Below are 144,179 nucleotides of genomic sequence, written 5' to 3'. Positions count from 1 at the left end.
CAATACAATATAAGTGAAAACCAATGTTTAACAAAAATTAGCAGGATGAACGACCCAACAGTAGTTCAGGTAAGAGTATCACTAGCAAAAGAAACACAAAAAAGAGAAAAAACAACAAAACTTAATGCATAAGAAATTCAAATACAAAATAATCACAAGAAACAAAGAGAAAATGAAACCGAATAGAATAAAACACAATCACAAGCAAGAAATGATTGTTTCATGCGTGAGGAATCAACGAAATCAAGTGTTCACTAAACCAAATGCCAAAAAGTCCTACAAAAAAAAGAAACTAAAAGAAAAGAAAATAGACACATTGCCATCTTCGGAGACAACACAACAAGAAAATCGTGGATTAGCGACGGACGCTATCCATCGCTAATCCGTCGCTAAGTCATCACTAAACTGTTTAGTGATGGATTAACGATGGATAGCGTCCATCGCAAATTTTTGCTCACTAATTAGCGAAAAACCTTATATGTCGTTACTTTCGTCGTTAATTTGCGATAGATTAACGACGGACATTATCCGTCGCTAAATTTAAAAAAAAAATAAAAAAAATCCGTCGCTAAGTAGCGTGCTCTCCGGCGTGCTCTCTAGCGTCGCCGTACTCTATGAACCGGCGTTTGCTTAGTTCATATTTTTTTTTCTTCTTCATTTTCGTGCATTCGCTTTACCTCTTCTTTGTTGTGGTTCCATTTCTAGGGTTTCATTTCGTGCATTCGGGGGAAGGGGAAAGTGAGAGATGACGCAGGAAGGAGGGGAGCAGAGAACGGCGACGAATCTGTTGCGAAGTTCTCGACGCTCAGGCTGAAGCTCGTGGTTCAGGCGCCGAGGGCGGCCGATGTCGTCGCCTTCTACAAGGCAGCTTTCGGTGCCGAGGAGGTCGAGCGCTCCAACCACCCCAAGAGGAAGGCCGATCATGAGCTCCCTCTCATCCTCTTCTCTCGCCTCCGACTCGACGTCGTGGAGTTCCTCGTCGCCGACAAGATCGATGAGTCTGAAGTCGGGTTAGTTTCTCCCTCTCTCTCTCTCTCTCTCTCTCTCTCTCTCTCTCTCTCTCTCTCTCTCTCTCTCTCGTTTCCTTGCTTTAGTATCCGAAGTCGGTTTAAATCGAGCAAGGTCAGTTTAAATTTCAAATTGAGAGAGGGAAAATTTCGCGCTCGGTTTAAATCGAAAATTAGCGAGAGAATTTTTCCGTCGCTAATCTGTCGCTAATTAGCGACGGAAAAATTCCCTCGTTAAATCCCTCGCTAAAATGTTTTCTTATATTGAGAATTAGCGACAAAAAATTTGGTGTCGCTAAGTAGCGACGGTTTAGCGATGACAGTTTTTCATTGCTAATTCGTCGCTACTTAGCGACAAATTCATGAAGAAAGTTTTCTCTAGCTAATCTGTCGCAAATTTGCGATGGAAAAAATCCATCGCAAATTTTCGTCGCTAATTAACAATTTTCTTGTAGTGCAAATATGAGGTTAACAAGAGAATGAATCAACGTTTTGTTGGATTATAAATCCGCCGAAAACTAAAACAGGATCGAATAACATGCTCTAACTAAACCGTTAAAATAAAAAAACCAGAAATCATACTTAGAGCAAAAGCTATACCTAAATCCATAGCACTCCGGTTGATCGTTGATGGGTACGATCTTCCAGAACCTGTATATTTGGCCATTTTTCTTTCTCTAAATCCGATGAGAGGGACTGAATCTTCTTCTGATAATAGGGAGTCTAAAGAAGAAGGGTCTTTATATAAGGTTTGGGAACTATAACCTAATATATTTAGGAGTCTATCTCAACTCAACCCATTATAGAATTGTAGACAGGGCAGGTCTCTCTATATAGTGTTTCATACCATTTGAGATACCACAGGACCCATCCGGATTAGACCACATGAATCGGGCCTAAACCTAAGACAAACTTACGATGTGTGGTTCAACGTATGTAGGCCCACACGATTTTCTAACAATCTCCCACTTGGGCCACATACATAACCTTATAATCACACATTGTAACCTTATGAGCTAAAAAATATTGTCTTATCAATTAATATCTCTACCAATCTGGTCCATTGATCATGTCAATATAGAACCAAAGCGGTCTTACTGAAAACTTTAGTGAGATCACAACATAATGAGTAAAGAATGCAACTTTAACTTTATACCAAAGTAGTAAAAGCAACTTTATTATATCATATAATGACCAAATACAAACTTCCACTAAACCAATATATCATAAAATGATAAAACACCCATGAGCAGTATACTCGTGAAAGACCTTGGGTGGCAAACCTTTGGTGAGCGAATCCGCAATCATGGAGTTTGTGCCAATATGCTCTATCAATATCTGACCATTCTACACTCTTTCTTTAACAACAAGAAACTTAATGTCAATATGCTTTGACTTCGACGAGCTCCTGTTATTATTATAATATAGCACTGCCGAATTATTGTCACAAAACAATTTTCGCGGTCTTTCAACATTATCTAAAATCCGCAACCCAGTAACCAAATTGCGTAGCCATATCTCATAGTTGGATGCCTCATAATAAGCCACGAATTCTGCTACCATGGTGGAAGAAGCAATGAGTGTCTGCTTGGCACTCCTCCAAAAAATAGCTCCCTCGGCCAACAGAAAAATATAACCTGATGTGGATCTGCGACTGTCTTGGCATCCCGCAAAGTCAGAATCAAAATACCCAATGATCTCCAATTGATCTGACTTCCTGTATGTGAACATGTAACCTTTTGTTCTTTGCAAATACCGCATAACCTGTTTAGCTGCTTTCCAATGATCCATATTTGGGTTACTAAGATATCTGCCTAACATCCCAACAATGTATGCTAAATCCGAACACGTACATACCTGAGACTCTCCACAACAGATGCATAGGGAATCTATTTCATACCTTTAATTTCAGACTAGTGTTTGTGGCACTAAGCCGGACTAAACTTGTCTCCTTTAGCAACAAAAGTGTCTCCTGGTTTGCAATCCTTCATGCCATACCTTTCCAGAATCCTTTCGATAGAGTTCTTTTATGATAATCCAAGAATACCCCGAGAACGGTCTCGATGTATATGAATTCCTAATACAAAAGAGGCATCCCCAAAATCTTTCATTTCAAATTTCTTTGTCAGAGATCTCTTGGTTTCGTGCAGTATGCCCATATCATTACTGGCAAGCAATATGCCATCCACATAAAAACCAGTAAAATAAATTTACTCCCATAGAACTTATGGTATATGCATTTATCAATCACATTCATCTCAAAACCAAACGAGAGGACAACTTGATGAAATTTATGATACCACTGACGGGAAGCTTGCTTAAGTCAATAGATGATTTTTTCTAGTTTGCAAACTATCTTCTTGGCATCTTCTGAGATAAAATATTCTTGTTGGACCATGTATATTGTCTCATCGATACCTCCATTAAGGAATGCAGTTTTAACATCTATCTGATATAGCTCTAAGTCATAATGAGTCACAAGTGTCATCATAATCCTAAAAGAGTCTTTTGTAAAAACCAGAGAGAAAGTCTTTGTATAGTCAATGCCTTCCCTTTGAGTAAATCCTTTTGCAACAAGACATGCCTTATATCTTTCCACATTATCCTTTGAATCCCTTTTGATTTTAAATATTCATTTGCAACCAATGAGTTTCATACCTTCAGGTAATGGGACAAGATCTTGCACGGCATTATCACTCATGGATTTAATCTGCTCATGCATTGCTTCAATCCACTTTTGAGAGTTATAACTTTATGTTGCTTAATGGAGGTTAATAAAATCATCTTCCATTAGGCCAATATCACCCTCATGTTCTTTTAGAAAGACAATATAATCATTTGAAATTGTCCTTCTTCTCTCTCTAGTAGATTTCTTTAATGGCATTGGTTCTTGAGGTGTTTTTTGAGGTTGTTGAGTTTGAACTGTAATGAAGTATGAGGAAGAATTCAAGAATGCCAAAGCATTCACAATGTCTAACACGGACAAAAGAAACAAGCACAAGAGAGAAAATCCACCAAGGGATATACGAAGGGCCTTATAATAAGGCTACACACATAAAAGAATATTTCTTTTATTGAAGAGGAGCTCTCTAAGAGCCATACATAATACAAGGGGGGTTCCCCCTATTTATAAGAGAAGGGAGACCAAAGGGGGCTCCCAATAGAGTCGTTGGGAGCCCCCAACGGTCACAATTGTGACCGTTGGGGGCCCCAACGACTCCATTGTGGGGCCCCTTTTCAGTATCCCAAAATACATTTTAAAAAACAAAAAACAAAAAACAAAAAATAAAAACAGCAAAATAAAAGGAATAAAACAAGTACCTCTATCGGGTACTTGTGAAAAGACCATAATACCCCTATCGGGTATTATGGTAAATACATCTATATTTATATATATATATATATATATGTATTATTACATATTATTACATATGTCTTAACACCCCCCTCAAACTTTACGGGGAAATGACTGAAAGTTTGCCAAGAAGGAACAAGAAGCGAGGAGCAGGCAGGGCTTTGGTAAAGAAATCTGCAAGTTGATATTCTGAAGTGACATATGGCAGTGTAACTGTCCCATGAAGATATTCATCACGTACAAAGTGACAGTCCATTTCAATATGCTTAGTCCTCTCATGAAAGGTGTGGTTGCTGGCAATGTAGATGACACTTTTGTTATCGCAACAAAGCTTCGAAGCACTGGTAATTTCGACTTCCATATCTTGAAGAAGACTTCGAAGCCACACAAGCTCCATTGTAATAGTTGTCATAGCTCTGTATTCTGCTTCAGTAGAAGACAATGAGACTTTCTGCTGTTTCTTGCACCTCCAAGCAATTAGCGAATCTCCTAGGAAAATACAAAAGCCAGTAGTTGAGATTCGATCATTTGGGTTTCCTCCCCAGTCAGCATCAGTATAAGCCAGTATGTCTAAGGAAGAGAGTGAGGATAAGAATAGCCCTTTAGTCAAAGTATTTTAATGTATCGAATGATCCAGAGCACAACACTCATATGCACAGATGTAGGAGCATGCTGAAATTGGCTTGCAGAGTGCACATCATGAACAATATCCGACCTGGTGATAGTTAGATAGGTGAGGGAGCCAATGAGTTGCCTGTAGGGCGTAGGATCATCCAACAGAACTCCATCCTTCAGTCGAAGTTTAGCATTGATAACCTCGGGAGTCTCCACCTTTTTGTCATCTGAAATCCCAGATTTGGAACATATGTCTGCAGCAAGCTTCATCTGTGACAATATATACCCTCGAGGAGAGTATGCTACTTCTATACCAAGAAAGTACCTGAGAAAACCCAGATCAAACATATCAAAATTATGTTTTAACATATTTTTAACATTAAGAATATCACTTTCATCATTGCAGTGATGATCATATCATCAACATAAAGCAGAAGGATGATGATACTATTACCTGCACGTTTAACAAAAAGAGCAGTATCAGTATAACATGAACGAAATCCCAATTTTAACATGACAACACTAAATCTATCATACCAAGCCTTAGGGGCTTGTTTAAGACCATATAAAGCTTTTAATAACCGAAGAGTTTGACCTTGGTTAACATTAATTCCCGGCGGAGGGTCCATATATACTTCTTCATTCAACTGACCATTAAGAAAGGCATTTTTAACATCTAATTGAAATATAGGCCATTTCTTAGATGATGCTACCGCTATTAGAGTTCTAACGCTTGTCATGCGAGCCACGGGGGCAAAAGTCTCCTCATAATCGATGTCATGTTCTTGTGAATATCACTTAGCAACTAATCTAGCTTTATAACGTTCTAGGGAACCATCACTTTTTGTTTTGACTTTGTAGACCCATCGACATCCTATAGCTTTTTTATTTGGAGGAAGGTGAACTATTTCCCAAGTTTTAGCCTTATTTAAAGCATCTAGTTCAACTTTCATTGCTTCAACCCAATGAGGAATATTTTTTGCTTGATTATTATAGTGGGAAGGTTCATAGTAAGAATGCAAGGCAATTAGACAAGCTCTATATTTAGGTGAGAGAGTTTCATATGAGACAAACCTACTAGGTGGAATTAATTCTCTAGAAGAACGCCTAAGGGAGGTTTCTTCTAGGGGTTTATTAAGCCGCAAGAATTTTTCTAAAGCACTAATAGGTTGTGCTTCCTCACGCCGAGTGTATACTTGGAGATTGTCACCATTAGTTGGTGATACACCATTATCATGAGTATTTTCTAAAAATTCCGGATGACTCAAAAGGTCATCATTTGAGTCTTCTAAAAGATCATTGATAAACATATAATCAATTTCATTTGGTTTTTCCAAAATTTCAAATCCATTTTCATCTTCTAAAAAGGTCACATCTTTGGAGACAAATAATTTATTGTTCTTATAGTCAAAGCATCTATAGCCCTTTTGATTTTCACCATATCCTAAAAATACACATTTTATTGCTTTAGGTGACAATTTATCTCTTTTATGTAAAAGAACAAAGCATTTACACCCAAAAATACGAAGACGATTGTAGTCGGGTGTCATATTGAAAAGTTTTTCATAAGGAGAGATATTGTTTAATTTTGAAGATGGCATCCTATTGATTAAATAGGTGGAGGTTAACACGGCTTCGGCCCAAAAAATTTTAGGAATATTTTTAGAAATGAGTAAGGATCTAGTGGTTTCTAAAATATGTCTATGTTTTCTTTCCGCTAGACCGTTTTGTTGAGGAGTTCTTGGGCAAGATTTTTGATGACAAATGCCATGTTGTTTTAGATATGTTTGAAAATCATTTGATAAGTACTCTCCACCCGAATCAGATCTAAGAATGGATATTTGACTTTGAAATTGATTTTGAACTTTTGCATGAAATTCTTTGAAGAAGTTTAAAACTTCCGATTTAAAGTTAAGAAAATAAATCCATACATATCTAGTATAATCATCAATAAAAGTAACATAATACAAATAACCACCTTTGGATAGAACCGGAGATGGTCCCCATACATCGAAATGCACCAATTCAAAAGGTCTTGTTGTTACAAAAGTTCTAATAGGAAAAGGAGTAGACTTCATTTTTCCAAAAATGCAATCTTTGCAATTGATATCTTTTTCTTTATAAAACTTGTTTTCAAAAGGAAAAAGATACATTTTAGAGTAACTTGGATGTCCAAGCCTTTTATTCCAAGTTTCAATATTTTTGTCTTGGACATAAGTACAAAATGAGGTATTTGGAAGTATTAAGTTATCCATAAAATAAAGGTATCCCTTCCTATGGCCTTGCCCAATCCGCTTCCCGGACCGGAGATCTTGCACAAAGCACCCTTGGGATGAGAAAGATATTTCACATCCATGGTCGGCTATTTGAGAAACGGAAAAGAGGTTAAGATTTAATTTAGGAACTATTCTAACTTTTGGAACAAGAAAATTTTGAACATTTTTAGAATCAAGAGTTCCAATACCATTTATTTTGAGAAAAGTTCCATCGATCGTAGAGACACAAGATATTTTTGAATTGGTGTGCACATTGGTTAATGTATTTTCATGAGGAGTCATGTGAAAAGAGGCTCCGGAATCTAAAATCCAAGAGTACGTACCAAGAGGTGATGATGAGGCAATGGCGGCACCGGAGGTGGAAGAAGTAGCCTTTAGAATTTGTTGGAGAGCCAAGGAGATTTGTCCAAGAGTATCTTTGAGATCCCCGTTCTTGCCGTCATCTTCTTTGGTGGATGATTCTTCAACGGAAGCCACCTTTGGCTTGAATGCCCCATTTAGCTTTGGGCAAATGAGTTTAATATGTCCCGACTCATAACAATGATGACATATAATCATTTTTCTTCCTCCATTCTCTTGCTTACCAAAATGAGGTGGTTTGTATGTTTTAACATGATTGCCGGGTTTAGATACGGCAAGAACTTCCTCTATGCTTTTACCCATGCTATGCCTAGTCTCTTCTTGAGTAATCTCGGCAATAGCCTCTTCTAAGGGAGGAAACGTAGATCTATGGAGAAGTGAGGATCTAACTTGTTCAAATTCGGGACGAAGCCCAAATAAAAATTGAAACAATCTATCTTGTTCCATTTGTTTTTGTCTTAGTACCACATCCTCCATAGCCACCCATTTAGGCTCTAAAAGAGCCAATTCATCCCACAAAGGATTTAGAGCACTATAATAATCTTGTATGCTCATGTCACCTTGTTTTGTGGTTCTTACTTTTTCTTGCAAAAAATAAGCTCTTGCAAGATCCTTTTGGGTAAACATACCCTTCATAAAAAACCAAGCTTCATTTGCGCGGTGAAATTTTGCAATATTTGCACATACCTTGAGTTCGACATTATTCATAAACCATGCTAGGATTTTTGCATGGTTGCTCTCCCAATCTTCCATTTGGTGATTATAATCTTCAATGGCCTTGAGACGAGCATCGCCTTCAAGTGCTTTCTCTTGATCTCCTTTCATCTTTGTGAGCTTAAGTTGGGGTTCCGGAACGGTTCCCATTACATAACCCCAAAGCTTCTTGCCTTTGAGATTATTCTTCATTGCGGATGCCCACATCATGTAATTTTTCTCATTGAGTTTGAATGATAGATCGATCTTGACTTCCATTGCTACAAAATGAAGATGTGAGAAAGAAAGGAAGTAGAGAGAGACACGATTTTACCTTAGAAGATCGTATGGCTCTGATACCATGTAATGATGTATGCGGAAGAATTCAAGAATGTCAAAGCATTCACAATGTCCAACACGGACAAAAGAAACAAGCACAAGAGAGAAAATCCACCAAGGGATATACGAAGGGCCTTATAATAAGGCTACACACATAAAAGAATATTTCTTTTATTGAAGAGGAGCTCTCTAAGAGCCATACATAATACAAGGGGGGTTCCCCCTATTTATAAGAGAAGGGAGACCAAGGGGGGCTCCCAATAGAATCGTTGGGAGGCCCCAACGGTCACAATTGTGACTGTTGGGGGCCCCAACGACTCCATTGTGGGGGCCCTTTTCGGTATCCCAAAATACATTTTAAAAAACAAAAAACAAAAAATAAAAACAGCAAAATAAAAGGAATAAAACAAGTACCCCTATTGGGTACTTGTGAAAAGACCATAATACCCCTATCGGGTATTATGGTAAATACATCTATATTTATATATATAGATGTATTATTACATATGTCTTAACATGAACTGCAGGAGTAAAAACTTAATTTTGGATAGGGAGATATGAAACATTACCTTGATCCAAATTACTAGAAGCAATGTCAGGAATGAGAATCAGATCATTGTCATCAACAACTGTAGGAAGAAAAATAGACTATTCTTCAAAAGTAATGTCTTTTACTTTATCACTCCCTCAAACTCAGCACCCTCAAAGAAACAAGCTTTTCTCGTTTCGAAAAAAGACTTATTCACAAGGTCATAAAACTTATAGCCCCTGAACCTTTCAGAATACCCAACAAAATAGCAGCTAACCGTTATGAAATTCAGTTTCTTTTCATATGGCTTATACAACCTAGTCTCAATTGAACATCCCCAAACATGAAAATGTTTTAAATTAGGCTTTCAGCCTGTCCACAATTTATATAAAGTCTTGGTTACTGCTTTAGAGGGTACCCTGTTCAAAACATAGGCAACAATCTTTAATGCTCCTACACAAAGGTACTCTGGTAAGGTAGAATAAGAAATTATGCTCCTTACTATATCTTTAAGAATATTGTTTCGTCTTTCTGTTACACCATTCATGCTAGGGGTACCTGACATGGTATATTGAGGAACGATCACACATTCCTCTAGGAATTTAGCAAAAGGCCCTGAGCGTTGTGCACCTGATTCATCATATCTACCATAATACTCATCATCACGGTCAGATTTAACGACCTTAATTCTTTTGCGAAGTTAGTTTTTAACTTCAGCGTTATATAATTTGAACACATCCAGAGATCGAGACTTTTTATGAATTAAATATATATACTCATAATGAGAATAGTCATCTATGAACGTAATAAAATATTTTTGACCATTCCAATAAACCGTAATGAAGAGTCTACAAATATCTGTATAAATTAATTCTAAGATGTCTGTTCTCCTTTCGGTACCTGATTTCTTTATATTTGTTCGTTTCTTTTTTATACACTCAACACAAACATAAAAGTTAGGAAAATCATGTGAAATCATGGGAACTAAGAATATCATTTGACAAGCCTTTCAATTCTTTGTTTACAAATAAGCCCTTATGCCATAACAAAGGTGAGGCACTATTTTTTAACACGATGATTCAAACCATAGTCCAAATTGAAACAAAGCCATAAATGATGAATTGAAACCAAAATGGTTTTAAGAAACCCAATTAAGCATCCCATATACAGGGGAAAACCAGATTGGATGAACAGAAACACAATCGAAGCAAGGAAAATAGAAAACCCTAGTGACCAAGAAAACATATGGAGAAGAGGGTGGAGAGAGTTAGGGGTTAGGGTTTTTGTTTGGTTATCGAGAGTCTTGACAACCCTGTTCTGGTTGGACTTCGTTTCCGGGAAGTGAGTTGCTGAATCATCTTTCCTTCCACCTCCCTCGCCCACAACCCTCTCCCGCACGATGATGAGGTGGTAGGGCCGGAAGAAGAGAGTGAAGTCCTGGAAGAATGTATAGGACTTAATGTGGTAGGTGGGGTGGGGGTCGGAGGCAGTCGGGAGTGGAGTTGGCATGGGAAACAAGTTCAGACGTTGAAAATGTGATATACACGACGACCAAAAGGAATTCCTAAGTGCCAAGTCCCGCCATGATCGACAACAAAATTATTTCAATCAACATATAAAGCAACCAGGAATCAAACTCAAGCTTAATTCCACCGCTTCAAACTCAGTAAACCACAACGATCGACTCAAAGATCTCAACCATCTCATCCACAAACCGAATTCCATTCGAGAAATTCGCGGCAGGGAAAAGCAACAAAAGCGAACGAGCAGAAAGAGGAAAGAGTACCGAGACTTGCACAAATTAAACGCCACAAACCATGCACAAATTATAGAACATCATTCATGTATTACAAAGACATTTTGGTTCATATACAGAGCATTCAAGAACTAATTTAAACAAGCGATCATGCTTTAACCACGGAGCCATCAAAGCAACAAATCATATAAACCAAAGTTCTCCAAAATGTCCTAAAACATTCCCTTTCAAGACATCAAGTGATTGACAATAGTACACAGCTTATCCAGATCTCATCCTGTTGATCTGATTCAAGGCTGGCTGCAATATGTTGTAGAGCACCCATGCAAGGGCAGGACTGACCACAAACAGAAGCAGCAGACCCCTGTTATCACCAGAATAAGCCTCAGCAATCTGTGCAATCTCAAGAGCAGATGAGGTTGGTGTGTACAGCAGCCCAGATGCAGCAGCAGCAGAAAGACCAACACCCACAATCACCCCCTTGGTCTCCCTCATTCTGTTGAGCTGGTTGAGTGCAGGCTGGAGGATGTTGTAGAGCACCCACCCAAGTGCAGGAACAATGGGGAGGAGGAGAGCCAGTCCACGTTTGTCTTCGCCGGCTGCCGCTGCGATGTCGGAGATTTGGTCGGCCGCGGAGGCGGCGTCACTGAAGGCGAGCGACGAGAGCAGGGAGGTGGCAATTGCTGCACCTGTTGCTGTTTTCAAGCTGGTGGAGTTGGTTAAGGACTTGGGGAGGCTTTGGAGGGGGAGAGTTAGGCCCGATGGCTGGGACTTTGTGGGCTTGGGGTTGGTAGGAGATGGGTTTGGTGCAGCCAACGACTTGGGGTTGAGGATGGATGATGTGATCATGGTGGCCATTTTTCTGTTGGTCTGGTTTTGTGGGTGTGATTCTCCTCTGATGGCTTTGCTGCCTTAGAGGGTGCTATGCAGAATGTGGTTTTGGGGTTGGAACTTGGAAGCAAGCAAGGCAATGGGGAAGTAGTATTACAACTTGGCCTTACGGCGTCCAATGGGACAGTCCTGGTTGGATTCTCACCTTATCCACATCTACCCAAGCCTCATCACACTAGCCACACATTAGAATTTGCAAATCTTACTCTTTTGTCATTGGAACCATCTGGAATCCTATCGACTATCTCTATTTTGGGAGCAGATCAGGTCATGCTGAACATGAGCGTTTTTGGATGAATGCCACTTGGTTTTGTTGACTTTTGATCTTTTAAAATACAAATCTGATGGCCACGATGTCAGCATGAGCAAAAACGCTCATGTTCAGCATGACCTGATCTGCTTCCCTCTACTTGCACTACCTAGCTATAGCATAGTGTTAAATCTCACGAGATTTATGGAAAAAATCTTGTGAAATTATCGTGATAAATTACCAGAAAGTCAAAAGCGGTAATTTCTTGTGATATTTTTAATTTCTTTAAAGATTTTTTTGTCAAAAACCGTTTAAAACATTATATTTATGTTTTTATCGGCTACTTATTCTGAAAAAATCATGTAGTTTTTACTTTTAAATACTTTTATTTATATTTCTTTATAAAAAACATTTTTTTATATTTAAATTTTATTTTTATTGACAATATTTTGCTGAAAAATGTGATATTTTAAAAAACTTTTCAAATTCTCGTGAGTTTTTGGCTGCTGATATTTTGCCATTTTTAACTTTTGTCACTATGGCTAGAATCATCTATGGGTGCAAATTGGTTTGGATATGGGACAAATCATGACAAATCTGAAATCAAATTTGAATATGAAATGGATCTATATAGTAGAGATGAATGCGGATCTGAGTTTTGAATGTTAACACTATTATCTAATTACAAAAGATAATTGAAATAAAAAAATGACCTGTAATGTACAAAAAATTGACATATTTTTTCAAAATACATGATAATTTTTTAAATTTGCCACATGTCCAAATTCACAAATATTTAACTTCTTTAAGACCATTTTACCTATCACATGAGTGAACCTCCTGAAGTTTGCCCGATATATAGGTACGTTCTCTGAATATCTCAAACTCTCACTAAAAGGTAGATTCACACTTTTTTTTTGTTTACATTATGAAAGTTGTATACTCATCTCTATGAACTTCTTGTAATTGAAACTTCATAAATATTTTACTAAATTCACATATATAGTATGAAGTTTGCATAACCATATCTACGAACTTCTTATAACTGAAACCTATTAAAACTTCACAAACTAACTTACCGTATATAGTATGAAGTTTACATAATCAAATCTGCAAACTTTCTGTAATTAAAACCTGTCAAAATTTCTCAAATATTTCACTAAATTTGCATATATTACATGAAGTTCACATAGTTGAATATGCAAACTTTTTGTAATTGAAACTTGTCATACTATGTAAATATTCAACCAAATTTGCATATATAGAAAAAAGTTTGCATAACCAAATTTGCGAACTTGCTGTAACTAAAACTTATCGAAACTTTACAAATATTCTATTAAATTTGCATATACAGTATAAAGTTTGCATAGAGCCATACAAATATCCTTTGTAACTGATCCTCACGAGATTCACAAATATAGAGTGATTTGCAAAATTTTTTGATGTACAGATTTTCTTACATTTGCGTGCTTGATGAATCATATATATAGTCATTTTTTGTTCATTTTAATTTTTTTCTCATTTGTTTTTTTAAAGAACCCTATCCCCTTTTCTTTTAGAACTCTTAACAATTTTTCTCTCCCCTTGCAGTGATTCCCGTAAAAAAATTTATTGTATATTGACAAGGTTGCAGTATCTTTCACATCGACTTCTCAAGTTAGGCTAAAAGACAAATTCCATATTATATATATATATATATTATTTTATTTCATTCCAATCTTTTTTCTTCGATTATAGAGATGAACATTTAATAGCCCATTTGTATTAGTGTTTGGTTGTTGTTGTAGATGTTTTTTATATGTTTCTCTGTATTTTATTTAATATTTACCACTAGATTTACCGTTTAAGGTTTTTTCATAGATATTTTTTTATGTTATAGTTGATTTATATTTGTTTTCTTGTAATTTAATCAATATTCAATATTTTTGTATTGGTGTAATGAGGATAAGGTTTACTGTGCACAAGCATTGAATAGGGGTTAGAGGGTTATTGTGAGTATTTAGTTTTCAGAGTGGTTGCTATAAGAAGCTATGTTAATTGAATGTATGAATTGTATATGAATGACCTTTTGTAACATGATATTTTTATTAGATGAATGATATGTTGTGTGGTTGATGTAGGCAGTTAATAATGTCCTCTAAAAGGTTTAAAGTACACTATAACACTCATCATACTAATTGATCTCTAAAAATAGTAGCTTTAACAAATTTATTGCATTGATGTCTCATAAAATCGGTTATGCAGAAGAGTTATTGATCCTCCAATATAGTTATTCTCCAAACTTAGATAGCTAATAAATATGAATAGATATTTTAGGCGATGATGATATAGAATTGATGTTATTTAGTGATGACGTTTACTTGGTTGCTTACAAAGCTGAACAAAAAGTCATTAGTTGCGAAGTTAAACAAGCAGTTAAAAATGATGTACAAAAAGCAATTAATCAATGAAATAAAGAGAACCCTGTAGAGAATATGTATATATCTCACTCACCATCTATCGAGCTAAGTCCTTTGATGAACATCCAACTATCCTAAATACTGTATGATATTGATATCCCAAACATTGAGCTCAGACACACATAAGCCATGTAGTTGCCCAGATCAATTGTGAATATAGATTTTCGATGTGCAAGCAATGAAGGACTTTCACGAACAATTGATGTTTTACAGAGGATCACTACAAAGGATTTGAAACCACGTGAGCAAACCAATGTCAATGATCTTGATCGCATATGTGAATGACATCTAGCCTTTCAAGACATATAACAAAGCTAGGTATAAGTTACTAGTCTTTGTAACTTATGTTTGAAATGTAGGTGTGATAATAAATGTTATATTTTTAGTTAATCTTGAAAGTTAAAAATGTGAGAATGTTGCCTACATGAAAGCAAAGAAATCGATAAATACAATGAATTTTGATTTAGTTTGTGCAATAAAATAGTCAATTAGAGGTAGCAATGATGACGTAGATAATGAAGAATCAGATGATATCGATGATGATGATTATTCTATGTCTGTTGAACCATACTAAAAAATGATAAGAGAAGACCAAGACATTGATAGCATTAGGTATATAATAGAGGTTGAAAACGTTGCACAAATGACAATTAAGAAGTCAAACCCTTAGTATGTTGTATAAGCTATATGAGTATTTGTTGGGTAGTAGAACTGTTTTATATTTTTACACTACTACGATATGGTTAAACATGTTCTCATTCAATAGATTCTCATATAATAAAGAGCAATTAAAAATCATTGAAGCAAAGGTATCTCAGTTGTATGATGAGTTGCATAACAAAAAACTTAAAGATTATGAACATTTTCAATGGCTAACAACATGTTCAAATGATCAAGAAATTGTTTTTGACAAAAGATTTAATAATCTTAAGCATTGTTATGAGTTTTGAAAGATTATATAATAAAAAATAATTCTAAAAAAATTCTTAAATAGCTGCAATAACAATCACTGTCGTATGCACGAGAAAGAACCAACAAACTATGTTGATTGGCCCTAAAAGATCCATTGCACAAAGTTGCGCAAAACAATATTTTTTTAAGTAAAAAAGTATGAAAGTGAGCATACATGTGGTGGATCATTGAGCAACTTTGTAATAGAAAAAGTGTGTTCCAAGTGGATTTCAGGTATTATTCATAAATGCATTCACAATAACCCAAAGGTAATTCTAAGATAAATCATGAATGGCATTAGTAACGAGAAAAATATGGATGCTACTTTCAAACAAGTATGACATAGACGAGAACAAATGAGGGAGGCGCTATATGGTTCATTCAAAGAGCCCTTCAGGATGCTTTTTGCCTATTTGGATCATTTGATGAAGGCTAACTGATGATCGTTAGGGTACATTGAGACAGGTAGTAGATATCATTTTAAGTACCTATTGTTATCCTTTTGTCCATGCATCAATGAGTTTCTTTAAACTATATCCTCCAGTTCTTATGGTAAATGATACATTTCTAAGGAGAAGATACATGTGTATATTGTTTTTGGCCCATAATATTAATACTTATGGTGAAATGTTTTTGATAGCATTTGCAGTTGTAGATAAAAAGTTGAAAGATTCATGAACATGGTTTTTGGAATATGTGAAAGAAGAATTCACTATCTTTGATGAATATAAAGAAAGGTTACACTTTACAGTTATCTCAGATAGTCATGAAGGGCTAAAACATGATGTTTCCTACATAAGGTCTACATGTCATATTGGATATTACATGAAACATTTGACAGAAATTTTTTCTAGGAAATTTGGTTCACCATACAATGCACTTTGGTGGAGCACAGTCATGAGACGATAATCAAATTATTTTTTTGAAAAATCCAGGAACTAGATAAAGCTACATACCATTATATTGCTATTATTGTAGATCTAAAACATTGGGTTAACAATTACTCTTTAGCAAGAAGATATGGGTGCTTAATGTCCAATGTAGTTGAGAGCTTTATTGCGTGAATTTTTGCCATACATGATAAATCCCTAATTCTTCTTATTGAGAGGCTTCATCTCATGCTACTGAAACTTTTTAAGAAAAGAAAGAAAATCGAAAAGCAAATGACAATCATCAATAAATCTTACGATTATTGTGTTGATCTTGACAAGCATGAATGCTCTTGTGAAGAGTGATAGGTTAACAAGATTTTATGTGAACATACAATCGTATGCATTTAGAATGCGGACAAACTACATGAGGGTTATCACGATAAGTTCTTCATAGTTGAATCATATTGACATGTATATAATGTATATCCATTCCTTCCAATGATGAATAATATCTCACAAAATCCACCATCTATTCTTATTTTTGTCTATCCACCAAAAGTGGTTCATAGAGAAGAGCGTCCAAAGGTGAAGAGATGGAGAACATAACACAAAGATGTTATACTATACAAGTACAATGTATGTCATGAGGTTGGCCACAATAGGTGGAAGCATGAATAACAATACATTTCAGTACGTATGAATTCCTCCTACATGTATATTTGTTAAGAGTTGTTTAATGAATTGCTTCTTTATATGTATCTAGTGTTTTCTAATGAGTTGCACCAATGTCTTATATCTTCTATGTATATCTTAAATATTTTGAGATGTCTATTACACGTAAGAGAAAATATGGCAGTAGAAAGGGAGTCAACCCCTCAGCCCCAAGCAAGGACCTAATTACGATGTCTAAGGTATAATGAATGTCCCGAGTCATGTGTGTATACAATTTCAATTTATATTTATATTCAATTTCAATTTGTAGTGAGAACATGTTAATGAGACAGAACAAGAAAGAACCCAGCCAAAAGTGCTGAAGGAGCATGAATTTTACGGAGAAACTTCATTGGCAAGTGAAGTAAGTGTTAGTTTTTTACATTTGTTGTTTGTTATTTTGTTACATTTTTATGTATACTATATTAGAATGTAAATTTGACAGATTTTATGATGGGTGTTTAAATTTTGTTTGTTTAACATTAGTTCATGTTGAATGTTCCTTAGTTCTTCGATGTCCGATATGTTTTATAAATTTTTGGATGTTCTTTAAAGATTCAATGTTTTGTAAATTATATTTTTTAAGTTTTGGATGATCTTTAAACATACATAACCTTTGCACTTTAGGAGAAAAATCAAATTTCACATATTTCACATTTGCATAGAAAATATGAATTTCACATATTTAGTAAGAAATTTACATTCACATAAAAAATTTGAAATTCACATATTTATGAAGAAAATCATATATGAGAAAGAAGTTCTCGTATATAGGAAGAATTTTGCATATATATAGGATGATTTTTGCATAGATAATTCGATATTTGCATATTTGGGAGAAACTCAGCACGTTAGTTCATGCATCTCTCGTTTAAGTGCACAATTAGCTTAGTTCAAAACAACTTCTGCAATTAATGATGTACATTCACAAAATATTGCTCATTATTCACAAATCCTAAAGTTGTGGAGTTACATGTTTCTAAACACAGAATTTCACAAATAGTCTACCAGTTTGGCAAATATGCATATTTTGTTTGCATCTTTTTTCTTGTGAAAGTCATGAATGTCCTTATGTTTCGAAAATATTAGTCATTATTATAAAACATTTTTGTGGACTTCACCATCTTCGCAAATACTTGTCATGTTCACATGCAACATTCCAATTTCATGTAATATTTAAATTTATAATTCGGCAGATACACAATTCACTTGTAATATTCAAATTCACTTTTAACATTCATATTCACCATTTAAATTCATCTGTAACATTCAATATTAAAATGTTTTTATATTTAAATTATAATTCATTAGATACGCAATTCACTTGTAACATTCAAATTCATCTGTGAAATTAAAAAACTATGTAAATTCGATCACAATTCAAAATTAAGCTACTATAACCACACATGTATATACAATTCAAACTTGGTATACATTCAACCTAATTAAATTGTTAAAGAAAAATCCAATTACAACTTCATTTATAAATAATTACAAAAAATTGTTTACTTAATTATAATATTTTATAAAAAAATAAAAAATAGAAGTCATTGTTGTGGAAGTGCATAGAACTGTTTGGATCAGTGCAATTTTTTGCGTTGAAGATCGTTGATGTTGTATTTTTGGTAAAGAAGATTTTTGGTGCAGGAGCAGGATCCCTCTCTATTGAAGTGGCAAACCTGTTGTACGTGTTAAGATGTGCCTTATAAAGCACTATGTAACCGTCAAATCCTTGGCGCCTAACTAACTCATTATGCCTTTTTATTTTCTTTGTTGTGATGATAGTTGTTCTTTGTGTGTTTTTTCTATTATTTGGTGTCATCTCATCTCGTAATAAAAAAATTTAATACCTATGATAACAACAATAAATTGAATAGTGTACATGCAAAAACAGAAAAAACCTAAAAAAAAATAAAGGAAACTCGCATGCAATGTCCTACACACCGAAAATTCCCAAAAAAACATATTAAACTAGATAATATGCATGCAAAATCAAGCCAGTCAAGGGATGTAACTGACACATAAATCCAATTATAAAAAAGGTTTTTACCAGAAAAACAACAATGAAAAATTATTCACTGAAAAGCCTAACTGTTAGTAACCTTACCAGAAAAAAACTCGTTTAAGGGACGTAGATGGAGTCACGGCCGATAGTTTTTGCCAAAATATTCACATGAGATTCACCGGAGAAGGGGGGGGGGGGGGAGAGAGAGAGAGAGAGAGAGATTCAAGGTTTTCTGCCACTGGTGAACTGTTGCCATTGAAGTGCCGCCATTGAGAGATTTTTGCAAAGTTTCTGCCCACCAAAATATTCGCCAAAATGTCATCGAAAGATCGCTAGAAGCATTGAGGACCACAAGAACTCTAGGAATTATGAAAAAACTTAATTGAAAAATATAGCACCATTTATATGGACTGAATTTCACAAGCAAAAGTAATTTTGCAATACGAGTGTGATTCAAATGGGAAATTTTGCAATATCAAACTTTCACAATTTTTAATAATTTTGCAATATGTGGTGCAATACTCTTTTAGAATTTTGCAAGGTATGGACTTTTACAACACTTGAAAGGATTTTTGTAATGTGCCTTGTGATACTCGTCTCAGATTTTGGAATTATTAGACATTCATAAAATTTATGATTTTTGTAGGTCATCGCGCGAAACTCATCATGAGTTTCATATTGTTTTTTTTTTTAATTTTGCATTCTTTTTTGGAATATCGTAACCTCAGATGTGATTTTGTTGACGAGTTCTATGGGTGTATTATTTTAGCGTTGTGATGTGCAAAAATAAGAAATTCTCACCTGCGAGGGATAAAAGCATTAAAAAATTTTGAGAACCTGCAGAATTATCCATCTGGTGGATTTGGTAAATTGTGAGGTATTTTAAAAAATACATTATTTTTTCATACAATATGATCTTTTTCTGAATAAAAACCTAAACCTAATAATATCACTGCAAGGATGAGGGTGAATAACGACTCTTTTCTAGCAAGAAAAGAATCTCGTCACTATTGATAAAGTAATAACAACGAGATTTTTGTCACCGCTATTACCTTCATCAATAATGACAAGTCATGAATCTCACCACTATTACTCTACTACAGTCATGAATCTTGTCGCTATTAGCTTCATCAATAACGGCGAGCTGAATATCTCCTGGAATGCCTTATCCCTAGACACATCTCATCGTTAAAGACATGTATAACGATGAGATTATCTGGCCGTTAGATATTATCATTAAAACACTTTCACGAAAAAATATCATTAAAATACTTTAACTATGAGATTATTTGAAAAAATTGCCTGAGAATCCATCTGAAGCATCGAAATTCAACTCAAAAACCCGCACCTCCTTAACCTTTGCACCGAATCTCAAATTCTCCTTCTGTCACTGTAGGATCATCATTGTTGCTATCCCAGGTACATTCACTGTATCTTCACGAAAAAGTCCTTTAAATTATTCGATTGCCTCCTTTTTAATGTTTTCCTTTTTGGACTTGCTTTTCCCAAAAGAGACACCATGAAGTCCTCTACGACAGGACGCTAAAATGCCCTTGAAATGTAAAATGGCAGTGACCTATCGAATAAAAAATAACAAACCAAATAAAAGAAAGCAAATATCATCCTCCTCTGTGTTTTCTTTGAAAAAAAAAAAACATCTGCCTTTGTGTGATTGTTATTGCATCATCGCCATTTTTAATATCATCTTTTCTTAACCAACAAAACATATTCACCTTTTCCTTCAGTTGGCAAAACCAAACCACTGATGCGTGATGATGGACACGTAACAGCTGAGGTAAAGTTGAGGGGTTACCTTAAGATGGTGGATCAGGTGCAATCACATCGCACACTTTGGTGTGCCGCTGCACTTGATCAGCCCTCCTATTTCTATTGGGCTCCACAACCTACAAGCTGTGTCCCAGAGATGGAGGGTGGTCATGCAGCGGCATGTTTAAAATTGTGCAATGTGATTTCACCTGATCCGCCCTCTTGCCTTTATGGTTCTTGTTACAAAACGGTGTAACAGAAGGGCTTATACATGCATCACAAGGGCTACGTACCCTAACGTGTCTTTGTTGCACCAAGACCCCTAAATGTAGAAAACCCTACCCCACCTCTTAAAGGCATGACAACCCCTTCACTCTTCTCCCTTGCATGCTCCAAAACCCAACAACCAAAGAGAGCACATTGAACCAACTTGGTGACCTCACTCACTCCCTCATCAAAGAGAATCCAGGCTCTTTGCCTAACCAACAAGAGAAACCATATCTGTTGCCCACAAGGAATCTTCACATCCCATGTAATATGATTGTCCTCATGCACCACCCTCTCTCTCTCTCTCTCATGTATCGTGTCCTCATTCACCACACCAGAGCTCTCTCTCTCTCTCTCTCTCTCTCTCATAGCCCATGTAATATGATTGTGCTCATTCACCACACTTCTCTCTATAAATGCATGGCTAGTTCTCCTGGATTCTCACCACCCCCACCCATATCCCGCATTTTCTTAATACTCAACTCGTTTCCCACTCTCTTTATCTCTCCCTCTTCTCCACTCTTTTGCTAAGGACTCCAAGATGGGGAAGCTCTCATTGCTCTTGGTCTGTGTTGTATTGTTTGGTTTTGAAGTTGGTCTCCTACTTGGGGAGGGATTTCACTTCGATGAGAAGGATATAGCGAGCGAAAACAGCCTGTGGGGCCTGTATGACAGGTGGAGGAGCCACCACAAGGTGTCTAGAGGCCTTGATGAAAAGCACAAGAGGTTCAACGTCTTCAAGGAGAATGTCAAGTTCGTTCACTCCTTCAACAAGAAGGGTAACGCCTCCTACAAGCTCCAGCTCAATCGCTTCGGCGACATGACCAACCAGGAGTTCAAGAATTTCTACTCTGGATCCATGGTGAGTCACCACAGGACGAGGCGCGGGACTCCACGTGGCAGCCGGAGCTTCATGTATGAAGCAGCAGATAACTTCCCATCGTCCATCGACTGGAGGGCTCTTGGTGCAGTTACTGGAGTTAAGGACCAAGGGCAATGTGGTAATTATCTTTTTTATGACTTAAAAGAATCAGACTAATAAATAAGATTAACATCATATTAGTAATTCATTATTTAAAACGATTCTCATAGCATATAGTACTATAGTCCATTTTGAAACTCACCAGGATCAGGTCTACAAAATTCCATCACCAGCCAATAAGCAATTTATAATTGAAAATCATCTTTCTGTCTAGCTTCTTAATTTATATTTTAAGCTTCTGTTACTTTATAGGAGATTTATATTTGCTATTGTACCTACAATCGAGTTAGAATCTCATGATTCCAGTTGTGTTGACACAATCTAACCACATATAAGGAATAGACTCTTGGATTGTGTTTTTTCGATGAAAAAATATGTTTTTATGAGTCAGAAAAAATCGATACATTCATAGCTGTTGAATTTTGGGTAGCAGGAAAAATCTATATACAGGCCGAATTTGGGTGATCCAAAAGTCTGTTTCCACTAAATAAAACATGTGGATCACATCTATGGTATTAGATGTGAGAAAAAAAAAATCCAAAAAAGAGGTTCGGTCTTAACAAATTGTTATTGAATCAGGGAGCTGTTGGGCATTTTCAACTGTTGTTGCCGTGGAGGGTATTAATCAGATCAAAACCAACAAATTGGTATCACTCTCAGAGCAAGAATTAATTGACTGTGATAACAAGGATAACCAAGGGTGCAATGGAGGGCTTATGGAGTATGCATTTGAGTTCATTAGGCAAAATGGGGGGATCACAACAGAGCAGAACTACCCATACAAGGCTAAGAATGGCACATGTGATGCAGTTAAGGTGGTGCAAATTCAACAAATTAACTGCCTGTTTTACTTCCCTTCTGTTTTAGGCATTCGTATGAAACATAGTGAAAGGCACTAAATTTTGTGTGTGCTATCGCAGCTGAACACTCACAATGTAACCATCGATGGGCATCAGAACGTGCCGGCCAACAACGAGGGAGCTTTGATGCAAGCCGTTGCTCATCAGCCTGTTTCTGTTGCCATCGATGCCAGCGGCTCTGCTTTCCAGTTCTACTCTGAGGTTTGAGTCTTTCTTTCATTCATAGTAATTCCTAAAACCTTTTTCTTTTGGGGCTAAGCTAAGGGAAACCTCCCATAGCCAACTGCACATTGGCAGGCCTTGGTTAGGTCCCCTGCCTATAGAGTAGGCACAGCTTCAACCTTGTGGCAAGGGATTCTCAGGTGATGGCAGATCAAGTGAAATCACATTACACATTAGTGTGCCGCTGCACTTGATCAGCACCCTCCATCTTCTGTTGGGCCCCACAGATGACAGGTATTATCTCAGAGATGGAGGGCTGTCAGGTGCGCCGCACTCAAAGTATGCAATGTGATTGCGCTTGATCTGCCCTCTTCACACAAAAGCCATTTGGGTCCAACATGTGACTCAATGAGTCGACCCCATTAACTCAGATAGATGAGACTTTCATTGCTACAAAAATCATTGGCCCAAAATTTTGTGAATTTTAAGACTCATAAAACATATTTTTCATTAAAAAACGCAACTCTAGTACCCATTTTTAGACTCCAAAAGGGTTTGGCCTAGTGGGATGGGGCCTAGGCAGATAGGCAGGTGGTTTAGGTTCAAATCTCGTGGGCATCACCCTTTGCGCAAGCCAAAGAGTGGCAACTCGCTGGGGGTAAGGGGTGATCCCATCGAGTTTTGCGCTGCTAGGACAGTGACCGTAAGTACAACAGGCAGAGCCAACACGGCTATATCTTTGTTCCTGGGGTGGTTTATCCGTGTAAATCTAAAAAAAGTATCCATTTTTAGAAAGCAGACCATACCAAACATATCTACAGGGTCAGATTTGCTGAAAAAACGGCAGAAATGAGAACCTATTAAATGGGTACGATGCTAAATGAATCATGCTATTGGATTTTTTTTTTTTAATTCTGACCATACAAATGTGATCTATATGCTTGTTTTTATAGGAATGACTTCTTGGAGCATTTGATTCTGACGCATAGATTGGTTTTTATAAGGTTTCAAAAATATATGGCTTATAATTTTTATATATTTTGGAGGCTCCAAATATTATTTTTTTCATCCAAAATGCATCGTTCAAGTATGGATTTCTAATAAATCAATTATGTTGAACACATCTATAGAGTCAGAATTTTAAAAAAGCACCTGAAATCAAATAGCATGTTTTATTTAACACCATGCCCATGTTCTCATATATATATATATATATATATATATATATATATATATATATATATATATATATATATATATATATATATATATATATATATATATATATATATATATATATATATATATATATATATATATATAGAGAGAGAGAGAGAGAGAGAGAGAGAGAGAGAGAGAGAGGTTGCAATCCTGTTTTTTCTTACAAATTTGAGTCGACGTGCCGTTTGCATGCAGGGCGTGTTCAACGGGGAGTGCGGGACTGAGTTGGATCATGGGGTGGCCATAGTGGGTTACGGAGCAACGGGTGATGGGAGCGGGTACTGGATCGTAAAGAACTCGTGGGGAGTCGGGTGGGGGGAGAAAGGCTACATCAGGATGGCGCGTGGGGTCTCCTCCAAACAAGGCCTCTGCGGCATTGCCATGGAAGCCACCTACCCTATCAAGAGTTCTAACTCTCTGGCCAACCAACATATATAATATATAATAAAAAAGGTCCAATGCATAGAACAAGAAAGAACTAGGAAGCTGGCCAAAGAGAAATATATATACTTAATGAAGTTGCATATTATTGTGAAAGATTGTCTACGTGAGGCTCCTAAGTTTGATGGTTGTTATTATCATTGTTGTATTATAAGTCCATTTCTTCGTGGTTAACACCTTATGTTATGTATCACTGGAATCACATGTTATAAATTACGATTTATATATGAATGCAATAAATTTCAATAACGTTCCTTCTCCTTTAATTTTGATTTTTGCCCTCGTTCCTAACTCAGTCTGCATGCTTGTTAGAATAAACGTCGTCGCAAATCTCGGAAAGGGAAAATCTTGTCATGTTTAAAAATCTGGTTTCTCAGGAAAATCTAGAGAAAATATCAGTATATCAAGAAAATAAAATATATATAAATATAAATAATATCAAACACTGTAAACAATGTTTTTATCATTATAAAATGAGATATTTTCAAAATAGGTGACAACTTGAATAGATCATATTTTTCTGTATTGTATAATTTTTTTGAAAATATTGTGACAAAAGTGCGATGCTTTTCCAAAATATTGGTGTTATTCGTGACATAGGTTCAAATATATATGATCCCAAATCAAGTGAAGTGTCATTGATCCGTGAGTTTCATGCAGACAGCAGAAAATACGCACAAGAGTCAGAAAAATTGGGTGGACAATAGAGCAAAAAAAAGAAGGATAATCCCATACTTTGGCACAGGATATAGTGTCCTATGTCAATCCTAGATATTTAACCGATGCGACGGACAGGATCGGTCCACGTCCTGGTGAGAATGTTGATCAATCCTTACCACTGGTTGGACGATTAGGATTGAATGTAGGACATAACCCATCATATGTCAAATGATGGGATCCGTATTCAAAATAGAGGGAAAGTCAAGGTCAGGCTCACAACGAATCCTCACCACGCATCTCACTTGATCGAGTTGTGCATGGACCCCATTCTCACTGCTCCCAAGTGAGGTGGAGATGAGGTCATATTGAATATACATAACTGATCAATCATAAGTTATATATAGTCAATCCACACAGCACATCTTACTTGGGAACTGCACCGCACTTTAATGGCCACCACACATCTTACTTGGGAACTGTGCATCTGGCTTTAGAAATTAGAATTGTGAGTGGGGCCTACATGCATCTCTATGCAGCACCACCGATTGAGCAATGAATAGTTTATATTCAATATCACCTGATCAGCCCGCGTGGGCCCCGCCCCCAAAAAAAATCTGCTCATTCATATAAAAATGATTTAAAGTTAAAAAAAAAATCTTGGATGTTTGACATCAACATGATGATGCAGATGCTCACATCGACATTATGCGACCTGGCAAAAATGATCGGTAAAATACAAAGGCTTACACGCATCATCATCAAGTAAGATGTGTGGTGGTGATTGAATATATAACCTAGAATTTGATTTCAAAAATATGACCTAAGTTGATCTCGCGCCCTTCTCCCCCTTCCATGAATCATTCTTTTAAAAAATTGGTTATAATTAGGATCTCATCCTTTTTCCCATAACCTTGATTGCATTGTTTGTAGTCAATTAGATTCCCATATTCAAAAGCTTTGTTTTGGCACATATTTTTTTTGGATAACTGAGAAAAACCACCTGGCTCATTGTTTTGATTAGCTTTTTTTTTTAGAGAGAGAACACTCTGTTGATTAGCTTAAATCCCTAAGTCTGCTTTTCCCACCAGCCCAGTTTTATTCTCATTGCAAAGGTTGCACAGGCATGGTGATGTTAATGAGAGGAGCAATTGATCTTGGGCTTATGCTGACATTTATTTGCAAGTTGCATAGATTTTAAAACTACTACTCACAAGATATGAGATTTTGCATCACTTGACCCTTCAATAAGTATCATAATGTCTCACCTGATGTTGGTGATATTTGCATGCAATATTCGTGTTTCTTGACAAGGGAACCTGCTCATAGATTTATTTATTCAAGTACATGTTACTGCAAACAGGTAACAAAATAAGGATTTAAGAAAATGAAAATCTCAAGCCTAGAGGCACGTTCTTAAGATCGCTATCTTTAGAACTTCAATCGCCCCACTCCGGGAATTCCAAAGATGCGAAAAGAGGTTTGTTATGACTGAGTTCCCAGGATACAACTAGACTTGAACCTCAAGAGAGTCACTGCTTCGCAAGAACAGATGACCTCTCCTACACTTGAACTCTGCAAGCCAAATCGGAAAGAAAGAAAAGAGAAAAACTAGAGAGTCAGAAATTTGGATCCTCAAAAGACGAAAAACAAAGAGATTTATAGACTTTTAGAAAGAGCAAAACGTTTTGCGATAAATGAGATTAATGATCATAAAACTGATGGTTTGAAATTAGGACAAAAAGGTCCCTGAATGGTCACCCACCTTTGAATGTTGATTAAAGGCCTTCAAAACCATCCAACAACCACAATGCACCATAATCTCTATATAAATGCATTTTAAAGCCTTTCAAACGGTCAGACAACTCAAAAGTTGAAGAGTCAAAATGGATATTTGCAACTCATATGCACCTCGCGTTGCTACGAGCATGCAAAGTGCACCATTAAAATGCCATATTGTGCCACAAGCGCCCTTGCGCACACATGCACGCATGCGCGAATGGTGCACCCGTTGCTGCATGATGTGCAACAACGTTCGCAAGCCATCTAAAGACTTAAGGATTACCAAAATAAAGAATAGACAACAAAACCCTCTATTTAAACCACCAGAAAAACTTCTCTCTCTTAGATATGGGACTAAACATTTTCAAAGCACTTTTTGTGCGAAACAATAAATCACCAAGACTTTACAGTTAAGTTATATTTTAAAACTTTTCTAATAATCCCCCACTAGTTTTAAAATGTACTTGGCTTGCATATAAACTTATGCATCAATGAGAGTGTCTATATGACTTGAACCCCCACTTATTGAAAGAAACCCTAAATTAACCAAGGTGCTAAGTGAACTTACCTTGAACTTAGCTCTTATTATATTGTTAAAGGGTTTTCAATCATACATAGGTTTCCAAAAGTTCATTTGTGTGGATTTCATGTTGGCACATTTTGAGCCTAGTGCTTCCCTGGATTCATGAGTGCTCTAGAGAATTGTCAATTCTCATAAGAAGCGGCTCACACTTCTACACTCACATAGGTGAGTTTGTCGAGGTGTACTGTAACACACACCCTAGCCTTAAGGCCTACAAACTCATTAAGAGCTATTAGCTAAACTCTTATATTAGTTACAGCTCAGCTCATGAGCAAACATCAGTAATGGGCTCACATAAATATGCTCAATATTTGTCATTCGACAATTCATTTCCCATTGAACCTAGGCATGTGGGATCTCCAACGCTCTAGGTTGGGTATCCTTAGGTGATGACTTAATTGGCTTAATTTCCATTTTCCTCGATGTTTTATTGATGACATCTCTCAAAAAGCCTTTCATAAATGGATCTGCCAAATTTTGATAGACTTCACATATTTCAATGATATAATATTGTCATCAATCATTTGTTTTATAAAAATGTGTCTTAAACTAATATATCTAGACTTTCCATTGTATTTCATATTACCTGTTTTACATATAGTTGATTGACTATCACAAAACATTGAAATAGCAGGTATAGGCTTTCCATCTAGTAGAATATCCACTAGCATATTCTTAAGCCATTCAGTTTCTCTACAAGCAAATGCGAATGCAATAAACTCATATTCTATTGTAGAATGAGTTATACAGGTCTGTTTCTTAGAGCCCCATATAACTGCTCCTCCACCAAGGGTAAAAACCCAACAACTCGTAGACTTGGAATCTTCAAAATCGGTATTCCAACTTGCATCACTATACCCTTCAATAATAACAGGAAACTCGATATAGTGGATTTTGTAGTCTAAAGTATGCTTAAGATATCTAAGAATCTTGTTCACTGCATTCCAATGTTGATGACCAGGATTATTAGTATATCTACACACCTTACTTATTGCATAGGCTATATTAGGCCTTGTGCAATTCATTGCATACATAAGACTACCTACAACACTGGCATATTTTAATTGTTGAACACTTGCACCAACATTAGGAGTCAGTTTCATATTTGGATCATATGGCGTATATGCCGGTGAACTATTAATATATCCATACTTTGTAAGAAATTTCTCAATATAATGTGATTGACATAATTCAAAGCCATTATTATTTCTTACAATTTTGATTTCTAGAATAACATCTACAACACCAAAATCTTTCATACAAAACATGGAAGATAAAAATCTTTTTATTTATTTTATGCATTCACTATTGAAACCCAAAATAAGCATATCATCAACATATAAGCAGAAAATAATAATTGAGTTACAATCTACTTTATTGTAGACACACTTATCAGTATCATGTATTTTAAAACCATTATTTATCAGAGAACTATCAAAATTTTCATACCACTGCTTAGGGCCTTGCTTTAATCCATATAAAGATTTCTCAAGTTTGCAAACTTTGCGCTCTTGCCCAACCACTACAAATCCTTCTGGTTGCTCCATATATATCTCTTCATCTAATTCTCCATTCAAAAAAGTTGTTTTCATGTCCATTTGATGGACTTGAAGCTTATATATGGCAATCAGAATTCTAATAGTAGAAATCCTGGTTACAGGAGCAAAAGTATCAAAATAATCAATCCCTTTTTTTTGTTTAAATTCTTTTACAACCAAATGAGCTTTAAATTTATCGATTGTACCATAAGCTTTTAATTTCTTTTTTAAAATCCATTTACAGCCAATAGTTTTGCAACCAACAAGTAAATCGACTAATTTCCAAACATTATTCGATATAATTGATTCAATTTCATTATTTATAGCTTCTCTCCAAAAGGCAGCATCTTGAGAAGACATCGTCTCTCGAAAAGATACAAGATCATTCTTAATTAGAAAGGTATAATAATTAGAACCAAAATTAATTGGTTTTTTAATGTGTTTACTGTGCCTAACTTCATTTTCTGGTTCAGCAGCACAATCATTAGAATATTCAATCATGTCGTTAACATGATGTTCATCTACTATAATATGACTGTCATCAAGAAGAGAATTAAATGCATTTTTATGTTCTATGAAATATGCATCTCTAGATTCTACAATAACATCATTAACAATGTCTAGAATTTTATATGCTTTACTATGTTTAGCATATCCAACAAATGCATATTTAAATGTTTTAGGTCCAACCTTCTTTCTTTTATTTTTTGAAATTTTAACATATGCTAAACAACCCCAAACATAAAAATAACTAAGATTAGGTTTCTTACCAAAACATAATTCATAAGGTGATTTTTCATATTTGGAATAACCAACTCGGTTAAGAATATAACAAGCAGAAAGTATAGCCTCTCCCCATAAGTTGGAATGTAAACCCGTATTAAGAAGCATAACAATCATCATTTCTACAAGTGTTTTGTTTTTTCTTTTTACTACTCCATTTTGTTCAAGAGTTTTAAGAGCAGATGTTTGGTGGATAATACCATTATCTCTACAGAATTTATCAAATTCTCCACCTAAGTATTCATCTCCTCTATCTGTTCTTAAATGTGCAGTCTTTGTTTTAAACCAATTTTGTACTTCAGCAAGATAAAGAAGAAATTTTGAAAATGCTTCAAATTTATGTTTTATCAAATAAACATAACATAATTTTGAGTAGTCATCTATAAAGGTAATAAAGTACATATTGCCGCCATGACTCAAAACAATATCCATCATACACACATCAAAATGCACTAATTCAAGCAATTTATAATTCTTTTTTACACTAGAAAATGAGAGTCTAGTTAGCTTGGTTTGAATGTATGCCTCATACTTATATTTATACTCTATTCTAACATGATAAGAAAGAAGACCAAAGTTATTCATATTATGAATGCAACAAGAATTTATATGTCTTAATCGTGAATGCCAAAGAAAATAGGAGTTAACCATATAAATAGAAGTAATAGTTTCATTTATGCTCATCTTGAACATACCACCAGTGGCAAACCCTTTTCCTACAAAGATTTTTCCTTTGGTCACAATTATAATCCCAGACTCAATAACAATCTTGAAACCATTTCATGACACTAGATCTGCAGAGATTAAAAGTTTTTGAACTTTTGGAGCATAGTGGACATTGACAAGTGTTAGGATTTTCCCGAAGGTGAACTTAATTTCCACACTCCCTTTTCTCAACACTTTAGTTGAGAAAGAGTTTCCCATAAAGAGATTACATTCCTCTTCCAGTACTTTATACGACTTGAATAAGTTTCTGTCGTTTGCAACATGAATAGTGCTTCTAGTATCCAGGTACCAGTCCTTATTTGCTGCCACCATATAGGTTTCAGAGATTACAACAATAAGCCTCTCCTCTGACTCATTTGGCTTAAGACCAGTCTTCTTCCTTTCTCTGCAATCTTTAGCAAAATGGTCAAACTTGTCACAAACATAGCAACTGATTTTCTTTTTATCAGTTGGCTTTTCTCTTTTCACAAAATTGTTTTTTATTTTCTGGGTTTTCATGATTTTGCCACCCTTGTTACTAATAAAATTCACTTTAGGACAACCCTCTTTAGGACTCAAATTCTTTTTGTCACGAAGACGAGTCTCCTCTTCAATTTGAATGTCCTTAAGAAGACAATCTAAAGTGATTTTCTCATTTTTATGTTTTAGGTGATTTCTATATTCTTTCCAGGAATCTGGTAGTTTTTCAATGATGACAGCAACTTGGAAGTTATCATCAAGATACATACCTTCTTCTTTGAACTTATAGGCCAATATTTGCATCTCATGAATTTGAGTAAGTATAGGCTTATCATTAACAATAAAAAAATTAACATATTGATCTACAATAAACCTTTTGTTACCAACATCTTCTGCATTATACTTGATCTTGAAAGCATTTTACAACTCTTTAGCCGACTCCAATGGAGAATACAAGTCAAAGAGAGAATCGGCTAAAGTGTTCAGGATATGCCCTTTGCATCTGTAGTTGTCAGTATGCCACCTTTTTCGCTCTTTCTTCTATTATTCTGTCTCAACTTCTTCAACAATAACAATGGGACATTCATTTTTGAGGACATAGTCGATATGCAGCTCGGACAACAAGGAGACATATGATTGCAACCGCTTGAAGTTTGACCCATCAAATCGATCGAGTTTTTCAAGGTCACGGCTAAGCAGATTTATAGAGTTGGATGTTGAACCAGAGGCCATACTGAAGTTCTAAAATTATTACTGCAAACAGGTGACAAAATAAGGATTTAAGGAAATGGAGATCTCAAGCCTAGAGGCACGTTCTTAAGATCGCTATCTTTAGAACTTCAATCACCCCACTCTGGAAGTTTCAAAGATGCGAAAAGGGGTTTGTTATGACTGAGTTCCCAGGATACAACTAGGCTTAAACCTCAAGAGAGTCACTGCTTCGCAAGAACAGATGACCTCTCCCACACTTGAACTCTATAAGCCAAATCGGGAAGAAAGAAAGGAAAAAAACTGAAGAGTCAGAAATTCGGATCCTCAAAAGACAAAAAATGAAGAGATTTGTAGACTTTTAGAAAGGTCAAAATGTTTTACGATAAATGAGATTAATGGCCATAAAACTGACGGTTTGAAATTAGGACAAAGGTTCCTAAACGGTCACCCACCTTTGACTGTTGATTAAAGGCCACAATTCACCATAATCTCTATGTAAATGCATTTTAAAGCCTTTCAAATGGCCAAACAACTCAAAAACTGAAAAGTCAAAACGGATTTTTGCACCTCATATGCACATTGCACCACTGCGAGCGTGCAAAGTGCACCATCAAAATGTCATATTGCGCCTCAAGCGCCCTTGCACACACACGCACATGTTCACGAACGGCGCATCCGTTGCTGCACGATACACTACAACGTCCGCAAGCCACCTAAAGACTCAAAGATTACCAAAGTAAAGAATAGATAACAAAACCCTCTATTTAAACCACCAGAAAAACTTCTCTCTCTTAGATATGGGACTAAACATTTTCAAAGCACTTTTGGTGGGAAACAATAAATCACCAAGACTTTACAGTTAAGTTATATTTTAAAACTTTTCTAACAATACCTCCATATACCCATCGCTCAACTTTTAGGACCAACTGGGGCTCCGCTTGTTTGGTAGGAGTTGTTAGTGCACAACACCATATGTTGGGAGGTTGCAAGTTCAAAACCCGATGGATTGTTGTGTAACTGGTAGCGGTCTGCCTAACCTCAATGTGCCTTTCAAAAAAAAATATCTCAACTCTTAGGGTGCATTTAAGAGTTATATCTCAGATCTAAAGATCTGATGTGGCCTAGAGAGCTGCTGATGTCGTATTGGGCCCATGCCCAGATCCAAGGCTCTCATACAACATAACTCAGATCCTTGCTTTTGCGGGATCTGGGATGTTTATCTTTGCTACACATGTAACGTTATTAGCTTGATCCTTTTTCGCCCATTCAGTTTAACTTTGTTCGCACTCACACCCTTAAACTCACAATCTTATCATATAATAGAGCTGATGGACAAGGAATCAACATACCAACGGGGGCTCCGCGTGGTTGGTAGGAGCTATTATTGCATGTCCCCTTATAGGAGAACGGATCCGAGGGTGGTTTTGTGGTTGTAAACGCTGGCTTAGATTGCTAATCTCACCCAGAGTTTTACAAGATCCGCTCTCCCCTTGTGGTGGGACGTTGCAGGATCAAAACCTAGTGGTACTTTGAATAATAACTGGTGGGGGTCTTTCTAACCCAGCTTGCCTTTAAAAAAACCACATGGCTTGAAGGGACAATGTCTTTGAAAAGGAAAAACATTATACTATTGAGAGAACTGACTGTGGCTAGGCTGGTGAACTAATTGGTTGGAAAGAAACAATAGAATTTTGTATGGGTCTTAATTAATAGCTAAAATACTCAGATGAATAGAGTGGATCCAATACTCAACCGAGTACCTCACAGAGATACCCAGCCCAGTCATCAATGGATGCCTTGTATCCCAACCGCTTCTCCAATGATTGGATACATAGCGTCCAGTGATTAGACAAGTACCCTGCCGATCACTAGATTTCCTTTTATTCTACTTGGCCCATACAAGTAACAACTGGATAGGGAGGTCTAGAATTGAAGACTGCTCGGGCATGGACTTGCTCTGTTCATACTCTGTTTTAGAGGAGGATAAGGTGCAATGTGATTGCACACTTTTAGTGTTCTGCTGCTTTTTGATCACCCTCCATCATTGCTTGGGCCCAAGGGCAGTACCATATTTGAGCCACCCAAAAAAGCTCCCAATAAGAGGATTCACATCAGGGTGCCCACTCTGACCCGGCGACAGGTCGGGTTCGGGTGGGCACCACACAAACCTGACTTTTTACTGTTGACCCTAACTACTCTCTCTCTCAAGTTTCAGTGTCATTCTTCTTAAGGGATTAGGTGACATCTAATAAAGGTGTTTAAACTGATCATTTTAGTTTTTTTGTATTTTTTGCACGACTTTTTTTTCTTTTTTTAGTATGCATGCGTGTTCACCCTAATTTAGATTTTTGGATCTGCCCCTGTTTGGGCCCCACAGCCGACAGGTTGTATCCCAAAGATGAAGGGTGATCAGGTGCAACAATACACTGAAAGTGTGCAATTTCATTGCACCCTCGTCAAAGAAAAAAAAGTTGTAAAAGAATAGAAGAAGAACAACAACAAACAAGAAAGACGGAGAAAAAGAGAGAGATATGAACAAAGAAAGGGAAGAAGGAGAGAGATCTTATAGCCAGCCATTGCACAAGAGAGATAGATAGAGAGATAGGAACAAAGAAGGGGAAGAAAGAAGGAAATAGAGAGAGAGGGTGAAGGCGACCCCCTCAGCCCATTTCTTGTAATGTTTGTTCCCCGTCATATTCTCAGCATAACAGGGGGGTTGAAACATTGAATCACTGTTCCAGAGATGCGGCAGACGGGAATTTTGTGTCTGCCGCATCTCTTGTTTGGTGGCCCAGCGTGGTTTATGGTCGCGCCATCCCAAATCACGCCTAAGGTCACCAAGTGCTAGAACATCACAACACCCACATGTATAGCTTATCGTATGACTGGTAGGTGCTTAACCCAGATTGTCTATCAAATAAACAAAATGGAACATTACCAGTTTTTATTATGATTATATGATTTATACATTGTGGCATTCTTTAAAGGCCACTAAAACAAATTTGATATTTAGCGATACTAAAGCCTTCAAAACTGTCACTAAAGCTTCTAATGACTGTCACAATAGGCTTAGTCTCTGAAACATCCAGTGACGGCCGAGGCCGCGAACTACAATGTCCTTTAGGGCTGTGCCCATCAAACACTGGATTCGTCAAACGTGTGTCCGCGGAATTACAGGGTAACACCACCTATAATTAGGTTTGTTCACTAGTAGTAAGACCAATGTTACCAGTATGGGTGCGTATCGGCCTGTACCAGCCGGTATGCATTATATCGGCAGAAAATTGATATATTTTTTAATAAATGTAAAAATTACTTAAAATTAAATTTTAATATTATTTTAATGGTTTTAACACGTGTTGTGTTATGATTGACACATAATATTTTTTATTATTTTTGGCCGATACAGAATAATTCACTTGAGTATCGGTATCGATAAATCTGAATCGGTAGTGAAAGATCAAACTCCACGCTGTACATACATATTGTACAGTGGAACCTAAAACCGAATTTCTTCATGGGAGTGCACATAAGGTCATTATAACCTAATCATCCATCACATTCAATCCCGCCTTTGGATCGTATGACACGTATTAACGAACCAAGCCATCCAAAACGAATATGCATCTAGACAGCTAGGATTAGTCCACTTTTTTCACCCATTTGTATATATATGATTAGGGGTATCAACGGGTCGGGTTTGGTTTGGACCCAGGTCGAATCAGACTTGGACCAGATTTTGGGTATGGTATCCGATCCGGACCTAGGTCTAATCGGGTCTATTATACGAGAGTCAGGATCGGGTGCAATCGCATGGCACAAAATTTGTCCGCTAAGCACCTGATTGCCTTCCATCAGACCTTGGGCCCCACAACTGACAGTAGTGTCCCTGGAGGGTGATCAAGTGCTTAGTGCACACAAATATTTGTGCAAATATTTGTGCAATCTATGCACCTGATATTTTCACAAAGAAGAGCCGCTCAACACCTCAATGTGGGTCCCACACCACGGTAAACATGGTAAAGGTACCGGACAGACGGCTGAAGCTAAAAATCAATCAGTATGGGTGCGTATAGTATAATATCGGCAGAATATCATTACCCATGAATGAGCTATTTTTAATAAATATAAAAATACTGAAAATTAATTTGTTAATATTTTTAATATTGCTCGAGGGTAGGACGTGTAAGTTACGAATAATGCATCGTAGAGCTTAATAAATCTTTTAATTAACTTGGTGGATATCACCATTGCACCACCAGCCATTTATAAGCTTTAACTGTGCTGGTGGTCAGCGAAGTTTTGTTGGTCCCACACTTAGCATTAGCAACGGCTATGATTGGTAGAGTGATGTTTTTTTTATTTTTTTATTTTTTTTACTAGGAGCTCACCATTATATGGGCCTTAATTGGCCTCAGTCTATAGCTATAAAACTTCAGGAAAGTGAACCTGCCCCCATAGTGGGGCTTTATACCTGTGCAATCACATTGCACACTTTGTGTGTGCCGCTGCACCTGACCACCTTTCATCTCTGGTATGCAGACTGTCAGCTGTGGGGTCCAACATAAGATGGAGGTCGGATCAGGTGCAGTGGTACATTCAAAGTGTGCCATGTGATTGCATCTGATCTTGAATTTGTTCTTGCCCCATTGCTCTAGAAAAAAAATGGTGGTCCCTCCCATTGTTGTCAGTATCGGTTATGTATTGTATCAGCAAAAAATCGATACGCATCACTTCCCAATAGGTTATTTTTTAATAAATAAAAATATTAAAAATTAATTTTTAAATATTTTTAATATTATTTTAATCATTTTAACACATATCACATTGACACATAATGTTTTTTATTATTTTTGCCCGATACAGAATGATTCACTTGAGTATCGGTACCGGCCCATAGTTCTCAATCCCCTCCTTCTTGATCGTCCGATTCGTACAGGTACACGGTTGATTTGGCCGACGGAGGGGGTGTGGATGAGAGAGGGAGGGGGTGCGAGGAAGAAGCGTTTGGTGGGGAGGGAGTGGAGGTGGTGGCGCCATAGGTTCTGTTTGGGCATGGCTTTGCTCTCTCTCTCTCTCTTTCTCTAGTCTCTACTGTGGGAGGAAAATGGCTTGGGTTATGGTTCAGTAGTTCAAAGTCTCCCGGGAGTGAGAGAAATTGGAGAGTTCGGCGAGGTAACCACTTGACGCCACTTGGGTGTATTTGGATTCATTGAATTGGGTGGAATCAAATTCGAAGACGTAAAAGAAAGATGGTGAAAACCAGCTCTCTCTCTCTCTCTCTCTGAGGTGTTTGCATTCAAGTAATTGTGTGTAATAGAATCCAATCCCATAAAACTCCTCTCTCTGGGCCTGTTGTGAGTAGAATCCCCAATTTACCACCTGCAATGCATCTTTCACTATTTAAAACACTGAAATTTTTGCATTCTTTAGAATAGTTGCCAAATGAGACAGTGAGTTCAAATGAGGCAATGAGTTTCCCTTGTTGTCCTATTTCTGTAAGGTCAAAAGATGAAGATGGCATTGGGGATTCCAGAATTTCTTCTTTTTGTCTTCCAAAGGAGTCGTCAGCTATTAGCAAGGAACAAGTTGTAAATTCACCACAGACAAAATATTCATCAGAAGCATTTAGGCCAGATTCCCATAGAAAGCACCATTTAAATAATTTCAAAAGAGTACATTTTAGACTGAAGTTTGATCAAGCTGAAAATAGCCATCGAGGCAATGTTGCTAAGGCTTCTTAAAAATCAGGCAGCAGCAGTAAATCTGGTGGTGCAATCATGGATAAAAAATGGAATCCTAAATCTAGTTCCAGTTCCACAACTATAAAAGGTCCTCTGCAGGCATACACTTCGGTTGGTTTTGGTACATCACAATCAGGCCTTAGCACAGGAAATCTGAACTTTTTTGCAAGTTCTGGAGTGTCTGCCAATGGAGGATTCCTCCAAGATAACTTGAATGGTCCATTGGCTTCTCCTCTAACAAATACTGATCTTTCTTTGTCACTCTCTACCAAGAGAAATGAGGTTGTAGAATTGAATTCGAAGGTCCCTGATGTTCCTAAGGAGGCTTCAGTTGGTGGGTGTACACTACATTCATCATATCAAATCTTTGGCTACAGTGCTCTACCTGATTCAAAGGATGAGAAGCTGCTGAGATTGGTACACTATGCACAAGATTACCTGCTTAACATGGGCCTCCTTTAAATGGATTACCTGCTTGATTGGTTTCTGAAGAATAGTATGCAGCATTTTTTACCAAACATGTTATTGAATGAGGTTTTCGTATAAGGATTGCAAGTGTCATCGGTGGCCCTTACAAAAAATGCAATTGATCCATGTTTGATAAAGGTGCCATACTAAAGGGATTCAAAAAGTCAACTACATAAACAGATTTAGTGTAAATGGCAACAACTACCATGTGTTTTAGAATTTTCCTGACAAGAGAGTAGGGAGATGGCTCTATTCGTGTTAAAACCTGAGAAGCCTTAGTTATAATAGTGCAACTACAGTACATAAAATAGGAATATTTCAGGGAATGAAAAAATAAGAACAAAGAAAACGGCTTGCAAAATCTTGTTATAACAACAGAAAATTGATGGCCAGATCAATTTCAGGTTAACATTTTGCTAATCCAATGATGCAGAAAGTTATGTAAAATAGTTTTCAGTAAACAATTGTGCTAAAACCTCTCATATATATATATATATAGATAGATAGATAGAGAGAGAGAGAGAGAGAGAGAGAGAGAGAGAGAGAGAGAGAGAGAGAGAGAGACCATGGAAATAAAACTTTTCTGTTCAGGAATACATAGCCATTAAGAAAAAAAACAAGGTTGGGTAAATATATACACACAAAGAGAGAAATTCATCAAAACAACTTACCTGAAAGACCAGGCAAACACGAAGTGCCACCTGCTATAAGAATGTTCTTTAACCATCCATCATTTGATGATGCCTGAGCAGCAACACAGTGCTCCACACAGAGTTGATGCAATCCCATTGCACACTTGTAACACCACCATCTGGAACTTGCTAAAGCAGCATAACCGATAGTTAGTTGTTTACATGATATTTTCTTGTATGATTGAAATAGCAAACTAATGTGAACAAAACCCCGCATAACTTGAACATAACCAAAAGCAAAAAAAGATAACAAGATTATATGATCTCACATTCAATCAATATGAATAACGAGTTTCCCAATTAGGCAAGCAAAAGCAGAACCACCAACAGTCGACAATGCAAAGTTTGAGAGAATTTATCACTAGTTATGTCCAGAAGAACACTGAACAACAACTCGAGTGCTTGGAATGGACCTAGGAACAAAGCAATCTGTCCAAATGTTGATCAAATGTTTGTATTAATTAAAATCATTGTTTAATTAAAATCATTGCTAGTGTACATGGGTTTGATAAGAAATGCAACTTCACTTGATGGTTATTCTGTTCCTAAAATTCAAATCCATATTTAGGGCAAACTAAAAATTCATGATTTTATACATAATTTCGTAATTGGATCCATATTCGGGCAAAAAACTATAATAAACTTGTTAAAACATCTAAAATGGTGGACAAATTGGGTCATACGATCCAAAACGAAGTAATTCAACCCATTATCCATGACTGTCCAAGTTGTCTGCACATCATCATCAAACAACAAACATTTGGGATATAGCTTCTGAGCATGGTCCAAACAAACATTGGACTTGGAACAATTGTTACCGAATGAACAGAACCAATGTTTTGTTCCGTTTTTTTTGTTCATTTCGTCCAACCATGGACAAGCCATCAAAGATACCCGTATGGTACAACTGGAACACACCTGAATCAATCAAAAAGTTTTCTTTTTATTTTATTTTTTAGGAGTCTAAACAATGTTGGATTGATTACCCTTTTTAAGTTGTGCACCATATAAGCTGAAAGCTGGCAGACATGAAGATCTGACAGACCCTGAGCAACCAGAGGCTTTAGGAAGCCATGACCTAACAATATGTAGTAGGCAGGCTAAACCCAAATTCCATTCATGATGATTATGATGGTGGAAAATATTTTCATACTATGTCTTCTGCTAAGTTTAGCTGCCATTGAAGCTCCTCTCTCTTGATGGAAGTTATATCATCTGTCTGATCATGTGCAGATGGGACCATAGGGATGTTAGACCGTCATCATAAGCAGAACCAAAGTGACGGACGTGGAAGTAGAAGGCAAGGATCAAGCGAGGGACGAGATGGACGGTTGGTGGTAACAAGACTATTCTCACGTAAGAAGTTGGCCACCCATGCACCACATGGATGTGTTCAATGCACCTTAGGTACTGGTGTTTCTTTAATTTTTCACTCCTATGCATTCAAATGAAATGCATATACGACCAGAACTTGTTAAAGAAACTTGAATTTGGATGAGAATGGTTTTGCTAGGGCCCTCATGCTACCATAAGTATAGGATCACGTACACATCAAGCTAGCGCTGTCACTTGTCACAAGGGCTCCACACACCTGGTTAGGTGGGCCGGCTTAAGGTGTTAGAGTTGAAGGACTTCAAGAATTTGACCCTAGTCCTATGCCACAAGGCTGAAGCAGCAGGCTCTTGGTGGGTGAGGGGGTGATCTCGGGGTTTTATGCCATCGGGTGTGGTGACCATAGACTTGGCAGGTCTCATGGCTAGGGGTGTCAATGGGATGTGTTTGACTCAGATCCGACCCGTATCAAACCCTATAGGGTCAGGGTTTGGTGATAAATAAGAAGGCCAGATTAGAATCCAGGTCGGACCCAAAGGGTTTGATTAATATATGGATCCGGGTATGGTTTGTGAAGTTTCATACCAAACTCGTGAAAACTTTAGAGCCACATGAAAATGATAGAACAAGAGCATGAAGCAAACATGATTTTACGTGGTTTGGTCAATGTGACTTACATCCACAAATGCTCTCTCTCTAGATGATTTTGAGGGGTGTTTTCTTGCATTATATACCAGTTACAATCCTTGAATGACAAAGCTTATCTTGAGAGCATGCAAGTTTGTTTAGGACTCTAATTGGATTACAATGAAGAGAATGAGATTGAACTGGACGGTTTCAACAGGTGAATGATTCTATTCTTTTGAGACTCTTTTTGTTGTTGGAGATAAGGTTTAACAACCATATCTAATTGATTCCCATAAGGATTGACCGCGTCAATCTTATTTGATTCAGCATGTTTAAGAGTCCCATGTGACTCTATATTCTTGACACTCCCCCTCAAGCCAATCTCCACGAGATTGAGCTTGTCTCTAAACTGAGTGACTCTATATTCTTGAAACATCGGGTTCTCTACAAGATATGTGGCTTCAAGATTATCACAATATAGAGTAGAAGGCTCACATAAAGGAACGTTAAGCTCTCTTATCATCTGCTTGAGCCAAACTAACTCAACCACGGTTTTAGCTATAACTTTATATTCGGTTTCAATGTTTGACCCGGTCACCGTTCGCCATTTGGTTGAATTTTATGATAAGAGATTTGAACCCAGGAATGTTAAATAGCCTCATGTGGACTTTCTATCATTTGGACATCTAGCCCTGTCAACATCAGAATAGGCACTCAACTGCAAAGAAGTGAATTTCTTAATTTGCAAACCCATATTTATGGTTCTTTTTAAGTATCGAAGAATCCGCTTAACATGAACCTAATGAGTCTGATTTGGTTCACGCATGAACTGACATGCTTTACTGACAACATATGCAATGTCAGGTAAAATAAATGTGACATATTGGAGATCTCCAACAATACTTTTGTACTCAGTGACATTTTCTAACAAGATTCGTTCGTGTTTAGATAACACCACATTAGGTGCAACAGGGATGATCACGGGCTTGTAATCGATCATACCCATTTTTGTTAGGATATCCAAAGCATATTGTCTTTGACATATGACCATTCCACCAGTGGAGTAAAAAATGACTTTAATTTAAATAAAATATGTAATGGAACTAGGTTTTTAATAGAGAATTTAGACCCAAATTTATGTATTATACAATTAACCTTATTTTGTGAATTTTTAATAACGATAATGTGATCAATATAAATCAAGATAAACATATGAAGTTGACTGGTGTGGTAAACAAATAAGGAGGGATCAACTTTGGATTCAGTAAAACCAAACTTTTTCAAATAAAGACGAAGTCTTTTAAACCAGGTTATGGGAGCTTATTCTAGAACATATAGAACCCGACCAAGTTTACATACATAGTGAAGAAAACTTTTGTCCTCAAATCCTTGTGCCCTTGTGCTTGAGACACGTATACTTCTTCTTTTAGGATGCCATGAAAAAAAAACATTATTAACATCTAATTGATAAACTGACCATCCTAAACTAATAATAATATATATAACCATTCTCATAGATGTGGTTTTAATGACAGGACTAAAAGTCTCAAAGTAGTCAATATCTTTCTGTTGACTATATCCCTTGACAACAAGTTGAGCTTTGAACCTAGCAATAGTTTCACTTGCATATCTTTTGATTTTGTAAATCCACTTACACCCAACTAAGTTTGTAGCATTTTCTAGTGGAACAAGAGTCCAAGTTTGATTTTGATGAAGAGCTCTGACTTCTTTTTCCATAGCTTGATGCCAACTAAGATTAGCATTGACTTGATGAAAATTCTAAGGCTCGTGTTTATCTTGATTAATTTCATTGAGAAAAGCAATAAGATGTCTATACCCAAAGAAAATTCTAGGTCGCATGGTTTCATCTTGAGATCTGGTAACCATATGATGGGTTCTAGTGGATATGTGGTTAGAGAGGTATATTATGAGATTCAACCAAGACAATGAAGATGACAATACTCTCATAATCCCTCGAGAGACCGTTCAAAGTGTAATAAACAAGGTTTTCATCAGAGACATGTTCATAGATGGAATATAAGAAGTCTGATAAAAGTTTTATATGATTAAGATACTCTACCATGTTCTTATCTTTTTCCTTGATGTCCTAGAGTTCTTTCTTTAATTGGACAATACAAACATTAGATTGAGAAGAATATGCCCGTTCTAATATAGTCCACGCTTCATGCGCAATAGATATTCAAATAATTTGGCCTAACACAGGCGCAATAACAATGACACGAAACCAACTCAAGGCTACTTAATCCGCTCTCTTCCATATCAGGAACTCGGGATTTGGTTTTGTTTCATCCCCTTCTTTAACGAATTGATTTGGAGCATATAACAACTTCAATTTGTGATTTTTATAAAAGGTAGTTGTATTTGTCAAGCTTGATAGACACTAAGGACGAGAAAGCATTCCATTGAATGAAAGGGTTTGGCATGAGAGAGGTAACACACGATAAAGTTTTCATATAACTAGAGGCCATGAGAGACACAACTAATGTGTAAAGAGATCAAAGCATACTGACATGAGAACCAAGACAACTAAGCTCTAATACCATGAAAACTTTAGAGCCACACGAAAATGATAGAACAAAAGCACAAAGCAAACACAATTTTATATGGTTCGGTCAACGTGACCTACATCCACGAATTCTCTCTCTCTCTCTCTCTCTCTAGACCATTTTGAAAGAGGTTTCCTTGCATTATATACCGATTACATCATTGAGAGTCCTTGAAGGACAAAGCTTATCTTGAGAGCATACAAGTTTGTTTAGGACTCCATTTGAATTACACTGAAGAAAATGGGATTGAATTAGAGTCTCTCTGGATGGTTTCAACGGGTAAAGGATTCTTTCTCTTGAGACTCTTTATGTTGTTGGAGATAAGGTTTAACAACCTTATCTGATTGATTCTCATAAAGATTGACCTCCTCTATCTTATCTGATTAAGCATGTTTAATTCCCATTTGACTATATTCTTGACAACTCGGGCCTGACTTGAGTTCTCATTAAGATCCATAAATTTTCAATGTAAAAATATTATTTTATCGAGTATGGTCCGAGTCTGGTTCATGTAATCCTTATAGGATCCAAGAATGGTTTCTCTTATAGTGTTCCGATTAGACCCGGGTCCGAACCTAGTACCATCATCTCAAGTCAGGTTTGGGTCTGATTTTACATGGGTCCAAACCAAACCCGACCCGTTGAAACCCCTACTCGTGGCCCAGTGTCAGTTTTCCTGTGTAATAAGCTATCACCATTTGTTGGTGACAAGGCATCATCACCATACATCACTGCCCATAACAGAGCTTGGAGTGATGATTGACGACAATGATGATGTTTCGAAAAGTCACATGCAAGATGGTTAATTAAGCATGGTGACGATGATGCCACATCGCAGGTAGATGGTGATATGGTGTATTACTTGATCCACCCTCTTATTCATCTGATGGAGTGCTTAATGTTTGGTCGACTTGATGAGATAGGTTTTGTAGGAAAAATTAGTGACATTTTATTTAAGGAGAATAACCCATCTAGACCAGTCCATTGACATTGTGATAGAGTTTCCATAACAAGGTTTATGGATATGAGGGAAAATGAATCTTGTCCTATGACATATGATGCCTCAGGTCATGTGTCAATCCTACCCGTCCAACCAAATGCTCGTTGACTGTGCATTCTCCCCTGTTGATAAATATGATCCTAGTCGTTTAAATGCATCAGGTTTGACGACTAGGGTCAATTGTGATGTGCAACATTGGGAAAATTCCATTCAGGGGCCAACATTTTGCCTCTAATTCAAAATATGTGCCCAAGTATTTTTAATTTCAAATATGGGTCTCTTTTCCTTAAAACTTGTGGTGGGCTATGGGTCGGGCTGACTGTTGGACCAAGCTGACCCAACATACTATAGGTCGTGTTTGGGTCAAGGTTTTAAGACATGATCACCCGTTAGCTAAGGATGTGTGTCCTATTCAAGTTCGGCTCGTCTAGGTAATCTAGTGTACAGGCTTGGCTCATGCTAAGTATCGAGAGTCGGGCTCAACAGAGAGAGAGAGAGAGAGAGAGAGAGAGAGAGAGAGAGAGAGAGAGAGAGAGAGAGTTTCATAGAGTTTGGTGATGTGTGCAAGCATGGAAAAGAGGAACCTTCTGACGGATAATGGCAAAGAGAGAGTTTCGTAGAGTTTGGTGTTGTGTGCGAGCGTGGCGAAGGGAAACCTTTTGGTGGATAATGCAAAGGTAGCAGAGTTGAGGGGTAATGGTTGTAGAAAGAACGTCTTGCTAATGGTCTTCGTTGTAGAGGGTCTCCTTGCACTGGGCTATGATGCTTCTGTCTGTAGATCGAATTTGGTGCAACGCTTCACCATCGTCTCACTCGACCGCCACCGAGAGAGAAAGAGCAAGAGAGAGCAAGAAATGAGGAAAGAGGAAGAGACTCAAGAGAGATGATGTTGACTTGGTCCACCGGTGGTTGCCAGTCGATTGAGGCTTTGGAGGGAGACATTCCAACAAAAATATCCCCCTTAGAATGAGAGAGAGAGAGAGCTCAGAGAGAGAGAGAGAGAGAGAGAGAGAGAGGAGGAAGCTCAGAGAGATGGGAGAGAGAGAGAGAGGGAAGGGGCTTGAGGCGGGGGCGATATTTTTAATTAAATTAATATATATATATATATATATATATATATATATATATATATATATATATATATATTATAAAATGTAATATGAGCTGAGCCATATTACATTTCGAGCCCGGTAGGCCCATCAAGCTTGACTCATTGATCATGCATAATTCTTATCATACATTTTCATGCATGAACATATGCGATAATTGATTAAAAATGCTTGTTTGCGAAGGTTTTCATGTTTTTATCAAAATTAGAATTTGAGCAAATTTGAGCCCTGTTGGAGTAATTAGGAGAGAATAATTAAGTTTTTAGAAATTACTTTTTAAAAGAGAGGCCTTTTAGAAATATTAAAAATTTATTAGACTCTTTTTGAATAATTTTTTAAAACCTAATTACACACTATAAATAGAATCTTTGAAGACTAGAGAGAATGTTTGTGTGTGTAGCCTACCCCCCCTCCCCTCTCTCCTCTCAACTTCCCTTTCTTCCTTTCTCCCTCTTGTTCGATCAACCGGTTGCCTACCTCCATCTTCTTGCTTCTTATTCTTTTCACTCTTTCTTCAAAACCTCGTCGTCGTTGGTTCTTCTCATCCTCTCTGTCAGAGAGAGAGCAGAGTTAGTTCGGTTGCATAGGTAAAACCCAATTTCTTCTGCTTCTCCTTTCTCCATAGTTTAGTTTCATAGCATGCATTGTAGTTAGATTTCCATTATTTTCATGGCATGTTGCATGATTTAATTTCAGCATATCATATATCCATTATTTATCATTTTGAAAAAGAATAAAAAATAATAAAAAATAATAAAATAATCACCTTTCTTGGATTGTGTGTAATTAGATAATTGTAGGTTTAGTTTAATTTTTTATTTTGACTCACATTATTTACTATTTTTTGATTAATTTAATTTTAAGAATTAGTTTAATTAGAAATAACTTAGAATAATCGCATTAACTGAATAACAATTTTTTTAGTCTCTACGTTTTTCTTATTATTTTAATAATTTTTGGTTCAATAAAGCTAACATTTTTCTTTAGTTATTAACAAATTAATTAATCATTTACTTCTTAGTTAGTGTGCTTTAATATGCTAATTTAGTTTAATTGATTGATTCTTGTGAATTTTTTGAATTATAGAATAGTTAGATGACTCGTTAGATTAAGTAGAGTAGATCGTTTACTTGTTTTTTTTTCAACAAAATAATTAGAATTAATTCTTATTTTCAGCAATTAGTTTAGTTTATTTAAATTTCCTGAATTTATATTTCTAGTATTTATATTTTAATTTAGTTCTTATTTATTCATTATCATTTTTTCTTCGATAGAATTAGATTAACTGATTTAGGTAGATTTAATTTCCTGCAATTAACTAGTTGAATTTAGTTCCATACTAAATCTGATTTTTCTATTGCAATTAGATTAATTTAAGTTCAGTTTATGTCAGTAGACTAGTTATAATTAATTAGTTAATTTAATTTGATTTAAGTACAATTAGCGATTTTCTTTATTGCAATAAATTATCGATTTGTGTAGATAGTTAATTTGTTGATTGCTTTGTTAATTTGTTAATTCAATTCCTTTTTAGAATTCAATTATTATAACATTTAAGATAAATTCATTTAGTTTATATTAATTATAGTTCATGTTTTCTTTTAATCAATTAATTAGCTTAGTTTCTTTCTTGTTATTTGTTTTTAGTTAGTTCCATAGTTTGTTTCTTGTTAAGTAGTTAATTAGCTATGTTAATTCGTCCTCTAGCTAGTTTGATTCATAGTTATTTCATGTTAGTTTTATGTTATTCTGTCTTTTAGTGTAGTGTATTTCATAGTTGTTTAGTATTTTTGTGATTTTTCTTAAAACTAACTTGTGATTTTCTTATAGTTTTCTCTCGTATTTTTGTATTTCGTCTATTTATTTTTACAGGAGAACGTTCAGACATGCAGTGAGCTCCAAAATAAGTTCTCGAAGAGCTCTTTGATGCCCCCTCAAAAGGCCTTTCATGCCCCTCAGGGAGCCCTCATAAAGATCATAACCATTTAATGAAAGGACAAGAAGCTCAAGCATAGAAGGACATTTTTTTTCTTTATTTTATATTAGGATTTTTATTATTTTTTTTATTAATTTGAGTCTGTAGTAAAATCGATATAATTATTTTGTAAGCCCTCTGCAAAGGACAACACTCTTTTTTATTTATTTTAATTAATTAATTTTCCTTTCAAGGCAACAAAGTAGTATTGTGTGAGGTACAAAAGTGTTTTTCCCGTTCTTTGAGTTTGACCCGGACTTCACCACTAGTGTGAATCGATTTTTATTATTTGATGTACGGTTTGTACAAACATTTTTATTGAAAATATATTTTTAAAATACTTTATTGAAAAAATTGTATCAAATTTTTTGGCACCATTGCCGGAAAACGATGAATTAAGAACTAAGTACCTAAATTGTTTCCTATTTCATGATATTTAGGGTTGTTAGTTTCCTTTCCTGCAACTTACGTAGGATTATTAGTTTCTTTTCTTGTTAATTATTTAAGATTGCTAGTTTCTTTCAGTATTTAGGATCTATAACCACATGTTTGCAAACCCTAGATACCAGCTTACCTTTCTTGCACGACTCACCTATTAGGCTACCCCTAGGAGGTGATTGCGCACAATTGGTATTGTGCTCTTAGTTTATTTTTGAAAGATATTTGTTGGGTGCAAGTGTGTGGTGTTGTGTTTATTGCTTTTTAGTTTTCTTTCTTTTTACCCGCTTTGTGGTTTGGCCGCTCTGCGTGTTAGGTAGATAGAAAACTTGTTCATTCAGACGGTTGCTGCATCGATCTACCATCAGGTGCATGCAAGGGCGACGCTCGCTTGTCCCCGAGTTTGCTGAGTTAGTTGAGGACCCTGAGTCCCTTGTTAGGACAGCTCGTCGATCCGACTTTACGGTGGAGGATCACTAGTTGACTCATCCTCTGAGGAAGTATTTCATTCCTAATGAATATACTTCTGCCTCCTGCATCGCTAGACCCGCTATAGGAGCTTCTCATTTTGCGATCAAGGACAGCATCATCTAAATGTTGCCATCTTTTTATGGCTTGAGCAACGAAGACACCTACCATCATCTCGATGAGTTCCTCAAGATCTGCTCCACTATGCAAATTAATAATTTTGGGGATAACGCGTTGAGGTTGACGTTGTTCCTGTTCTCCCTCAAGGAGAAAGCCAAGCATTGGCTGAAGGTCCTAGACATTGTTCAGATTACTAGTTGAGAACGCATGCATTGCGAGTTCCTCAAGAAAAAATTTTCAATTGGTAAGATGAACCAGTATCGAAAGGCTATCACTAGCTTTTCTCAAATTGAGAGAGAACAATTCTATCATACGTGGGAGAAGATAAAAGATCTTCTTTGAAAGTGTCCCCACCACCCGGTGCCTCATTGGTAACTGATACAGTACTTTTACGATGGCATGACTGAAAAAGATAGGCAAATGATTGATTCTTCATATGGGAGCACGCACATGCTCAATAGCGAAGATGAGGCATGGTCCCTGTTCGAAACGTTGAGTGAAAATGCTATGCACCATGCCTTGTCATCGAGACTTGATAGGACCACATATGTTCCTAGTGATCCTAAAAATGGATGGATTTATGAAGTTGAGTCCGAACATGAATTGCAAATCAAAGTGGACCAGTTGACCAGGAAAGTTGATCAATTACCGACTAACCCAACTTCAATAAATCATGTAGAAAAAGTGTGTGAGTTATGCGCTAGCCTTGCATACTATGTTTAGGATTGTCTAGCAGCACTGCTTTATCCTGAATTCGTTTAAAAGCAAGTGAATGTTGCCCAAAATTTGTCAGATCAGTGCACAATCTGTATGCACCCACTTATAACTCAAGATGGCGAAATCACCTCAATTTTGCAAGGAGATATCCACAAGCCTTACCGCACCAGCCTTCCCAGACACAACACAGTCTGGGTAACTTCTCATAATGTTATCCACGTCCTACATTCCCTCAGCCCCCTCCCCAACTTAGCTTGCCTTCTCCTCAAGAGCCTTCAATGAGTTTATCCTTTCAAGAGAAGCTTCTCCAGGTCTTCTCTGATATCAAGGCTAACCTCAGTTCTTATTCATAGTCGATAACCAAGCTAGAGACCCAGATGAGACAGTTGGCTGAGGCCTTGAGTAGGCGAAGTGAGGGAAGCCTCCCAAGTCAGTATGTTGTCAACCCAAGGGGTAAGGAACCCATGCCCCATGGCCTGCATCTCACAGAGTCTCATCAAGAGCAGGCAACTTTCTTATGAACCTTCGGAGTGTAAAGAAACTCCACCCTATTCAGGAGAAGACATGAGAGCTTAGTGACAGACCTATTGACTAGTCGATCTTTCCTACTAGGCCCAAAGAAAGAGGACAGGGCCCACGATCTGTGTCTTCTTCTTCATATATTCCTCGAGCCCCATTTTCTCAGGCCTTAGTAAAATCGAATGATTTTGGCAAGCATGGAGCTAGAATGCACGAAATGCTTAATATATTCAAGCATGTTCACATTAAACCTCTCTCTGCTTGCCGTCATCTTATAAGTGCCTGCTTATGCAAGTTTCTTAAAGAACTTTGCACGTTGAAGAGAAAATCAAAATCGTTGCCTAAAAAAGTCTTCTTGACTGAGTAGATGAGCTCAGTGTTTTGGAACCAAGCCCCACCTAAACTGAAGGATCATAGGGCACCAATCATCTTGTATTATAGGGAACATGTCGATCGAGCGTGCATTGCTCGATTTTAGGGCTAGTATGAATATATTGTCGGTTCCCTTTATGATATTTTTGAGATTGAGGATTTAAAACCCATCACGACCATCTTACGGTTAGTCGACGGGTCTACCAAGCTTCCTCAAGAAATCTTGGAAGATGTGTTAGTCAAGTTGAAGATTTTTATTTTTTCATTGATTTTCTCATTCTGGATATGGAGGGTACTGATGTCACTCACGAGACCCCATCATTCTTGGAAAATCATTATTGACAAACCATTATTGGCCACTGCCAATGCTCGTATTGATTATCGTACTAGAGAGATAGATGTTTCTTTTGGCAACAAGTGTTTACGCATAAACATCTTTGATGTTGCCATGAGAGCGATAGGAAATAATGAATGCTTCAATGTGACAGACGTTCAATGGAAGCAATTCGATTCGCAGTTGGATGATTGTTTGGATAAATATTCGGTTTATGGCTCACCATTAGATGAGAATAGTCTCCACTTGGAGTCTAAGCTCGTTCTTAGCAGGCATGAGAGCCATTGCAGGATCCAGAGAGGTAGAGTTTGAGGAAATATTGTAGGCAAGGTCATAGATGAAACCATTTTCCTCAGACATTCTGATTGAGCATGACTTCACATTCATTGATCTCATGAACGATAAAGGGTCACCAAAGATCCGTCTGGCTGAAGACGTAAAATTTAGCGCTTTATGGGAGGCAACCTAAATTAGTGTTGTAATATTAGTAGTTTTTCTATTTTGTTTCTTGTTTTGAGTTATGTGTGTGAAAGATAGATCATATATGCATTGCATTTTTGTGCAAGTGAGCTTCCACAATATGGATCAGGAGACTTCTACTACTTTCCTCCTATTTATTTTGTTTCTCATGTGCATTCACTCAATTTAATGCAAGCATAGGGGAGTGCCACTGAGGACAATATCATTCAAGCATGGGGGAGGGTGTAGTTTGCATGCCCAAATTTTTTTTGTCTTTGTACTCGCACATTGATAAAAACTCATAAAAATTGAGCTTTTAAGGAATGAGTTTTACCTTATATGAATGATTTATATAATCTAATATTTTTAGAGAATTTTTAAGCCCCACAATTTTTTTTTCTGACACTGATCTAGAAAATATGGTTGTTTAGGTTGATTTCAAAGAAATAGCGATAGATGCATGTTAGAGTTTATTTTGAATCAGGAGTATGAATATGCGTAGCTTTATTTTTGAAAACTAAGCAAATGAACAACATTGAAAATAAGAGCTCAAAAGTGAAAAAAAGCATATGTTTAGTTGTTTGATCTCTTTGTATTCCCTAGTAGCTGGACTCAGACACAAGTTGAAATGTTTGAGTTCCATATCGAAAAAGATAATGAAGTCACTTCTTTGTCTAAGTTGATATTTGTGGCCTATTTTATTCAAGCAAATAGAGCCTGAGGAGTGTTTACACATGGTGCCCTAAAACCATCTGGTTTGTGAGCCACCGGCTCGAAAGCCCATTACATGGACTTTATAGAGAGCCTAATAGATGTTGACATTTCACATGACAAGAATCAAGCTATACGTAAAACTATGATAATTGAAGGTCTAGTGACTCAAGAAATTAAGTCTGAGGGATACTTTGTATCTGGTGCCATAAGGTCATCTGGCTTGAGAGTCACTGATCCAAAGCTCATTAGATGGGTCACGAAAACTGAAAATTCAATATAGTGCTAAAAAATTGTAGAAAAATCGAAAATCTGAAAAAGAAAAAGAAAGAAAATCAAGAGCAAAAAGAAAAAGTTCATTGCTTAGGAATAAGTATTGAGGAAACCTGTGCAAAAAACATATAAGTGAAGATAAGTAAACAATGACATGCATATATTTGATTTTTTTAGAATAAAGCATAAATGATTATAGTTTTCTCAGAAAAGTACAAGAAACAATTTTACTCTGTGGTGGCATGTAAAAGACTCTAATTATGTTTTGAAAGTGTAATGTTATAAAATATTTGCGAAAACAAACTCCTTAGTTGCCTAATTCTTTTTACAATTTAAATCTTTATGCATACATGATAGAGATGTTTGTGGGTAGCATCACTGCAAACCCTCACGAGACCTTACTCATTCACTGGATTAACCCAGGGTTTTAAAGGGCTTGTTGCATGTGCTAAATGCAATCGTAATTCCTATAAAAGTGAGTTAGATTTTTATTCTTTTTAGTTTATTTATTTTTGTTAGGCCAGTTTGCTCAAGGACTAGCAAACGATAAGCATGGGGGAATTTGATCATGCATAATTCTTATGCATAAATTCATACATTTTCATGCATGAACATATGTGATAATTGATTAAAAATGCTTGTTTGTGAATGTTTTCACATTTTTTTCAAAATGAGGATTTGAGCAAATTTGAGCCTTGTGGGAGTAATTAGAGAAGAATAATTAAGTTTTTAGAAATTACTTTTTAAAAGAGAGGCCTTTTGAAAATATTGAAAATATTGAAAATTTGTTAGAATCTTTTTGAAATAATTTCTCAAAATCTAATTACACACTATAAATAGAATCTTTGAGGACGAGAGAAAACATTTTTGTGTGTATAGCTTGCACCCCTCTTTCTCTCTCCTCTCTGCCTCCCTTTCTTCCTTTCTCTCCCTTGTTTGATCGACCAGTTGTCTAACTCTGTCTTTTTGCTTCTTATGCTTTTTAGTCTTTCTTCTAAACCTCGTCGTCACCGGTTTTTTTTCATCCCCTCTGTCGAAGAGAGAGCAGAGTGCGTTCGGTTACACAGGTAAAAACCATTTTCTTCTTCTTCTCATTTCTTCATAATTTAGTTTCATAGCATGCATTGTAGTTAGATTTTCATTATCTTCATGGCATATTGCATGATTTAATTTCAGCGTTCATATATCCATTATTTATCATTTTGGAAAAGAAGAAGAAAAAAACAAACATTAAAATATTCATTTTTCTTGGATTGCGTGTAAGTAGATAATCATAGGTTTAGTTTAATTTCTGATTTTGACTCACGTTATTTGCTATTTTTTTAATTTGTTTAATTAGAAATAACTTAGAATAATCGCATTAACTAAATAACAAAATTTTTAGTCTCTATATTTTTCTTATTATTTAAATATTTTATGGTTCAATAAAGCTAATGTTTTTCTTTAGTTATTAACAAATTAATTAATTGTTTACTTCTTAGCTAGTGTTCTTTAATGTAGTTTTATTGATTTAATCTTTTGAATTTTCTGAATTATAGAATAGTTAGACGACTCGTTAGATTAAGTAGAGTAAATCATTTAATTATTTTTTTATTTTCCAACAAAATAGATTAGAATAATTCTTATTTTCAGAAATTAGTTTAGTTTATTTAAATTTCCAGCATTTAGATTTTAATTTAGTTATTATTTATTCATTATCATTTTTTTCTAGATAGAATTAGATTAATCGATTTAGGTAGATTTAATTTCCTGCAATTAACTAGTTGAATTTAGTTCCATACTAAATCTGTTTTTTCTATAGCAATTAGATTAATTCAAGTTCAATTTATGTCAGTAGATTAGTTAGAATTAATTAGTTAATTTATTTTGATTTAAGTATAATTAGCCGATTTTCTTTATTGCATTAAATTATCGATTTGTGTAGATAATTAATTTGTTGATTGCTTTGTTAATTAGTTAATTCAATTCCTTTTTAGAATTCAGTTAGTATAACATTTAAGATAAATTAATTTAGTTTATATTAATTATAGTTCATATTTTCTTTTAATCAATTAATTAGCTTAGTTTCTTTCTTGTTATTTGTTTTTAGTTAATTCCATAGTTTGTTTCTTGTTGAGTAGTTAATTAGCTATGTTAATTTGTCCTCTAGCAGGTATGATTCATAGTTATTTCATGTTAGTTATAGAATTAGTTATGCTATTTTGTCTTTTAGTGTAGTGTATTTCATAGTTGTTTAGTGGTTTTATAATTTTTCTTAAAACTAACTTGTGATTTTCTTGTAGTTTTCTCTCATATTTTTGTGTTTCGTATGTTTATTTTTATAGGAGAACGTTCGTACGTGCAGTGAGTCCCCGAAGAGCCCTCCGAGGTCCAAAAAAGGTCCTCTCAAAAGGCCCTTCAAGGCCTTCAGAGCCCCTCAGGGAGCCCTTATAAAGATCATAATCATTTAAGGAAAGCATAAGAAGCTCAAGCGCAGAAAGACGTTTTTTCTTTTTATTTTAGATTAGGATTTTTATTATTATTTTTATTAATTTGAGTATGTAATAAAATTATTTATTATTCTTTTGTAAGCCTTCTGTAAAGGGCAACACTCACTTTTATTTATTTTAATTAATTAATTATTTTTCTTTTCAAGACAACAAAGTAGTATTGTATGGGGTACAAAAGTGTTTTTTTTGTTCCCTGAGTTTGACCTAGACTTCAGCACTAGTGTGAGACGGTTTTTATTATTTGGCGCATGGTTTGAGCAAACATTTTTATTGAAAATATATTTTTAAAAATACTTTATTGAAAAAGTTGCATCACTCATTTGCCTGTTTGAGTCTCATATCTCTGTTCAAGCTCGAGTCATTTATTAGATGAGCTGATCCTGATCCGAGCTTTACTGAGCCGAGCTTGAGGTAGCTCGGATCGTTGTGCATCTCTACCGTTAGCTACCACGTCATGTGCAACATATACAATCAGAGCATGCATGCCAATTTTGTGCATGGCCATCATCTCATGCCATTAATATGATATTCAACATTAGCTAATAGAGAAACACTCGCATCTTGTGGGCGAGATCATTGCTCATGTTGCTTCTAAGATATGTGATGTGAACTATAAATTGTCTTAATATGTTTTTTCAACATTATGGTAATATTTAAAAATAATGGATCATGTTGATAAATCTAAAAAGATACTTTTACTTTTTTTTTATGGCAAGGAACCCTGGCTGAAGCGAGGAAAACCCCACGTGGGGCCCATGGCCACTGTGTCTTATGTGGCCCACCTCTAGAAGCTATATACACACCCGTGTACCATCGAGGTTTGATCTGGTGTCTTCATCTTAACATCCTCACAACCACCCCATTGGCCACGTAGGCAACCTTTGCGGTGGTCACACACTTTTTTAGCTGTGATCTAGATTTGGTCTGCCTAAGCCTTACATTTTTTTGAATTTATAACCCGAAGAAACCGAACCTGACATGAAGACTTGGTCACGTTGGATCATCCTGCCATACCTACGGTCGTCATGCCACCAACATAAAACTCTGAGGCTAGGATCCTTGCACCCAGGGCCCATGCTATGGATTGACTCGCGTAGAGGTGCAATACCCATGAGAATCGAACCTTGACTGCCTGTCTAGCAGTCAAGGCCCGACCCCACTATGCTAACCCCTCTTGGGGTGCATAAGCCCTACTTGTTAATATCTTTGCCACTTCTTTTTATATTTTTATAATAAGAAAATTAATTTTCTTATTTTTAACACATCTATTTTATTTTGACATTTTTCTCAATATTTATGCAACAAAGAGATTGCTTTGCAAAGATTTTACTCGGAGTAGTATATGTGACTGTATTGCCTAACCATTTAAAACATTACAAGATAGTACATCTTAATTATAAGGATTGCATTAGTGCTCTAAAAAACATTGTTTAGTTTGAAGTAATGTATTAGCATCTAAGTCTTATGATAATCACAAATTCATAATGGCCGGCCTAATTGGTTATCCATGTCAAAACTTAATTTTTTTTTTCATCTTAACAAATACTACAAAAAGATGTCTTTTATGTAGTTGCTGAATTAATCTCTTCTAGCCTGTCCCATTCTTAAGTCTTGATCCACATTTATGGATGGTAAAAACATATTTCCCCTCCAAAATCAGGAAATTCGTGGACAGAAGAACAAGTTTTCGAACCTTATTTTGCCTACTTAGAGACTCAAGGATGGTGCTGGCATCTGGAAATGGGTATGAATCGAGAAGAGTAATTGAGAAGACCAGTAGAAGTCGTTAAATAGAATTTAGAATGCCTTGGATGTAGAAAAATGTCAACTTACCGGTATAATCTCTTAGAAAACTCTATTTCACCCCAAACATAAAACCCTTTCTCGAATCTCAAATCTCTTTTCCCTAACTAGCTGCACGAGCTCCTGTTTCTCTCTCCTCTCCTTGCTCTAATGACTAAAGGCAAAAGGCGGCAATGGCGAAAGGACCCAGGGAATGGCGTCTCGCTCACCTCACCTTGTTTAGACTGGTGATGGAGGACATGAAACGGAGAATAGACCAGGGATGGAGGTTAAAATAAAAACCCATGCAGGAATGAAGGCGAGAATGAAGGGCAAAATTTTGAGAGGGGACGGGGGTGGAGACCTAGTCCCCCACCCCGGTCCATTGCCCTCCCTAAAGATAACTAACTTGAACAGAGAGCTCTCTTTAGCTAAGTTGAGACATGATTTGAAAACCTTTTTTCTTACATAAGAGCATTCTCAATAACTGTGTGATATCTAGAGTCTTTGAATAATTAGGCACTTTTTGCAAAGTATCTAGTTTACAAACTTTTTTTTATACCAGTAGCTTCCTTTTCTCAAGAAATCAAAGACTCATAATAATTGACAAACAATATAAGGTCAGAAGTATGCAGAGATAGATAATCAGTGACGAGCAGTGCATTCCAAAGATGAACCAAGCTGGAAAGTGATCCCTACATCTGCTATATATCCTTGAGCACAATATTTTTTTTTATAGGCAAGCTGGGTTTAGGCCCCCACTAGTTACACAACAGACCATTGGGTTTTGAACTTGCAATGTCCCAACACATGGTGATGTGCACTAACAGCTCCTACCAAACAAGCAGAGCCCCGGTTTGGTCACTGAGCACAATATTAGATGAACCGGTGGTGATATATATTTTTTTTTGACAACTGAAAAAAAGCCATCTTTCTCATTGACTTTAGTGGCATAAAACCCGATATGTCCCTTGTGCACCAGAGAGTAGACCCAGCTTCGGCCTTGTGACAAAGGACACGCACTCTGTTTTAAACTCGTGACATCTCAGTCAACTTGGTGGCATTCATGAGTCACTCCTACTACATTACGAGAGACCTTAGAGGCTGATGGGACTAGTTTTTTTTCCCTCATATTTACACGGAAAAACCACCCCTAAGATCAGAGACCTAGCCATACTCAATGGGTGACACCCATGGGATTTGAACTTAGGCCACCTGCCTTTGCAGCTTAGGTCCAATCCCACTACGCCAAACCCCTTTAGAGCTGATGGTACTAGTTGTTGACACTAGAAAATACTTGAATTCTTTTCTAACAATGCTGCCTACCATTCCAATTACATCACAGTCGTTTCATCAGGACAAGTGTTTGGAATCTAGAAACTGGGATAGGAGTTAATGCATTTAGCAAAAAGTTGATACAACTACCACCTGGTGGATGTTTGAAAACTGGTATCTGGGATGGGAAGTAGCATAAGAGTGGGCAATGGGTCAGGCAGCCCAATGGCTAAGCGAACCTGGTTAGGCATGAGTCGGGTTTGGGTTAAGGTTTTAAGTTTAGGTGGGTTAGGTATCGAGTCAAAACCCAACCCATTATATATGTGGGTTGGGCTTAAATCGGTTCTATGAGCTTAGGTTATTTTATTAATTTTTAATAATATAAAAAATAAAAACAATTATTACAAATGATAACTATTATTATTTACTTAATTAGTTAGGTTAATTTTATAAAAAACTACAAAGATAATTAATTGAGTGCATTGAAAATTGAAAACTTGTTAATTATTACTATTTACAAGTGAATTTAGGCTGCTCTTAAAATCCGAACCCCTTAAGAACCGGACAAAAACAAAATCATTAATAAATGAATTGAGTCATCTTTAAGCCAGGCCACACTTAAAGCCCGACGAGCGGAGCTTAAATGGGCCGGGGCCGGGGCCGGCTGTACGCCCACCCCTATTTACACTAGGAGGTGGTAACTGCCAAATCCAGGATTTGGCAGCTGCAGCTTCCTGAAATGCCACTTTCCATCACAGCTACTAGTTTCCAAACAAGGTTTATTTCCTTTGGAGAAATACGGACGTCTCTGAGAGAGAGAGAGAGAGAGAGCATGGATTCGTCAACTTTAAGACAAGGCGCATCATTTCGTCTTTGAGAGAGGTGGATTTGCTTCCACTTCTAGTCTTTGCTGATTTGCAGATTCAGCAGGAGAGAGAGAGAGAGAGAGAGAGAGAGAGAGAGAGAGAGAGAGAGAGCATGATCTCTAGGAAAAGGGAGGAGAAAGAAATAGAAGGAAGGAAAGGATTAAATAAATATCCAAGGGTTTAATTCAAATGGGGTTTGTATGGAGATTGCTCAAAGGGGAAAAGCAGAGGAAGAGGGAGAGAGAAAGTTGAGTGAGAGAGAGAGAGAATGGTGGGCATGAATTTTGGTGATGGGTTTGCGTGAAGTCGAAGGCAAGATCCTCTAAGGGTTCGGGGTTGAGATTTGATTTAACGGTTCTGATTGAATTAGCGGGAACCAACAGATGCTTTTTTTGGGTCGTAACAGCACCACCACCGTCGCCCAACTCTGCATCTCCACCGTAGATCCAGGGTCTTCCTCAACCCCTCTGCATCTGGATGGACGCTACCTCTCGTCCCGCCGTCGTCATCGATAATGGAACTGGGTGAGCACCACTTTCTCTCTCTTTTTTTTCGTTTTCCTCTTCTGATTGATAATCGTCGTGTTTGGGAGTAATTGCGTTCTGGATTTGGGGGTTTCTCTCCACCTATGCACTCCCACTTCTGTCTTTCTTCTAAGTTCTTGGTAATTGTTCTCGTCTTTCGCGTATCCAAAAAATTGGTTTTCTGGGTCAGATTAGGTTGTGCTATACTGCTTCTGATGAGAACCTAAGGCAGGTTAACTCTCTCGCTGCATACACATTTTTTGTGATATCGGTTAGGGCTAACTAAAACATTCAGCACACAATCTGTTATGCTTTTCTGTTTCCCCACATCGTGTACTTCTCTTCTTGATGCCGACTGCTGATATCTTTGAGGTTTGGTCTGATGCACTGATATCTTTGAGGTTTGGTCTGATGCACTTCTTTTGCGTTCGATTTGCAACTCTTTATTCGAATGCTTAGCCTTCCCCGCCTCATAAAACACGCATTAACAGACAACAAAGAAGTATCGATTGGAAGAAAACATGATAATTCATGGCTTCCACTTTTGTTTTCTCTGTTTTGCTGGGTGGAGTAAGGTTTGATGGGTTTAGGCCAAATTTGAATGCTTGTTATAGGCTGAGAGTCATCATCAAGCATTTGGGGTCACTACAAACTGCAGAACTTCACGGATGGATTTAGTGGTTGTTTCTTGAGCTACATATATTGTAATAGGCTTTTTTGCATTTAGTAATGTCAGCTGCAACTTGTCCTTACATTGAAGGAATATGGGTGGTATTATTTTAAGATGTGGGCGGTATTGTTTTAAGAGAACAAGCAGTATCTAGCACACTGGTGCCTATTCTCTCTAGTTGAAGTATGATAGATTCTTAATTATAGGTGTTCAGATGTTCATGTTAAGGTAACTGGAAAGTTGCTGATGCTAGATGTCTGTAAGATATACCTGGGCAAATTTGAAAGAATGTAAAGGATTAAAATTTTAAAACTACTAGACATGGGCATTTTATTCATGGTGCACATAATGAAGGTAACGTTTGCTAGTGCATAACACTTGAGAAATGCCTTATAGATAGTCTTATATGTTGAATACTCGGATCAAGTTCAAAACAACAACCAAGGGGACGTGGATGATATGGACCAAAATTTGGGTTTCCGATAACCCAGGTTTTTGTAAATGCAGGCTTACCAAAACGTAGATTTTGAGGTGTTTGGATGAGAAAAACCATATTAAACTAGGTTCTACTGATTCTCTGAAAATGAAAAAAATGGAAAAAAAGGTCTTCAAGTATGCATTTCTGTATCCATGTGACAGAGGGATCCACTAACTTCCTTTTGCATTTCTGCATCCATGTGCAGACGCTATGCCCCAAACAACAACCTTTACCTCATTTTCATTGAAACAGGCTAGTAAACTACTTTCTACTCGTCCGAAATGCCTTAGAAGGATAACTCTGATATCACTGTAATTGATTGATGATTCAGTGAATCAATCTTGGAAATTTTGAGATATAGCTTTTAATAGGTCTTTACCTATGATATGTTCGATGCAGCAGGCCTTTCTTTGAGTTGAAACCATTAAGTTTTTGGATTTGCTCCAATTCTGATTCTCATTCTTGCATTTGCTTCAATATATATCTCCATCTTTTCTTTCTAATATAATCAATTTTTTTCTTCAATTTGTATGCTTCCCATCTCCCTTATGTATTTTACTCCCCATTATGTCAAGTAATCCTCTGAACCCAAAACATTGATCCACAAGATTTCAGCCTTGAAAGGGCTTTTCTTAAGGTTCCAGCGGCATTGAATAGTTATTTTGCCTTGGCACAATTTAAAAAATTCATAGGAGATTAAGAATCTGTTCATCTTTTTAAATAGTGCTATAGTTTGTTGTTAGACCAGGTAAATTGATTTCCACCCAATGCAACTTGTTCCAGTTCTCATTTTACCAAACTAATCTTGATCCTTCCCATTCTCATATTTATTGTTTCTAGTTGATTGAGCTCCTTTTGTTTCCTTGTTACATTAAAATCTCCTCTAATGATCCAAGGTACTTGGTGTCTCCCTCTCGTATTGTCTAATTTTGCCCAGAATAGTTGGTTTTTGTAACTTATTATTTAGTATGATGGATAATGAAAATTCTCCCTTCTATGTACACAAGCCTTTTAATTTGCTTTCCACGGTGCACCACTAGGTAAGGATAGATCATGGTGGAACGAGGATGTCAAATTAGCTATTAAGGTTAAAAGAGAGTGTTATAGAAATCTAAGTAAGAGTCGTGATAATGAGAATTTGGAGAAGTATATGATAGCAAAGAAGGAAGCAAAAAAAGTTGTTCGAAACGCGAGGGCTAAGGTATATAAGGAGGTTTATGACAAGTTGGATACCAAAGAAGGCGAGAAGGATATTTATAGGCTTGCAAAGATGAGAGATAGGAAATCGAAGGATTTGGGTATGGTTAGATGTATAAAAGATGAAACACAAAGGGTTTTAGTCAAAGATGAGGAGATTAAGGAGAGATGGAAAGATTATTTTGATAAGCTATTTAATGATAGTCATGCTCAAGATCTTGGAGACTTCTCCATTCCTTTTCATGAGATAAATCGTGACTTCATGCGCAAGATTCAAAAGAAAGAAATTGCAGAGGCTTTGAAGAAAATGAAATCAAGAAGGGCAGTTGGCCCAGATGGTATACCTATCGAGGCTTGGAAATGCTTGGGAGAGAAAGGTTTAGAATGGTTGACAAATCTTTTTAACTTGATTTGGCGAACAAATAAGATGCCTAATGAGTGGAGGAAGAGTACTTTGGTGCCTTTATATAAGAATAAGGGTGATATACAAGATTGCACAAACTATCGTGGTATAAAACTCATGAGTCATAATATGAAACTTTGGGAGAGGGTGATTGAGTCTAGGTTGAGGAAGGTTGTCATGATATCGGAGAATCAATTTGGTTTTATGCCTGGAAGATCAACTATGGAAGCTATACATCTTCTTAGACAACTTATTGAAAGCTATAGAGAGAGGAACAAAGATTTGCATATGGTTTTTATTGATTTAGAGAAGGCATACGATAGAGTACCTAGGGACGTTCTCTGGTGGACAATGATGAAAAAAGGTGTTTCTCTCAAGTACATTAATATAATTAAAGATATGTATGAAGGAGTAGTAACCAATGTCCGCACTTGTGGAGGAGTGACAACCAATTTTCCGATAACGGTTGGGTTACATCAAGGATCTGCTTTAAGCCCTTTCCTATTTGCGATAGTGATGGATGAGCTTACGAGATCAATTCAAGAAAATGTACCGTGGTGTATGTTGTTTGCTGATGATATTGTTTTGATTGATGAGTCTAGAGCTGGGGTTAATGCTAAGTTAGAATTATGGAGACAGACATTGGAAGCTAGAGGTTTTAAGTTGAGTAAGAGTAAGACTGAATATATGGAATGTCGGTTTAGTAAGCAACGAAGTAGTGATGGGAGTGTAGTGAAGCTTGGTGAGCAAGAAATACCGGTGAATGATTATTTCAAATATTTGGGATCCATCATTCAAAAGTATGGAGAAATTGATGGAGATGTAAATCATAGGATAAAGGTTGGGTGGATGAAATGGAAAAGTGCAACTGGAGTGTTGTGCGATCGTAGAATGCCATTGCGGTTGAAGGGAAAGTTTTATAGGACGACTATTAGACCCGCTTTACTATATGGTACAGAATGTTGGGCTGCCAAGAGACATCATATTAAAAAAATGAGTGTAGCTGAGATGCGGATGCTTAGATGGATGTGTGGAAATACAATAAAAGATAAGATTCGGAACGAGGAGATACGTAAGAAGGTAGGTGTTGCACCCATTGAAAATAAGATGCGAGAGAATCGTTTACGATGGTTTGGACATATTCGGCGAAGGCCTAATGATGCTCCAGTTAGAAGGTTGGAGAAATGGGAAAATATATTAGTTAAAAGAGGTCGGGGTAGGCCTAGGAAGACTTGGATGGAGATGATAGGAAAGGATATGAATGCTTTGAACCTCACCGAGGACATGGCATTGGATATAAATGATTGGAGGAAAAGGATTCATGTGGAAGACCCAAAATGATTTTCTTTTTTGGTTCATATCGCTGACCCCAATTGTTTTGGGATGAAGGCATAGTTGTTGTTGTTGTTGTGATTTTTTAGGACCGATATATATATCGATATATATATATATATATATATATATATATTTGAGGACCACTTTTCCACATGATTAAAATATTGCTTGACCTACCTTTAGCATCCTTAAATGTATATGCACATCCCCTTTGGCTAAATAAAGCTGTCTGTCTCCATTGTTGAGACCTCTATAATGTCATGATCTTATATTCATTTATATGATGAGGGGGAACCTTTTTGCTTTATTTCTAGGTCTTAGAACATCCACTAACTCATTTGTTTCCATCTGGAGTGCCTTTATTTCCCTCTTCAATCTCCAAGGTTTACTCAAATGTATTTCTGTATTGCATCTCTACTAGCATCAATCTTATCTTACAAAGCTGTTCTTATTTGACCAGGGAAAAGGATACAGAAACTCCCATCCCTAGGAGAACCTTCATTGCAGTTGTGTATATATCCAAGCTGCATATTAATTCTCAATGACTTGACCCCATATTATTTGATTTTCGCCTGATTGGCGCTGGCAAAACTCTAGGGTGCTAATAGCATCCAACAACGAACCCCTAACACAATCTGCCCCAAAATCTTTGCCTTGTATGGTTTCAACCCTAACGTGTAGTGGTTATAGCACAAATAGATACTATCTACACCTTTTCTCTAAGTAAGAATGTATTGTTGGTAACCCACCTGCCCTTATGACATAGTATGGATGCTTTAGTAGTTTTTGAGAAGTCACTTCCCTTTCTTCCCTTCTAATCTAATTATAGAGTAGGATAATAACCCTTACCACTACGCGACTCAATTCTTTGGACCAAAATAACCTTCCGTTGGCTGGATCACAGGGATATGACTATGGATATGGGGATCTGACCATTTATGTGTTGTTTTTTAATATGAACAGTATATAAGGGGATAGAGCACAAGGACAAAAAAGGAGTACCTGTGTGACGTAGCCCATCAGTCTCTTCTATGGGGTTATTTGTGTTAAAAAATGTAATATTTATATGTAATATATTTGTAGTTTAGTTATCCTTTTTTAGTTTAATTAAAAACTAGTTAGAATTAGGTTTAGGATTTTAGTTTGGACATTTTTAGACTTTTGGACATGTTACTTTTTGACCATAGTAAAAAATCAACATGTACTTTTAGAGCTGTTGGGCTTCCAACGACTCTAATTAGAGCTGTTGAGAGCCCAACAACTCCCTCCAGCTCTATGCTTTATGCTCTATAAATATGGGGCTATTCCTCCTTGTAAGATACACTCTTGAGTGTGGGTTTTCCCACTTGAATGATATATAATTTTTCCTCTCTTCTTGTGTACACTCTTTTTATTTATTTCGGTTATTGTGTATGTTGAATGAACCATTGTGTTCATTGAGAGAGATCTTTTGTGATCTTCATTTGAAGCTTTAGTTGTGGTCTTCATCTTCTTACATGGTATCAGAGCGAGGTTGTGATCAAGCTATTTATCTCGGTGTATTGGGAAGTGTGCCACTCTTGTTTTGGAGAAGAAGAGACATTCTTCCTCAAGTATATATAAAAGTGTGTTGAAGCAAAGCTTGGAGGTGTGCTTGCATCTACCATTCGTGGTAGAGTATATCCCTCTTTTCTACTCGTTTTTTTTTTTCGTTTTTCTCCTTATTAAGCCTTGTAAAATGGATGACAATGATAACGTCACCATTAAACCCATTAAGCTTAATGATTCGAACTACGTCACATGGGCTTCAATTATAAAGCACCTAATACGGGGAAAGGGGTTGTGGGGATTAGTAGATGAAACCGACTTGTAACCTAAACTAATCCTCACAAAGATCGAATGTGAGAAAGAAATACCTCTCACGGAGTTAGAAAAGACTAAAACTATTACCACTTACGAGGAAAAGTAGAAAGAATGGAGGATGGGACACGCCAAGATTATGTTTTGGCTCATAAGTAGCGTGGACATCAAAAAATGTTCAAGTCTTGCAAAATTTGAACATGCAAATGATGCGTGGGACTATCTTAAGAGAATGTACTCTCTTAAAGGCATTGCACATGTGTGCAATTTGCAACATCAAGTTCGAAATATGGTTCAAGGGAACAAAAGCATTAGAGAATACTATAATAGTTTGTCCGAATTGTGAGAAGAGTTGGCTCTTTTCGAACCAAAGTGGCATTGCCTACAAGATATTGAACTCCGCCAAAATCAAATGAATGCGGAACACTTCTTTCAATTTGTCAATGGTCTAAGATTGGATTTTGAAGCAGCTAAATCCAATCTTCTTCATCGGGGAAAGGTTTCCTCAATAGAGGATACTATAGAAGAATTGAGCATGGAGGAAAATCAGCTCAAAAGTGGAGTTGCCAAAAATGATGATGACTCGGTTCTAGCCGTATCTAGACCAGGGAATCATGTTCGCACCTACAAACCTCCAAACTATGGAAGAACGAATGATAGAAATGATTTTGAGAAGAGAAAAGTAATTTGTTACTACTTTCGTGAGCCAAGACATGTAAAAACTTACTCCCCAAAACTGAATAAACCGTATGAAAAGAAAGTTGCTTCCGCCGGACCTCCGCAAGAATCCAATGAATCTTCCATTGGAAGCATGTCTCTAGCACAACTAATGGAGGCACTTCAACCACTACTCAAGGGAACGTCATCCTCAACTGGAGCAGCAGTCTCTTCCATTAGCACATCAGATCTAGGTAAATCTCTTTGGCTTCTTGATCTAAATGTTATAACTCAAATGGGTCAGATATGTTTACTGCTGATGGGACATCTCTTGAAATTAAATGAATTGGGAATTTCGAAAACTCAAATAGGTTTTGTATTCCACAAGTTAGATATATTCCTAAACTAAATTTAAATCTTTTATCTGTTTCACAATTAACTGCCCATGGATGTAATGTTTCTTTCTCCTCTCGTAAATGTCGAATGCAGGATCACCAGTGAGGGAAGCTGATTGGGGAAGGCCATAGAGAAGGAGGCTTATACTACATAGATTTTTTGGATATACCTAAGAATACATTGTGTTGTAATGTTCAAAAGATTGACTTAGACTTATGGCACAGGAGACTTGGACATCCTAGTGTATCCAAGCTCTAGTTATTTTCAAAGATGATTTTTTTTTTTGTAATTTTGAAACTTTTAAATGTGAAAAATGTATTCTGGGAAAAATGAAAAGACTACCGTTTCAAGAAAGAACTTTTGTCTCTTCTCGACCACTACAATTAATACACTCAGATGTATGGGGCCTCACACCTATTAGCTCCGAAGGTGGTTTTATTTATTATGTAATCTTTGTAGATGATTTCACGAGACACACTTGGGTCTATTTTTTTAAACACAAATCAGAAGTCTTTTCACACTTTCAAATATTTCATCAGTTGGTAAAAAATTAATTCAAAGATGACATTTCAATTTTGCGCACTGATTCAGGGGGAGAATTTTTATCTAAAGAATTTAAGGATTACTTAAACTTGCATGGCATTATATATAAAAAATCATGCCCTTATACCCCCCAACAAAAAGGTTAGCAGAAAGAAAGCATAGGCACATCATAGAAACGACAAGAACCTTACTTATTACACATCAAGTACCAAAGGTTTTTTGGGCCGAAGCCACATTAAGAACAATTTATCTTATCAACATGATGCCATCATCTTCCTTAAACCACATATCTCCTATTGAAAAACTTTTTAAACAAATCCTAGATTACTCTAGGTTAAGAGTTTTTGGGTGCAAATGCTTTGTTTTTTCAAACAAAAATGATAAATTCTCTCATCGTGCTATTTCATATGCCTTTTTAGGGTATGCAAGTCATCAAATAACCTATAGATGCTTCGATATCAAAACAAGAAAATTATACGTTTCAAGGAATGGAGCCTTCTTGGAAAAAGAAAGTTTTTTTGAAAATATAAATTCTAAGGAAATAGATGAGTATTCTTTTCTATTAGATCTAGTTCCAAAAATTGTGTAAGATGTTGTAGAAACAAATCCCGAAGAACCACTTGATATGACAAATTCAGAATTTTTTAGTGACCCTTCTGATTGCACTCAGTAATCTAGGCGAGGTAATTTAGAGAAACCTTGTGCTCTCGAAAAATACACTAAAGAACAGGAACAAGTATCCACTAGGAAGTCATTGAGAGTTTCTAAAGGTCTCAACAAATTTGTGTCATACGAGTCTTTTTCACCAAAGCATCAAGCCTATATTGCCTTAATACACTCCTACGTAGAACTCTCTAACTATGATACAACAAAAGAACAATCTGAATGGGTTGAAGCAATGACAGTAGAATTAAGAGCCTTAGAAAAAGCAAATACTTGGACTATCCAGGATCTTCCATCAGGAAAAAAGCCTATCGGATGTAAATGGGTGTTCAAAGTGAAAACCGAGAGTGATGGCACTCTTGAAAGGTTTAATGCTCGTTTAGTTGCCAAAGGCTATTTTCAAGAATATGGAATAGACTATGAAGAAACATTTGCTCCGGTTGCTAGAATGACCACAGTTAGGATCTTGATAGCTCTAGCATCTTCAAAGAAATGACATATATACCAAATGGATGTTAAAAACACATTTCTTAATGAAAATCTAGTAAAAGAAGTATATATGGAACCACAAGGCTCTTCGATTAAACAAAGCTTTATATGGGCTTAAGCAAACCCCAAAAGCTTGGTATGATAGATTTAACCAAGTTATGATTGATTTTGGTTTTCAATTTTGTCTTACTGACACAACGTTGTTTGTTAAGAATTTTAATGCAGGTATCATCATTCTTCTTCTCTACGTAGACGACATGATCATCATTGGAAGTGACAAGTAGAGAGTTGATAACATTAGAAAATTTCTCAAAACACATTTCGAAATGAGTGATTTGGGTTTTCTAAATTTTTTTCTTGGTATAGAAGTTGCTTATTCTTCCAAAAGCTATTTGCTAACTCAATCTAAATTTGCCTTGAAAATTGTTGACAGGTTTGGTATCACGGACGAAAAGCAAGTTGACACTTCTGAAGTTGTAAACATCAAAATGAAGATCGATGATGGAGAATTACTTGAAAATCCAACACCGTATAGACAACTTGTTGGAGCATTGTCTTACCTCTCTATTACTAGACCCAATATTGCACATGCCGTCCACACAGCGAGTCAATTTCAGCATGCTCCTACAACTGTTCATATGAGAGCCGTTTTGAGCATTATTCGATATATCAAAACTTCAATTTTTCGAGGACTTTTTTTGTCTGCTTCTTCCTCATTCGATTTGACTGCTTATACTGATGCAGATTGGGGAGGTGATCCCAATGATCGACACTCAACTACTGGGTTTTGTGTATGTTTAGGTGAATTATTGATTTCGTGCAGGTGTAAGAAGCAACAAAAAGTCTCTCTCTCGTCAACTGAAGCCGAATACAGGGCAATGGCTATAACTACTATGGAAGTAGCTTGGCTAAGGCGTTTGCTTCGTGACATGGGTGTTGAAAGTACATGAACTTTAAGATTATGCTGCGACAACAAAAGTTCTATTTATATTGCCAGCAATCGGACATTCCATGAACGCACCAAACATATTGAAATGGATTGTCACTACGTGCGAGAGGAGTTCCTACGTGGCACCATTGATCTACCATATGTTTCATCAGAATATCAATTGGCAGATTTCTTCACCAAACCTCTCGCTGCTCCTAGATTTCACTTTCTCTTTGACAAACTTTCGGTTATCCAACCGTAAGTTTGAGGGGGAGTGTTAAAAAATGTAATATTTATATGTAATATATTTGTAGTTTAGTTATCCTTTTTTAGTTTAGTTAGAAACTAGTTAGAATTAGGTTTAGGATTTTAGTTTGGACATTTTTAGACTTTTGAACATGTTACTTTTTGACCATAGTAAAAAATCAACATGTACTTTTAGAGCTGTTGGGCTTCCAACTGCTCTAATTAGAGCTGTTGGGAGCCCAACAACTCCCTCCAGCTCTATGCTTTATGCTCTATAAATATGGGGCTATTCCCCCTTGTAAGATACACTCTTCAGTGTGGGTTTTCCCACTTGAATGATATGTAATTTTTCTTCTCTTCTTGTGTACACTCTTTTTATTTATTTTGGTTATTGTGTATGTTGAATGTACCATTGTGTTCATTGAGAGAGATCTTTTGTGATCTTCATTTGAAGCTTTAGTTGTGGGCTTCATCTTCTTACAATTTGGACCCAAAAAATGGTGTTGAATCTAGTAATATTGGACATGACCAAAGCTCCGATCAATTCCTCCAATTTCAGAGTAACCCCATATCCAAGAAGCCCACCTGATTAACTAAAATCTATGCCCCTCCTAGGTATCCATAACCAGTACTATGAAATAGATCATCCTCAATTATGCACATGTTTTTAGCACATACCTTTGAATTCCCAAAGTGCCTTTTTCAGTCCGTAAGGTTCTATGGGCTGATGTCTCTCTCAGCATCCAATTGAAGTCAGGGATTCACCATTCCATTAATGTGTCTTTTTCCCTTCTAGATGCTATTGATTTTGTCAGACTACAGAGTGGAGCACTGGTGGCTCGAATCATCCTGCTGAAAATGACCCTTTGGAAATTTGAGAAATGAACCATGATTAGCATGAGATCTCTCTCCTCCCTTATGGATTGACGAAAAACTTTCCCTTGATGATTGATTGACTTTTCCCTTCAAATTGCATAATTCCCCTTCCTGCAACTCCCTTATTTTAAACTTGTGAGAAGAATTGGAGATATAGTGTAGTCTCTTTCTATGTCATTCACCTCTGGCTTCCTCTTGACAAGATCCATCTAGACCCAATCCAGAAACCTCTATTCCTGATTCAACCATTTTTCTAGGTTCCAAGTTACCGAAATTTGTCTTGGCACCCTTTTTGTGGTATTCAGCCCTATGACGTCTCTTCCCATTTTTTGGTGGATAACTGGTTTGGATTGTTTACAGCTAATCTAAATTACATGTTAGCATTTTCTCCTTGACCTAAAATTATGGTTGAACCATCTCTGAAACCACTGACTTTTATGTTTTATGATTTATATTGTATCAGACTAAATCATTGTTGTATGACCATATAAAATTGATTGATGTAATACTTCTCACAATATGCAACAGTATAAAATGCAGTATTTCATTTACCTTTGTATGATGGTGTATGATCATCATCATTATTATCAAAAGCCTTATCCAAGTAAATGGGTGGGCTTTATGGACCCTGTTTCCTCCTCCCTATCTAGATGTACTGCCAAAGTGTCACCACAATTTGTCATATCCCTTTTCACAGCCTCCCTTCATGTTTTCATTGGTCCCCCTTTTTTTCTAATTTCTCCTACTTGCTTCTTACCATTGTTGCTTATTCATGCTGTTATACATCTATGCAGTATTGCATAAAATATTATTCTACCGTGATACTAAATACAGAGTTGTTGAATTTAATGTTGTGTGTAACTTCATTGCATTTCCAAACACAAAAATTCAAACTTTCTAATATGGTTCAATGTTGCTCAAATTCCATATATGCACATCAATTACATAGGGACATATATATTATTCTAAAGTCACACTTATCAAAAAATATGCATATGAACCAACCAAAGCATCATGTTTGGTAACTTGATTGATGTGCATTTTTAATAAAGATTTCTAAATGAATTTTAAATAGGATTGCCAAAAGCATCCTTATCCCTTGCTTACTTTTCTTTAGAACTTATCTCTTGCTTACTGTTATCATTATGCAGATTATGTTTCTATTACCTTGCAGTTCTACTTTATACGATTCATCATTCATGTTTATGATTTCTATGCATAATTAACTAATCGATAGATTCTTCATTAAATTGGCATAATTCTCCTAAAATTTAGATATTTTGCTCTTCTCGATCGATCATTGTGAATGCTTTGTTTTTTTTTCAGTGATTGAAACTATGGTTACTGGAAGCTCCTACTTCTAAGATTTGCTTCCTCAAGAACCATTGATAAAGCTGGATACTAGGTGCTCTCAATGCTCACTTCCCTTGTAATGGGTGCATGCATCCAAACTCATGGTGTCATGAAATGCCAAAATTGGACTCCTATTAGAAGCAACAGGTTTCCATAATTATGAATTTGTGATTCCTAAATGAAGGAAACTGTAACCACCCTATTTGTAGCAGTGGTCGTTTAGGTACTTTGTTCAAAAAATAAGTCGAGACAAATGCATTTAGAAATTTGTTCTCATTATAAGAGCAGTACTTGCACCTATTGTGTATTCATCAGCACAAAATTAACAAATTTTAGGACTAGAGTTATTTGTTATTTACTACTTACTAGGAAATAAATGGTTTTTTGCTTGGATTTAAAATGTTCATAGTGGTTTCTATTTTTGTAACTAATGCACATAAAGTACAAATTATACAGTTGGATAGTGACAAAAGACAGAACTTCAGTGTTCATGTGTGTCATACATGTTATAGACAAAGATTTTAGTTAGTCAATCTAAGATGATTGCGTTTTTTTTTCATTTCTTTTTGTGTGGGGGAGGGACGGGGTTGGGGTGGTTGAGGAGGCATGAAAACCTGAGATGTGCTATTATCTTAGTAAATTAGTAGTAAATATTTTGTCTCTCTGTGCTTATCAACATGAAAAACCTCCAAATTCACCTTTTAATGCTTCTTGTTTGCCTTTATCTTGCCACTTCACATGGACCTAAAAATCCATTGCTTCTAATTTCTATTTTCCTTTCTAGGACCTTAAAAAACACAATTTGTAGTTTTTCTATTTCTATTTTTCCGTTCAGGTCTATGTAGATGGAGACTCCATTTTCACTCTGTATGCCCCATATCTAGAACCATATCCATGTGACACTCAGGCTAAATGATTTTCCCTATGAAATTCTTCAGCATTTTTTCAACTTTTATTAATTTATGTTGCAGAAACTGTGTTTAACTTATATTTTTCTTTCTACCTGTTAAAAATTTTCACCAAAGTTGGCATAATTTATCCTTTTTGTTTCTTGAGGTTTCTTATACAACTACGGTCTGATGGAATGCTTTAATTGATGAGTACCCATGCAAGTATCCATTCTATTATTCATTTGAATTGTCAACCATTTCTGCTGCATATATTTCTTTTATTTGTTCTGATTGTAGCGAAGGTTCTCTCATCAGGTATACCAAGATGGGTTTTGCTGGTAATGTTGAACCCTGCTTCATCATTCCTACAGTGGTGGCTGTAAATGAGTCCTTTTTAAATCAGCCACGAAGTTCCAGTAAAGGAAATTGGTTAGCACAGCACAATGCAGGTGTCATGGCAGATCTTGATTTTTTTATTGGTGAAGAGGCCTTACAAAGATCTCGCTCAAGCAGCACATACAATCTCAGCTACCCGATTCATCATGGCCAGGTACATATTGAAACTTTTTCATTTTTTCGCTAGCTGCAGTATATGGTTAATGAGATGTTCTTTGGATGGATATTTGTGAGCCATGCTCTCATTGTATTCTTTCACATATTGTTGACCTTTGACTTTCCTCAGGTAGAGAATTGGGATACAATGGAGAGGTTCTGGCAGCAATGCTTATTCAATTACTTGCGCTGCGACCCAGAAGATCACTACTTTCTATTGACAGAGAGCCCCTTGACTGCTCCTGAAACCCGAGAATACACGGGAGAAATTATGTTTGAAACATTTAATGTCCCTGGACTTTACATTGCAGTACAGCCTGTCCTTGCTCTTGCTGCTGGATATACAACTTCTAAGGTTAGTAATAGGTTGGATGCATCTCGATGTAGTTTTATCTATTACCATGTTTGAAAATTGAAACATTAGTATGCTTTTGCAAACTTTAGATGTGGCACTGAAAAAAATATCTTTTTCAAGTATTGTAAAGTTAGAATTCATTTTTAACTATCATGCGGAAAGCAGAGAAATGATGATCTAGAAATAAAATAATCTTCATTGATGTAGAAGGAAAACTAGGGACATGCTTAATTATTCATCACCATTATCATCTAGAGTTTTGACGTCCTAAAGGTGCATTAGTTGGTAGGTCCACAGAATTTCATTCTTTTAACTGATCATGGTTTCTTTAGATTGTGATTTTCTGCAACATGAAGAGTTTCAGTGGAAACATTAAAAGGGGGAAGGGGAGAGAGATGGAGTGTGTATGCCTCAAATTCTGTTTGTTGTTCTTGAGACGTATCCTTTAGATATGCCCTTATCCAGTGATTGGACAGATGCTAATTGTCAGCTTTACTGCTTGCAATTTTATAAAATCATTGAATTTCACCCAAATTTGTTTCATTTTCTAGCATGGGTAATACATGAGGGCTCCACTGTCTTGTCGATAAAATGGGAATTTGAATGGCCCTTGGTATAGGTTTCATGCACAATGTGCAGGTAGGGCTAGCTAAGGTTCTATTTCCAACTCTAAGAGGGCTTGTTGACATTTTTGGCTAATTTGTCATTAGTGTAAGACTCTGTCTACTGGCAACCAATCAAAGTTGCATTAAGGTTGCTACTCCCCATCTCTCTGTCTCTCGCTCTCTCCCCCTCTCTGTCTCTTATTACTGTTAAATTATGTAATCTAATCATGCAATGTAATATATATATTTTATATGTATAAGGTAATACATATAACTTATTATATATAAAATATATATTTCTAACCCTTTAGCCGTAAGGGTAGTTTAGTCTTTTTACAACATATTCTTTTTAGAATATGTTTTTGTAATTTTCTTTTATTCTTTTTTATTTTTTATTTTTGTTGCTTTTTGTAAAAGGTGGAAAGCACCTTGGAGGGGCCCACCATCTAGTCGTTGGGCCCCTTCCAATGGTCACATTTGTGACCGTTGGAAGGGGCTCCAACGGCTAGAGGTGGAGCCTCTCCAAGGACTCCACCTCCTCTATTTAAAGGGGCTCTCCCCTTGTGTATTCTTTAAGCTTTTGGGATTATAGCCCAAGCTCCTTTTCAATCTTATGACTCTTGAGTATGCTTTTGTGCATTTGTGAGTTTGTGTTGTGCTTTTTGTGCACAAGTGTTTTAAGTGTTCTTGTTGTGCGTATGTGTACGCATTTGTTTCCAAGAATATTGTAATATTGCTATTAGTATCTTGTTGAAGATACTTTTACATGGTATCTGAGCTTGGTTGAAGAAGGAGGTTCGTGCATTTACTTGTTTTTTGAGTGCCTCGAAAAACGTGCCGTCAAGCTATTGACGTTTGAAGTGGATTACCTTCTTCGGGCAATATTTTGAGTCTCTTTTGTTAAGGAAGGCGTGAAAGTTTCTTGAGGTACGTATTATTTTTCAACTTCTATGCTCTCTAATGGGCGAAAGACTCCCATTTCTCTCTTGGCTTCAAATTGAATGGCTCAAACTATCATGTTTGGGCCGGGAACATGGAAGCTCAAATAAAAGGTAAGGGTCTTTGGGGATACGTTCTTAGTTCTATACCGGAACCCGAACCAAGGATTACTTTGGTAGAGAAAGGCGAAATCAAAATTCTCGAAGGAGAAGAGAGGAATAAAGCTCTTGAGGAATACTCTGAGAAACATGAAGAATGAGAAATGAAAAATTTCAAGATTCTTTCTTGGATGTTTTCATCGGTTGAAACAAAGATAAATGCCAACATTATTAAATTCAATAAAGCATCAAAAGCTTGGCATTATCTAGAAAAAATGTACACGTCAAGAGACTTGTCACACAAGTATTATCTCCAAAAAAGGGCTTTGACCCTTCAACAAAATGAGATGTCCATAAGGGAATACTTTGTGGAATTGTCGTCCATATGGGATGAACTCGCAATGCTTGAGCCTAAGTGGAGTGGAGAAGCTATTGAGCTTAGATACAAACAATTGGAAGATGACCATTTTTTTAATTTTTTGAATGGCCTTAGACCCGAGTTCGAGCAAATTCGGTCCTCTCTCCTTTCCTCTTTCGTTTCCCCCTCTCTTGAAGATGTCATTACAAAGCTAAGTGGAGAGAAAACTCGTATGAACTTTAGCAAAAACAATTGAAGTGTTCTTGCTACTTCAAGTAATGAAGAAAATGAAGGCGCTAATGCCGTATCAAGACCAGGGAGCAATTTGAAAACTTATAAGCCTCCTCACTTCAAGAATCAAAACTCAATTGGTCAAGGAGTAAAGAAGGACTATAGCAAGCTTACATGTTATTTTTGTAAAGAACCGGGGCACATTAAACCTATATGCCCAAAATAGAAGAAAATACTTGCTATGACCATGACATCTCAACAAGAGGAATGACCATCATTGTCAAATGGGTCTCTTTCTCTTCATCAAATTGTAGAAGCTTTGCAACCTCTTCTCACGGGAGGAACTTTCGGAGCCGCTATGTCTACCTCTTCACCTTCCAGTAAAATATCTTGGCTTTTATATTCCGGTGCATCTTTTCATATGACTCTAAGTGTTTGCTCTCTTTCCGAATTTTCTAAAAATCCTTCGTCTTATACCAAAACCAAATTTAAATTTACTTTCGGTCTCTCAACTCTCGGATCATGGTTGCGATGTAAAATTCACTTCTGATAACTGTTGGATTCAGGATCGCCAGTCCGGAAGATTGATTGGGGAAGGATCTAGGAGAGGCGAACTCTACTACGTTGACTTTCTTCAAGTTCCCAAGAATCAATTTTGTAATGTTGTTCAAAACAAAGGTATTCATGTATGGCATAAGAGACTGAGACATCCCAACATTGTTAAAATCTCTTATTTGCCTTTTATTAAACATCTTTGTAAAGGAGATTTTGTTTGTAATGATTGTATTCCTGGGAAAATGAAAAGTCTACCTTTTTCTCAAAGATCCATGTTTTCAATAAAGCCCTTTGAAATTGTTCATTTCGATGTATGGGGACCCGCTCCTGTGATATCTAAAGGAGGATTCTCGTATTATGTTACCTTCGTGGATGATTACACTAGGTTTTGTTGGATATACTTTCTTAAACATAAACATGAAGTTTTTTCAATGTTTAAAATGTTTCATATGATGATTTAAAATCAATTTAATGGAAGTTTAAAAATTCTTAGGTCTGACTCTGGTGGTGAATACCTTTCAAATGAATTCAAGAGTTACCTTGAAAGTTATGGTATTATCCATCAAAAATCTTGCCCGAAAACCCCACAACAAAATGGGTTAGCCGAACGGAAGCATAGGCATATTATTGAAACAACTAGAACCTTGCTCATTTCACAAAACATTTCAAAGAAACTATGGGCTAAAGCCGCTCTTACCTCGATATATCTCATAAACAAACTTTCATCGAAGAATTTGAGTAAAATTTCTCCTTTTGAAAAGTTGTATGAAAAAGAACCTGATTACAACAGGTTAAGGGTGTTTGGATGTAAGTGCTTTGTCCTTACAGATAAAAATGATAAGCTAATCCCAAAGGCCATTCTGTGTGCCTTTCTTGGTTATTCCGAAACCCATAAGGGTTTTCGATGTTATGACATTAAAAATGACAAACTTTATGTTTCTAGAAATGTGAGTTTTTTGGAAAATCTTAGTGGTTTTGAAAGTCTAGAATTACATAATGAAAATGCTGATTATTCTTTTTTGTTTGAACTATTAGCCAAAGATGATGATTCTAGTGATGATGAGTCAAATCAAAATGACTCAAGTGATATTGATATTGAGGAAATCATTTCTCCACTTTACTACTCTCACCAATCTATTGATGAAGAGCCATCTAGAGATCCCATCACCTATACTCATAGAGATAGGAGCACTTTCAGAAGTGCTCTTGAAAAATATGATGATAGTCAGACTATTCCTCAAAGTGAGGAAAATCTTCGTAGAACCGAAAGACACAGAAAAACTCCCTCTAAGTTCATATCATATGATTCTTTTTCACCTAGATATAGAGCATGTCTTAGTGCCATTCACTCCTACGTGGAACCTAGAAACTTTGCGGAAGCTAGTAAAAGTCCTGAATGGATAGTTGCGATGGAAAATGAACTCGGAGCTCTGAAAAGAGCTAAGCTAAGACATGGGAATTTCAAGTTCTTCCTAAGGGTAAGAAAACAATAGGGTGTAGATGGGTTTTTAAAGTTAAAACTAAGAGCGATGGATCTCTTGAGAGATATAAGGCTCGATTGATTGCCAAGGGTTATAGGCAAGAGTATGGGATTGACTATGAAGAAACTTTTGCGCCTGTGGCCTGAATGGTCATTGTTCGATGTCTCATCATTGTTGCATCAATTAACAATTGAAACATCTATCAAATGGATGTTAAAAATGCCTTCCTGAATGATGATTTAAATGAGGAAGTTTATATGGATGCTTCACCTGGAATGAAGACTCCCAAAAAAAAGTGCTTCGTCTTAGGAAAGCGCTCTATGGCCTAAAACAAGCCCTTAAGGCTTGGTATGATAGGTTTAACTCAATAATGTTGGAAAATGGTTTTTCTTCTTGCTTTACTGATACTGCTTTGTTTATTAGAAAATCCAATGCAAGGATTGTGATTTTTCTGTTATTGTTAAATTGTAATTTAGAAGACAATGTATTTTCTATATATAAAAGAAGATATATATACATATATATATATTTCATATATGTATATGTATTCATCTACTTGTATATATAAAATATATATTTCTTTATTGTATTGGTTGTAGGGGTATTTTAGTCATTTCTACATTTTACGCATATTCATGTTTTTGAATATGATTGTAATTCCTCCTTTTTATTTTTTTATTTTTGTAATTTTTTTCATTTCTTATTTTTGTTTTTTTTATATAATGTTTTTGTACAGTGTACAACAGTCAACCATTGACTGTGTACACAGTTTTAAAAATATAGACGTTGGGCTGATTCCCAACGTCTCTAATAAGAGCTGTTGGGAATAGCCCAACGTCTCTTAAGTTTGCTTATAAATAAGGGCTATGTGAGCCCATTATATGCATGTATTAGAGTAAGGAGTTGTCTCCTTAAGCTTATAAACAGTGTGCATTTATTGCACTTTCTTTGGTGTAAAGCTTATAAACACTGTGCATTTATTGCACTTCTTTTGTGGTGTAAAGCTTATAAACACTCTGCATTTATTTTGTGTATTGAGTATTTGAAGTATCAAGTTATTTGAAAACTTGATTGTTTGCAAGGATTCTTCACAGTTATACGTGGATGATATGCCCATCACCAAAAGTGATTCTAATGGGGTTAAGAGTATAAAATCAATTTTAAAAGCTAAATTTGAAATATATGATTTGAGTTTTCTAACTTATTTTTTGGGAATTGAAGTAGCATACTCTCATAGAGGGTATTTCTTATCTCAAACTAAGCTTGCCTCTGAGATCATTGAAAGGTTTGTGAAACTCCTGTCATAGTGGGAACTAAAATGAAGGTTGATGATGGTGTGCCTCTTTTGGATCCTACTCCCTACAGACAGATTGTAGGATCATTGATGTATATATATGTATATATATATATATATATATATATATATATATATATATATATATATATATATATATATATATATATATAGCCGAGTCCCCGTGTCCAAAATTTTTAAAATTGCGCCGCACCCGTGTCGCACCCGCACCCGCACCCGCACCCGCACCCAGACATAGTTTCAAAGTAATTTATCCTTTTGTAAAATTACTGGAATACCAATTATTGTGTTCTAAGGATTGTTGAGTTACCTCATTCAAGTTTTCTCAAAGTTGAACAAATGCCAATCTTATTGGGAGGCTGATCTGAAAAAAAGATTTAGCAAAGCTCCTAGTCTAGATCTAGTCAAGCATATTCTGCCCCTCATGGGTGCCATACTCTCTTGTAGAAACTCATGGTTACAGGAATTATATAGTCAATCAGACCTGTAGATGTGTTTGCCATGGTTTGTTTAGTAAGGAATGTGCTTTGAATCTAATTGTTTGATGTAAACTTTGTCATTTTTCGTTAGGTTTTGATTCATTGTATTTTTTATTACTTTGGAAACCTGTCAAAACCTCTTAATCTCTAATCCATGTTATTTACCTTGGAGATCACATATGTATGGTGAGATCCACAAGACATTCAATGCACACGTTAGAGATCTGTAGAACTACTAGAAAGTACTATACCCTTGAGGGTTCCATAGTTAATCCCTAGAGAATATGACATCCTCGAGGGTACCATAGATATGTGTGCCCCCTTCCCCCTGTTTACACACAAAAATATATATGCGTGTTGTGTACACTATTTGTTTATTTGTACATTATTTTCAATTTATTCCTTCCCTTCTTTTATGTTCCTAACTATGTATGATCACTTTACTGTTGACTGACTCTTGTTGTACTCAGTGTGAAATGACAGGTGTTGTGGTGGATGTTGGAGATGGAGCTACACATGTTGTGCCTGTGGCAGATGGATATGTCATTGGGAGCAGCATCAAGTCTGTTCCTATAACTGGGAAGGATATAACTCTATTTATTCAACAGCTATTGAAGGTAGAGGTCTCATTCTTGCCAGTTACAATCATCTAGAAGGCACGAGCTGCACTTCACAATGTTGTCCTTTGGTTGTGCATGCTTTAGTTCATGCTTTAATATCATTCTTTTACAGAGGCCCTTTATTGTGATCAATATTCTATGCTTCCTCTGGACATAGGCATAAGATGGATGGTGTGTTATGGATGTGGTGTTTCCTTCTTAGACCATCATTGGAAAACCTTGGGAATTGAATCTTTTGAGGTTGGCTCGTGATTTGGGCTAGTCAACTAAGGACGGCTGTCTTTTGTTAAAATTTGATTTTGGGTAAAAGTAGTGAATTAGTTATTATGTAAATTAGCAAGAAGACTGTAGAATAACATGATTACTTGTAGCCAACAAGGGCTCCACTCTTCTGGTAGGACCGTAGGGGCGACTTGTGAATGTCACCAAGTTGACGGGACGTCACAAGTGTGAATGTCACCAAGTTGACGGGACGTCACAAGTTTGAAACCCACGGATGGCGTCCCTTGCCGCAAAGTGGAAGCTTGGTGTACTCCGGTGGGCAGGGGAGAGACCTCAAGGGTTTTACCAACCGGAGGCCAGCCAATGTGCTGTCGGTGGTTGGGGGGGGGGGGGAGTGTTCCTTGGACTATCTAAAAAAAAACATGATTACTTGTAAATCAAGAAATAAGTGAAATAACTCTGTGTTAAATTACAATGAAGCTACATTTACTCATTGAGTAAAAAGAAATTGAACAACTTAGCTAGCATGTAACCATATATTATATGGCATACATCATAACTAACTCTCAAGAGCAATGATCGAAACAAAAGATCAAGAAAAACAAACATTAAACTTTAAGATCTAGTGTTGTGAAAAGCGTTGAGGAGTAGCGAGGCGCTCCACCAAAATATGAGGCGAGGCGTAAAGCGTAAGCCTCAAAGTTTTTTTTTTTTAAAAAAAAACTATAAAAAATATCTAAAATTATAAATAAATAAAAAATTCTTTATTGATGAAGTAACAACCAACAAGAAATAAAAAATCTCAAATAAATACTGAAAAATATGAGATTAACATGTAAAAATAACATTAATGCAACTTGATCTATGTAAGTATCTAAGAAATAAAACATGAGCATTCATTAAATAAAAAATTAACATTAACAACAAAATGCATATTAGCATTTAACAATATCATGTCATAATTAGAAAATGCATTTTAGCATTAACAACCAAATGTTAATATATATATATATATATATATATATATATATATATATATATATATATATATTAGAAAATGCATGCTTTCATTTCTATATATATAGGGTTGTGACTGCATGTAATTGCATGACTTGATTTTGCCACTAAAAGGGTTTAACGTCACATTCTAGAAGAGATTATTGCTCCTACGAAATTGAATACATTGAACAAGTTGACACGGGGATATTAATCTTCTGTGAAACAAAACAACTAATCTCAATGACTTCGTTAACGTGGTTGCTTTGAGTGTTTATTAGACTGCAAATTGGTGAACCTGCTACTAAGGGTGTCAATGGATTGGGTATGACCCAATCCTGACCCATATTGGATCTTATAGGGCCAGGGTTTGGTTGCAAAGAAGGGATTCTGATTAATTATTCAGGTTGGACCCGTGAGGTCTGATTATTATATAGGTTCGGTATGGTTTATAAAATTTTATACCAAACCAGGTTTGATCGGAGTTTTGGTTAAGATTCTCAAATTTTCAATGTAAAATAATTAAAAATATTATTTTGCCAGGTATGAACTAGGTCTAGTTTATGTAATTTTTATCGGATCTGGGTATAGTTTTTCTTATAAAAATCCGGTTAAACCCGAATCTTGATCCGATACCTACATTACTTAGTCGGATTCAGGTTTGGACCCACTCATTTTAACATAGGTCCAACCCATTGTCACCCCTACCTGGCACTGCCTGTGCATTTATCATGCCCTTTTTTTTATATTTACACATAGAAACCACCCCTAGGATCAGAGTGATGAGTTGTGGAGCCTGATTCAGAGTTTTTGCCCTTTTTGAAGAGGGGGGGGTCCGGGGGCTCCCCTCGGCGCGGGTCTCGCTGGGCGTTCAACGGTTCAGGGGGGCGCCCTTGCCTTGTATAAATTCTTTCTTTTCTTTCTCTCTTGTAACTGTCGAAAAAGAGAAATAAAGTTTTTTCCTCTGGGCGGCCATAGTTTTTTACTCCCTCTCGGATTTGAGGGGAGGTTTTTCCACGTAAATTTGTGTGTCCTTGCTGTGTTTGGTTTGATCGTCCTTGTTTATTGTTTTCTTCGGTTTTTGCTCGTGGTTTTCGTAACACAGAGACCTAGCCGTGTTGGCTTAGCCGGACGTACTTATGGTCAGCGGGCTTGAACAGTGTAGTAAATGCCCTTTTTACTAGCAGCTTAGTTAAAATTGCTTAAAAAAACCCTATTTTTTGGTCAAATGAAGGCTTTGACCCTCATTTGACTAAAAAATTACGCCTCGGCTTGAGGCGTGCCTCGCCTCGAGGCGTGCGCCTCGAGGCGTGCGCCTCAAGGCGTATGAGGCGCACGCCTCGGGGATTTTGCGCTTTGTACATGCGCCTCAAGGCATAAAGCCCCTCGCCTTGAGGCGAGGCGTGCTTTTTGCGCCTTGAGGCACGTTTTTAATAACACTGTTAAGATTTTTTCAAATTCTAAACTCCAAAGTGCTCAATAAATTCAGCATTTATCAAAAGAGCTAGCGTAGCGTACTTTTATGGTACCCTAAGTACATTGTAGTTTTCACTTTCAAACTGCAAATTTAGTAATTAGTAGCATTTCTGCTTTCTAAATTTCTAATAAACCACATCATCAGCATACACCATGATAATAACTGTTTAGGGTCCAAACTCTGAAGCCTTCAGGCATTATAAGAAATAAAATACAATGCAAAGTTTATCAAAAAATATAAGACAGTTCAGATTACAAGTTTCATCTCAAGTTCAAATATTCGAACTTTAAAATTTCAAGTTTATAGAACCATAGTCCATATTACTATGGTATCTTAAAGGCTAGTCTAAATAGCAGTTCATCCTCCCTAATGAATCATGAATTTGCGTTTTCAAGTTGAAGGCTCAACTGACCTGGTAAAGGAGTAGGAGAACTTGCTATTGCTTCTTCACCGCCATCTTCACCTTTAACTTCAACTTCTTTGATGTTTTCAACTTCCTTCCAAAAGTCCTTCAATTTATAATAAAATTGTAAATAAATAACTGATACACTCAATTTAATGACTAAGAAAGTAAAAATTGAAAAAAATAATAAAAGATAAACATTTCCATCTAAAAATTATTCTTGCATGACCATTCATCCGGTGGTACTTGCAAATATATATAGTCCAAAGAATTGGATCAAGACTAAGTGTCTTTAATTGCCTCTCTCAAACATAAATTATAGTGTGCAAACACTAGGTAATTTAGTTTCTTTTGAGCCAAACTCTTCCTTCTTTTGGTGTGGATCCGGTGACTAGTCAAAGGTACTCCATTTGTGCCCACATTCAGATGAAGAACATGTTTGCCTGATCTTACGGACAATAGTTCCTTGGAGACTAGGAGAACATGAACAATGACTTATTGTAGCTGCAATATTGAAATTGAACAGTAGGCTACTAAATTTTAGCAAAATGATAATAAAGTTAATAAATAACAAAGATACACCTGTTTAGATGCCCTTATTCTGTCATGCACATCTGGCTCTAAAAGTTCAGTAAATTGAATTAAATCACCCTTATCTCAGGATGTTTTTGTAAAACACAGGAGATAACCTATGCCACATGGATGTGGATGGGGGTATGGGACACAAGGGGTATGGGACACAATACGAATACACTTGGTACAATACGACAATTTTCAAAAATAAAAATACCTTTACATAGTCTCGGACAAAAAAACAAAAACAAATGCAAAGAGTGGGCAAATGCGCATATTAATACATCTGCAACGACCCCAAACTGACCCTCGAAAAATGCAGAATTTTATTTTTTACGTTTGCAGAAAACATCCCAAGAATGCGGGGCACATTACAGATTTAATATTCACAACCCATCAACCATTTCAAATATAGAATAATTTTAAACCATGAACTAAAATTGTATTTACTCAATCAAATAATTTCAATTTAGTTCCACAGTTTTCAAATCAAAACAAAATCTCCAGTGTACGTCAGAACCCGGGCCACCAGATCATAACCCTCGTGCCCTCCAGCCAGTCAGTCCCTCCATCACGGTGCCTCAGTACCTGAATTTTTTTTTAAAAACGGGGTAAGAACCACAGTTCTCGTACAAGACCCTCTCAAATTCCAACAGTAAGAAAATAAAATAAAGTAAATCAAGCACAAGTTTAAGAGGCTCACAAATAACACATCATCATAAGATACTTACCATCCAAGCAGTTCAAGCAAGCAAATAGAAATTTTATGCTAAAATAAACATTTAAAGATGCATGAATTGGTACAACATGCATGAATATCTTTTGAGTTCATTAATCAATATTTTCTTTTGTATGTCCTCTTTCTTAACAACCCGCAGATACTCAAAACAGGCAACATTCTCGAGGTTCAAGGCAATTCCCAGTAGTAGATTATTATACAATTTGTATTTTATTTACTGGGTTCTACACTTGTTCTCTGAGATATCAGGAATCATCACCATCAATCAGAACATTAAAAATCATCACCTAATGCCGGGACGATAAGCAAATCAACATCCATTGCTGCCACTTTCTTGGTATATTAATAACTACAATTGAGTTAACAACACCACTCCTAGGCAAAGTAGCTGAAAGTTTCCTACAACTATAGCCGAGAACATGAATCACACATCGAGTTCCTGGGGACAACAAACGCACATAGTGTTTAGTATCCTCACGATCCCCCATGGCCATTATCTAAGGTTCTCATCCTTTCAGAAAAACATCAAAGAAGAAAATTATTACACTGTTTGGTCTCTTTTACCATCTTAATTAAATTTAAAGTTATGCAAATCAACATGCAATAACATATTCGGGATTTTGCCTGTCACATCAACAGTGCAATTATTTCAAAAACTAATTTTTCAACAAAATCTTTGCAATGCATAAATACAATTTAACATTTCATAACCAACACATGCTCGTGGCCTTAAAAGGCCCATCAATGATTCAGGCATTACCACAATTGGATAGCTTTGCAAGATTTTTTAGTGAACATGAAACACACATAAATAATCAAATTTTTATTTTCATAACATAATTCATGGTACAATCATGACAATTTAAAGAATGCATATTGAACCATATATAGCAGTCTTACCGTATTGTAAGAGAAGTCAAAACAGTTAAAAGTTCACAGATTGAATAACTGTCCATGATATATTTTTGCTGCGAATTCTAACAAGATTGCAGAGACATGTATATATATATATTTCTGCTTTAAGTGCCTCAAGATTAAAGACAATTATGTATATATACTCTCAAGATCGCAGGCATATATATATATATATATATATATATATATATATATATATATATATATATATATATATATATATATATATATATATATATATATTGCGAACTCTAATCAAGTTGCAGACAGATATACATATGTATGTGTTGCAAAACATAACCAAGATCACATATATATATATACACGTTCTTGCTGCAAACAAAAATCAAGACTTGCAGACACACACACACACACACACACATATATATATATATATATCAGGGCTGCAAACACAGTAAAGATAGCAAGCTGTTCAAGAATGCAGAATCTCAGATTTTAGGTATCAAGAACGCAAATAATACAAAGTTATACATGCAGAAAATCACAGGCATATTCAAGAAGAACGTAGGATATCAGATTTATGCTTCATGAAGGAAGAAAATATATATTTTATGCATGCAAAAAATCGCAAATTCAATTTTTCTTTAAATCTATGAAAGCTTTGCTTTCTCCTTTTTTTCTTCTCTTTCTCTTTTTATCCCTTTCTCTTTTTATCCCTTTCTCTTTTCCTCTTTCTCTCATGGTTCAGCCTCTCTCTCCCTTTCTCTCTTTTTTTTCTTTCCCTCTCTCTCTTGTGCATGTTAAATTATGTACCTTATCACCTAATGTAATATATATATATTTTATATATATAAGGTAATACATATACATATATTAATATATATGTATATGTATCTACTTATTATATATATAAAATATATATATTTCTTCTTATTTAGTCGTAGGGGTAGTTTTGTCTTTTCCTTCATTTTACGCACATTCACTTTTTGAATGTGTTTGTAATTTCTTTTTAGTTTTTCTTTTTCTTTATTTTTCTTTTTATTTTTTTGTACTTAAAGGAACCTTGGGGGGCCCACTCAAATAGAGGTTGGGCCCCTCCAACGGTCACATTTGTGACCGTTGGAGGGGCTCCAACGGTCACATTTGTGACCGTTGGAGGGGCTCCAACGTCTATGAGTGGAGCCCCTCCAAGGCTCCTTTTTGAATGATTATAAATAGGGGCTCTCCCCTTGTATTCTCTCATGGCTTTGTGTCAAAGCCCAAGTTCTCAATAAATCGATTCCATTGTTTTTATGCTTTTGTGCATTTGTGAGGTATTTGTGGGTTGTGCTTTTTGTGCACAAGTGTTCTAAAGTGTTCTTATTGTGCTTTCGTGGTGGGTTTAATATCAAGAATATTAAGGTCTTGATATTAGTATCTTATTGAAGATACTTTCACATGGTATCAGAGCCTCGTTGGAAGAAAGAGGATCGTGCATCTCGTCTCTTGTGAAGCACCTCGAAAATCGTGCCCTCAAGCTAGTGAAGTTTTTGAGTGAAGCATTTACTTCGGGCAATATTTTAGAAGCAACTTTTGTCAAGAAAAGGTTGAAAATACGTTAAGGTACGCATTATTTTCCATCTTCTCTTCTCTCTAATGGGTGAAAAAGACTCCCATTTCTCCCTTTGGTTTAAACTTAGCGGTTCGAACTACCATGTTTGGGCCGGCAATATGGAAGCCCATATCAAAGGGAAAGGACTTTTGGGTTACGTTCAAGGCTCCATATCGGAACCCGAACCCAAGCTTTCTACTATAGAGAAAGGGGAAATTAAGATTCTTGAAGGAGAAGATAGACAAAAGGCCTTAGAAGAATATTCCTAAAGGCATGATGAGTGGGAAATGAAGAACTTCAAAATATTGTCTTGGATTTTTTCGTCCGTAGAAACCAAGATCAATGCCAACATCATTAAATTTAAAAGGTCCTCCGAAGCTTGGTTATACCTTGAAAAAATGTATACTTCAAGGGACTTGTCTCACAAATACTATCTCCAAAAGAAAGCCTTGACTCTTCAACAAAATGATTTATCTATTCGGGAATATTTTGCCGAATTGTCATCTATTTGGGACGAGCTTGCCATGCTCGAACCAAAATGGAGCGTAGAAGCTATTGAATTAAGGCACAAACAACTAGAGGAAGATCGATTTTTCAACTTCCTAAATGGTCTTAGACCCGAATTTGAGCAAATTCGGTCCTCTCTTCTATCGGCTTTCACCTCCCCATCTATTGAAGATGTCATCACCAAGCTAAGTGGTGATGAAACACGTATGGGGATTTGTAAAAATAACCCAAGCATTCTTGCTACACCTTCTCAAAATGACTATGAAGTGGTTAATGTCGTATCAAGACCCGGAAATAATTTGAAGACCTACAAACCGCCCCATTTCAAAAATCAAGGGCAAAATGATCGATATGGCAAGAGAGATTATAGCAAATTAACTTGCCATTTTTGTAAAGAACCGGGACATATCAAACCCAATTGTCCCAAATGGAAGAAATTTCTTGGCGCAGCTTTAGCATCCCAATCGGAGGAACGGCCTTCAACTTCAAATGAACCTCTTTTGCTTCATCAAATTGTGGATGCTCTTCAACCTCTTCTCAAAGGAGGCATTTCTGGAGCCGCTATGTCATCCTCTTCCTCTCTTGGTAAGACATCTTGGTTACTTGATTCTGGTGCTTCGTTTCATATGACTCCAAGCCATTGCTTTCTTTCTGATTATTCTAAAAATGGTCTTCCATCCTTTGTCTCAACGGCAGATGGAACCCCTCTTGAAATTAAAGGAATGGGCAATTTTGAAAAACAAGACTTCTTTATCCCAAAAATTCGTCTTATACCAAAACTAAACTTAAATTTACTTTCTGTTTCTCAACTCTCGGACTGTGGTTGCGATATAAAATTCTCTTCTAATAAATGTTGGATACAGGATCTCCAGTCCGGGAAATTGATTGGGGAAGGCTCTAGGAGAGGAGACCTCTACTATGTTGATTTTCTTAAAATTCCCAAGAATCAATTTTGTAATGTTGCTCAAAACAAAGATATTCATGTATGGCATAAGAGATTGGGTCATTCCAACATTGTTAAAATCTCCTATTTGCCTTTTATTAAGCATCTTTGTAATGAAAATTTTGTTTGTAATGAATGTATTCTTGGAAAAATGAGAAGTCTCCCTTTTCCTCACAGATCCATGTTTACAACAAAACCTTTTGAAATTGTTCACTCCGATGTATGGGGTCCGACTCCGGTAATATCCAAGGGAGGTTTCTCTTACTATGTTATCTTTGTGGACGATTTCACTAGGTTTAGTTGGATATTTTTTCTTAAACATAAACATGAAGTTTTTTCAACTTTTAAAACATTTCATATGATGGTTTTAAATCAATTCAATGGAAATTTAAAAATTTTTAGAACCGATTCGGGTGGTGAATACCTTTCCAATGAATTCAAAAGCTATCTTGAAAACTATGAAATTATTCATCAGAAGTCTTGTCCTAAAACCCCCCAACAAAATGGGTTGGCTGAACGAAAACATAGGCATATTATTGAAACCACACGAACTTTGCTCATTTCCCAAAATATTCCGAAAAAACTTTGGGCGGAGGCCGCTCTTACTTCTGTCTATCTCATAAATAGACTTCCATCTAAAATCTTGAACAAAATTTCCCCATTTGAAAAATTATATGAAAAAGAACCTGATTATAGCAGGTTAAGGGTTTTTGGATGTAAATGTTTTGTCCTTATTGATAAAAATGACAAACTCTCTCCTAAGGCCATTCCTTGTGCCTTTCTTGGTTACTCTGAAACTCATAAAGGTTTTCGCTGTTATGATGTTAAGAGTGATAAACTATATGTTTCCAGAAATGTGAGTTTTTTGGAAAATGTTAGTGGTTTCGAAAAACTTGAAACCAATGATGAGAATATGGACTATTCTTTTCTGTTTGATTTATTAACTGAAGATGATGATACTGGTGATGATGAAACAAATCAAAATGACTTGAATAATAATGAAACTCATTCTGATCAACATATCAATGAAGAACATAGAGATCCTATAACCTACTCTCATAGAGATAGGAATACTTTTAGAAGTGCTCTCGAAAGATATGATAGTGAGTCTACCCCTTCAAGTGAAGGAAATCTTCGTAGGACCGAAAGATCAAGAAGACCCCCTTCTAGGTTCATCTCATATGAGTCCTTTTCACCAAAATATAGAGCCTGTCTAAGCGCCATTCACTCATACATAGAACCAAGGGATTTCGAGGAAGCACGAACATGTCCAGAATGGATAGTCGCTATGAATAATGAACTTGAAGCCCTTAAGAAAGCAAAGACCTGGGAGTTTCAAGACCTTCCTAAAGACAAGAAAGCAATAGGGTGTAGATGGGTATTTAAAGTCAAAACTAAGAGTGATGGGTCTCTTGAGAGGTATAAGGCTCGCTTAGTTGCAAAGAGATACGGTCAAAAATATGGGATTGATTATGAGGAGACTTTTGCCCCCGTTGCTCGTATGGTCACTGTCTGATGTCTTATAACTGTTGCTTCAATTAATAAATGGAACATCTATCAGATGGATGTTAAGAATGCGTTTTTAAACGGGGATCTAAACGAAGAAGTATATATGGATGCTCCTCCTGGAATTGAGTATCCTAAGGGAAAAGTGCTTCGTCTTCGGAAAGCACTTTATGGTTTGAAACAAGCTCCCAAGGCTTGGTATGATAGGTTTAACTCCGTAATGTTAGAAAATGATTTCTCATCCTGCTTTACTGATACTGCTTTGTTTGTTAGAAAATCTAATGCAGGAATTGTTATTCTACTACTTTATGTGGACGACATGCTTATAACTGGGAGCGATTCTAAAGGGATTAAAAGCATAAAATCCATTTTAAAGGATAAGTTTGAAATGTCTGACTTAGGCTTCCTAACTTACTTTTTGGGTATTGAGGTAGCTTACTCTCATAGAGGATATTTTTTGTCTCAAACTAAGCTTGCATCTGAGATTGTTGACAGGTCAGGCATTACAGATGATAAAATTTGTGAAACTCCTGCTATAGAGGAGCTAAAATGAAGATTGATGATGGTGTTCCTCTCTCTGATCCTACTCCCTACAGGAAACTAGTAGGATCGTTGATGTATCTAAGTATCACCAGACCAGATATCTCGCATGCGGTGCATACGGCAAGTCAGTTTCAACATGCACCAACTTCTGTTCACATGGGTGCTATCTTACGTGTCGTAAGATACCTAAAGCACACTATTAATAAGGGAGTTTTTTTGTCTTCTTCTTCTGAGTTGAGATTAATTGCTTATACTGACTCTGATTGGGGAGGTGACCCAAATAACCGTCACTCCACCACTGATTTTTGTGTATTCTTAAGAGACTCATTAATCTCATGGAGATGTAAGAAGCAGCAAAAGGTGTCTCTATCCTCAACTGAAGCAGAATATCGTGCCATGGCGACTACTACCATGGAAATCGTTTGGATTCATCAGTTGTTGGAAGACATGGGGATCACTATTGAAGGGCCTACCAAGCTTTGCTGTGACAACAAAAGTGCGATTTATATTGTTAAAAATCACACATTTCATGAGCGGACCAAACACATAGAGATGGATTGTCACTACGTTCGGGAGGCGTACCTCAAAGGAATCATTGACCTTCCATATGTCACGTCCGAATATCAATTGGCGGATTTCTTCACCAAAGCCTTGTGTGCTCCGCGTTTCAACTTTCTTCTTAGCAAACTCTCGGTCATCCTGCCCTAAGTTTGAGGGGGGGTGTTAAATTATGTACCTTATCACCTAATGTAATATATATATATTTTATATATATAAGGTAATACATATACATATATTAATATATATGTATATGTATCTACTTATTATATATATAAAATATATATATATTTCTTCTTATTTAGTCGTAGGGGTAGTTTCGTCTTTTCCTTCATTTTACGCACATTCACTTTTTGAATGTGTTTGTAATTTCTTTTTAGTTTTTCTTTTTCTTTATTTTTCTTTTTATTTTTTTGTACTTAAAGGAACCTTGGGGGGCCCACTCAAATAGACGTTGGGCCCCTCCAACGGTCACATTTGTGACCGTTGGAGGGGCTCCAACGTCTATGAGTGGAGCCCCTCCAAGGCTCCTTTTTGAATGGTTATAAGTAGGGGCTCTCCCCTTGTATTCTCTCATGGCTTTGTGTCAAAGCCCAAGTTCTCAATAAATCGATTCTATTGTTTTTATGCCTTTGTGCATTTGTGAGGTATTTGTGGGTTGTGCTTTTTGTGCACAAGTGTTCTAAAGTGTTCTTATTGTGCTTTCGTGGTGGGTTTAATATCAAGAATATTAATGTCTTGATATTAGTATCTTATTGAAGATACTTTCACAGTGCAGCCCTCTCCTCTCTCTCAAAATCTGATTTTGAGAGAGAGGGGCTGATGGGACTTTATAACACATAGGGACTCCCCATAGGGGGGGACGTCCCCTAGTATTTTAAAATTATAAGAATTCTATTTGAATAGGAACCTTTCTAATTTCCCACCTTTATATATATATATACACTAAAATATATCTTTTTTTTAAATAATATAGTTTACTTTAACATACTTGGATTATGGATCTTGGCAATGGGTTCAAGATCCATATCACTAATGGGTTATGGATCTTGGCATCGAGTCCAAGATCCATACCATGAATGAATCATAGATGTGGACATCAGATCCAAGATCCATACCGTAAATGGATCATGAATCTTGGCAATGGATCCAAGATCCATATAACAAATGGATCATAGATCTTGGCAATGGATCCAAAATCCATATCAAGATCTGCTAATGCCAGCATAGTATATCGATTTCCATATAAAAATTACATTCTTTTAATAAAATTTACAACAACAACAACAACAACAACAACTACGCCTTCATCCCAAAACAATTGGGGTCGGCGATATGAACCAACAAAGAAAATCATTATGGGTCTTCCACATGAATCCTTCTCCTCCATTTATTTCTATCCAATGCCATGTCCTCGGTGAGGTTCAAAGCATTCATATCCTTTCTTATCACCTCCATCCATGTCTTCCTAGGCCTACCCCGACCTCTTTTAACTAATATATTTTCCCATTTCTCCATCCTTCTAACTGGAGCATCATTAGGCCTTCGTCGAATATGTCCAAACCACCGTAAACGATTCTCTCTCATCTTATTTTCAATGGGTGCAACGCCTACCTTCTTACGTATCTCCTCGTTCCGAATCTTATCTTTTATTGTATTTCCACACATCCATCTCAGCATACGCATAAAATTTACATTTATTAAAATTTTAAATTTAAGAAAATTTGTGAGATATTATAACATCAATATGAGAGGAAACTTTTTTGGTCTCATATCGCTCGTGGAGGAAATTGAGGCAATTGATTTCCTCTATAAAAGGAGGAGAAGGCAACCTTTTCTGTCACCTTCAGCCGCAATGTGTGCTGGCTTGCTATGTGGACAGACATGCATGATAAGTGGTGGAAGATTTGAATTCTGGATTGAAAATTTAAATTTAAATTTAAATTTAAATTTAAATTTGAACACCCAAATTCAAACCAAAAGGAATTTTTTAAGACAGATGTGGTCCATTTCATTTTGGCCATGTCTAATGTAGTGTTGACCGTGAGCTACGGGAATCGTGAGTTATCCGATTTCATGTCACGTCGTATCGACGTGCGATATTCCCCTTAAGTGGTGTGTCCTTGAGACATAGGAAATAATGTAAATATAAATTAGAGAATACAAAAATGAAAAAAACAAAAGAGATAAGTCATTAACTCATTATGTAACAATGAAACAAAATAGTTATAATGTTATATTCAATGTTATTAAAAGCGCGCCTCAAGGCGCAAAAAGCTCGCCTCGCCTCAAGGCGAGGGCCTTTGTGCCTTGAGGCGCAAGCATAAAGCGCAAATGCCCCAAGGCGTGCGCCTCATACGCCTTGAGGCGCACGCCTCGGGGCGAGGCGTGCCTCAAGGTGAGGCGTATACGCCTCGAATTTTTAATAACAGGGCTCGATAAATCAAGAATTCCGGCAAGTTTGATCGCCTACCCAAAGTCGGTGATCTTCGAGAAGTCTGCAACGAGATACATTGTTATGTATGAGTATCAGACTGCTGATGGGAAGACTACCCATTTGTATATAAATGACAACCGTTTAGAGGATCCAGTGCAGGAACAATGGGGAGGAGGAGAGCCAGTCCACGGTTGTCATCTCCGGCTGCCGCGGCGATGTCGACGATTCTGTCAGCCGTGGAGGCGGCGTCGCCGAAGGCGAGCGACGAGAGGAGGGAGGTGGCAATTGCTGCACCTGTTGCTGTTTTCAAGCTGGTGGAACTGGTTAAGGACTTGGGGAGGCTTTGGAGGGAGAGAGTTAGCCGGCGACGACAATGGGGCTGGGAACCTGAGCTCTACTCGGGCCAGTTTAGACTGGCAGCTGCAGCTGGGCTCGTCCAGAAGACCCTCCGGAGAGGGAGGTATGGCGGAAGGGCGGAGAAGGCACCCGAGCTCCGGGGCCTCCGGCCAGCCCCCTTCCGCCTGGCCGGTGGCATCAGCAGTTTTGCTGCTGTTGGTGCCGTCGGGGGGGGGGGTGTTAAAATGTATCTAATATATATATATATATATATATATATATATATATATATATATATATATATATATATATTAGATACATTTTAACAGTGGGGTGGGCGTGGCGGAGGGGACAAAGAAGAAAACAAAAGATGAAAATGAAAGGACGGGGACTCATCGGAGTCCGACGGGTGGCGATGCACGAAGGAGAGGCGGTGAGGAAGAACCCCGGTAAGGGGTTTTTTCTAGAAAAAAATGGGGGGTCCGGTGGGTGCTGGATCCGGGTTGGGTTAAAGAACCCCAAGTTTGAGAGAGAGAGAGAGAGAGAGAGAGAGAGAGAGAGAGAGAGAGAGAGATTTCTGGTATTGCTGACAAGATGTATGACCAAAATTGTTTAATTTACATCCTTAACATACTCATCGTTCGTTACATAGCTCCCCAAGGCCAAGGGATCAGGCCCCGAGCCAATTCACGCTATACATTTCTAGTTAAAGGAGGGCCTTAAATAACATAGGCAATCAAAGCTTTCCCTGTGCCACAAGATTTGCTCGTGAGACCTATGTCCAAAATTTCTTCACCTTAGCCTCTGCGAGTTTGCTCCCTAAGGTGTGAAAATGTCTCATTTGATCATGTCATGTTAGATAAGTTGAAGTCAAGGGTTTTACATGTAGATATGGAAACAAATCGGATTTGCTCCGTATCCAATTAAGTGTATATTTGGTAGAAAGTTTTGATCCAGTTCTAAAGAGAATCTGATAATGTAAGTTCAAATCTGATCCACATATATTCATATCTCCATGTCTGGTAATAATTTGTCAGATTGGATTATGGATCCAACTTTGCACCATATCCATTTGAACCCCTAGAATCATTGGTCAGGCACTTGTGGACCGGACTTGAGCAACACTCGACTTGGAATGACTATTAACCAGATCCAACTACCGATTGGAACATACGTGATACTGAGTCTGGACTATCTGGGGCTTTGGGGAGCCCAATGTTGTCGGTCGATATGTATCGTATCTGCAGAAAATCGCTATGCAGATCTGAATCAGCTATTTTTTAATAAATATAAAAAATATGAAAAATCAAAATTTTCATATTTTAAATATTATTTTAATAGTTTTAACACATGTCATGTTCTGTTTGACGCATAATATTTTTTATTATCTTTTGGCTGATACAAAATGACTCTCGAGATTTTGCCGTTTTTAACTTTTGTCACTGCATTGGGGGAGCCAAAATGGATATTGGCTTCTATTTTTGGGGTTCTTTAAAGGAATGAAGTGTTGGTGCAGGAAAGATGCATCATGTTTTTCATGCATATTATTTTGTCACCAGTGAAATTATTGATTTTACGATGGTTGTTGCTTTATCAATAAAGCAATTTTTATTTATTTATAATTTTAAATAATTTTTATAGTTTTTTTTTATTTTAAAAAAAAAATTGAGGCTTACGCTTTACGCCTCGAGGCTTACGCCTCGCCTCAGATTTTGGTGGAGCGCCTCGCTACGCCTCAACGCTTTTCACAACACTGGTTATATTGTTATATACTTTGGAGAAGTGTGGATTGTTTTGGTACTTTGGATTGAGATAGTAGGCAGCTGCTGTCTTTCTCTATTATTGAAAGACTTTTGAAGACGTGCCCAAGCCATCCTCTGCTTCACCAAGTTGCTTTAGCCATTGCTCATATGTAGTCATCTTTGCATCAAAACTTTTAGGTAACTCTTAGTTGACTAGTGGTGTAAATACATTGATACCCTGATAGTGTTTTAGGTCATCAAACATTGGCTAATATGCTCTCTTCTAAACTCCTGGCCTAGGGGTCCAGTAGGATCTTTCTTGCTTGGTTTATCCCTTAGGATATTCAGCTTGCATATAAATAGATTCCCAGTAAGTGTTGCATATAACTTATAGTGCCAAAATCGTATGCAAGAGAAACTTACATTGTTGGACGTCTAGCTATGTCACACGGACTCGCCAAAGAGGCCGCCGCACCCGCCGCGTCGACGTGACGTGGGTGCGGCAAACCCGCACGCAGGGTTATCGTTGTCCAAAATGGACTCGGTCAACTTTGACCGAGACTATTTTGGTCCAAAAAAATGAAATTTGGACCCAGGTCTCATTGAAATTGAATCCGACCTGGGTCTGGACTGACCCAGGTCTGATTCGGTGTATATCCGACTTGGTTTCAGAACCAGGTCTGATTCAATTAGTTCATATCTGGGTTTAAGCCCAGGTCTGATTCGATTAAATCAGACCTGGGTCTGGGCACAGGTCTGATTAGACTAAATCAGACATGGGGTCCATATCTGGTCTGATTTGATTAAATCAGGCCTGGGTCTGGGCACAGGTTTGATTAGACTAAAACAGACATGGGTCAATATCTGATCTGATTTGATTAAATCAGACCTGGTTCTGGACACAGGTCTTATTAATCAAACATGGGTCCATATCTAGGCTGATTTGATTAAATCAAACCTGGGTCTGGGCACAGGTCTGATTAGACTAAATCAGACATGGTCCAAATCTATGGCTGCATCCCTAATAGAATTGACAATTCAAATCTGGGCAGCTGAGTGGACCCAAACTGCGACTAGACACTCCCCGCACCCTAGCACCCATGTTTTTTTAAAGTGTTGTATCGCCGCATCTGTTCCCTCACCTATGTGACATAAGATAATTGTTTTTATTTCATTAGTGTTAACTTAAAACTGTTAATATATATATATATATATATATATATATATATATATATATATATATATATATATATATATATATATATATATATATATAATCACCCAAGTTTTTTTAAAGTGCCGCACTGCTGCATCCGCACCCGTATCCGCACCTGCACCTATGTGACATAGATGCCTAGGTATAGGTTAGCATTGGTTTAAATAATGATTTATTATTAATATTATATCTACATAATTGCTACAAGTGTTCATAAGTAACTATTATCTATTTGTGACATCTAATTGTGCCTTTTGCATATGCTATCTCATTATGTAAGATATAGGAGATTCCTATTATGGAACACATAAACCCAAGACGGGAGGGTCCTTTGCATGTTTGCCTGTGATGGGTATAGGTACAATGTAGGGTATGGGTACCGGTATGCATGCACTTGTATCTAAGAGGTTTTGAGCATGGCTTACTTGAGAAGCTAGTATGGTTTTAACCACTTATTACAATTTATATAAGGATTGGTGCAAGCCTCTGCAAATTTGTTACAAGATTATAGAATTAATAACCTAATATACTTTTTGTGAAGACAATTAGAAATTAGAGAAGCTAATCCCTATTTAATTTTTGCCATGTAAAAAACAGAATAAATCCTATTTTGACCTAGTATTGTTGGCTTACCATTACCCATATCAAGCGTAAGAATAAAGTCTTTCTTTGCATTACCTAAAAGGCTAAACCAAATGCATCTTTGTACAGTTTCAATAAATATATAATTCCTGGGTACTTAGAAGTGACTTGATTCATAACGCCAAGCTAGAAAATGAAGTTAAGAGTTCTTACATAAATATTTTCATGAATAACTAGTGTTTAGGAAAATTTCTGTTGGGAAATTGTATTTCATATTTTTTTGAGTCTCAAGGTTTTTTTTTAAATCTATAACCATATACTCTGATATCAAAAAGCCACTTATCACCATTTATTTAATGATTAAATACATCGATATTTTATATATTTTAAAATCAATACATTAGATCTCCATTTATTCAGTGATCATCTTTTGATACATTAGTATTGTATCTTTTCCAGTCGGTTTGTTAGATTGCGAAGCCATAACAGAAAATAATAAATTTGGTATTGGTTGTTTTTTCTGGTCCACATGAAAGGAGTTGTATTTCTATTTTATGTGTTTCAACTGCATTTCTGATATTATAATGACATGATTCTTAAGCATTTGATGCTCCTACATATGGTTTCTGAAATGAGTCTCCAATACCTGGTATTCATCTGCCATACATATGGTATATTGATATTCTTAGCACAGGGATCTCATGTTTGAATAACACTGATTCTGGCATCCACCTTGTCTAGTGAAAGAGAGAGGATTTGACCTTCTGTTGAGTCTACTGTCAACTTTGATTGCATTTTGACAGTTTCTTTTGTTATTATGGATGTTCAGAAATTTGAATGTCCTGCTAGTCAAGACCTTTTCAAGTCTATTAGGTCCTATTCTGTATGAAATTAATCTCTCTCTCTGTACGCATTTCTTCAAATGTCAGGTGTCTTCCCTCTGGCTATATATACTTGTATGGTCTTACTGTATTGCTCTTTTTTTTTCTATGTATTTGTGGTAGCATGATGCCCTTTCTTTTATAGGAAAGGGGGGAGCATATACCTCCAGAAGATTCACTAGATGTGGCACGAAAGGTGAAAGAAACATACTGCTACACTTGTTCAGATATTGTCAAGGTATTTGCTTGTTTTTTTTAAGCATTCATGTTCGAGATCTTTTTTTTAAGCTGAGAAACAATGTTTTGGTCTCCTATGTAGAAAGGCTGTAATTTGTTTATGCTATTGGCATGTCTCCTTATATTTGCATGAGAAAAATGCATAACCCTCCTTTTTATCTTACCTCCTGTGCCAGTTTCTAACCTATTTCTAGCACTGGTAGAATTCACAAGTGCTAGCAAATAATACAGAAAATCTTAGATTCTAAATGTAGCTTGCAAGTGCAAATGGTCAGCCTGCAGTGGAAGATTGATCTTTTGGCATGTAGTGAAGTGGTTGTTAATTTGCTAAAGAGAACTGCATCCTAGATGTGTGTGTTTTTTTCACCATCCATAGACTATATGCATGTAGATTCTGCTGTTTACACTAAATAATTAGAAGAACCTTTTTCTTTTTGGATAATTTTAATTAATTACTTGAAGCAAAATCACCTAGTACATTTCATAACTTGCTTAGCCATATCTATTTTACATTTTGACTTCTAACCAAATCTGGTGCTCTATATCAATCACTTTGGGTTCACTTGAGATAGCTGGAAAGGGTATGGTTGCATTATCATAACCGATAGGCCTCATGTTAGAAACACACCAGGGTTATCCCTAGCTTGTTGATGGAAAAAGAAAAAGAAAACGGGGAATAATTACTTCCTAGTAATGTTCTACAATGCCTTCATTAATGATTGACTAATTATTGAGTGATCCATCTTCACTTTGCTAAAAAGCTCTACCGTATTCTCATTAGTGGAATGCTCTAGTGTGGAAATATTTCCTTGAATGATCTCTTATTGTTCTTTAGCCAACAGTCATTGTATTTCAGCCTATGATGTACAACAGTCTTCATCAGTTTTCTGTCATATACATAGGTGGCACTTTGCACATTGCACATTGCATCTATGTCTTCAAAAGCATAGGCTTCTTATGGAATCATACACCTTTCAATATAATCTATTAATGCATACCTCCATTAGTCCATGTACTTGTTACTTCCTACCCAAGCATTTCAGTTCTCAACATATTTATCAAACTAATGATATGTTCATTTTTGTTGCTTTTACATGATAATTCACATTATCTGTGTATTTGAGGACCCAAAGATAGCATCCAATTGGTTTCTTTTAGTGAAGAGCCAGAAACACAGCATCCAATCTCTATGTACATCATGAGTTTTGCTAGCATGCTTATTCATATTGTCTGCAACCTTAGGTCAACTTATGAATTACATTTGATTGTCTATTTTTCTCAACAATGCTCATTGACAATGTTTAATCTTTTCTTCACAACTTCAGGAGTTCGGCAAATATGATCGTGAGCCCTCTAAGTATATTAAACGGTGGACTGGAGTTAAACCAAAAACAGGCGCACCATATTCATGTGATATTGGCTATGAGCGCTTTCTGGGTCCTGAGGTATGACAATCTCTATTGTCCTGTTCTTGATGTGTTAGTGAACCATGTTATATCTTTCTCATAGGTACAAGTGTGGGTTGTAATGAAATACAAACAAAAGCAAACAAGAGCCTCTTATGGGCTTATAAGAACACAACCAATCCACAAAAGAACAACTTGTGAATCAATCCACGCACCCACAAAAGGGCCAAAAAAGTAAAATATAATAGCTTTTGTATTAAACAATGCTTGAGAAAGCATGAGAAACATAAAGGGGTGAACCCCCATTTATAACAAGAGGAAGAGATAGGGATCAGCCCCACTAACTCTTGGGACCATCGGGAGCAGCTCCAACAACTAGTTGGATATGTCCCAATCAATTGCATCATAAACCAAAAAATAAAAAAACAAAAGAAATAAAATGTACAGTCAACCCTTAATGGGTTGACTTCTATTATAAGGTAAAATGATCAGAATACCCTTGATGGGTATTTCGGTTTATATATATATATTATAAGCACAGTCTTAACACCCCCTTCAAACTCACGGTGTAACAACCGAGAGTTTGCCAAGTGTTAAAATGTAAAACTGTACATATATATATATAATAATATTATATTATTATTATATATATATAAATACATTTTTCATTTCTTTCTTTTCTGTAATTTTTTTTCCTTTATTTTTATTTTTTGTCTTTATGTCATCTAGTTCAGTTTGAACTAGAATGACTGTTGCTAGTCAAGTCCTGTCCCGACTTGACTAGCAATAGAGCAGTTGGACTGTGTCCAACAGCTCTATTGAGTCCTCTTTCAGCGGTGTATATAAAGGGGTGCAGCCCCTCTTGTATTTCATTCCAATGCTTCTTAAGCAATTGGTTTTTCATATCAATAAAGAATACATTTTTATTTTTATTTTGTTTCCAGTTATACCCTTTTTAAGGGTTATGCTTTAGTGTCATTCTTGACACTTGCCCTTGTGAATCTAAGCTCGTATTTCGAAGATCCCTATTTCATTTCATGGTATCAGAGCCGCGGAAGTACTAAATCTTGAGGAAAAGCTGCTTCAGTTTCCGTGCCCGTTTGCAAAAGTGTTCGCCACTTGAAGAGAAGTGTTTTATCACTTCATTGGGGAAGATTTCACATCTTGTTGTATTGTTTTTTTCTTATTTCTTTTTCATTTTCCTTCTTGTTTCTCATTTATCCCTATTCTTTCTCTCCTTGTAATCGATGAATGACAATGATAAAGTCACCATCATGCCTATGAAACTAAGCGATACGAACTATGTAACATGGGCTTCAATCATAAAGCACCATATATGGGGAAAAGGCCTATGGGGGATTGTGGATGGTTTCGATTCAGAACCTAAGCTATCTCTTACTAAAAAGGAGGGAGATAAAGAGGTCCCTCTATCGGAAGAAGAGAAAATCAAGGCTATTGCCTCATACGAGAAGAAATGGAAAGAATGGAGAATATCTCATGCGAAGATAATGTCATGGCTTATCAATAGCGTTGACATTAAAAAATGCTCAAGTTTTTCCAAATTTGATCATGCTGATAAGGCATGGGAATACCTTAAGAATATGTATTCCCTTAAAGATATTGCACACTTGTGCAACCTCTAAGAAAAAGTTCGAATGATGACACAAGGAGACAAAACTATTCGTGAATATTACAATGGGTTGTCCGAACTTTAGGAAGAACTTTCTCTTTTAAAACCAAAGTGGCATTGTGCCGAAGACATCGAGCTTCGTCAGAAACAATTCGATGCTGAACATTTTTACCAGTTTATCACTGGATTAAGGCCGGAATTTGAAACCACTAAATCGACCCTACTTCACTGGGGAAAAATTCCGTCTATTGTTGAAACTATTGAAGAGTTAACAATGGAAGAAAATCGTCTCCGGAAAGGTTCTTTAAAAATTGAAGATAATTCCGTTTTAGCCATGTCTAGACCAGGGAATCATGTTCGATCATATAGGCCTTCTCACTTTAACCGACAAAATGGTGACTATGATAAGAAGAAAGTTATTTGTCATCACTGTCATGAACCGGAACACTACATGCCACAATGTCCCAAACTTAAGGAGTTGAGAGAAAAAAGAGTTGCAATTGCTGGATCGGAGCCTAAAGATCAGGATGCACCAGTTTCCCTGGCCCAACTAATGGAGATTCTTCAGCCTCTCATCAAATGTGCCTCTTTATCATCTGAAGCTTCAACCGGCGCAACAACCTCATCTTTTTCTGATCTAGGTAAAATTTCTTGGCTCCTTGACTTTGGTGCATCTTTTCATATGACCCCAAACAATCAAAGTCTATCCAAATGTGTTAAAAATAAAACAAGTGTGTCAAAGGTTTTTACTGTTGATGAAACTTCTCTTGAAATAGAAGGAATAGGAAATTTTGAAAAAATTTATAAAACAAAGAAATTTTCTATTTCAGAAATTAGACATGTTCCCAAATTAAATTTAAATCTTTTATCTGTATCTCAAATTTCTGATTATGGGTGTAATATTTCTTTTTCTTCTCATGGTTGTTGGGTACAGGATCGCCAGTCAGGCAAGCTGATTGGGGAAGGCCATAGAGAAGGAGGACTCTATTACATGGATTTTTTGGAAATGCCGAAGAAAGCTTTTTGTTATAATATTCAAAAAATAGAGTTGGAACTGTGGCATAAGAGACTTGGTCACCCACATATAGCCAAAATCCAACATTTTTCAAATCTAGGAAAATTTTGTAACTTTGAATCATTTGATTGTAAAGATTGTATTCTCGGCAAAATGAAAAGATTACCATTTCAGAAGAGAACCTTTTTCTCTTCAAGACCACTTGAATTAATACACTCGGATGTTTGGGGTCCTGCACCAGTAATTTCTAAAGGAAGATTTGTTTACTATGTTATTTTTGTCGATGATTTCTCCCGACATACGTGGATGTACTTTCTCAAACATAAGTCTGAAGTATTTTCATACTTTCAAACTTTTCATAATATGGTTAAAAACAAGTTTCAAAATGATATTACTATTTTTCGCACAAATTCAGGGGGAGAGTTTTTATCCCCAGATTTTCAAAATTATCTTAAATTGATGGCATCACACATCAAAGATCTTGTCCTTATACACCTCAACAAAATGGACTGACAGAACGAAAACATCGCCATATTATAGAAACCACTAGGACTTTATTAATAGCAAATCAAGTCCCGAAAGACTTTTGGGCAGAAGCTGCCTTAATTGCCACCTATCTCATTAATAGGATGTCATCTTCTTCGTTACAAAATATCACTCTCATTGAAAAACTTATGAACATTTCTCCAGACTACTCTAGACTAAGAATATTTGGGTGCAAATGTTTCATATTTACTGACAAAAATGATAAACTTTTCCCTCGTGCGATTCCCTGTGCCTTTTTAGGATATGCTGAAAACCAGAAAGGTTATAGATGTTTTGACTTCAAAAATAATAAACTATATGTGTCTAGAAATGTTTCCTTTCTTGAAAAGGAGAGCTTCTTTGATTTTAGAAAATTAAAAGACGTCACTGAGTACTCCTTTTTGCTAGATCTAACATCAACATCTGATGAATATGACCTTTGACTGTAACTTTGATGATGATTAAAGAATTATTGATCTTAATGATGAAAATGAAGTTCATAGAGATACTAGCATTCAATATTCCAGGCGACAAGAGTCTAATCCTCCATGTGCACTTGAAAAATATTCTAACATTCCAACTAGACAATCATCCCGAGTCTCGAGGCCTCCAGGAAAGTTTGTATCATACGAGTCTTTCTCACCCACATATAGGGCAGTTATTGCATTAATTCACTCATATTAAGAACCATCCACATATTTTCAAGCAAAAAATGATATCAAATGGATAGAAGTCATGAAAGCTGAATTAGATGCACTTGAAATGGCTTCTACATAGAATATTCAAGATCTTCCTCCAAGGAAGAAAACTATAGGATGTCGATGGGTTTATAAAATTAAAACCAAGAGTGATGGTACTCTTGAAAGATATAAAGCCCGTTTAGTAGCAAAAGGTTATGCTCAAGAATATGAGATTGATTATGAAGAAACCTTTGCTCCGGTGGCTCGTATGACAACTGTCCGAACCTTAATTGCCTTAGCTTGTATAAAAAATTGCCTATTTTTCAAATGGATGTCAAAAATATTTTTTTAAATGGAAAGCTAGTTGAAGAAGTATACATGGAACCCCCTCCTGGTCTAAGTATTCCTAAGAGTAAAGTCATTTGCTTAGAAAAAACTCTTTATGGACTTAAACAAGCACCAAAAGCTTGGTATGATAGGCTTAGTCGTGTTATGATTGATATTGGTTTTCAATTCTGTTTAACTAACACTGTTTTGTTTATTAAGAATTCTGATGCAGGGATCATTGTGCTTCTTCTCTATGTGGATGATATGATCATCACCAGAAGCGATAAACAAGGAGTTGAAACAATCAAAACACTTCTTAAATCTCATTTTGAAATGACTGATTTGGGCTTGTTGAGATATTTTTTAGGCATTGAAGTTGCTTATTCTCCTAGAGGATATTTATTATCTCAGACTAAATTTGCTTTTGATATTGTTTTCAGGTCTGGTAATACTGATTATAAGAAAGTTGACACTCCAGAAGTTGTTAATGTTAAAATGAAGATTGATGATGGAGAACTTCTTGCAGACCCTACTCCTTAGAGACAGCTTGTCGGGGCACTTTTCTATCTATCCATTACCAGACTAGATATAGCACATGCTGTTCACACAGCAAGTCAATTTCAACATACTCCTACTTCTGTTCATATGGGAGCAGTCATGCGTATTATCAGATACATCAAGTCCCTTCTTTCACGAGGACTTTTCTTATCTTCCTCCTCTTCTCTTGATTTAATTGCATATACTGATGCTGATTGGGGAAGTGATCCCAATAACAGACACTCAACCACTAGCTTTTGTGTCTTTTTAGGAGAATCATTGATTTCGTGGAGGTGTAAAAAGCAGCAGAAGATCTCTCTCTCATCCACCGAAGCTGAATACAGAGCCATGACAACCACGACCATGGAAGTAGTTTGGCTCCGATCACTGCTTGCTGACATGGGAGCTGAAGCAACAAAGGCTTCACAAATGTGTTGTGACAACAAAAGTGCGGTCTACATTGTCAGTAACAGAACATTCCACGAACGCACCAAACACATCGAAATGGATTGTTACTACGTCAGAGAGGAATATCTACACGGGATAATTGATCTGCCATATGCCACTTCAGAATGTCAATTAGCAGACTTCTTTACAACGCCTCTCGTTGCTCCCTGATTTCACTCTCTTAGACAAACTTTCGCTCATTGTACCGTAAGTTTGAGGGGGAGTGTTAAAATGTAAAACTGTACATATATATATATATATATATAATAATAATAATAATAATATTATATATATATATATCAATACATTTTTCATTTCTTTCTTTTTTGTATTTTTTTTCCTTTATTTTTATTTTTTGTCTTTATGTCATCTAGTTCAGTTTGAACTAGAATGACTGTTGCTAGTCAAGTCCTGTCCAGACTTGACTAGCAATAGAGCTGTTGGATTGACACAGTCCAACAACTCTTCTATTGAGTCCTCTTTCAGATGTGTATATAAAGGGGTGCAACCCCTCTTGTATTTCATTCCAATGCTTCTTAAGCAATTGGTTTTTCATATCAATAAAGAATACATTTGTATTTTTATTTTGTTTTCAGTTATACCCTTTTTAAGGGTTATGCTTTAGTGTCATTCTTGACACTTGCCCTTGTGAATCTAAGCTCGTGTTTCGAAGATCCCCATTTCATTTCACCAAGTACGAGGTGAAATCTGGGTGACAGGAGCGCTTTAGTGAAAAAGTCTACTAGTTGATACTCTGATGGTACATATGACAACGTGATGGTCTTCTTTAGAAAATTTTCACGAACGTAGTGGCAATTTATTTCAATGTGTTTAGTCCTTTCATAGAATGTATGATTGCTTGCAATGTATACTGCGCTCTTGTTGTCACAACATAATCTTGAGGGTTTTCTTACGTAAACTCCCAAGTCCTCTAACAATTGTTTCAACCATACTAATTCAAAAGTAGTTGTCACTATGGCAGGGTACTCTGCTTCAGTGGAAGAGAGGGACACCTTCTGTTGCTTCTTTATTTTCATGAAATTAGAGAATCACCTAAAAAACCACAAGAACCAGTGATTGAATGTCTATCATTAACATCCTCTTCCCAATCAAAATTAGAATATGCAATAACTTCTAACAGTAAAGAGGATGAAAGAAATAACCCATAATTAATAGAATTTCTAATATATCTAATAATTCTTACTACAACACTTGTATGTACTCTAGTGGGAGCATGCTGAAATTGACTAATAGAATGAATAGCATGCAGGACGAGTAATAGAGAGATAAGATAAAACTCTAATCATTTGTTTATATGGAGTTGGATCATTTAGAGGTTCTCCATCATCTTTCTTCATCTTTGCATTGATGACCTTTGGAATATCAATTCGTTTTTATCTAAGAGTCATGACTGTTCGATGATCTTTGTTGCATACTTAGTCTATGATAATAAGTAACCACGTGGTGAATAAGCCACTTCTATTACAAGAAAGTACCGTAAAAAGCCAAGATCTGTTATATCAAAGTTGGCTTTGAGCACATCTTTGATATGACTAACTCTCTGCTTATTACCTCCTGTGATAATCATACCATAAACGTAAAGAAGTAATATCACCATTCTTGCATTAAAAGACTTATAAAAAAATGCAGTGTGAGTATAAGAAGATTTAAAACCAAGTTGTGTCATCACTTTACTGAATCGATCATACCAAGCCTTGGAGGCTTGCTTCAGGCCATACAACGCTTTTCGTAACCGAAGAATTTTTTTCATATGCTAAACTTAATCTTGATGAGGGATCCATGTAAACTTCCTCATTGAGATTTTTATTCAAAAAGACATTTTTCACATAGATGTGAAAAATGGGTCATTTTTTATTTGATGCTATAGAAATAAGAGTTCTACCAATGGTCATTCGAGCAACTTGAGCAAACATCTCATCATAGTCTATTCCATATTCTTGACTATATCCTTTGGTTATTAGTCTGGCTTTATATCTTTCTAATGTCTAATTACTTTTAGTTTTAATTTTATAGACCCATTTACATCCTATAGTTTTCTTTCCTTTAAGTAATGTTTGAATTTTCCAAGTTTTTACCTTTTCTAAAGCTTTCAATTCATCATTCATTGCCTTAATCCATTCTTGATGATTTTTAGCATCATGATAAGATGATGATTCTACATATGAGTGTATAGCCATTAGACATGCTTTATATTTTGGTATGAAGGAATCATATGATACAAATCTACTACGAGCTTTTGAAATTCTCATGGATCTTCTAACACTAGAGGAATCTATATCCTGATTTTGAGAATATCTTTCTAAAGCACATGAAGGATGGTCTTCGGTACGTTGAGTATAGATTTGAATTTCACTATGAGACTGATCTATATTATCACGATCCTCATTCCCATGTACATCATGAGTATCCTTATTGTCACTGTTAAGCTTATCATGAATGTCATCACAAGTCACATATTCATTGGCAGGGTCAAAAAGAAATGAAAAGTCACAATGCTCTTGGATTTTATCTTTACCAAATTCATTTTTGTTTTCAAGAAAAGTGACATTTCTTGAGACATATAGCTTGTTCCTTTTAATTTCATAACATCTATACCTTTTTTGATTTTTGGCATAACCAAGTAAAACACAAGGAATAGCTTTTGGGGAAAGTTTGTCATTTTTGTCAGTAAGGACAAAATATTTACAACTAAAGACTCTCAATCTCTTGTAATCGGGATATGTTTTAAATAATTTTTCAATAGGAGAAATATTTTCAATAGTTTTTTCAAGGCATCCTATTTATCAAATAAATCGTCGTAAGAGCGGCTTCGACCCAAAACATTTTTGGAACATTTCATATAAAAAGTGTTCTAGTAGTTTCAATAATATGTTTATGCTTTCTTTCGGCTAGCCCATTTTGTTGAGTATAGGGACATAATTTTTGATGAATAATCCCATGTAAGTCAAGATAGTTTTTGAAATCCTTTGATACAAATTCTCCTCTGGAATCAGTTCTAAAGATTTTAATATTGGTTTTAAATTGAGTCTTTGTATAACAATGAAATTTTTGAAAACAATCAAATACTTCAGATTTGTATTTAATATAATATATCCAAGAGTGTCTACTATAATCATCCATAAAAACAACATAATAATATACTTCTCCTTTGGATATAACCGGAGCCGGTCCCCATACATCCGAATGTACCAACTCAAATGGTTTCTTTGATATAAAATGACTAGGACCAAAAGGTAAATATTTCATTTTACCAAGGATGCAATCTTCACAAACAAAATCTCTTTCTTTATAACTTGTAAGAAATAAAAACATATGTAATTTTGATACACTGAGATGTCTTAGTCTCTTGTGCCAATTTTTTATATCTTTCTTTTCCACAAAATTACAAAAAATATGTTTTGATAATTCAAGATTGTCCATAACATAGAGATCTCTTTTTCTTCGGCCTTGGCCAATCGGCTTCTCGGACTGGACATCCTGTATCAAATAATCATTAGTTGAAAACAAGATTTTACATTCATGATCCGCAATTGAAAAACAGATAAGAGATTTAAATTTAATTTTGGTACTGCTATAATATTTGGTACAAAAAAAGTTTGATGTTTTTGTAAAAACTCAAAACCTTTGATTTTAAAAGAAGTTTCATCAGTAGTTGAAACATAAGAATCATTCGAGTTAGTGTGACATTCGGATAGTTTGAACTCATCTGAGGTCATATGAAAAGAAACACTGAAATCAATAATCCAAGAAGTCTTACCGGGATCAATGCATAGAGAGAGAGAGAGAGTACTGATAGAAATCATGGGTTTCTTCATTCATCCACAAGCAACAGCACAGAATGGGGAGAGAGAACGTGGCTGCTGCAAAAATCCCTAATCAGGGTCTGCAGTCTGTAGCTTATCATTAAATATATGCAAATGTAGGTATTAGGGTACGAAAATACCCATTGCACAATAGGTTAAATTACAAAAGACCATTAATGAGCATGTGACTTAAATAAAACCGAGTTGGGTCTGGATCCGAGATCCAAACCCAGTTGTGGATAACTTTTTTTCATCCTCCCTCAAGTTGTACATGGTTTTGAATCATGAACTTGTCTTTTAACATCCAGAATTTGTCCTTGATAAGCCCTTTTGCAAACAAGTCAGCAACTTGATCAGCAGTCCGAACGAATTCAGGTTCAATTTCCTTCTCTTCGACCTTCTGTCTTACAAAATGTTGATCAATTTCAATATGCTTGGCATGACTGTGGTAGATAGGATTAAATGACATGTTGATGGCACTTTGATTGTTACATAAGAGAGTACATTTAGATATCAATTCTCCTACTTCTGTCAGCAGGTGTCTAATCCATGTTACTTCGGCAGTAGCAGCTGCCATTGATCTATATTCAACTTTTGTGTTCGACCTGACAATAGCCCTTTGTTTCCTACCGCTCCAAGAGATAAGATTTAGGCCAACGAAAACACAATATCTTGAGACTGACCTGCGCTCATCTGGATCTCCTGCCCAGTCTGCATCTGTGTAAACAAGAAGTTCATGCATGTGACGTCCATTCATACTCTTTCTGTACAGAAGACCATCCCCAACAGTTCCCTCCAAATATCGAAGAATACGTTTAACAGCTTCCATATGCCCAGTATGCGGTTCATGCATGAACTGAAATACCTGATTGACTGAATAGACAATATCAGGGCGAGTAAAGGTAAGATATTGGAGCATCCCTACTATCATGCGATATCCTGTAGGGTCCTCATACAAATCTCCATCTTGAGAACTAAGTTTCTGATGTACACTGGGTGTGCTTAGAGGCTTGCAATCTTTCATACCTGCCTTGCTGAGAACATCAATAGTATACTTATGTTGAGTAAGTATCATGCCTTCAATAGTTCTATCAACTTCTATTCCAAGAAAACATCGCAGTTTACCAAGATCCTTCATCTTGAATTTGTGGTTCAAGAGTTCTTTGACCTACTCAATATGTTCATTAGAGTTACCTGTAATGATGATGTCATCTACATATATTAATAACAAGGTAACTGTATCTTTACATTTGAATATGAAAAGAGAATGATCAAGAAGAGACCGACTAAAGCCATATTTCTCTATTTCAAGAGAAAAACTGTCAAACCAAGATCGAGAAGCCTGCTTCAAACCATATATAGCTCTCTTTAACCTACACACATATTTTTTGGAGTTCCCTTCTGCGTACCCAATGGGCTGCTCCATGTACACTTCCTCCTTCAGAGCTCCATGTAGAAAAGCATTTTTCACATCCAATTGACTGATAATCTACTGATTCTCAATGGCCAATGATAGTATGATTCGAATAGTGCCCATTTTCACAATCGGACTGAAGGTCTCATCATAGTCTTGTCCTTGTTCCTGAGTGAAGCCCTTGGCAACCAGTCTAGCCTTATATCGCTTAATAGTGCCATCCGACTTATACTTTATTTTATACACCCACTTGGACCCAACCACATTTCGATTGTGTGGTCTGGGAACAATCTCCCAAGTGCCACATTCATGAAGAGCCTCAATTTCTTTGTTCATCGCTTCAATCCATCTTTTAGAATTTGCTGCTTGATAAAATGTTGGCTGATCTTCCTTTCCTAAAGAGGTTAAGAAGAGTCGAAAATCCATGGTGAAATTCTCATAACTAACCCACCTATCAATATGATTTCTAGGTCGAGTAGATCTTCTAGGAACAGAGGATGAAACAAAAACAAAAGAAGAATTCATCTCCTTATCAGAGTTGGGAAGAGTTTCCTTCTAACGTCGAGAGTAAACAATGCCTTTATACCTTTTGGGAGCCAAGAGTGGTTCTGAAATGACACTTTCTTGAATCCTTTGTGCAGCATCAGGCATATTTCTCTCATCTCTTTGATTGCATTATGAAGGACAAACATCATTAACACTAGAAAAGAGATCAGAGTTCAACCAGAGGTGATAAACTTCAATTTCAGGAAAAGTGTTAGCATTGTGGTCAAAATTAAATTCATCAAATACAACATTTCTCAATATTTTGATACGCTTACTCACGGGATCATAGCATTTGTACCCTTTATAATCATCAACATACCCCACAAATCTGCACTTTAAGGCCTTATCCTGAAACTTGTGCCGCATTGAACTGTCAACATGAATATAACATAGACACCCGAATACCCGCAGATCATGATAATTTGGATGAACACCATGTAAAGAAAAATAAGGTGACTTGTTTTCCAAGATATTTATGGGCAATCGGTTTATGATATGAACCGCTGAATGAAAAGCCTCTGCCCAGAAGGTAAGCGATGCTTCCGTTCAGCAATCCCATTCTGTTGAGGTGTATGAGGGCAAGACACCCGCCTACTTATTCCATTTGTCTGGAGAAAATTAATAAAGTCATTTGAGGGGAATTCACCCCCTCCATCGCATTGAAAACAAAGGATATTATCAGAGAATTGATTTTGAACAAATGAATAAAAATTCTGAAATAACCGGAAGGTTTCAGATTTACATTTTATAAAGAAAATCCATGTATATCGAGAATAACTATCAACAAAAATGAGATAATATCTGATTCCAGACATGGAAGGAACTGAAGTCGGACCCCAAACATCAGAACAAATAATTTCAAACGGTCTTGAAGCTCTTTTATTAATAGAATGAAATGGAAGGACATGACTCTTACATTGAAGACAACTAGAACATTTTTTATCATTGACATTCAAACTTAGACTGGACTTGGGAATAAGACTGCTGGAAACAAGCTTTTCAATAAAAATACTACAATGACCCAGACGACCATGCCAAAGATTCGACTCAATACATTCAGAAAGGCTAAAAACACTCTCGGGAGGAACTGAAGAAGATGATGATGTGAGCTTCAAGGTGGAATCAAAAGGCTGAGCACGAATGAAAGGATTCTCTTGGAACACGTACATATTCCCTTGTTGTTTCTCTTTAGCGAACGTTTCCCTCGTGTGAAGGTCCTTGACACGAACAAAAAAAGAAGTAAACTCAACTGAAGCATTAATGTTATCTACAAGCTTAGAGGCAAAAACAATATTTTTCTTGATATTAGAAGCATGTATGACATTTGAAAGAGTAAGAGAAGAATTGAACATAGGAATGACAGAGTTTCCAATGTGAGAAATACGATGATGAGATCCATCTCCAGTGACTATACTATTTCTACCAACATAAGGAACAAGAGTTAAGAGCTTACCAACATCACCAGTGACATGAGTGGCTGCACCAAAATCGACATACCAAGTGCCCTGATCATTTTGTTTTAAATTCAATTCAGCTAAGGCAGGTAATAATAACTCCTTGACTTCACCACTGTTCTTCAATTTATCAGACTCTTTCTTGTCTCTGGTTGTTTGCCTCTATTTTGAGGATTAAACCAACAATTAGCTTTGATAGGGTGTATGTAATATTCCACGACTTCCTAGTCCATTCCTTTCTTGACCCCTCCTTTCCCGAAAGGCATACCTACCACGTCCTCGCCCATAGGCAACTCCTGTGGCAAGAACATTGTGTGCTCCAATGTGAGCATGAGTATCTTCAGAAAATCTCTTCAAGGTCATCTCATACTGTAAAAGCTTGGCACGAAGATCTTCAAATGTAGGTAAATCTGACAAACACAATAAGAAAGTAACCATCATTTGGTAATCAGATCCCATCCCACTCAGAGTTTTTTGCACCATATCTTTGTCACTAACTGCACATCCCACGATGGCCAATTGATCTGGAATGGTCTTCATCTTGTTCAAGTACTCCATGATAGTCATGGAGTCCTTCTTCAGCATTTGAAACTCCTTTAAAAATAATACTCTAGCCTGAGAAACTTGAGAATATGTCTGAACTAGTCGATGCCATAATTGCATTGTTGAGCAGTCATCTGGAATTGCCACAAGCACTTCCTGTGACAATGTAGAGGTGATATAGGCAACCAACGCCTGATCTCGCTTCATCCAAGATACGTATTCTGGATTTCTAATATAGATAATAGAAGGATCTCTCTCACCATTATTTTCTTCTTGTGGTATGAATTTTGAAGGACCAGGGACAGAACCATCCAGATGTCCAGAAAGGTCCTGATTTCTTATTAATGGTATGATTTGTCGCTTCCAGGATAGGAAATTGGAATTGTTCAGTTTTTCAAACACAAGTTGACTAAGAAAGTTTGAGGAAAGACCAGATTGAGAGTGAGGAAATGAGTCCATATTCTATTGAAACTGAAAACAGGAAGAATGAAGAAATAAGAAAAAGGCTTTAGGGCAAGGTAGAAATAAGAAAAAAGGCTTTAGGATAAAGTCTTGAAGTGCAAGGTTTTACTATTGAATTCTAATAAGGATCTGAACAGAGATTTAATATCAGAGAATTCCTGCCTTTTTTTTTTACTGGTAAACATGAGATGGAAAATCGGAACTGTGCAATAAAGAATCTGTTCTGAATAAAATTCAATCAGTAAGAGCTACGTTACTTTGAAAAAAATGTGTTTTCTTTTCATAATTTTGAGGAAATAGACAAACAGTACAAAATAGAGATGAAAATGAGTTCAAAGATGATATTAGTTAATCAAGACAGATCTGAGATCTTGTCCAGATCAGAATCTGATCTGACGTCAATTTGCAAATGAGTTTGACGTGATCCTTTTCAACTCTTGAAATCACGCATAGATCAAAATCTGATCTTGCGTGATTATTTTAGCTATGGATGGGTAAGATCACGTGCAGCAATGTGAAAGGAAGAATAATAGGTAAACAGAAGAATAGTAGGCAATGAGGAAGAGAAGGAAAATATGACAACGTTAATAAATCCAAGTTTTGGATTTTTGGAAATAAGAGAAACACGTTGGCTTGAATAAAGAGGGAAATCAATATGAGCAATAAGAAAGGGGACAGGAGAAAGAGTGAAATCTCGGATGGATGGTAGATTTGAAGACAAAAGGAATAAAGAGGGAAATCGATAAAAGCAATAAGAAAGGGAACATGTACCTTAGAAAAAGACAAAGCAGCTTTACCTGATGCTCATAAGAGGAACCGATCTTCAAGATTGGATCTGTTGCTCTGATACCATGATAGAAATTATGGGTTCCTTCATTCATCCACAGGCAACAACACAGAATGGGGAGAGAGAACGTGGCTGCTGCAAAAATCCCTAATCAGGGTCTGCAGTCTGTAGCTTATCATTAAATATATGCAGATGTAGGTATTAGGGTACGAAAATACCCATTGCACAACAGGTTAAATTACAAAAGACCATTAATGAGCATGTGACTTAAGTAAAACCGAATTGGGTCTGAATTCCGAGATCCAAACCCAGTCGTGGATAACGACTTCTTTTCAAGTACAACATGGTTATAAGGGCCTTGCAGAAGCATCTGTGTTACATAAGCTAATATCTAGGGAAAAAAATGATCTACCATTTAATGTCTTCCTGCTCTTGGTATCTCTACCTTTGGGTCATATTTATATTTGACGGTTGGGAGAATATACAAAAAATAAAATAAAATAAATTAAAAAGTCTTCACCTCTCAAAGTTTTTTTCATTTTCATTTCACATCATCATTGCTCAGATCTAGGACATGAGATTTAATTACTGTGTAATCTTCATGCAGGTTTTCTTTCATCCTGAGATTTACAGTAGTGAATTTACTACCCCTTTGCCTGTCGTAATTGACAAGTGTATACAGTCGTCACCAATTGACACCAGAAGGGCCCTCTATAAGGTTGCTGTTCTGTTTCTATGGGTGGATGCTATGGCCAAGTTCATTCAATGGACTTATTTATTTGTTGGTGATTGCTTAATCTGAAAATATGGTCACAGAATATCGTATTATCTGGAGGATCAACCATGTTCAAGGACTTCCACAGGCGGTTGCAGCGAGACATAAAGAAGATTGTGGATGCTCGCATCACTGCATCCAATGCTCGATTTGGCACAGAAGTGAAAGTGAGCATTTCTTTGCTATTAGTTCTTGGTTGTGTTGTGGGTGTGAATGCCAGTAACGATGTGGTTTCTTGTTCTACAGTCACAGCCATTAGAAGTCAACGTAGTCAGCCATCCAATCCAGCGATTTGCAGTTTGGTTTGGAGGTTCAGTTCTTGCATCAACACCTGAATTCTACAATGTATTTTTCATGCCTCCTGATACTACTTTTTGGTTTGTTTTGATAATTCTAACTTAGATGCATATCTAAACAGTTTTATGTTCGATAGAATTCCCAGACCTACCTCAGCATTCAACTTGGATGATATTCCATCCTTTTCACATATTTGAAATATGCCAGATCCATCTTTCATATTAGAAAAATTGTGACATAAATATTGACATAATTTCTTTGTTTCAGGGAAAAAAACTAATTTTCAATTTCTGAATGTAGTCTTGTTCCTTGAAATTGTTTAAATCGCGCTCTTATCTGTCACAATTTTTGGGTTCTAACTTCTATGTAGTTTTTGACATTTTGTGACAATTAACTGAAGGGTTCTTTTTGTGGTCAGGCTTGCCATACAAAAGCTGAATATGAGGAATATGGTGCAAGCATCTGCCGTACAAATCCAGTGTTCAAGGGGATGTATTGATGCAGAACTAGCTGATAAAGAATGGTCATCACATTTGATGATGGGTCAATTTGAATCTGTCTGAAGATGTCTTCATGCGAGGCTTTTTTATTATGTTGATGAAAGTTGGGCCCGTGACGATTGTATCATAGCTGTTCCTGTAGGTATAAGCTTTCAGTTTGATTCAGTCAGCTGCGTCCATATTCTTTGTCAGGCAATAAATCATGGTAGTTGGTCCCCAATGAGAGGTTTCACTTAGTAATTATGCCGGGAAGAAGCAGCTCATTTCGTAAACTGAGGTGGATGAGATTTTTATTATTCAGCTTGGTTGAGTTGGGGCATTGCTGTACAAGTTGTTCCATTAGTTGAATATATATTTGTTTTAATAGTTTGGTCTACCTAATATGAGAGAGAGAGAGAGAGAGAGAGAGAGAGAGATGATTCATTGTTTTGCTGTAGCGCTGCAAACTGTGACTATTGTTTGGTTAGTTCTGTTACAGGGGCTATTTATTCATGAGGTAAACAAATTTCAGTTGGCAAACAGTTCATCACACCTTTCTTTCCTCTTTTGACGATCCCATATCTCATGTTACTGGTTGTGGCCTGTCATAGCATATTTGTAATAACAGCTAGAGAATATATATGTTCCCTTTCAAGAAATTGGTTAATTGTGAGGCGGCTGCCAAAGGTGCAACATCTGTAACAAATGGTGATCGGGTGGCATTGTTTCTCTAATCAAGTTTTTTATCATTTGGGTTCTACATGTATTTTTATCATTTATTAACATATTTTTATTATGAATTTTTGATAATTCGATGCATTCTTTAAAACACTAAAAATCAATGGCTAACAATACTTTGTATTGTAAAATTGTGAGCTGTTCATTTTTCATGTTTGGAAAAATATAACAATTCTAGATGTAAAATCTTCCTGTAAAGCATATTTCTTATTAAATCTATTATAAATAACAAACATATAAGGTTCAATCTATGAAATGCTCAAACACTGGAGAAGCAGAGCCATCTAATCATCATTGGTTATAGATGTACCTTTCTTTTGTTGCTTTTCATATATATATATATATGCTAAACCTATTTGGTGCTAAACAGAGAGGAATGAAAACCTGCCTACTAAAAAACATGTCAAACCTACCCAATAAAACGTGATCAAATGCCCTTTCACATGGGTCTGTCGGTTAATTGGATTTGCGCCCGAAGGTTCTAGTTTCATGGTGCGATAGAGATGTCGATGGTAGTTGGTGTGTCACTAGAGGTTGCTGGACGATGACAAAGTTGGCTTGGAAACTAGATTTTTGTAACTATTTTGTACTCAAGTATGATAAAAGGGGTTGCATTGCTAAGTATGACGTATAGTATGCCAAAAAGTACTTGGCTCACCTGGATTTTATTGGAATTGATTGGAATCATTTTTTAAAGTTGTAATTGTACTACTAGTGGGTATAGGATTGGCATGTTTTTTAGTGAGCAGGTTTTCATATATATATATATATATATATATATATATATAGAGAGAGAGAGAGAGAGAGAGAGAGAGAGAGAGAGAGTATTTAGACCTATGTCACAAGTGACAAGTGTACATGCTCATCTACACTTACAATAATATTTTAATATATTTTTGATATCTTTAGGTGTTATTTTAATAAAAATATATATTATAAAATAAAAATAGTTTTTTATTGATTAAAAAATTAAATAATATCGTGTCTTCAAAAAAAAAATCAGACTTTCGAATTGAATCTACCTCATGTGTCCACGTGTCCATGTGACAGCTTTGGACAGTTCTTGTCCCAATAGTCAGGCCAATAATTGAGATGATGAGGCCTTAGCTAAAGCTAAGAGAGTAAAAAAAGTTGCGTTACACAATAAAGAGTATATTCTTGTCCCCATCGTCATGCCAATAATTGAGATGATGAGGCCTTGGCCGAAGCTAAGATAGTCAAGAAAGTTGCATTACGCACGAATTATGGGTGAATATGGTATGACGAGATATTACATCGTCGAGAACAGGGCCTCTATACAGCCCACTAAAACACATATATGTTGGTTCTATACCATGATACCTTACAATGGTACACATTTTTGTCTGTATAGATCTAGCTACCATATGGTAAATCTAACCGTACATATATGCTTAGCATGATTTATTTAGTATATTAGAAGGGTCATGATTAATACACTATAAGATTCTACTTTTGATATCGTGAAAATCAATGGCTCACAATTCATGAAAATAAGAAATTTTTTAAAATTATATAAAATATCATATTTGAGTCATCTTTTAACACATGAAAATAACAAATAGAATATATAAAGCATGATCCAATAGTTAGATTTTGCCTTTGGAGCTTAAAACTATGTAAATCAAGTATGTATGAAGCTTTTTTGTCGTTTAGCTGCTGATCGTCTAGCTAGCTGGTTAGTGGTTTTCAAGATTGGGGTTCATCCGTGTTGCATCCTTCTTGCGACAAGTACCTCCCATTGTAGGACTCATGGAAGGGTTTATGGTGGGTGGTGATACATGTCACAGTTATATTTTGGCAGCCGATTTTTGTTGTGGGATCCAAGTGCGCCAGTTGGATGGGATGTGGTTGTGTGTGGGTCATGATGGATGGGATGTGGTTGTGTGTGGGTCATGATGGATGGTGATGTGGTTTGGGATGGATGTGGTGGTTTGGTGATGTATGGGATGAGTGTCACGTTTGTATGTGAATGGTATTTTATGCATGGTTGGTGATGTGGTAATATGCATGTGTGGTCATGTATGCATGTGGGGTGCGATGTGTACATGAGTGTTTACTATATGCCACGTTGACAAGAAAGGAGTGACGATGTTATGTCGTGTGTGGATGACTAATCGCAAGTAGACCATACAACATGGTGTGATGATGCCCCTTGTTAGCAGCTCAACCACAAATGGAACACTGGCTACATGTTGAAGACATGTTCTATCACCTCTACCACAAACTAAGTACCAAGTAATTTGAGCCACTCAATGTCAAAGCCAGGCCACACGAGAGCTTTCACAAAAGACAAAGGTCAGCCCAAAAGGAACTCTTGGGCACAGGGCTAAAGATGAAACTTTAGGCAAAATGACCCGCAAGGCAGAGGCGATGTAAATCAAGACTCGACTCCCAAAAAGCAGGCATTCCCAAAAACTACGTGTGGTCGAAGTCATGTGTTCCAACGAAGGGCACGCGAGAGTTTTCGTGAAAGACGAAGGTCAGCCCAAGAGGAACTTTAGGGCACGAGGCCAAAGATGAAACTCAAGGCAAAAGGAACTGCAAGGCAGATGCAACGTAAATCTAGACCCAACTTCCAAAAAGCAGGCACTCCCTAAAACTGTGCGTGTGGTCACGTGTTCAAAAAATTATATGGAATGAAAAAAGACAAAAGTTAAGAAGAGTAGAAGCCCTTCTTTTTTATTTTTTATGTTGTGTGTGGTCGGGGTAAACAAAGCTCAGTAAAAAAGACAAAAAAGAGAGAAAGGAACAGTAAGAAAGTCGTGCAACTTTTATATTTCTTTGGTTTCAAATTATTGTATATGTTCTATTGTTTATGGCTTTGTTTGTAGATATGTTGGTCTTGTATTCATTCATTATTTAGGTGAATCTTTTGTTTACTAAGCTTTATTGGGTTTTGGTAGGGTAGGTCTTTGGATTGAAATTATTGTATGATTTGTTGTTTCTGTGTTCAGTTGTGGATCTTTGTCTTCTATTGGTTCACTACTTGGTTGATGCTTTTATTTATGAAGTTTTAGTAGGGTGGCCTCTGTGGTTAAGTGTTTTATGTATGTTTTCTTTTTTTATTAGCGTTTTCTTGGACTACAGATGGTGTTGGCTCCTCTTGACTTGTGGTTGAATTTTGTATTCGTTTGTTGCTTGACTAAATGTTTTATTTGTAAAGTCTTGAGGGGATTTAGTAATGTAATCCATATGGTTGGTTGCATGTATGCATGTTTTCTTAGGCAACATTCTCTTTCGACTATGAGATCATATTGTATGATTTGTTGTTTTTGGATTTCTTTGTGAATCTGTTGGTCATTTCGTTCATTACTTAGGCAAATCTTTTATTTACAAAGCTTTATTGGATTTTGGTAGGGTGGGTCTTTAGATTTGAATTATTGTATGCTTCGTTGTTTTTGCCTTCGTTGGTTGGCCTATGTGGTTGCATGTTTCCTTTTTTATCAACATTTTCTTGGACTATAGGTGGTGTTAGCTCTTCTTGGCAACTTAGTTGTGGTTGAGTTTTGTATTCGTTTGTTGCTTGACAAAATGTTTTATTTGTAGTCTTGAGGGGTTTTAGTAGTGCGATCCATATGGTTGGGTGTTTTATGCATGGTTTTTTTGGGCACCATTCTCCTTCGACTATGAATAATGTTGAGATGAGGAAGATAAAGACATGGAAGATGTTGACAATGACCATAGAAATTGCTAAAATTTGACAAAAATAAACTACACTCAATAACGAAGACACCACTTTTTACGAATTTGGAATATGACCTCCGGTTAGGGAGATATGACCCTGACAAGTTGGTCCTAATTCGGGTAGCGATTTGCTTAATGAATAACACTACAAATCGCTATAGTGATTTGCGGAAGACACTACAAATCGCTATAGTGAGATCCAACAACACTATAAATCATTGTGGGGCTCGTTGGAGACCCCAAAAACACTATAAATCGCTATAGTGATTTGCGAAATACACTACAAATCGTTGTTGAAAGGTCGGATAATACTATAAATCGTTGTGGGGCTCGTTGGAGACCCGAAAATACTACAAATCGCTTTAGAAAAGCCCGACAATACTACAAATCATTGTTGAAAGGCTGGATAATACTATAAATTGTTGTGGGGCTCGTTAGAGACTCGAAAACACTATAAATCGTTGTAGGAAGGCCCGACAATACTACAAATCGTTATTGAAAGACCGATCAACACTATAAATTGCTGTGGGGCTCGTTGGAGACCCGACAACACTAAAAATCGTTGTAGAGGAGTCATTGAAAAATCGTGGGAAAGAAAAAAAAAAGGACAAATAGAAAAAACGTGGGAAGGGGTGTTACGAAAACCTCGAGCAAGAAACAACCGAAGGAAACATGAGCCCCACGATTAAACAAAATGCTTTATTGCTCTTTTTCGATAGTTAAAAGAGGGAAAGAAAATAAAAAAATTATACAAGGCCTCACGGTTAAAAGAGGGACCCGCGCCGGGGGGGAGCCCCCGGACCCCCCTCCTGTAAGGGCAAAAACTCTAAATCAGGCTCCACAACTCATCAAGTTGAATGATGCTACCCACGCTGGGAGGAGCCCCCAACCCCCCTCCTGTAAGGGCAAAAACTATGAATCAGACTCCACAACTCATCAAGTTGAACGATGCTATCCATGCTGGGAGGAGCCCCTAAACCCTCCTCCTGTAAGGGCAAAAACTCTGAATCAAGCTCCACAACTAATCAAGTTGAATGATGCTACCCACGCTGGGAGGAGCCCTCAGACCCCCCTTTCTGTAAGAGTAAAAACTCTGAATCAAGCTCCACAACTCATTTAGTTGAATGATGCTACCCACGCTGAGAGGAGCCCTCAAACCCTCCTCCTGTAAGGGTAAAAACTCTGAATCAGGCTCCACAACAGTCAATGTGCAGGTTAGTCGGTGCTTGATGGAGCAATGTAGGATCTTCTGTTGGATGTGCACAGAAGCAGAAAGAAAAGGGAGAGAGAGAGTGAGAGGGTTGATGTTCATGGCCTCCTCCAGGGGAGATTTCTTTCTCGGATAATCCTACAGTGCAGAGACTGGGTCTTAAATAATCATCTTCGGGGCACTTAAGTCTTTACAACCACTCCTTTTCTAGAATAGCCATTTTTTTTTGCACCAATGAAGGAGAGGGTACTTAAGTCTTTGCAATCGCATCAAACTACAACGCTAATTAATGCTGACAAACATGGGGATACGAGGCGCACATGCTTAAATACGTGGTGATTTTTGGGACCCCCGAGCATGAGATGCCCTGTTCGGGGGGGGGGGGGGACATATAACCTGCTTCTTCCAAGTAGAAGCCAAAAGTTTGAGTCATAGTACACTCGTCATCAACAAATATGGGATGATCAATGTCGACATGCGAGTTACAAGAAGATGTGTCGTGTCGAGACTACGAGGCTGCAAGGCAACATCGTTGTCGTCTTCCTGTCTTAAAGACAGTACAAAGCATTGTCGATGGACTGCAAGAAACTAGAGGCCTTGCTGTTGAGCCTTCTACCGTGGGATCATGTGTGATGATAAATTATCGCCGTCAATAATAATATAATCCTAACGATATTTTATGTCGTAGTAAAAACATCTATTGCTGACAATATTTTATTGTTGCTTTTATTCTATCAGTAACATGAATAGGAAGACGCAGAAGATGGTCGGGAAGAGATATTGTCGACAATAATATCATCGAGTTTAAATTACAATGATAATTAATCATCACCAAATATCGTTTATAATTACAATGATAATTAATCATCGCCAATAATCACACGATGATAATTATCATCGATTTTAATCAATAGTCAACGAAAATTATCATCGACTTAAAATCATATAGCCGACAATATTTATCGTTGGTTTAGACTAATTAACATAACTGACGATAATTTATCATCAATATAAGGCACATAGCCGACGATTTTTATCGTCAACCATGTCCATTTTTTTAAATTTTAAAACTAACATAGCCGATGATAAATTATCGTCAGTATCGTCCAATTTTTATTTTTTATTTTATTTTGAAACAAACATAGTAGACGATAAATTATCATTAGTATAATAAATATAGCCGAGCCAACCATAAATTATCATCGATGTAAGAAATATATCTGATGATTTTTATTGTCGGCTATGTCCAAGTTTTGTTTTTTTAATTTTGAAACTGACTTAGCTGACAATAAATTATCGTCGGTATAAGAAATATAGCTGATGATTTTATCGTCAGCTATATCAAATTTTTGTTTTAATTTTAAAGCTAATATAGTCGACAATAAATTATCATCGGTATAAGAAATATAGCCTATGATTTTTATTATTGGCTTTGACCAATTTTATTTTAAAACTAATATAGCCGATGATAAATTATCATCGGTATAAGAAATATAGCCAACAATTTTTATCATTGGCTATGTCCAGTTTGATTTTATTTTATTTGATTTGAAACTAATATAGCCGATGATAAATTATTGTCGGTATAAGAAATATAGCCAACAATTTTTATCATCAACTATGTCCAATTTTGAAGCTAATATAGTTGACAATAAATTATCGTCGGTATAAGAAATATAGCCAGTGATTTTTATCGTCTACTATGTCAAAATTTTATTTTTAATTTTAATTTTAATTTTAAAACTAATATAGTCGATGATAAATTATTGTCGGTATAAGAAATATAACCAGCGATTTTTAGCGTAGGCTATGTCCAATTTTTGTTTTTTTAATTTTGAAACTAACGTAGCCGACCATAAATTATCATCAGCCTAAGAAATATCGCCGATGATTTTTATCGTCGGCTATGTCCAATTTTTTATTTTTTTTATTTTAAAACTAATATAGCCAATGATAAATTATCGATTCCGTGCAAATTTCTCAAGAATTGAGAGGCTTTTCATATAACTATACAAAATTTTGATGCAAATTCGCATAATTTCATGCACATTTCCTTCTAATTGAGTAAATTTTTATCAAACTATGTAGAAGTTCTATGCAAATTCATACATTTACAGGCACATTTCTTTCTTAATTGTGCGAATTTCCATCAAACTATGTAGAAGTTTTATGCAATTTCACATGATTTCATGCATATTTCCTTCTAATTGTGTGAATTTCTATCAAACTATGCTGAAGTTCTATGTAAATTTGCATGATTTCATGCACATTTTTGTTTGATTGTGCGAATTTTTATCAAAATACGCGGAAGTTATTCCATATGATTTTCCTTCTAATAGAGCAAATTTTCATGAAACTATGCAGAAGTTGTATGCATTTTTTGCACGATTCCATGTACATTTTCTTCTATTTTATCATCAATTATCTTAATATAACTGATGACATTTATCGTCAACTTTAATATATACCCGACGATATTTATCATTGGCTTAAAATAATATAGGCGATGATATTTATCATCGATTTTATCCAAATAGCTGATGATATTCGTCGTTGGCTATTTGGACAAATATATATATATATATATATATTTTATATAAAAATGATAATTATCATCGCCTTTAAGAAAGAACCAACAATAAATATCGTCGTTGATATTAAATATAGTTGTCGATATTTATCATCAAATTTAATTACTATAGACGATGATAATTATTGTCGCCTTTAATTACTATTATGGATGACATTCTAAAGTCGACCGTTTTATACCGATTATATCATATCATCAAATTTATTTTTATAAAAATGATGATATATAAATATCATCAAAAATAGTAATATAAACGACCATAAAAAGCCGACGACGGGAGTGACGATAAATATTATCATTTATGTTATTGGCTATTATAAATCATACATTGTCGACTATAATTATCGTCAGCAATGACCTGTTTTCTTGTAGTGTTAATGCAATATTTTCTTTTGATGAAAAAAATTCAATTCTTTCACCCAGATGAATGAATGTTTTCTATCAAAAATTAGTTTTTAGAAAAACTTTCTTTTTGAAAAATGTTCTTTAGCATGGAACGTTTGAAAAAAATGTACTTTTTCTTTTCTACTTTCACTTTTCTTAGTATTTTCTCACTTCCAACCGTGTCCTAAAAGAAGGGCAAAGCATGTTGAAATATACGTATGTGAAATTAATACGATCTACAAATAGTTATAATCAGAAGTCACATTTGATAGGCTTGTTTTTTCATTATTTGAGAAAAAGTATCAAAAGTTTAATATATGGACGGGAAGAAGTTGATGCTGCTGCTTCTTCTTCACTGCTAAATTTGAAGGCATACTCCTTGCTTCCATGTTGCATCAAATTACTTAGGGTTTTCCTTTTGCAAGAATATACTTTTCTTGTCCTCTTTTTTTGTGTTTTTCATGCATACCAATTTTTTAAATCTTCACTCTTTCTAATGGGTCATCCACTATGATGCATTAATTTTTTTTTTGCTTTAAGATACAATATTATCTTTATGACCAAAGAGACCTACGGTCAAGTAGTTTTAAAAAATCAGAGAGGCAATGTGCTATTTGTTTAAGCAAGCAAGTACCAACGACTATATATTCGTATATTTTCCAAAGAGGTACAGGAGGTCAGATTTTTATCTTATTTTTACCCGATCGAAAGTAATTTGGATGGATACCGTTCATAAAGTAAGACCCATTTTTTATAAATAGGTTAGATTTGAAACAAATAATTTTGGGTTTAGTAGGATGCCTGCCATAATTAAATAAATAAATATGTTAGAAATCAGGTTTAAATAGATTATTTTATGTGTTTTATAAAACCAATATACTTAACCTGTTTTCTGAAATCCAATGTCAAGGAGGGTCAGATGTAGATAGGAACCCAGCCCACTCATTGAAAGTCAGATCCAATGTTAAGTCAACCTTGAACTTTCCTAAATCCAACCCATTTGCAACCCTAATTTTTCATTTTAAAAATATTAGATTGTGGGCGAGCTGCCATAAGATCTGTCATTTACATGAGAACCTCGAGTGTACCGTGCACTCTAGTAGAAACAGCTCATTCTTTCACAGTTTTATATTTTTTTTTTATTGATGAAGCCCTATGAATATGATGTATGTGATTGGTTCAGTCAAAACATGCTTTATCATCAGATTGAATCATATTAACTAAATTTTTGAGGACACCAAATGAATTTTCGAGTTTTAAAGGTTCATAATGTACCAAAATTTCAGACAAATTCACATTTTTATGTCAAATAAGTTTAGAACAAAGTGTGTCCGCGGATAAATGGACTATGCTCAACACATCTGCGGAGTTAATTTCACTAAATAAAACTCGCATTTATAGACAGAGAGAATCTGTATGGTTTGGAGAGAGAGAGAGAGAGAGAGAGAGAGAGAGAGAGAGAGAGAGAGAGAGAGAGTTTGGTGTGTAGACTTGGGAGGAAACGAGAAAGAATTTGTTTGGTTTGGCTTACTTTTGGAGAAAGCAAGAGAGAGAGAGAGAGAGGACTTTTCAAACCCCTTTTCCTTGAAAAGCTGTGTTCATCGTCTTCTTCACCTCCGACCCACCCCATAATCAATACGCCCCCATCATCGTCTCTCTATCCAATCCCCCTCTTCCCTTCTCACCTGTCACAACCCCTCCATCTCCCAGACAAGAAGAAGGAAAAAATTTCCATCCAAACACCGGAAAACAAAAAGAACGGAAAATGGTAAGAGGCCTTTCTGTTTCCTCTTCCATCATTGTCTAGCTTCTCCCCACAAACCCCCTCCTCTCTTTCCCTTCTTCGTCTCCCCTCCTTCTTCCTCTAACCACGATGGATCCTATGGCCGAGGAGCAATTGGACTACGAGGACGACGACTACGCCTCCGCGGCGGCGGCTGGCCCCGGCGGAGCTCAGAAGCCCCAGTACCCCAGCGGCGGGACCATCTCCGCCCTCGCTGACGAGGAGCTTCTTGGCGACGACGACGACTACGACGATCTCTACAACGACGTCAACGTCGGCGAGGGTTTCATGAACTCCATCCACCATCAGCAGCCTCCTTCCAACCCTAACCCTAATCCCTCCCACCTCCTTCCCTTGTCCAATGGCCTTCAACCCCCTCCTGTCGTCGATCTCTCATCCTCCGTTGTTTCCGGCCCCGGCTTTAGGGCTTCGGATCCGTCGGGGGTGGTAGTCAACATCCCCGGCGTCGGATTTGAGGATGGGAAGGGCTCGAACGCCGCCGCCGCCGTTTCTGGTTTCCCCTCTTCCGGCAGCAACGATTACTCTGCCTCCAAAGGTAGGGTATCGGAAATTCCTCTTGATCCGCAGGCTGGAAACTTGGGGCATCGTGGATCCGTCCCCCCGGGGAAAGCAATGGGTGTTGGGGTCCCTGAACAGGGAGGAAAGATGACCGGAGGCCCGACGTCGATGCCGGTTCCTGGAGGGACCAATAGAGCCCCTGGCATGGTGGCGAACCGGCCCCAGCTGCAGATGCAGCAACAGCCTCAGCAGCAGCAGGTGCAGCAACAGCCTCAGCAGCAGCAGCAGATGCAGATGCAACCTCAGCAGCAGATGCAGCAGCAGCCAATGCATCCCGCGGTGGAGAGCAACGGCAACACGACGCTTTTCATCGGGGAATTGCATTGGTGGACGACGGATGCCGAGCTCGAGAGTGAGCTCTCCAAGTATGGGAAGGTGAAGGAGATCAAATTCTTCGACGAGAGAGCGAGTGGAAAATCCAAGGGATACTGCCAGGTCGAGTTCTTTGACGATGCCGCCGCCGCTGCTTGTAAGGAAGGGATGAACGGCCATGTGTTCAATGGACGCGCCTGCGTCGTCGTGTTTGCGACGCAGCAGAATCTGAGGCAGATGGGCGCTGCTTATCTCAACAAGACGCAGGCACAGGCTCAATCTCAGGCGCAGGGAAGGCGAGGTGGTGCTAACAACAATGATGGTGGTAGGAACGGTGGGATGAATTTCCAAGGAGGGATGGGTGATAACCGGAACTACGGCAGGATGGGTTGGGGAAGAGGTGGGCAGGGGATGCAGAATAGAGGGCAAGGTGGGAACGGCATGCAGAACAGGGCTAAAGGAAGTATGGGTGGTGGTGGTGGTAATGGTGGTGGTGGTGGGAAAGGTATGATGGGTAGTGCTTTTGGTGGCCCTCCTATGGGTGGTCCTCCAGGCACCTTGATGCATCCGCAGGGGCTGATGGGTCCTGGTTTTGATTATGGCTCACACATGGGCAGAGGAGGCATCTATGGTGGTTTCTCTGCTCCTGCATTTCCAGGAATGATGCCTACGTTTCCGTCCGTCAACAGTGCTGTTGCTCTTCCTGGTGTGGCGCCTCATGTCAACCCCGCCTTCTTTGGTCGTGGGATGACTGCTAATGGAATGGGGATGATGGGCAGTACTGGAATGGATGGGCATCCTGCTGGAATGTGGACTGATCCAACAATGATGGGATGGACAACTGAAGAGCATGGGAGAACCAGGGAGTCTAGCTATGGCGAGGATGGCGCATCTGATTATGCATATGGGGAAAGCCATGACAGAAGTGGAAGATCTGGAAATGCCTCGAGGGAGAAGGAGAGAGGTGGCTCCGAGCGTGATTTCTCAGGGAATTCTGATAGGAGGCACCGTGATGATAGAGATGCAGATTGGGAACGTCATAGGTATAGGGATGACAAAGATGGTTATTCTGATCACAGGCATAGAGACCGAGACTGGGAGAATGAGGAAGATTGGGATAGAGGAAGGTCTTCTTCTTCAAGGTCTAGAAGCAAGTCTAGGATGTTGCAAGAAGAAGATCAGCGGTCTCGATCTAAGGATGTAGATTATGTTAAGAGGCGTCGTATGCCTTCTGAATGACAGATCTTTCAATTTTTAATCATATTGGGCTGAAGTTGGTCTATCATAATCATGTGAGAGGAGTACTGGTGTTCCCCATAAGTTCTGTTTTGCTCACTGCTCGTAGTTTTTCATCTGATGGATTGCTGCCAGAGTGGTGGGGTTGACTTTCATCGCTTGAATTTTCTTCAATGGCCGTACGATCTTGCTGCTGCTGATATCTGATGGCAATGCAGTCGGCAGAACTGTTGCATCAGGGCTCAAACAGTAAGTATCCTATTGTGTGATGAGGTTTCTTCCCTCTTTTTCTAGTTCTTTCTTTTTCTCTCCATCCAAAACACTAGGTGATCCCAACTGATGGGCTTGTGTGAGGAAGGTACTTGGTAGTTTTAATAGTTAGTGTATTTGTTTCACTAGTGTTGGCTTAACCAGTATGCTACTTGATTTGTCCACGGTTTGGTTCTGGTTTGAAACTTAGGTTTCTTGACCAGGTTGATGAACTGGAACTTGAACATATGTAATCTATGAACGAACATACGCTTCTCCTTTTCTCTTTCCATGTTATTGATGGTTTGTTGTATGTACTGAGGCCTCTTCTGCCCTTCAATTTTTGAACATGGGCAAATGAAGGCGTGTAGTATGGTTCCTCTGTGGATTGCAAATGAGACTAAATTAATTATTTTTACTGTGGGAGTTAAATTAAATATGTTTCAATTTATGTTTATTTGAAGTAAACGCATGATAGCTTTGTGTTGCTTGTCTAAATCGATATGAAATTCAGCTGCCTGTGGCTGCATCGATTTTTTTCTATTTAAACTATACGTGAAGACTATTTTGGGTTTTGATGTCCATTATGTTTTTAGGACATTCCAATGTGGGCTACTCGTAGGTCGCAATACTCCGTAACTTTGGCCCTCTGCTTAGACAAAGGGCAATATTATCTTAGTGATGCAGAAATTTGTTTCCTTTTCCCATTTACTTGTTTTTTTGTTTATCTTCTAGAATTCCTGCTTTATAATTAACGGATTTAACTTATGTTATTATGAAATATTGATTCTTAATGAAAATTAGAGCACTGTAATTTTTTCTTTTAATATGCTCTTCAATATATATATATATGTTCTTATAATTCCTTAGATTGCCGCCTACAAAGAACCCACAAAATGAATGCCAAACTTCAATTTATCAGCGACAATAGTGGTACCACTGCTAGGTTTTGGATTAAAAAATATGAACTTTTTATTTTTCTATCAGGGGTATATGGCGTTACTTTGTGTAAGTGTGTTAGTTTCTTGTTTTCTAATACTATTTTCTTAAATCTCCTATCCTTATAGCAGTGTAACAAGAGTTAGAAACTGTCATGCTGAGATTTTTCTCTTTTTTTTTTGTTTGGACATTTACCTTATGCCTTATTCTTTTTTGGGGAAAAAAGTTTTTGTGCTTAAAAAGAAAATGTATCTTTGTGCAGCCTTTTCTGTATGCTTGGTGGAATATGAATGGACAGAAAATTCACCAATGCAAAGTACATTGGTCAAATGATTTTTCATGTCACATAACTTAGTTAATTATTGTCTGCATAGTTAAATATGTACAAGTTTGTTAGGTCAGGATTGCTAGAGAAGATCCTATCCATGATTGCCATGTGCATGCTAATTTAAATTATCATACATGGACTCTTATTGATGTCATCAGTCCGTCAGATTTTCCTACTGTTGAATTGTGAATGATCCATTTCACATGTGCCATACTATAAAGAGAAGAAATGGTTTTGGGCCAACTTCGGCCACAGATTGTGTCCTATCTTGAAACTTGACATATAAATCACATGACTTGTCCCGACAAGACAAACTTAATAACTAGTGGATTAATTGTCATTCCTTGGTGACTTATAATTAGGATTGGAGTAGTTAGTATATGACTGCAATGAGAGTATTTGATATTGGAGTTTGGATCAAGTTAAACCCAAGTTCCAGGTAAGCTGATGAGAGAGAGAGGTTATCATGAGTTCAAAACAAAGTTAATGTCTAGTCCACCTGCTTCTAATTGAGGACATGATATTTACTAAAGACCCCATGAGTGCATGCATCTAGTAATTTGTTTGTTTGCACATATCACAACAAAGTTAATGTGTAGTCCACCTGCTTCTAATTGAGGAGATGATATTTACTAAAGGCCCCATGAGTGCATGCATCTAGTAATTTGTTTGTATATTTGTTTGTTTGTGCATTTCCTAACAAAGTTAATGTCTAGTACACCTGCTGCTTCTAATTGAGGAGATGATATTTACTAATGGTCCTATGAGTGCATGCATCTAGTAATTCGTTTGTATATTTGTTTTTTGCGCATCGTTTTCTTCCCTCATTCCATTTCTTCATCCACTTGCCTGTGTCTTTGTCCCTCCCTCCCTCACCTCCTCCTTCCATTTGCCCGTTTGTCTACTTCCTCCCTCCCTTTTGCTTCATTTTCATCGTTCATCTATTGTGCCTATAAGCACTGCCATTTATTCATTTGTCAATTATTTTTATTATCAATTTGTTCATTTGTTTGTCCCAACCACCTTCCTTCCGTTATTTTCATCATATATTATGGGCATATTCATTGCAATTTGTTCATTCATCAAATATTTTTTTCTTATAGTTCATTCATATGATGCAGTTAAATCATTGGCAACTATTTTTCCAAATATGAGAATTTTCAATTAAATACTAAACATATTGAAGTGCATTATGATGAATTAAAAACCAGTAGTATCTAAAGTTTGATTTTTATAGTATTTTAATTTATTTGATGTATTCATCCATTGATTTGTGCACATACATTTATATATATGTGTGTGTGTGTGTGCGCGCATGTCATTCTCGTGCAAACACATCATTGGCACTGGCTAATTTTTTAAACTCTAGTATGAGAATTTGTTATAGCTAATATTAAGATAGGTGATTGACTCACAGTTTAGCTTAATAGAAAAACATGTTTCTTTTTAATTGGCTTTTCCACTTTGCTGGAAGTACGGGTAGAAGACAACAGTGGTTTTTTTATAAAGAAAACTCAAATCTTTACTTAGTTGATTCACATAGTCCTCTGCAGACATATTTGAAAGGCGACCCATACTTGGGCTATGATTATGTGTGTGAAAGTCTTCCTCTATTTGATTGTTCCGTTTACCATGGCAGCACATTCTTCTGCCAAATTGAACTCTTCTAACTTGTATTGTTTGTCAATCTTTTGTATCTCCATCTGTGGCAACTTGTCAATCACTCTATTTCTATCTTTCAATGAAGTCCTTTTTTTGTTCTTTTGACTCTTTGCAACCTAAGGAAAGAACTACTAGCAAAGAAATGAAAGCGAGAAAGTGAACTGGAAAAGTTTTTACCCACCATGGCCAACAAGAAGAAAATGAACAGAAAAACAAGAAATAAGAGCAAAGAAATTCCAGAAGCCTGTAACGATGTCCTTGTATTTTTCATCTTAAAAGTAAATATGTGGATCAGGTCAATTTTTTTAATTCTTCACATGGTCAACAGTAGGTTGTCCATTTGCACTTTGGGCAACAACTCACTGTATCATTTGCACCCCTCTTGAGCCCATATTTCTCATCTCACATGAAATTACTTGATACTGCCAGAAACCAAAAGACATGCAATGACTAAAAAATGTTCACACTTTTTCTCAAAAGAAAAAGAAAAAGAAAAAGAAAAAGAAAAAGAAAAAGAAAAAGAAAAAGAAAAAGAAAAGTTTACACATGGTCAACACTGTGTCCAGAACTTCTAGTTTCTTTTGATCTTTTTCTTTTACAAAATTATTTTAAGTCTTGTTTTGTTGATTGGATTTGTTGTAGCATGGGCTTAATTGTATTTATTTGTTGGTAAATTTATGTTTTTTCTTGAGAAATTTGGATTATCACATGGACCAAATTTATATCAAATTATATCATATTTCTTACTTTAGGTCATTTTAGTAATTTTTTATGTCCATATGTTTCCAATACTGACATTCACATGAAGTAGTCTGGTCAAACTACATAGTTCGATGGAAAACCAATCCTTCTAGGCTGCAGTTGATATGCTCGTAGATGTTCTCTAAATCAGGAACTTAAGCTTGAGCAAAAGCATAAGGTAGTGGGTGGTTCACGTTAGCCATGCCAAGCATTCTGCATGAAAGAACTGATGGGGTCTTAGTTTGTCTCCAATTTATTCCAGAGCAATTATAAATGTGCACAAGATAAGATTGCTTCTTGGTAATTGGTATATTAAGAAGAATCCAAGTCCATGAACCAGTGATATGTTGAATTTGTTTCCAAAAGTGCACTTCCGTATACCATATGTTCATGGTGTTAAAAACTGGTACTCCACCGTAAATCACAAGAGGGAGAGGAATAGAGAGGGAGAGAGGCGTCCGTGGCTGTAGAAAACCCAAAATTAGGGTCTGCCGTTTCTTTTCATTCTCTATTTACACGTACAATGTAATTAGGGTATTACATAAAATCTAGAAATTCCAACATGCCATTAATGAGCATGTGTTAAAATAAAACTAAAACATATTGGATCTGGATCCTGAGATCCAGACCCAGTCGTGACATCTTTTCACTCTCCCTCAAGTTGTACATGGTTTTGAACCATGAGCAACTTGCCTTTTAACATCTAAAATCTGTCTTTGATAAGTCCTTTTGTAAACAAGTCAGCAACTTGATCAACAGTCCGAACGTATTATGGTTCAATTTCCTTCTCTTCGACCTTCTGTCTTACAAAATGCTGATCAATTTTAATATGCTTGGCACGACTGCGGTAGATAGGATTGAATGACATGTTGATAGCACTTTGATTATTACACAAGAGAATGCTTTTAGAAATTGATTCTCCAACTTTTGTCAAGATGTGTCTGATCCATATTACTTCGGCTGTAGCAGCTGCCATTGATCTATATTTAGCTTCTGTGCTCGATCTGACTATAGCCTTTTGTTTCCTACGTCTCCAGGAGACGAGATTTAGGCCAATGAAAACACAGTATCCTAAGAGTGATCTATGCTCATCTGGATCTTTTGCCCAATTTACATCTGTGTAAGTAAGAAGTTCATGCATGTGATGGCCATGCATATTCTTTATGTATAGAAGTCCATCTTCAATAGTTCCCTTCCTATGTCACATGGGTGCGGGTGCGGGGATGCGGCACTTCCAAAAAACCCGGGTGCGGGGGTGCGGCAGGGGCAAAAATGTAAAAAAAAAATTATATATATATATATATATTAATATATATATATATATAATTTTGAAGTTTTAACAGTTTAACATTTAACAGTTAACATTGTCATAATATGATTCATCATGCATGCAATATATCAACCTAAATATCAAATTATCAATCAAATAAGTAAAGCAATTACATAAATCGACCTAAATATCAATCAAATAAGTAAAGTATAAAAGAACTAAATTACATACCAAAGTATATCCTGATGAAGTAATGGATGTTAATAATTTTCTTCTTCATCATCAAATGCATCATTAGAATGAATATTGGGCTCAGCTAAATCCATGTTTGTTATGTTGAAATCATGTTCTCCCTCGAAGTCACACTCTTCTGGGTTTACATCCCAAAATTTGGATGTTCCTTGCCTGCGTTATAAACCCAATTTGAAAATGATAAATACAATACAAGTATATTTAAATGAAAACTAAGAAATAATCAAATAACTAAGAGAGCAAATTAGTACATGTATTCATCATTGCTTTGCGAAAGTAATCGAAGATTTGAATGAACATATACTAAATCCTTTGCACACTTGCTGTTGAGTTTGTTTCTCTTCATGTTGTGGATTTGAGGATATGTGCTCCAATTTCTTTCACAGCAAGATGAACTAGCAGACTGCGATAACAATCTTAATGCAAGACGTTGGAGAAGAGGTGTTTCTGATCCAAATGTTGACCACCATGTGATAGGATCTATATTATCTTCTTCTCTCGCGAATAATGCCGGTCCATATAATCTCGAAGATGAAAAATTTTCAAACTCTTGTGTGACTTGATGTAAAAGATATGCTTCTGGAAAAAGTCTTATCATACACATATTTCTATGTCTTGATAGCCTTGGGTCTAAATTTAGAGGGACACGACCAATACCACCAGCCCGTCACTTATTTGCATAATATTTTGGATTAAGAGAATGTGCCATGCAATGCAAATGAGTGTTGCTCTTATCACATCTTCTGGCTAAAATTGAATGAATATGATTAAAAAAATCTGAATCATCCAATGCAGGATTTTTTTCTTCATGCTTGAAAACTATAGCTTTTATTTTTTCAATCATATTATCCCACATTTCATAAACTCTGTGAAGCATGGGCTCATTCTTATCAACTTCTCTTAACATTTCCCAAATAGGTTGCGTAAATTGAAGGAAGTATACCACTTTGTCCCAAAACTCATCATCAAGAATGCATTTTTTAATTTCTTGAGCCTTGATATCATCATCAGCACGATAGAATGTCCAATTTTCATCAGTCACCATGTTAATCAAAGCATTCTTCACTTTTTTAATCCTCTTCATCATCACAATAATGGATGAAAACATGTTTCAACGACCTTCAACAATTTCAAATCAGAATGCCTGTTAAATATAGCATTAGCACGATGGTGGTTAACAACAAAGTTCCTAATGCTTTTGGCATTTCTTTCTAAATCTTCAATCCATGAACATAAAGCATATGCTTGTGAATTTTCTTCTTTTTTGGGGTTGCAGATGCTCTTTAGGGCTAGATTTAAGCTGCGTGCTACACAGGGAGTCCAAAAAATATGAGGGTACTTACTCTTCAAACTCAACGCTGCACTTTTACAAACTAGAGCGTTGTCTGTAATGATTTGTACCACTTTCTGATCACCCACTTCTTTTATCACTTCTATAAACAATCCCTTCAAATACTCTGCATTTTTATATTTCTCAGACCCCAGATGCATCAACTGCTTTCAAGAATATTGGGCCACTAAGCGAACAAGCAATGAAATTGATTAATGGACGCCTTTGAATATCTGTTCATCCATCAGACACAATAGAAACTCTATTTTGCTCCCATGAATATTTTTTATTCTCTAGCAACCTCTCCACATTTGCCCTCTCTTCTGCAAAAAGTGTGGTTAGTATTTTTTCTGAACTTGGAGGCACATAACCACTCAAATTACAATTTGCCAAAGATGTTACTAAATCCTTCCAATAAGGATTTCTAGCTGCATTAAATGAGAGTGAACCAGAATAAAAATACCTCTCAACTTTTCTATCCAATTCTTCTCTTCCATATGTATTGAATGCTGCTTGTATCGTTCCTCTACCTCCTACATTGACTTTTTTTTTTTTCAGCATCTTCTTGGTGGCTTGCAAATGGCACACTGACTGCAGAAGAATCGGCCATTGCCTTTCTCTTCTCATATTCTTCTTGTATCTTCTTATATTGTCTTCGTATTGCCTCATCAACTTTTCTGCAAGCTGAAATGCCATGTCCTGGTATCTTCAACAAATGAGCCTTCACTCTTGTGTAAGACCCAACAAAATCTCTTTCGCAGAGCTTGCATCGAAATATCTTGTGTCCACCAGCTCCTTCTGCAGTTTTTCCAAGTTTATCTACATGTACCCATAGTGGCCCCACATCATCAATCCCACTGCAACTATCAGCAAAACTCACATGTTGGGATGAGGATGACGTAAGTCCTTTCCCTTTATCCGTCATTTTTATCCTGAAAACACACAAAAAAAATATATTAAAAATTTCAAATCAATTATACTCGACCCTCTCCCCCTATTGAAAACACAGGGAGAAGGGGGGGGCTCAGCCCCTCCCCTGCCAACCCAACAAGAGAGTGAGGGGGGCTCGACCCATCCCCTGCCGAAAACAGAGGGAGCAGGGGGGGGCTCGGCCCCTCCCCTGCCAAAATCAGGGAGGGGCTCAACCCCTTCCCTACCGAAAACAGAAGGAGCAGGGGGTGCTCAGCCCCTCCCCTGTCGACCCAACAAGAGAGCGAGAGGGGGGGGGGGGGCGGGGGGCTCGGCCCCTCCCCTGCCGAAAACAGAGGGAGCAGGGGGGGGGGGGGCTCCGCCCCTCCTGTGCCAAAACAACAAGAGACCGAGAGGGAGGGGGGGGCTTGGCCCCTTCCCTGTCGACCAAACAAGAGAGCGAGAAGGGAAGTGGGTGCTCGACCCCTCCCCTGTCGACCCAAGAAGAGAGTGAGAGAGGGTACATACCTGCGAGAGGAGGAGCCTGGGAGGCAGAGCTGGGGCATCGATAGGAGAGAGCTCGAGCTCAGGGGGAGAGGAGAGGAGAGATTAGGGCAAATTTTTTTTTGCCCTAATCCTCCTTTTCATCGGGGATTTTTTTTTAACGCCAAAACAGTGGACAAAAATGACCCTAGGTGCGTTGACCGCACCCAGGGCCGTGTTGACAGCACCCGGTGCCGCACGCGCACCCGCGTCGCGTCGACGCGGGTGCGGCACCTGTTTTGCCAAGTCTCTGTGACTTAGTTCCCTTCAAATATTGAAGAATGTGTTTAACAACTTTCATATGTCCAATATGCGGTTCATGCGTGAACTGAGACACCTGATTGACCGAATAGACAATGTCAGGCCGAGTGAAGGTAAGATATTGAAACATTCCTACTACCCTGCGGTATCCTGTAGGGTTCTCATACAAATCTCCATCTTGGGAACTGAGTTTCTGATGAAGGACACTGGGTGTGCTTAGAGGCTTACAATCTGTCGTACCTGCCTTGCTAAGAACATCAAAAATATACTTATGTTGAGTGAGTGTCATGCCTTCAGGAGTCCTATCAACTTCTACTCCAAGAAAGTATCGCAGTTTACCAAGATCCTCCATCTTAAATCTTTGGTTCAAAAGTTCTTTGACCTGTTCAATATGTTCATTAGAGTTACCTGTATGCTAATATCATTAACATACATCAATAACAAGATAATTATATCTTTGCATTTGAATATGAAAAAAAAATGATCAAGAAGAGATCAATTAAAGCCATATTTTTCTACTTCAAGGGAGAAACTGTCAAACCAAGATCGAGATGCCTGCTTCAGACCATATATAACTCTCTTTAACCTGCACACGTATTCTTTGGAATTCCCTTTGGCATACTCAGTGGGTTGCTCCATGTGTACTTCCTCCTTGAGAGTTTCATGGAGAAATGCATTTTTTACATCCAGTTGACTGAGAGTCCACTGGTGCTCAACAACCAATGATAATATGATGCAGATAGTGCCCATTTTCACGACTGGACTGAAGGTCTCATCATAGTCTTGTCCTTGCTTCTGTGTGAAGCCTTTGGCAACCAATCTAGCCTTGTATCGCTCGATAGTACCATCTGACTTATACTTTATCTTATACACCCACTTTGAACCAACCACATTTTGATTGTGTAGTCTGGGAACAATATCCCAAGTGCCACACTCATGAAGAGCCTTCATTTATTCGTTCATAGCTTCAATTCATCTTTTAGCATTTATTGCTTGATAAAACGTGGTGGGTTAATCTTCCTTGCCCAAAGAGGTTAAGAAAAGTTGAAAATCCATTGTGAAGTTCTCATAACTAACCCACCTATCAATAGGATGTCGATGCCGGGTAGACCTTCTGTGAACAGATGATTGAATGAAAACAGAAGGAGAATTCAGCTCCTGATTAGAGCTGGGGAATATCTCTTTCTCACGTCAAGAGTAGACAATGCCTTTATATCTTTCGGGGGCTAATGATGGTTCAGTGATCACACTTTCCTGAGTTCTTTGCGCAACAATAGTCACGTTTTCCTCATATCTTTGATTACAGTCTGAAGAACAAACACTGTCAATACTAGAAAAGAGATCTGAGTTCAACCAAGGATGATAAACTTCAATTTCAGGAAGAGTGTCAACTTTATGACCAAAATTTGATTCATCAAACACAACATTTCTGGATATCTTGATGCGCCTACTCACGTGATCATAACATCTGTATCTTTTGTAATCATCAGCATATCCCACAAATCTGCACTGTAAGGCCTTATCCTGAAACTTGTATCACATTGAACTGTCAATATGAACATAACATTATACACTCAAATACGCGCAAATCATGATAATTTGGATGCACACCATACAAAGAGAAATAGGGTGATTTGTTTTTCAAGATATTCATGGGCAATCAATTTATGACATAGATTGCTGTATGAAAGGCCTCTGCCCAGATGGTAACTGGAAGATTACTATCATGCATCATGCTTATTGCACTTTCGACAATATGGCGATGCTTTCGTTCAGCAACTCCGTTCTGTTGAGGTGTATGAGGACAAGACACCTGCCTACTTATTCCATTTGTTTGGAGGAAATTAATAAAGTCATTTGAGGAGAACTCACCCCCTCCATCACATTGGAAACAAGTAATATTTTCAGAGAATTTATTTTGAACAAAAGAATGAAAATTCTGAAATAATTTGAAGGTTTCAAATTTACTTTTCATAAAGAAGATCCATGTATATCGAGAATAACTATCAACAAAAATGAGATAATATCTAGTGCCAGACATGGAAGTAACTATAGCCGGACCCCAAACATCAGAACATATAATTTCAAATGGTCTTGAGGCTCTTTTATTAATGAAATGAAATGGAAGAACATGACTCTTATACTAAAGACAACTAGAACATTTTTTATTATCGACACTTAAATTCAGACTTGACTTGGTTATAAGACTGCGTGATACAAGTTTATCAATAAAACGACTACTACAATGACCCAGACGACCATGCCAAAGATTTGGCTCAATACATTCAGAAATATCAAGGACACTCTCAGGAGGAACTGAAGATGACGATGTGAGCTTCAAGATGAAATCAACAGGTTGAACACGAGAGGAAGGATCCTCTTAGAACACGTACATATTCACTCGTCGTTTTCCTTCAGCGAACGCTTCCCTCGTGAGAAGGTCCTTAACATGAACAGAAAAAGGAGTAAACTCAATTGAAGCATTAATGTCATCGACAAGCTTAGAGAATGAAACAATATTTTTCTTAATATTAGGAGCATGAACTGTTTGATGTTCAATTCAGCCAAGGCAGATAATAACAACTCTTTGACTTCTTCAGTATTCTTCAATGTATCTGTGTCTTTTCTTATCTCCAATTGTTTTTCTCTATTTTGCGGGTTATGCCAACAATTTGCTTTGATGTGCTCCATTTTGTTACAGAGAAAACAAGTAGGTATTGTCCTTTGCCTTTGCAGATTAGGAGGCATACTGGGAGTAGGTAATATTCCACATGCTCCTTGTCCATTATTCTCTTGACCTCCCCTTTCCCGAGATTCATACCTACCACGTCCTCGACCATAAGTAACTCCTGTGGCAAAAACATCGTGTGCTCCAATGGGGTTGTGAATACCTTCGGAGAATCCCTTCAAGGTCATCTCATACCAGAGTTACCGAAAGCACCCCTACTATAAGGGAGGCGCGCTTCGGAAGCGCGAAATGCGGTGCTTCCGAAACGCGTGGGGAAGCACATGCTTATGACAGGAAGCGCGTCCCCCTTTAATGGGGTATGCGTACCCCTTTAATGGGGTACGCGTACCCCATTAAAGAGGGACGAGTACCCCATTAGAGGGGTACGCGTACCCCATTAGAGGGGTACACATTTTACCATTTTACCCTTTTTTTTAAAGAAAGATTTTTTTCATTAAGGGTAAAATGGGAAATTTCAAAAAATTGTGAAATAAAAACTCGAAAGAGAGGCTTAAGGTTTTTTTTCACCCTCTTTTGAGCCTCTCCTCCTCCCTCTCTTGCTCAGCCAATTTAGCAACCTTTTCCGGCGACATTCTCCGACGACCTTCTCCGACGACCTCCGACGTTCGACAATCAGTTGAGTGGTTGATTTTCTATCGATTTTTTGGTGATTTTTGGATATTGAGGTTTCTTATGTCCATATTTGGTTTTTTGTTTAATGTAATCCAATCTGTGAGTGTTTGGGTCTCGGATGGATTGTATTTTGGTCGTTTTGATGTATACCATCAGACATACGTGATTTGGGTTGATATTATTCTTGTTTGTGATGCTTATGAAGTGGTACTAGAGGCGGTAACCTGGATTTGGCTTGATGCGCTTATCAACATTGTGAGGTAAGTTCATCTCATTGTATTGATGGCTTGGATATCATGTATGATATTTGTGGTAGTATGGATGTGATATACTTAGTTTGGATGTGAACTTATTGTTAGTTCTCACTTACTTTTGGTGCTTATAGTTGAGTATTCATATTCATATGAAGCTAGTTGTATGATATTTTATTGGTGTTATCGTGCCGAGTTTTAGATATATTCTGCATATTTTTTCTTGGTGTTCTATTTGTGTGCAGGGACATTAACAACAAATACAATATCTCGAATCTCCAATGCTCAACAAATTTTACAATGATGAACACTAAATTCATGTATACGATCTGGCAATCAACATAAAATAAAAAAAAACAATAAAAATTGGGAATCATATCCCAAAATCGCTTCCCTTTCGCTTCTCATTTGAATCCTATGTTGCTTCCTTTTTCACTTCTTAGGTCGCTTCCGGTTCGCTTCCTATATCGCTTCCGAGACGCTTCCTAGGTCGCTTCCGAGACGCTTTCCGGTTCGCTCCTAAGTCGTCCCGCGCTTCCCGCTTCCTAAAATTTTAGAAGTGCCTTGCTTCCCGCTTCCGCTTCCGCTTCCCGCTCCCGCTTCCCGCTTCTCGCTCCAGCTTCCTGCTCCCGCTTCCTCGGCTGACAACTCTGTCTCATACTGTAAGAGCTTAGCACAAAAGTCTTCAAATGCAGGTAAGTCTGGTAAACACAACAAAGAAGTAACCATCGTGTGATAATCGGGTTCCAGCCCACTCAAAGTCTGCTGCACCATTCTTTGTCACTGACCGCGCAACCCACAATGGCCAACTGATCTGTGATAGTCTTTATTTTGTTTAAGTACTCCATGACAGTCATGGAGTCCTCCAGCATTTGAAACTCTTTCTTCAAAAATAATATTCTAGCCTGAGAAACTTGTGAATATGTCTGAACAAGACGATGCCATCTGGGATTGCCACAAGCACCTCCTGTGACAGAGTGGAAGTGATGTAGGCAACCAAAGCCTGGTCTCGCTTCATCCAGGATACATACTCCGGATTTCTAACAAAAGTAATTGAAGTTTCACCCTCCCCACTCTTGCCTTCTTGTGATATGTGTAATGAAATATGCGGAAAAGAAATGTATGTCCTACAATGGACATTCACACATAGAAATCAAAGAACAAGTCCAAAAGAGGACATACACAAAAGCCAAAAATGGCTAGAAAGCATAAAATCTTATAAATGCACTAAAGGGCTTGTAGAAGCCACACTTTACAAAGGGGGAGACCCCACTTATTTATAGGCAAGAGAGGAGTGAGGGAGAGTTAGAGAAAAGCAAGAGAGAGGGACCATTGGGAGTCCCAACAAGGAGTCGTTGGGCTCCCAACGGTCACAATTGTGACCGTTGGGGGCCCAACGACTCTTTGTTGGGGCCCCCAATGGCTGTGCATTAAATGCACAAAAAGAAAAATAAAAAAGACAAAAAGAAATGGAAAAAAATAGAAGGAAAAAGGAAAAAAATAGAAAAGGAAAAAGACTAAAATGCCCATATTGGGCGAGTTACAGAATTACCCCTTATCGGGCAGAATATATTTATATATATAGATATATTTATATATATATATATAAATATATATTACATATATATTTTAACAATATGAACTCTGGAGGAACAGAAACAGAGCTATCCAGATGTTCAGAAAGATCTTGACTCCTTATGAATGTGATGATTTGTCTCTTCCAGGTTAAAAAATTGGAATTGTTCAGTTTCTTAGACACAAGCTGACTGAGAAAGTTGGAAGAAAGGCCAAATTGCGAAGAAGATAACAAATCCATAGTCAATGGAAAGCGAAAAGAATTAAGAGACCAGAAAGAGAAGTCACTTTGAAAACGAAGAGAATTAAGAGACCGGAAAGAGAAGTCACTTTAGAGCAAATAAAATAAGAATTAAGAATTTAGAACAGATAACTAAATTTCAGAAAACTCAGCTGCCTCCTTTTTTCTTTTTTAAACAGCCTGCAGACCCGAGACAGAAAAAAAAAACAGAATATGCAGTAAAGAAGAACTGCTCTAAAAGAAAATGAGTATTCAGTCGGCAAGAAAACACGTTAATATGAAAACATGTTTTCTTCAATGTGGTTTCTTTTTAAGTGAGAGAAAATTCAAGGTAGAGGAAGATAAAGTGCTGTTAACCAATCAGATTGTGTTCAGGTTAGATTCAATTCTGACGTCAATATGGAAGAAAGAAAGGAACAAGTTTGACGTGATTTCAATCTTTGAAATCACGCAAACATGAGTTTTGATATTATGTGGGTAAATAAACAGGAGAAGAAGAAAGATGCAACAGTATGAAAGAAGGAAGGAACAACAAGGAGAGAAATAAAACGGAGAAGAAGAAATCAATATTATGGATTGGCTGGAAAGAAAAAAACGATCTTCAAGGAAGAGAAAAATACCTTAGAAGAGGATGAAGGGGCTGAAACGATCTTCAAGGAAGGATCTGACGCTCTGATACCATGTTAGAAACTGGTACTCCACCATAAATCACAAGAGGGAGAGGAATATAGAGGGAGAGAGGCGTCGGTGGCTGCAAAAAACCCAAAATTAGGGTCTGCGGTTTCTTTTCATTCTCTATATACACGTACAGTGTAATTAGGGTATTACATAAAATGTGGAAATTACAACATGCCATTAATGAGCATGTGTTAAACTAAAACTAAAACAGTTTGGGTCTGGATCCTGAGATCCAGACCCAGTCGTGACATCTATCCAGACCCAGTCGTGACATCTTTTCACATGGCCATTGTTGTTAGTGTTGAACCAGTGATTTATGTAACATGGGTACTTGTACCAAGCCCTTGTACTAGTGTCCTGTACCAGTACTAGGTACTCCTGGGTACTGGCCATCTAAGTTTCGAACATAACTTGACCCATTTTGTCCATCTTATAATCTAATCAGTGTGTAGCTTACACTTATCATCAAAAGTGTGTACTATTAAATTTTATATTTGTTGGTCATTATTTGTTAGTTAGCTACATACCTTTGACTTGCTTTAGACTTTTAGGTTGTAACTGGTAGTATATAGTATCATATCTGGAGCATCTTGTAAAATGTAACATAATTAGGCATTTTTGCATGTATATGATCATATGTGTGTGTGTGTGTGTGTCTGTGTTTACACGTGCCCACATACCTATCTTTTTAAAAGTTTCATGTCATACCCTGTATCTGATCTCGTACCTATGTGACAGAGTCAGTGATGCTTGTGATTCAACCATCTTTATTGGTACCATCATACAGTAAAACCTTCTTTTCTGATGATAGCTATTGCCCATCCTTCTGATGTCACTAGGCTGGGTTCTCCTCTTCACTGTCCTTTGAAAGATTGGTACTGTGTTAAGGAACAATCAATTCTTTTTCCAATTTACTAGTCCCTATAATGGATCCGAGCTATAATGTCCAGATATTAAAAGAACCTACTTTTTTGGCGATAGTGTACCACACACTGTGTTGTATGATATGTATAGATGCAATGCAATGATCTATATGTTACGGTATCATAAGATATGATCATAAATCTTGTCATTTTTATGACAATTTTTACCGCATTGCTTCAAAGTAATTTGTTCTTCATTTTCTTTTTCACCTACAATCTCAGGCATCACGTCTCCTTGATATTTTATTGGACCAATTTTTCATCTTTCTTCTCTTGATGGTTTCTGGCTCCTGTATGTTGGGCGTCATATTGTTTCTCAAATTAGACCTTCCTTACATGCTGTGTTTCTTTTCTAATGTTCTCTTGTTTTAGAACTTCCTTTGTCCTTTGAGGAGTTTGCACCACTAACCAGTCTCGTTTCTCTTTTTATTTTTCCCTACCCTCACCATCTTTCTTGATTTCTCGTGTTCTTTTAGTCAATTTTCCACCATTAGGTTCTATTGGTCTGTGCATGGCTTTTTACTTGCTACTGATCTTTTTTTTATTCTTTTTTTCTTGAAAGGCAATTCTTCTGGTTAATTTTGCCACCACCAGGCACTTTTTCATGTCTTACAGTTCTTATAAATTTAAGGGAAATTGTCAAGATAAAATTACCCTTTTACCCTCTGGAATGTGCTGCATATGATCATGGTGCTACCATGTTGCCATAAGGGTGGTTCCCATCTGTGGTGGAATTGAAAAGGGTCTCCATTTGATCTTCTGAGAAACCAAATGGGTTGGTGCTAAAACCAAATATTAGTTTGTTTTTTCCATATTCAGAGGATTTGTGCATGAAATCTCCCTCTTTGACCATTGTGGGGAGTTTCGCATTCGCTCGTGGAAGAAGTTGTAGGGCAGCCCTCATCTTTGGCTTTCTGCGTCCCTGATATGTACCCTTAGTCTGTCCTCAGCCACATGCCTATATATGCACAACCACATTAAGGCTTTGTTTAGAAACTAGTACCTGGGATGGGAGTTAATGCTTTCGGTAAAAACTTGGTCAAACTACCTTGGTGGTGAAGTTTTGAAACTGGTAGCTGGGATGGGTGTTTATGCATTTGGGTTGGGAAGTGAGGTCCTTTCTCCTTTGTATTTACACTAAAGAATGAAATTGATAGCTACCACCTAGATTTGGCAGCTGCCACTTTTTCAAATGC

At 36.8% G+C, this 144,179-nt stretch overlaps 4 protein-coding genes across 4 annotated transcripts; 3 read left to right on the top strand and 1 right to left on the bottom strand.

Annotated features, from left to right (window-relative positions):
- Positions 1-11,000: 11,000 nt before the first annotated feature.
- On the bottom strand, positions 11,001-11,905 carry LOC149840797 (photosystem II reaction center proteins PsbY, chloroplastic-like). Its single transcript, XM_090003340.1, has one exon. It carries the CDS (start codon positions 11,786-11,788, stop codon positions 11,192-11,194), a length of 597 nt encoding a protein of 198 aa, XP_089859466.1. The 5' UTR covers positions 11,789-11,905; the 3' UTR covers positions 11,001-11,191.
- Positions 11,906-21,644: 9,739 nt separating this feature from the next.
- LOC149840796 (vignain-like) lies at positions 21,645-24,766 on the top strand. Its single transcript, XM_090005137.1, has 4 exons — positions 21,645-22,104; positions 22,665-22,900; positions 23,006-23,146; positions 24,524-24,766. The coding sequence occupies exons 1-4, from the start codon at positions 21,645-21,647 to the stop codon at positions 24,764-24,766; spliced, it is 1,080 nt and encodes a 359-aa protein (XP_089861263.1).
- A 33,425-nt stretch (positions 24,767-58,191) lies between these two features.
- On the top strand, positions 58,192-115,473 carry LOC149840795 (actin-related protein 3). Its single transcript, XM_090003339.1, has 10 exons — positions 58,192-58,869; positions 72,148-72,382; positions 72,515-72,739; positions 79,271-79,417; positions 97,694-97,786; positions 99,111-99,230; positions 113,990-114,100; positions 114,199-114,324; positions 114,404-114,502; positions 114,873-115,473. Exons 1-10 carry the CDS (start codon positions 58,823-58,825, stop codon positions 114,951-114,953), a joined length of 1,284 nt encoding a protein of 427 aa, XP_089859465.1. The 5' UTR covers positions 58,192-58,822; the 3' UTR covers positions 114,954-115,473.
- Positions 115,474-125,000: 9,527 nt separating this feature from the next.
- Positions 125,001-128,134, top strand: LOC149840794 (RNA-binding (RRM/RBD/RNP motifs) family protein). The gene has a single exon (XM_090003337.1). The coding sequence runs from the start codon at positions 125,434-125,436 to the stop codon at positions 127,471-127,473; it is 2,040 nt and encodes a 679-aa protein (XP_089859463.1). The 5' UTR covers positions 125,001-125,433; the 3' UTR covers positions 127,474-128,134.
- The last annotated feature ends 16,045 nt before the right edge of the window (positions 128,135-144,179 follow it).

This window comes from Nuphar pumila, chromosome 4 (genome assembly GCF_984573655.1).
Source record: "Nuphar pumila chromosome 4, dmNupPumi1.hap1.1, whole genome shotgun sequence".
Taxonomy (NCBI): Eukaryota; Viridiplantae; Streptophyta; class Magnoliopsida; order Nymphaeales; family Nymphaeaceae; genus Nuphar; species Nuphar pumila.
This window is presented reverse-complemented; position numbering and strand designations above follow the sequence as displayed.

What these genes read in the sequence shown, in the direction of transcription:
- LOC149840797 (XM_090003340.1), bottom strand. Translation starts at nt 11,788, where the DNA reads ATGGCCACCATGATCACATCATCCATCCTCAACCCCAAGTCGTTGGCT.
- LOC149840796 (XM_090005137.1), top strand. Translation starts at nt 21,645, where the DNA reads ATGGGGAAGCTCTCATTGCTCTTGGTCTGTGTTGTATTGTTTGGTTTT. An exon ending in GCACATGTGATGCAGTTAAG is followed by an intron (nt 22,901 to 23,005) that starts GTGGTGCAAATT and finishes GTGCTATCGCAG; the next exon opens with CTGAACACTCACAATGTAAC. An exon ending in CTTTCCAGTTCTACTCTGAG is followed by an intron (nt 23,147 to 24,523) that starts GTTTGAGTCTTT and finishes GTTTGCATGCAG; the next exon opens with GGCGTGTTCAACGGGGAGTG.
- LOC149840794 (XM_090003337.1), top strand. Translation starts at nt 125,434, where the DNA reads ATGGATCCTATGGCCGAGGAGCAATTGGACTACGAGGACGACGACTAC.
- LOC149840795 (XM_090003339.1), top strand. Translation starts at nt 58,823, where the DNA reads ATGGACGCTACCTCTCGTCCCGCCGTCGTCATCGATAATGGAACTGG. An exon ending in ACCCGATTCATCATGGCCAG is followed by an intron (nt 72,383 to 72,514) that starts GTACATATTGAA and finishes GACTTTCCTCAG; the next exon opens with GTAGAGAATTGGGATACAAT. An exon ending in CTGGATATACAACTTCTAAG is followed by an intron (nt 72,740 to 79,270) that starts GTTAGTAATAGG and finishes TGTTGTACTCAG; the next exon opens with TGTGAAATGACAGGTGTTGT.